This window comes from Ambystoma mexicanum, chromosome 1p (assembly GCF_040938575.1).
Source record: "Ambystoma mexicanum isolate Mex_15411 chromosome 1p, UKY_AmexF1_1, whole genome shotgun sequence".
Classification (NCBI taxonomy): domain Eukaryota; kingdom Metazoa; phylum Chordata; class Amphibia; order Caudata; family Ambystomatidae; genus Ambystoma; species Ambystoma mexicanum.
Window position 1 is genome coordinate 681,803,783 of NC_090921.1, and position 144,179 is coordinate 681,947,961.

At 47.7% G+C, this 144,179-nt stretch overlaps 1 protein-coding gene and 1 long non-coding RNA gene across 2 annotated transcripts; one reads left to right on the forward strand and one right to left on the reverse strand.

The window, feature by feature from the left end:
- The first annotated feature begins 2,262 nt into the window (after window positions 1-2,262).
- LOC138579435 (uncharacterized) lies at window positions 2,263-12,579 on the forward strand. The gene is made up of 2 exons (XR_011304007.1): window positions 2,263-2,331; window positions 11,990-12,579. It is a non-coding gene; the product is annotated as an uncharacterized lncRNA (long non-coding RNA).
- A 14,782-nt stretch (window positions 12,580-27,361) lies between these two features.
- Window positions 27,362-100,701, reverse strand: LOC138579446 (cortexin-3-like). Its single transcript, XM_069649779.1, has 2 exons — window positions 100,577-100,701; window positions 27,362-37,433 (listed from the first exon to the last, which is right to left on the reverse strand). Exon 2 carries the CDS (start codon window positions 37,376-37,378, stop codon window positions 37,145-37,147), a length of 234 nt encoding a protein of 77 aa, XP_069505880.1. The 5' UTR covers window positions 37,379-37,433; window positions 100,577-100,701; the 3' UTR covers window positions 27,362-37,144.
- Between the last annotated feature and the right edge of the window lie 43,478 nt (window positions 100,702-144,179).

Consider the following 144,179-nt stretch of genomic DNA (forward strand, 5'->3'; position numbering starts at 1 on the left):
AACCTTGCCTCAAAGGACAAACAAAACCCAAAACTACCAACAACAACCCTCCTAGACAAAACACCTTCCGCCAAGACTGCCACTCTTGGCCTCAAGTCTGCCACACCTGAGCACAAACCAAAACGCCCCAAAATAGGCTAACTCTCTTGCCAAAACAGTGTAGCCACGAATCATGCAAACTTACACAAAGGCCATCACAATAGTCCTAAACATGGCAAACAAAATATAACAATGCTTCATCCCCTCTCCCCTAAAAAGAACATGAAAAAAGAATGAAAAAAATCTAGGAGAAATGACACACGATACGAAGATCACAGAAAACACAACAACAAAAAAGGAGAATTTGTGGCTTAAAAATTGCTCAATGGTGTGAGAAGAAAACTCTGAAAAATATTTGAACAATGTAATTCAAACTGAAATAAATCAGTAACCAATGCCAGTGTATATTCCACAACTTCAAATACAAACCTAACACTGACTACAAACTGTGTGCCCTCCAAATACTCTTTAAAACCAATATTTAAACTGGCGTACAATAACTACAACTTTTAATCCCTCCTCCCCAGCACCGCCTGGCATCACAGAAAACCTAGGAAAACAACAATAATTCCTAACTCTAACCCTAAACTCATCAAAAAGGAAAATTTGCCATGCAGTAACCTTCAACGCAGGCAAAATGGTGTAGCCCCGGTGTAGAAAATATACCCAAACATTTAGAAATAATCTCATTACCTTTCCTTTTTATATACACAACTGCAGTGAAACTCCACAACAACCTTAAAATAGGGGCCCTATGCCCAAAGGTCAACATATTTGGAGCACTCTACTGTGTCCAACCTCCTTAAAACAAGAAACTTGGGGTTCCTCCTGAAGGTTTTTATACTACTACTGCCAATGCACCTGGCCAGGGTGCATAAGTCAACCCCATAACTTCAACTTCCAAAATGCGCATCTACTACATAACGAGTACACTCCCACATGTCAACATCCACAAACGTGCAACACCCCGCACACACACCACTTGAAAACACACACTACCTCTCACACAGGTACTAGCATAAAAATGCACTACAACTGCAGAACCTGCTGCCTCCTGAGCGCACCCTTGCATTTCATACTCCCATAATCACACTACACATTGCTAACATGCAAACTTCAACTCACCATCATAAAACAAGTTCAAACACAGGCAAAACGCACACCTGCAAAATTTGCACTTCCCAAAATGTGCATATTCCCAAAATGCATATCACATTAAACATGAAAGTGATTAATAATTCCCAAAAACGCATAATGTAGGTTACCTCCAATAATTCAAACATTTCTGCATTTCTAAACTCCCAAAATGTTGTGTTTTACGCTTCAACTTCGATTAACTATGCAACATCATCATATAAGCAAGCTTCATATGAGTAAACTTCCATGTGCTTAAGAAGTCATTCGCATCATCAGTAAAAGAAAAATTAATTATCATAAAAATGTCTCTTCAACTCCAAAACGGTAATCCGTATGTTCAAATGCAACGTAAAATAATGTTTAAAAACATTTCACATCATGGTAACTAAAAACACATGCTGCACGCACACGCACACACACACACACGCACACACACACCAAGCATGCTTCCCAAAACACGTAAATTCAATTTTTTTTTAAATGTCTCCTAGTTGCATAAATCCATGCGTATATTGCCTTGTAATACGTGTAATTAGCCTACAAACCAGAAATTATAAAATAAAACTTTCATTATCCCTCGGCAACCGGCATCTTCAAAATCAACTCTCTTCAGTGCTGCAGTCTCTCGACAGACAACCGCTTTGAAACGAAACACCTTTCTTAGTGCCCGTATAAGTTTCATCGTGAATCTTGGTGTGCAAATGCCGTCTATTTCGCGTACATAAAAATTGTCCATGTTGCATGCTTTAATTTATTCACTCCAATGTTCTACAACTCTTGACCCAAGAATCCGCACACTTCATATTGCGTACCTCAAAATTGCAGCATACCATCATAAAAAAAATGTCACTTCCAGCTTCTAAATGTTCACCTGTTCAGGCAACGACCATTTATTATTATTTTTCACAGCAGCTGCACCATCTGGCTGTGCATTTAACACGATCATCTTGGCAGCGGGCACGGTTTAAAACAACTTTAACAATACAGCCTTGGAACCACTCATAAGGTTCCATATCAGGAAACAAATGCTCGCCAGTTCCGTGAACGTCATCACGTTCAGTCACGTTTAGAGGGGCCTTTCCTCTGAATACTTCTCCGAACACGGTGAGCAGAATCATGGCGCCGGGCCCCTACTTCTGCGTTCCAGCCCAACTGGTAAACTGGAACGCAAGCACAGCAAGGCTTGCCAAACGCGCGCGCCACCAACAGCCTCGAGGGGCCCTTAATTAGACCCATATCTTGTCCGCCCATGATTCCCCACAGTACCTTAAAATGAGTGGGCTGCAATTCTCCAAGTTTCTGTATATTCTTTTTTTTTTCAATTTGCCGGCGCTGCCTCGCGCATAACACAGCTGCTGCACAATTTCTCCAGTATGTAACCAGACAAATGTGTACACATCTTCTGGCTGCCTGCACACTCCTATGCAGGTCTTATACCACTTGTGGGCTCACGCTTTGCCTCTGCTCATCTCATGGACTCCGCTGGCTCTTCCATGACCGGTCTTCCATGTGAGGGCTCCTCTCATCTCTGCCTTCACACTTCCCTCTCCACCTTTCGTCAGGGTTCATTTTGCTTACAACTCGTTGCAAAATGATGTATCCTGCCTCCTGCAGGATCTACCCTGGGCCAGTAACAACAAGGAGCAGCTCTTTCACTGACTCAGACCTCATTCATACATGTGCAGGATACAACATAATGTATATTTTTGAGTCAGCTACAACACTTTGTTTGGAGTGGAGCCATCTCTTACCTATTACCTATTATCCGTATCGTGTTTCACAAATATTTGAAAGAAACTTAGTCATGGGTTAAATCCCTCCTATTACGTTAAAAGGACATTTCGTCAACAATATGGTGACCGTATTGCCTGCTCGTTCTAAGTGCTAATGTATTACTCAATGTGTTTAACCTTTTCTTTATGGTGTTTCTGTCACCTGGTTGTTCGCAAAACGTATGCAGGTACAATCATCTCTTGTATGCAAATGACCAATCTTACGTGTAGTGTATCCATGTTACTCACGAGAATTGTCCTTAAATCTTTACCAGTTTGTATTTAGAGTGTTCCATTCACAATAGTTGTTGATACGCTCTCTTATACATTGTGTGCATATTATTTAAAACGACTCAAAGAGTCACTCAAATACTAAATAATTAAATCTCCGTCTTAGGACTTGCCATAAAGTCCTTTTTTAGTGTTAAGATGCCTCGGAGCATACAGTCGCTTACCTCGAAAAAGTCACATTTAGGTCAAGCTTCCATGCGCACGTGCTCGTGATCGGTCGCCAGTTCCACTGAAGGGATTTGTTTACCGTGTGTTGCTGTGGGGACATAGAATAGTCCTGCGCTACTAGATGTGTGGATAAATAAGAATATTGAAATATGTGCAGTACGCAATATGAATTGAATATTGTTTAACATGTCGTTAAAATTCAATTGTTTTGTTTATGAATTTTGTAAATACATTCTTTTAGAAAAGAGCTCGGGAAACTTTGAGTTTCTGGGGGAAGGTGAGGAAATGGAGAGTACCTCTGAAGAGGTGCAGCTGAAAGTGGGTCTTCTTGGCAAGGTCCTTGATGTGAGAAGAGGAGAGCGAGGGGAGTCGAAGATGACAAGGTTTTTTGACTCACAGGAGGGTGAGGAGAGGGAGCCCATGAAGGGCGGCCAGAGTGTAGGAATGAAGGAAGGACCTGGGGTCCTAATGAGAGGGATCTCTGGCTTACTGGCATTAGGGCAGAGATCAATAGCAGTGCATCATGCCTCAGTAGCAGACATGCAGTCAGGAATGAGAGAGGAAGAGGAGGAGGCAGAGAATGGAAGCTTGAAGGAGAGCTGCGCGTGGACCTTCTTCCCCTGCCTCTTTTTTCCCCTGGCTCTGTCCACCTGGACTCCCATGGCACTCACATAACCCTCTGGCCCTCCCCCCTCCCCCTTTCCCTCGTACGTTTGTTTAGTGTACTTGCTTAGTAGGACCGTTTTTGTTTGTCATCCCTGTCCCCTCTCTCTCTTGTCTTGTTGAGGCTTGAAACACATTGCGTATAGGCACATTACAAATACCCAATAAATTATATATATTTCTGAGGCTTGTGGAATCTGCTTAGATCACATGCTGTGCATAGGCCGACATCTAGTGGAAGCTGCAGAGTATTACAGTTGGTTTTTCGAAACTCGAAAAAGGGCGTCGACACAGGACGTGCCAGTAATACTATCCCTAGTGTGACTCAAGCGTCTAGGACCCTCAGATTGTTTTTTTCCGCCATACTGGTCGGAAGCACTTCGCGGAGTTCCCTCGCCTTAGCCATACTTTTGCTAAATATTGTTAAATTTACCCATTTTCCACCCCAACGTCGAGTCACCGAACTTCCACACTCGACGCCGACCCGGAGAAGAATTCGACTGTCGACAGCTGCATGACGGATTTGGGCCTCGGAAGGCCTCTGGCCTTGGCCTGGGCCTTGGAAGGCCGCTGGCCTCGGCCCTGCAAGTAGGGAGAGTGGGGGGTGGACATACTCTACACTCTTTTGGTATATAGCTACATTTTTATATATTCCTACACTTACAAGCCCACTGCCACAAGGTGCGTATGGAGGGTACCCTTTTCCAATTCTGACCCAAGTGCAACCGCAAGTACACTTGGGTCGACAGGCACGCCACGTGCAATCTCTGCTTGCTGAGGGACCACCCCGAGGCGAACTGCAGAGCGTGTAGTAGGTTTAAACCCAAAACACTTAAGGACCGTTCGATCAAGCGTTGGGCCCACCACGGCAGGCGTCAAGAGGCCATGGCAGCGGAGTGCGCCTTCAGCGATGGCAGCGACGCCATGCTTTTGGACGGCGAGGGCATTATGGTGTCGAAAGACAGCCGAGCGCAAGTCTCCGACCTCGGAAGGTCATCCGGCAGGGCGGCTATGGGGAAGACCCCCGGCAACACAAGCGCTTCCCACAGCACTTCCACAAAACACATGAAGTCCAACCGGGACTCGACGCGCACGTCGAGTTCTCAGAAAGAGGCACATAGAGAACGGTCCGAAATGGCGTCCTCTGGGCGTTCTCGATCAAGATCGCCGCATGACTCCGGGCAATCATCCACTGTTGCCAAGAGTGCCTCGCTCCCCAAGGTAACGGAAGTCGATCGTCGGAGGACGAAGCCGACTTCCATCCCCAGACCGCACTCCAGGAGTCGGCGCCCGCAGACCGCGTTACGGCCGCCCCCGAGCCCCTACCTCCACACTCGAAGGATAGGGACACTACCCCAGAACCTCGACGCCAGGCGCCGAAAGGCTCCGAAGGGGCAAAAAAACAGGGAAAACACTCTTCCACTCACGGGGAGGGGGAAAACAGCAAAGGAAGCAGCCTCTGCTTACTTCCACACCTTTAAAACACTCCACTCCTCATAAACAGACAGACAAGTCCAAGTCTTCTGCTATCACAAAGACCCCTGCTCAGGCCACCAAGTCTAGTCAGGATAAGTCAGAGAAACTTACAGAAAGAGTCATTCCCAGTTCTAGAGAATGGTCTAGTGATGACATAGACAGGGTCATGTCAAGGATGTCATCATTGGCAGATTTTTACACTAAAAACCCTCAACACTTTCTCTCTTATACTCCCGACGGGTCAGCACCCTCAGGCTCTAAGGATCCTATATCTCCAAGTAAAAAGTCCTGGTTTGAAACACCAACACAGTCTTCGGACCCCTTCTATGTATAGCCCTACTCTCAGTATCAAGGAGAGACATCCTTTTTTGAGGATCCAGATTTGGGCATGTTGGAAGAACAAACTGGTACGGGCTACTATGGGGATGATGAGGACCAAGAAGAGGATGAGGACGACCCGGAAACCTACAGAGTAGATTCCCCGGTAGAGAAGGAACCCCCGGTTACCGACTCCCCTGTCGACAACCAACCTCTCCTAAATGAAGTTCCGTCTCGAGCAGCTGAACATTTCCACATTGACACCCAGGGTGCTCAAGAGGATAGGGACTTTGCTGAGGAGTTAGTGGGAGAAAGGAGGCCTGTTGCTCAGGCCATCCCCTTCCTAAAGTCCATTCAGAGAAGAATAGATCCTTCACTCGTAAATCCTAACCTCACCAGGGCAGTGAATCCCAGGATTGAGAAACTTTTCAGGGCAGCCCAATCAGACCCACTGTATATAAGGGGGCATCTGAAGCCGGACTCCCTGGTTGTTACAAACACCCGAAAGAGGGCTGGAACACCCTTGTCATCGTCTGAAGCTCCTCCCGAGAAGGAGAGCAAGAAACTGTATGGTTTGGGCAGGAAAGTAGCCTCCACTTCCGCCTACCAGGCAAGGATTGCCAACTCCACCACCCTGTTGGCCAGCTACAACTGCCATCAGTGAGAAGAAGTTGCGGCACTCATAGACTCCGCCCCAGAACCCTTAAAGAGCCAGTTGGCACGAGTTTCGGCGGAGGGAAGAGCCGTGTCCAAGTGCATTTTAAAAGCAACCTTTGATGCCGTGGATAACGCCGGCAGATTGGTAGCAGAAGGAACTGTTATCAAGAGACACGCTTGGTTACGGCAGTCTGGATTCAAGGCTGAAACCCAAGCATCATTGTTAGATAAACCGGTGGAGCCGGATCAATTGTTTGGTAAGGCGGTCGAGGACGCGCTAAAAAATGCGAAGGAAGAGTATGAAACACACAAATCCCTAGGCCAACTAAGCAATAAACCCCCTAATCAAAGAGGGAATGGCAATTTTCGTCGCCCACGCGGCCAAAATTCCCAGAGAGGATCTAACTATTCCCAGGGGCAGGGTACACCGTGGAGCAATTATAACCAACAGTCTACCCAGGGTTACGGCAGGGGTAATAAAAGAGGACGTGGAAAAGGTAGAGGCAGCCCCAGTAGAGGAGGCGGCACACCTCCACCAAAACAGTGATGCTCCGTTCAGGGTCCCTTCTCACGCAACCCCAGTAGGGGGATGCATTTCCAACTTCACCCAAGCTTGGGAAGGGATCACATCAGACAGATGGGTGCTGTCCACAGTATCCGCAGGGTACTGCATAGAACTGTTAGAGCGTCCCCGAAACCATCTTCCACGACAAAAAATACATTCTTTGGACCACCAGAAGATCCTCCTCGAGGAGATCGTCAATCTGCTAGCAAAGGACGCGATAGAACTCGTCCTGGGACATCAGGTAAACAAGGGTATTTATTCAACTTACTTCCTTGTGCCAAAAAAAGATCTGACAATGCGCCCAGTATTGGATTTACGGCCTGCAAACAAGTATGTCAAGCCCCAAAAGTTTCGCATGACTACTCTCCAGGAGGTAATCCCCCTACTAAAAAAGGGGGATTACATGGCAACATTGGACATGAAAGATGCCTATTTTCATATTTCCATGTTCCCAGCGCACAGAAAGTACTAGCGCTTCAAGGTGGACAGTCGGCACTACCAGTTCAAGGTACTGCCCTTTGGGATAGCTTTGGCTCCAAAGGTATTCACCAAGGTACTGGCGGTGGCGGCAGCACACCTACGCAGGGAGGCAATCCCGGTGTACCCTTACCTGGACGACTGGCTCATCACGGGGGAGACCCCAGTAATTTGCAGAGCAAACATTTAAAGGACAATCGACCTCCTCTTCGAATTAGGCTTCTCAATCAACGAGAAAAGTCAAGCCTGGTGCCAAGCACCTCCAAACAGTTCCTAGGAGCAATCCTAGATACTCAAGAGGGGTTGACCTTTCCTTCCGAGGAAAGAATTAGGAATATACTGCTGCAAATTCCGCAATATCAGTCCGGTCGCCAGATAACGGTACGCAAAGCAATGCGTTTGCTGGGCATGATGGCGTCATGTATTTACCTGGTCCCCCACGCGCGCCTGCGCATGCGTCCCATGAAGGAATGGTTGGCGAAACAGTGGTCTCAGGCAAGTGGTCAGTGGGACGATCTAGTGGTCGTTTCGCCAACACTTGTACAAAGCCTTCACTGGTGGACAAGAGAGAATTTGTCCAAGGGGAAACCCTTTTACAATCCTGAGATACAGGAGGTAGTCACAACCGATGCATGCCTGACAGGGTGGGGAGCTCACCATCTCCACCACACAGCTCGGGGTCTCTGGTCGCACTCGGTGGCCAAGAATCACATCAATTTGTTAGAGCTTCTGACAGTATTCAGAGCACTTCAAGCTTTTGAGCCCTACCTGTTAAATCTATCAGTGCAAATCCGGACGGACAGCACTACAGTCATGTTCTACCTGAACAAGCAAGGAGGGACTCGTCGCCAAATCTGTCCAAGCTTGCCCAGAAAATCTGGATGTGGGCACTCAGACGGAACATCTTCCTGTCATCGCAACATGTTCCAGGGGATCTCAATTCCCTAGCGGATGCTCTGAGCAGAGACCCCCTCCCAGAGGAACACGAATGGGTTCTACACAGAGAAGTCGTAGAAGATATCTTCTCTCAGTGGGGTTTCCCCACTATAGACCTATTCGCCACAAGCGAAAACAGACAATGCCCATGATTTGCATCCAGGTTCCCCCAACTAGACTCCCAGGGAAACGCCCTGTGGATGAACTGGTCAGTGATGTTTGCGTACGCTTTTCCACCAACTCCTCTAATCAGGAAGGTGGTCAACAAGATGAACAGAGAATCGATGACGCTCGTCCTAGTTGCTCCCATGTGGGCAAGACAACCGTGGTTCCCACACTTACGCAGATTGGCTGTGTGCGAACCCATCAAACTTCCGGGCTGGTACAACTTACTGTCCCACCACCAAGGTCAAACGGTGCATCCTCAACCCAACTCAATGAACCTGGCAGCATGGCTCCTGAGGTCATAGAGTTCGGACATCTCAATTTACCAAAGAGGTGTATGGACATCCTAAAGGAATCTAGGAAACCTAACACGAGGCACTGCTACTTTGACAAATGGAAGAGATTCGTTATCTGGTGCCAAAATAAACAAATCAACCCAGTTGATTGCAGTCCTTACACTATTGTTACATACATGCTCCACCTGCTGGATGCAGGACTGGTTTTTAACTCACTGAAGGTACACCTGGCAGCCCTGTCAGCATACACCACTTCCCATAACAAGGTTTTGTGGTGGAAAGTACCAGTAGTTAAAGCCTTCATGGAAGGAGTAAAGAGACTTCACCCTCCTATTTCAAACCCACCACCAGGATGGGACCTTAACGTGGTGCTATCTAAGCTCATGGGCCCCCCATTCGAGCCCATGCACAAAAGCAGTCTCAAACACCTGACTTACAAAACGGCCTTCTTAGTAGCAATTACATCTATAAGAACAGTCAGTGAAATTCAGGCTCTGTCAGTGCAAGATCCCTTCTTTACTGTCCATAAAGATAAACTGGTTTTACGCACACACCCTAGGTTCTCACCTAAGTTTATTTCCAAATTCCACATGAACCAGTCCATTGAGCTTCCGGCTTTCCTCCAAGACCCACAAAGCTCGGCTGAGGTGAAACTACACACACTAGATGTGCGTAGGGCGGTCCTCTACTATGTTAACAAAACCAGACTGCTAAGGAAAACAGATCAGCTGTTTGTCTCCGTAGCTACAGGCAGAGAGGGGGATCGCGTCTCTAAAGGTGCCATCTCTAAGTGGATTATTAACTGTATCCAGCTGTGTTACTCACTATCTGAAACAACTCTGCCTTTCACGCCTTGGGCCCACTCTACAAGAGGCATTGGGGCCACTCTGGCTTTCATTGCAAATGTACCTCTTGAAAACATTTGCAAAGCAGCTACTTGGAGCTCTATTCACACTTTTACTCAGCACTACTGCATTGACACCCATTCCAAGACAGATACACAAGCTGGGACAAGCGGTTCTAAGACATTTATTTGCTCATGACCCTTCTCATATCCCACCTCCTTCTTCAGGTACTGCTTGCTAATCTATGCACAGCATGTGATCTAAGCAGATTCCACAAGCCTCAGAAGGGATACATTAATCACCGTAATTGTATTTATGATGCTTGTATCTGCTTGGATTCACTTGCGACCCACCCTTCCTCCCCTCTGAGAGAAGGCGCATGGATGCTTGTAGTCTTACCTTTCTATCTATCTGCTTGGATTATCTGTACTCACGCTACTCCTCATGCTACCTCATGTCAGAAAAAATACAATCTGAGGGATCATGGGTACAGTGGACGTCACACTAGGGATAGTATTACTGGCACGCCCTGTGTCGACGCCCTTTCTCGAGTTTCGAAAAACAAACTGTAATACTCTGCAGCTTCCACTAGATGTCGGCCTATGCACAGTATGTGAATCTAAGCAGATACAAGCATCAGAAATACGATTACGGTGAGTAATGTATCATATATATATATATACGGTGGAGCCATGTAGTTATGGTTAAGTTGCTGTTTTCATAGGAAGAGCACTTTTTGGGCGGCTTGTAACTCGGCTCCCCCTGGACGAATCCTTACCAAAGTTTGCAAAAGAAGTTTGGTAAGGATTTGTCCAGGGGGCCCAAAGTTATAGGGGGGGTCCCAAAACGTCTTTTTTTCCCATAGACTGAATGGGGCAAAAACTTTGCGCACAGCTACAGGCCAAACCACTGGACGGATTGTCATCATTTTTGCAGCAGGGGCAGGGGCTTGTTCCCCAAGGCGTGCTTTTGTAAATTTTGTGAGAAATCCTACTGTAGTTTCCTTTAAAACGATCAAAAAGTAGCACTCTAAGAATTAGTGATATCTATGTCCGCTCTGCGGTCCCACATCTCTGTTCGCTCAGTGGAGCATATTTCTATTGGCTAATCTATGGCATGCTGCACGTCAAGATGTTGCGCTTTCACCGATTGGTTCTGCCACAGCGTCAAGTGCGTAGTATTCTTTTGATACGGCCGCCATGGTCATTTAGTTTTTGTGTTGTACGCCGGAATCCCCGCAAACAAACCCTTATGGAACACTGTGTCGAAAGGTAAGCATTACTTATATGTGGCAGTAGAAAGTGAAACCGTGCTCTATTCTTGTTACCACTATCGTACCGTGCAGTGAAACTTGGTAGGCAATGTACAACAAGTCCTTACTGCGTCTATGTAAAAAGCCACCACCAAAAGTACTGCGGTTAGACTGGCGTCCTATATTTTGGAATCTGAGGCAGCCACCTGCACCGTTTCGTAAACACAGCGTGTCTGCACGTGGTCGGGAGTACCGGTTCTCATGATTCACTGCTGATATGTTGTTGCAAAATGAGAATGTATTTGCGTTCGGAGTGAAGGTCAGTTCATTTTATTTCATTTTATCAGTAGGTGCTCAGTATGGCGCACATGTACCAACCCTCATACCGGTCAATTGTTTTTCGACCTTGACGTACAGGGAACGGAGACAGAAAGAATGTAGGGAGTCACAGTTTGTGAAACATTCCCTTTGATAAGTTATGCTTCAAAAAGGTTTGTGAAGCACATGAAATATCAGTTCCCAAGGACGTCTTCTTGCAAACAACTACTGTGTGGCTGCGGAGGCCGAAATGGAGGCGGTGCATATCATGTGAGCTTATTTTTCAGGCCTGTACACCAAACTGCCATTATTTACTTAGTCTGAAAAAAGAAAAATACTAGTAATGTATTTGCAAGTTTGTGAGCCGTTGAAATTTCAGATTGCACATTACCGCCCTCTGTACAATGTCACTACAATTTCCACTATTGCCTACAAAATGTATGTGCCATTGATATTTTTTTACCTATTATGCAGATTGTACATTGTCGCCGTTTGCAGGGAGTTAATACATTTCCCCATATAACATTAATTGTTTATAGAAATGTTATGTGTGACACCTTACATTTCCGCAAAGGCTTCGTCTTGATAGATCTTTTTTGTCATTTTCCCCTCAGCTACTTCCTTCCGTATTGCGAATGTCATGGATTGCAGTCCGAGTGATGGTTTTTTTAATCGTCAAGTGCAGCTATTCGTCACCGGTTGTATGTGCGTCATCATTGAATGGAATGACCGCATCGGACCTCTATGCCCGTACGCAGTTGTAGCAGTAAGGAGCAACATACCATACTTTCTGGTTTCGTAGTTCGCAGCCATTCATGTCGCCTTGTAAATCACTGTGACAGGAGTACGCCTACTGTGTCAACAATGCATAATTTAATTGTGGTATAACAACGACGTCACCATTGCCACTAACATTATAAGTAACATACCATACTTTCTGATGGGCTACATCACAGCGATTGACGCCGTCTTGTCAATGAATGTGAGAGGAAACCGACTACTGTGTCGCCACTGCATTCTGTGTGTGTGATAAAAACTGTGGCGCCAAGGCATGGTGACTGTGTGGGAAAACATCAACGTGACCGTCAAAATTAACATTTTCATTGTGCAGCAGAGACACAAACTTTCAATTTCTTCGCAACTGAGAAAAGGGCGATGATTTAGCGCGGTGCATTGTGAAATAAAAGTACCTTACTACTTTTTACATGTTAGTGTGTTTTTTACCCATTTCATGTTTCCCTTCACAATGTGCCATGCTACGTTGCAGGTTGTAGTATGTTCTTTAATAGGTGTCATTCACGGTACATAAGTCTTTATGGAATCCTTTGTTTACGCTGCCAAGGTACGTTATCCAGAACGCTATTGCATACCACTTGCTTTGGCAACCTAATACCCAGGGCCATCTATTATGCTTTCATGCCGTTAGGGTACTTTCTGTTACCCAGATGCCCCAATTACCAAGAGAAATTCTGCATGAAGACGCTATGTTGTCATATTTGGTATCTTTCTAAAAGTGGAAAAATTATATCAGGTCAGTGAAAGTATTTGCTGTACAGAAACGTTTCAAAAGCAATGCTTCTTTATACCTTCTCACTACACATTTGTTCACCCATTTCACTTTGTTACACTTACACAAAAATGTGTGCAAAGGTCAGTGGTAATGGTGTTGCTTGCAATAGTTCTGCCATTAGTGCACTTCACTTCACAGGGTTTAGTGTGATTTTGTCCACACATTAGAAGACTAATTATTTGCCTTCTGTACGCACATTTTTGCCAAACATATTCCCTGCATTTTCCACACATTTATGGAAAGGTCATTGAGCATGAACAAACACCTTTGTGTTTTACATGTGGTAGTGTTTTCATACTTCACAAGTGTCATGTACATAAGAAATCAACGGTACGCCTTTCGTCTCTGAAGGGTACCCTGTAGGTATGCTTACTGGCCACAGTGTCGGTGAGGTAAATACTGCCATTTACTGGTTGGGACAAAACATAGCATTGCAGTCACCATTTCCACCAGGCACTGGCTTTCTGTTAAAGGTGTTGCTGATAACCACACATTTCAGAACGAATGCAAATCTTCTTTGCCCACTATGGTCGCACGTTTTCCTTTTTTACTTTCTGGCAGCCGTAATGGAAAGCAGCAAAAGACTTTCTATGCAACGGCCGCCTTCCCTTTCCATGGTGGCCATCTTGGAAAAGGATTTCTTTTCTTCATTCGGGAACGCCGGAGGCATTCTGGTTGCAGACAAAAAATCCTTTTTTTTGGTGCAATGGGTTAGTGCCGTAAAATCTGTATTGGTAATGGCATTCATCCCCCATTTTTTTAGGGTGCAATGGGTTTTACTGATTCAAAGACCTCGGTATGCACTCTTGCTTCTATTGTGGTTCAAACTTACCCTGTTGAGTTGTGAACGGGAATTGTTTCAGTTACAAGTTCGTACAACAATATACAATGTCCTTCCGCAATATCAACGACTCACCCATGTTATTGTGAAGTGTGTATGAGTTCTGCACCATGTGGCCATGCTGTGCTACAGCATATGGTACTGTGCAATTCGTAGAAAGATGGGCAGTGAAGTGAAATGTTGCTTTACAGTATGCTCATGTGTTACTATTGGAATCCTTCTAAATACTCAATAAAAATATTGGTCAACTTATATTATACAGTACTGTCAACCTATGCAAATCATTCAAAAAACATTTCTCAAAGGGACATTATGGTTACGTTGCCCTACTAAAAAGTCCAAAATTCACTGCAAAAAAAACTTTGTTAAAGGGACGTTATGGTTAAGTTGCCCTATTAAAAACGTATGCCATTCTGTACAAAAACTTTGTAAAAAGGATGTTATGATTACAAGTAAAATCTAAAAACCCCTGAAATTCGGAAGTTATGGTAGGCTAATCACCCACTTTTCCCATCAGCACTCTTCACTGCTTCCACTACCACCCCGAACATAAAAGATGCCATCACTGACGCCATCACATCTTTAGCCCCTTTCTTTTATGTCAGCTAAGCAACCATAACTCGCGCCACCACCGTGCACTGCTAAGACTAACACCCAGGATATCAAAGATTACATGACAAATGTCATTGATGACATCACTGATGACATCAAATGCCTGGCTTACTTGTATTGTGTCATTGAAAAATCTAGGCCAGGTGGTTTTCTTCAATAACAATCAACATATAAAAATTGAAATGGTGCTGTACATGAAAACGTTAACCTTCTCATATGTTCTTAAAGTACATGCCTTGGGGTCTGCTCTCAGATCATGGTACACATGCATGGGACAATAGGAGGCATCCATCACAGACTTAATGTGCATACAGGGAGATACACTTTAATACCATTAACATTTTCTGATGATGCTCTTTCTTTCTTCCTTCATTTACCTTCCCTGTGTGTGCCTCTAATTTGTATGCATTGTGGTTCTTCATATGTATTGTTTCTACTACCACAAATGTATATGCAGTCTTGCATTGTTAGCTAGTTATTGCATGTTTACCATTACATAAACACCCCTCACATCTTGCTACCAACATAATACTCACAACCCCTTGCAGGTAGGCATTTTTAATTGGCATTATTTTCATACGTGATGTCATCAGTGATGTCATCAATGACATTTTTCATGTCATCTTTGATATCCTGGGTGTTAGTCTTAGCACTGCACGGTGGTGGCGCGAGTTATGGTTGCTTAGCTGACATAAGAGAAAGGGGCTAAAGATGTGATGGCGTCAGTGATGGCATCAATGACGTGTGTTGGCATCTTTTATGTTCAGGGTGGTAGTGGTAGCAGTGGAGAGTGCTGATGGGGAAAAATGGGTGATTAGCCTACCATAACTTCCGAATTTCAGGGGCTTTTAGATTTTACTTGTAATCATAACGCCCTTTTTACAAAGTTTTTGTATAGAATGGCATAGGTTTTTAATAGGGCAACTTAATATATATTTATATATTTCTTTCTTTCTTTGTGACTGTGCCTGTCATCACCAAAATGGTCCAACAGCACTGAGGCTATGGACCCTATAGTAAGGCATGAAGACACCATGCAGTACAAATATCCCCTAACTGTGCAGCCGCTGCATGTGCCCTGTGTGCTCAAAACACTGATGCAATATTACCCTTCCTCCGTCCCATGTTAAACCAGCTGAGAAAGTTAAACGGGAGATGTGCATTAAAACGAGACAACCTAAGGGAAGGGAGCACAATGTACAGAGTTAATAAAGTAAATAGATTATGTTTGGCCCTCAATTGAAATTAGACAATGTTTTTGTTCTGGGTAGTGCTTAAGGCCACCTCACAGCACTGAGGGGTGGGACGGGAATCCTGGTGGCTGCAGGCCAGTAATTTTAGCACCATTGTGCCCCAAGAGAGCACTAAACGTCCCCTCGGCCTCAAACAGCTACGATGGCCAGTTCTATCAGAGGGTGAGCCTAAAGACACTGCAGATCAGGGTGGCTTTCAGTGGCCATGTTCCATGCTCGCGACAAAGGCCCGAGGCGGCTGCCTGAGCAGCCATTGTACCATGCTGACACACATTTTAAGGATTCATGGGTTGTTGTGCAATCTGGGCACCTTTTTATTTTCTTTTGGGAGTGATCTATATTTAAATCACCCCTTTCGAACCCCATTGTCTGAACTGCAGTTAGTTCAGCAGGGTACATTGCAGTCCCCAGACAGTTTTTAGGCCCAGAATGGAGCGAATGGGCATGGAAACTGTCACATTAATCATGAAACACACACCGACTGCAAGCGCATGTACGTTTATTCTTACAACAGGACCCCACTTTCTTTCTGCTTCTCCCCACCGCCACTCTCCTCTCAGGAAGCCTGAGCCACAAATGCCAGATGCCTTGATGGAATTCGGCCGTGCCAGCTTGAGACTCACTTCTCCCACCAGGACATAGAGGAGAGAATAAATGCATTGGATTAGAACAGAAAAGTAAACTACAGAAAGAAAAAGGTAGAAAGGGTGGGGCAGGAGCACATTAAAATGATTGAAGTGAAACAACACAACAACGAGAACCTCACAGCATGGGAGCATACGCTCAGGACTAGTCATAGGCGTGATTCTTAGCCGGCATACTCATGCTTTGCATGGCTCTGGTTTGATTCATAAATGGGGCTTAAGCTGAAGTCATATGGTTACCATGTCCTTCCCTGTTGATCCCACTCCCAAGTACAACCTTGGATAAAGTGCTCAGCCAGGGTTCCTCTCCCCCAGATCCACAAATGTCTTTTTGGTCTGGATGACGAAAGGTCTGACTCTCTCCCTAACCTACCTTTGTGTTTAGCAATCCTAGTCAAGTTCCAAATAGAGCCATCCTCTAACCTCACAGCATTAGATACAACTTCAACCACCTTATTGGTATCAGAGACCTTGGATTCACTGTTGGATGTAACGCAGCCTTTCTTCCCTCTGACCCACTCCCCAGGAAACCAATCCTGCCTCTGCCTTCGGTCTCCCCTATAATGATACCTAATGTATCTCTCTTGTGCTTGTTAAAACCTTCCCCTCACAACCTGGTCCATCACGGTACCCCACTAGCAGTGTATTTACCCTCCTTGGTTAATTATGTGTTGAGGTCCCTTCCCTGAAATAGGCAGAATGGTGAAACATCCTTGGATGTATTGGGGGCTGATCTTACATTCCAAACTAAGTCCCTGGGCACCACATACACATCCAGATGGTTCCCTATTGCTTGTTCGATAGCCCCCACAATTACTCTGTTAAGTCTATCTACCAACCCATTAGATAAGAGGTGAACTTTCACTTGATTCTTTTTTTGTATTTTTTTAAAAAAAATGTAAGCATACTCTGCCACCTCCTTTCCCTTAACCTGGGTCCTATTATTACTCGCTATCTGGAGGGTGTACCCTTCTCTCCTGAAGACTTGTTCCAAGAACTGTATGATGTCATTACATGAGGTGCATTTGACACCCTTTACCTCTGGCCATTTTAAAAATAGGTCAACCATCACAATTACGAATTGTGATCTTTCTCCCAATGCGTAGCATAGTCCTAATATATCAATGCCTAGTCATTTTTCTTCCCCATCGGGGGTGGACTGGTACACAACACTTGTTTCTGCAGTTTGTTGATCTTGTCCTAATTAGAACACGGCCAGCGTTTTCTCATTATGCGCACTACAACTGTATCCACCCCCCTTTGCATCTTCTGTTTAGTTGCCCAGAATGTCCCTTGTGTGCCCTTTGTATTAATTTGTTCTTTAATTTTGTGGGCATGACTAGTGTCTGGCCGCATAACAACATTTCTCCCTCAAGCGATCACTGGACCTTAACCCCTTAAGTGCCAAGGACGAGTATGCGTGCCCTTTTTATGCATAGACTTGCATTATAGCCTGGCACTTTCCTCCCACTAGGGGAAATCCTTGTCACTGATGTTCCCCTTCCTCAGCCAGCTGACCTGCATCCACTTCCTGACCCGAACCAATAGTGGGCCTGCCTCAAGCTTCTTCCACCATATTTCTTTAGTGACAGGGGAATCAGAATCTTGGACCGGGTTGCCAATGTCACTCACAAGGACATTGGCTTTATGCAGCATTATCCTCACCAAGATGCAGCCATTCCTAAAGAAGCTTGCACTTCATCTTAATTAGTAGACCTAGGTACATCCCTAATGCCCCTCATGTCATCTTTTTTGGGCTTGCACCCCTTGATGTTATTTTTTGACCTAAATATTCTACATCCTAAGCACTAAGTCTACCCTTAGTAAGTTCTGTCGTTAAGCCCTTGTCTTTTAACCTGCTCAGAACAGTATACAACTAGTGGTCATGTGCTTCTCGTTCCTGTGTCAAAATGCCATCTTGGTATACTAGTGTCCCTTGGATCCCTTTGGGGGCGTCGCTCATAACCCTGTGGGACACTGCTGCTGCTAGTCCAGAGGGCATATTCCGATATTGGTATAGACCAAATGGTGTTATAAATTAGGTCAGTTACTGGCCACCAGGGCGTGCACGGATGTACGTCTCCTCCATGTGAGCTCTGCCCTGAGGTCCCAAAAAGCCACGGGTCCCTCCCCGGTCATGGAAACTGTGTGAACCCGGTCGCGAAGGGTGGCCTCGACGTCCTGAGAGAAAATCCAATCAAAATCAGACATCATTTCATAGAGATATGTGAGAAGTAAACTTACAATAATTAGCTACGCAACAGGCCTGCAACGTACGGACATAACAGTACGCCGCAGCTTGATCGCCGCTCAGGGTTAGGAGTTGGAGGAGCCTACTTTGAGGAGGAGTGCCTATCGGCAACGCCACCCCCTTTGCGACCGACTCTTGTCGGCAAAGATTGCAGACAATTGGCCCCTCCGGCCCCTGAAATGAACACAGCTGAAATGGCTCTGGCTGCAGTACACAGAAGCGCAATCAAAGCGGTGATGACCTAGAGAATGCTGCATTGCCCTCTGTAATAACGAGAGGTTTGTTCCACCACCTTCCGTGACCGTGACTTGACTTCCCATGGGAACAACCGAAAAAGACACAGCACTCCCTGGATGGTGCTTCCCGAGATCGGGCACTCACGGAGCTTGCAGCCTTAATCTGCCTCTTGAGCCATTTGCAAGTGGTGGATTGTCGGCCGCCGTTCACGGTCACGGCTTCCACTCCCCTGGAGATTCCCCACCCCACGGGGACCCGGCGCTCAGGCCCGGTTTTGGAATGGTTTGACATCCTTTTGTTCCCACCCCCCATACAGCACGACCCACGCAGCAACCTTTCCTAACGAGTACCATCAATATCTCGCTCCATGGGTTGGCGTCCAGAAATCAGGAGCATGACTTTGAAGCGGGACGTGACAGAGAAAGGTAAGGAAGGTGTTGCAGGCCCTGAAATATTACTACATCCCACACGTGATGTTGTGATTGCTTGAAGGGACAATTAACTACAGGGCTCACGCATAACACGCCCAATGGCCACATGAGGTTATCATCACACCACAAACCTGCTGAGACACGTACCTCACTTAGGCCTTCAGGACGGATGGAGACGGCCTATACCGGCCACGTAGGTGCCTTACAGCCCACGACTGCTGTACTTTGCTAATGCTCACTGGCCAACACGTGGCCCTCTGAGGAGTTCAACGGAATCAAAGGGAATATTGTACGACAATCAAAAGTCAAACGTGTTGTGGGTGGCTTGGGAAGAGCAGAGACTAAATTGGTTTGGAATTCCACCTCACGCTCAATTCACGTACTTCGACACGGTCCATATTCCTGGAGTCATTCTGGACACACCTGAATTCTCTGCAGACATAGAGGGCCCGACCCAGCAGCCCTGAAAGGTATGCAGTGATAGAATCGCAGCAAATATGTCCTCTTAAATGGCATAAAGGGTCCATGGGTTGCTGGGTGTCCCCTGCATCCTTTACATGGATTACGGCAGCAAAACCACAACCTTTTTGCGGCAATATTTTGTGTCCACAGCCATTTTTCCCACTATTCTAACACATGGAACCCCCTGAAATGCTCTCTATATCACTCACGAGAGATAGGTGACAAGAGGAAACAGACAACTGAAAACCCCTGTGAGCAACTCGTTCCAGCGCGGGCGGCATTCACAGGCAGCCCCCCTCACACCCGCAAAGTACGTCTAATATCTATGCACAGTAAAGGGGCGCGATAGACATCCCTGAGCAAAAAAGTGCCCTCCTCTGAGAAGTGTCTGCAGACCCTCACAGCCACAGGAGATTCATAACAGACACGTCATTGCTAAATTAAACGGAACGACATCTCGGGAAAAGTGATTGAACCCCAGCGTCAATACGTACTCAACCTGGTCCCCATCACGTCCTGTAATTAGAGGGTTGGGCCCCTGTTGCACAGGGCATGTGCCCTCCTCAGATCCATACTCACTCACCATCCAAGATCTCTCGCTGTGATCCACCTCTCAAAGACCACCGAACTTGGCACCCCATCTACAACTAACAGACGACCTTGGTGAAAGATGATTGGGTCCTGTGGAAAGCTGACTTTCTTTTCTACCCTGTGCCTCTGTGAAGGGCAGCTCACTCCACAGTCTCCGTCCCCCACCCACGACCGAGAAGGCTGCCACTCATGGGGCATGTGCCCTCTTCTCCTTTGACAGAGGCTAGGTGATTGACTGGGCTACATAAGACCTCTATACCCCATACTGGAAGCCTCCCTCTGAAACGCCTTGGCTCAAGAGTATATGGACATTAGGGCGAAACTTACACCTTACAGATTCTCCCCACATCGCGCTGAAACTATCCCTCACCCGGTCCCCATAATAATGACCTCAGGGGCAGAAGCAGCCGCAACCAAGGCGGACGTAGGTGACCTACTAAATGAAATGAAGAGCATGAGCGCTGACATAGGTGGGAAAGTGGTTAAAATAACTCAGAGAATCGACAAAATGGAAGAGAGGCTAGATGAAGTCAGAAATAATCAGACCTCCCTTGGCACGCTGGAATCCCAAATGGAGCAGAGGATCGCAGAAATCGAAGCCAGGATAGAAGAATCCTGCCTGAAAGTCAACGACTGGGAAAATCGGGAGCGACGCAACAAGATATGCATTTTTGGCATCCCAGAAAAAGATGGGGAAACCGAGCTAGATCTGAAAAGAACACTACACACGCTCATGAAACTTCTATTCGAAGATGAGTCTGTAGATGAACTGAAAATTGACCGCATCCACAGAGCTGGGGGCGTCGCAGGTGGGCCAAAAATGGTTTTAATGTGATTCCACAACTGCGCTGACAAAGCTAGGGTGCTCGAGAAGGCCAGAGGCTCCCCACAGATCTATCTGGATGCAGCAAATATTTCGATTTACCAAGATTTGTCCTCTCTTACGCTGGCCATAAGAAGGAAATGCCTCTCACTCACCAAATGGTTCAAAGAAAAGGGTGTACGATACCGCTGGGGCAACCCTTTTTCACATACATTTGAATGGGAAGGGAGCACGATCGGGCTGTAATTGGAGGGAGATATCCGCGCCTGTACGGCTGACCTGTTAGGGGACCAGGAGGAGGAACCAAACCGGAACGGAAGAAGGGATGTGGATAGAGAATGGCAAATTAAAAGACCAAAGCGGAGGAAGATACCAGGATCCAGAAAGTTTAGGAGAATGAACGCGTCCCCGGACATGGAACACTGAACTACCTGCCACTATGGGATGGCCTCGTCAAGCTGGGGGTGCTTCAATGAGGACCATGAAAAAGTCGATTATATCTGTGGTATCGAGCGGGGGAAGAGGGGGCTCAATGGTTGTATTGGTGTTCTGAGATGGGCCCGGGGGATGCACGGTCATCACGTGTGGTCCGGAACTGACTCAGTGAAAATAACCCAGTTAGGTCGGATGCCGCAAGGGGGCGGGGGGAAGCTGCAATGGGTAGAAGGAAGGGGGGGACAGTTCCTGGTTTCCATAATGTTACATGCAAGGTTACTGTGAATACTTTAGAAAGAGGTTGTATGAGGCCACAACATGAGCAAACAGGTGGTAGAAATGGCTATGGCAACAGACTCTACATCTGATAGTTCTGGATTCCTTAGGGCTGGCACACTTAATGTGAAGTGACTCAATTCCCCTACCATACGATCATTGGTCACTAGAGAATTTAAGAGGGCGAACCTAGGTCTACTCTTCCTTCAGGAAACCAAGTACGCGCAGGGAGAGGAGCATAGGGTCCTGTACTCTCGGGTGGGATCGGAACACTGGGACTCTGGCCCTCTGCGGAAAGCCGGAGTGGGTATACTTGTGAAAAAGGGATTCAACTTTTAGGTCACTAAAACATGGTCTGACGTAGAGGGAAGGGCCATTGTAGTGGTTGGTAGGGTATGCAATACCACTCTTACTCTTGCAACACTTTACGCTCCCAATACTGGGCAATCTTGCTTCCTCCAACGCATAGTCCTGAAAATCATGTTTGAAGCTGCGGGGCAGATAATTCTGGGTAGCGACTTCAATATATGGGCTGACCCTACACTCAATAGACAGGTTAGCAATCCGGGGGCATCTGAACCGGCCAATGGTGGCCACACAGAGGTGGTGGAAATGATGAAGCTGTACGGGTTGTTGGACATTTGGCGACATTTCCATCCTAATCAAGCAGAGTTCACTTTCTACTCGGCACCATACTCTACATTCACCAGAATAGATTACTTATATCTCTCAGAGGTGTTTGTGGCCTCACACAATCCTGCAGAGATTATACCGATTTCATGGTCTGACCACAAAATGGTCACCACTAAAATGAGTCTCCTTGCGCTGCCCCATAGGAGTCTGAAGTGGCGCTGCAATGAGACACTGTGGAAAGACTGCGTCTTCCGAGAGCACATGGCAGACTAGATTAAAGAATATTTCAGAACAAATGATACATGGGGGCATCCAAAAGAACGGTGTGGGAAGCAGGGAAGGCAACATGGCGAGGCATTCTGATCAAGGAGGGGGATGACAAGAAAAGAGAGAGGACCCTGGTTGAGAACAAACTGAGGCGGGAAATTGCACAACTAGATGTTGCGGCGCAGAACTCTAGAGATGGGAGGGCAGAGAGAATTGCAGAGGCGGTACAGAAGAGGGAGGAACTCTGACAATTGGAGGAGGGGTTGGTTATACTCAAGCTCCAGTTTCTTAGACAAAAACATTATGAAAAAGGCGAATAAAGCGAACGCACTCCTGGAGGGAAAGCGTTTGACATGATAGCGTGGGACTTCTTGGACGCAGTCTTATGTAAAGTTGGAATGGGCCCTACTTTTAGAAAAGGGGTTAAGGCGGTTTATACGTCCCCCCAGGCATCTGTCATGGTTAACTCAGAATACTCTAGATGGTTCAACCTGGGGAGAGGCACGAGACATGGCTGCCCCCTCTCGGCAATACTGTTCCCTCTCTCCCTCGAGCCGCTCGCCCTAATGCTTAGAGCTGATGGTCAGGTAGAAGGTCTCAAAGTAGATGGAAAGGAATATAAAGTAGCCCTCTACGCTGATGACCTCTAACTCCATGTAACAAACCCCATGACATCAATACCTAGAGCCATTCACCTGATAGAAACATACAGAGCATTTTCAGGCTTTAAAATCAATAGGTCCAAATCTATACTGTTTCCATTACAGACACTTGCCCCCAAGAACTCCATCAAATTCTCTCAGCTAGTACTTTAGTTGGGGGGATCCACCCTACACTACTTGGGGATCAACCTGACGAGGAATATGGAAGATATGTATGCAGCAAACTTCCCCACATCCTTACCTCGTTTCACGCAGACTTGGCGAAATGGCGGAAGCTCACAATCTCCTGGATGGGGAGGCTTACGCAATTGAAATGGTATGCCTCCCTCGATTTCTATACCCATTCCAAGTGCTCCCCATGAGGCTGCCAGAGGTATTATTCAGAGATAAAAGGTGCCATCCTGAAATTCTGGAAATTGGCAGGGGAAGAAGGCAAGAATCCTGTACGAAGCACTCATTCTGCCCAAAGATAATAGAGGGGTGGGACTCCCAGGCTTAAAGTTATATAATCAAGCAGCACAATTAAAAATGTTGATTCGCCACCTGAGAGGGAGAAAGGACCTACAATGGGTTCACCTCGACAATTACAATCTGGCTCCTGTCTCTATTTCGGAATGGCTGTGGGTCCCCAGATTGAAACTCCTTCGTAGGCTCTGGGACCACCCCATTCTTGGCACAATATGGGACATATGGAGGCATGGGGTGGACATGAAGGGGGTTACCACATGGCCTTCTCCTCTGAGTCACATATGGGCCCCAGGGGTACGTGAGGAGATACCTGAGCATTCACAATATCAACCATGGTACGATGCAGGCCTGGAGAGGGTGGGACAACTGTGGTGAGGCAGTGTCTTTCTTACAATCCCAGAACTGGAGGAGGCACTTGGAATTCGCCCAATCCCGGTCTTCCTCTATCTGAGACTTAAGGGTGTTCTCTCCAGAGAAAAATGGCGAATGAAAGTACAGAGAGAAATCACGCCATTTGAGAAACTGCTGGATACAGTGACCGAAAACACGGGTATGATCACGAGTATGTATAGGGCTCTGCTGGACAACGGGAGGAGATCTACTACTAAACTCAAGCATAGGTTGGAGCAGGATCTCGGTAGAGAGCTTGATGAAAGTACATGGGTAAAGATGTGTAAAGGTGCCGCACAGGTGTCGATCGCAGATCAATACAAAACACATGCCATCAAGTTGCTTCACAGATGGCAATATGACCTCTACAGGCTGTCGAAAAAGTATCAGGCTACGAGTCTGTTGTGCTGGTTATCATGCAGGGAGAGAGCTAATTATTGGCACATGTGGTGGGAATGTCCCTGGGTTCAGGTATTTTGGAACAAAGTTCTAGGCTGGATCAAGCAGGTAGACGGGATCTCCTGAGAGGTCACGCCTCTCCTGATATTGTTTGGCTTAGAAGAAGGTGAGGATGAAGTACTCAAAGTGAATGGAATTATAGCCCCCTTACTCCTTGCTGCACAAGCTTGCTTGGTTATCAACTGGAAGGCAAGCCGACTCACCATTAAGAGAGAGTGGATTGGAGTTGCCACGAACATTTATACAATGGAAAGGATCACTGCAGCCCTTCATGGTAAGGTGGCTCAAAATGAGGCTTTATGGAATGACTTTGTGAACGAGTACACCCCAAACTCCATGTGGTGCTCAACACAGAAGATATGAAGGAGAGAACAACACTTGAAATATACCTTATGAACGATGAGCGGTGCGAGCCCGGCAATCCGTGAGACAAGTTGTCACTGCAGCCAAAACAATTTGTTTTGTTATAGTGAATGAGTACATTGAAATGTGATCCTTGTACGACATAAACTTAATAACATGAGAATGTATTAACAGAAGAGAAGGAATCTTGTCCTGGAGGGTCGAGGGAGGGGGGAGCGGGAGTTTGAAACTACAGTGGTTGGTTATATTTCATTTGGCAGGGGAGGTAAGAATTGGAATTGTGTGGTTGTAAACTGGCCCGAATACCAAATGTACGTTATACATTTTCTGTGTTTAAAACCTCATAAAACCAAATAAAAAAAAAAAATGAGGTCACTTGTTTACTTTCTTTGGTTAAGGGAGTTTGATGATACACTGGTGACAAATCAAGCATGGTAAATACATAGGTGTCATGGATGCGGTTCAACATGTCGGCAATCCCGGATATGGATGCTTGTCCACAATTAGGTTTTTATTTACTTCTCTAGTGTCCACACAAACCCTTATTTTCCACTCTTCTTTTGAGCCATTACAATAGGACTTACCTATTCGGCAGACTTTATGGGTTTGATGACCCCTGCCATTCTAGTCGCTCCAGCTCCTTCTCCACCACTGTTCTCAGACCCAGATGGATATTCCTGACTGAATAGCTAACAGGAATAGCTTCAGGTTTAATAACAATTATGTGTGCATATCCCTCCAAGCAATTTATTTTATTGCTGAATCATTCTGGGAACACGTCTTCCTCCACCAGCTCTTGTGTTGTCAGCAACATATTTCTTTTCTTTCATGATTGGAGCACAGAGCCATATGTTCCAGACCAGACTTTCTTTGCAATTTATACCATATTTTCCAGTGTGGGGTTTCCACACTCACAGTCGCTCCTGTATTGTTAAGCTATTGGTGTGTGTGATGATTTGGCCCCTTATCAACTCGTCTATGTCTATTCCGAAAATTGCAAAAGATAGCCAAGTTAAGGAGCTCTGATATATATTCTTCTACTATAGGTTTTTGTTGCCTAGCATAAAAGAGGAATATGTTTATTGGTCTTTGATAGATAGTATTCATCTAACGGTTCAACACTTGCTCAGATAGATTCATGTGTCCTGCTCCTTGCTCTTCCATGAGCAGCGGTATCTCGCCGAAGTTTCTTTGCCCTTCTTGGCCCAGGTCTACAGGTCTAGCAACCTCTTATTCTTTGCTGTTAGACCATCATGCTCAACCACACTTTAGTCATTTGCCCAATATTGCTTCCATTCCACCCAGGAAATGACCGGTTTCCCAGGCATAAATAGGAAACTTTCAGATGGAACTTGCAGTCTCTGGCTCGTGGCAATTTTATGTGTGTGGTTGATGAACGATTGTGCAATATACTGTCTCCCTGCACCATCTTTAGTTTCAATTGTGGTATAATGTGGCTAATGAACATTCGTGCACAGGACAGCTTCACAGCTAATAAGTGTCCACACACTTTGGATAACTAAATCTAGTTGTGTCGTTCCCTCTGTGAATGCTGTGCTCTTCACTGCTATATTACATCTCTCCTTTCATGCTCTTCCGGCATCTGTGTTACTTGGTAACACTGCAGAGCTGTATGGTGCGCTATGTAGTGCTTTAAACTAGCTTCTCCGAAGCCGCGTCCACATTTTCCTGTAATGCAATGGGGTTTTTTGCCTCGTGGACATGCCTTTCTCTAATGTCTCTGATGTAGGGCGGGCCAGGGCTCTATGGAGGTGGCCGTGGGGAAGGGGCATTTGCTCCATATATGGAGCCTGGGGCAAGACGAATCGTAATCTGGGGAGTTTATACCCTTGGCAATTAAAAGGGACAGGCAGGTTTGAATTAGAAATCTGTCACAATACCAATGAGTTTACTGCAAAGCTGACACCCAGATATAGGCCCATTAATGGAGATGTGGCCAGTATAAGCTGGATAGTCCCCTGAATAATAGTGAAAGTAAGTAAAGAGGTCAAAGGTTTTATGTTTGGAACAATGGAAGTGATGGGGTGGGGGAGATGTTAGGATTAGGCTAAAGAGCAGTGGGAGAGAAAGAAAAGGATCTGAGCAAAAAAAGAGAGCATTGCTTTGTATGGGTACTGTATTTTTTCCGTGTATGCGTCTGTTCGCTTCTGGCCTTTGCTTAATTTTGAGGGTCTGGTAGTTTGAGGGGACTACTGGTGCTTTCTTTTGAGGGAGTACGCTGTGTTTGTTCTCGCTCCCCCAAATTCAGTAAGGTCTCATCCATGCCCAGAATAAAACACAAGGAGCCGCCATTTTGCAAACATTTTTAAAAGCAGCTTTTACACCAATACATATAAATAAAAAGGTTCACACAATTTTTGCATACATTTCCTCCCAATAAAAACAAAAAACCCACCTACAGCTACGGAATGTTGCCAAGTATTACTGTGAGTAAGGCCTGCGTTGACAAAAATTGTGACCTTCCTGGGTATTCACTTTTCGCAATATGTGACCATTGACTGCAAACTGTTTCCACAATAATATCTCTGTGAATGGCTCCAAAGAAGGAAACTTTCTTGTCCATCTTTGTGTGACACCTGGGACACCAGGCTTGAAAGGCACGGTACCCCACCCCTCCTTCACCCTCCAAAAAGCAGCAACTGTTTACACTGAACAGGGGGTACTGCCGCTGCTACTTAAGGCCCTCACAAAGTGTGCAACAAGGAGGAAAGCCGATTGGAGCAGGCACTAGGACTGGTATTTGCCTAAGCCTAAGCGGCATCAGTCTCACAGCTCAGTCTTTGTCACAGGGCAACACATGTCTGAGCGCAGTTTCGGGTTGTGGTGTGTTGATTGTATGTTGGAATGTATGTCTTCTAATGCACTCAATAATAGGCATTTTTTAAACTGAGTTTTATTTATACAACCTAAGGTTTGAGGGGGAAGAGGAACTTTCAAAAGAAGCACGCAATTGTGTGGTGTGCTTATAACAAGCAAAGTGGTCCGACGCGTATTGCTCCATCGTGTTTTTGGAGCAGTTGGACCGTCTTTCCACCCGCCTATCTATCCCTCCAGCCCTGGTGGCCATGGTGTTGCTATTAGTGAAGCTGGCAGGTGCTTTATCCAGACAGAATCCTGAAAATGTCCTATCCCCTTCCTGGGCCAAAAGACCATGGTGCTCCTGAAAATGCAATAAGTGTGTTTGAGGACAATGGTTTCCAGGGCACACATCTCTAATTTTAGGTAAGTGTGCTGCGTCTCCTCAGGAGGGTGATGCGTGAGCGTCCAGGTGGATATGAGCCTTTGAGCGTGCTTAGGAAACTCGGCAATCTAGTTCAGGCTAGTAGGTCACAGCCAACTTTTATGGCCAAAATAATGCTCTGGCAGATATATGTGCATCCATGTAAGGGCACAGCACGTTTACTGTTTCTTGCCTGTACTATATGCATCCAGTAACTGTTGGGTGTTGTGGCCTTGGCTCACCGTCCTCCTGCGTTAAGGTTTGAACATCCTTATTGACTCATGTAGCCCAGAACTGGGAGAAAGGAGCTGTGCCTGGCAGACTTTCTCCTTGGCCCTAGTCTCTGTTCAGAGCCTAGGAGAGGAGCTATGTGTCAAAGGTTGTCCCTTATTGTCTGACTCTACCAAGCCTCATGTCATGATTTAAGAAAAAGAAGCCTTATGTGGTTTGGAGTTAATTCTTATGTGCTTTTGGGGTTATCCTCATTGTCTGAACCTTCCCCATCCCATGGCATGTCCTAAGTCAGGGGAAAGGAGCTGTTTGTCGGAAGTTGTTCCTTATTGTCTGACCTTACCCAGGCTGATGGCATGATTAAGAAGAACGGAGCCCTGTGTGCTTTGGAGTTATTCCATGTGTGCTTTGGAGTTATTCCATGTGTGCTTTGGAGTTAATCCTTGTGTGCTTTGGAGTTATTCCATGTGTGCTTTGGAGTTATTCCTCATTGTCTGAGTAGGCCCCACCTCATGCCATGAGTCATGGCGAAAGCACTGCCTGTGTATTTGTGGTGTGCCTCGCTTTCCAGACACCCGGTGAACATCCTTTGGTTTTTGCGCAGTTATGAAGATTTTCAAGATTGTTCTGCTGAGGTGGCATGAGGTATTTTCAAAGTGGTCCGATACTTATTGCCCCATCGTGTTTGTGGAGCAGTTGGACAGTCTTTCCACCCGCCTACCGATCCCTCCAGCCCTGGTTGCATAGGTAGGATAGCTCAGCGGCAACATGCTCGACTTGGAAGCAAGTTGACACAGAGCCACACAGGTTCGATCCCCAGGCCTGCGCTTAGAAACCTCTGGGTATTAAGCGCGTTATAAATAACCTATCATATCATATCACATTAGTCTTCTCTTCAAACCTAGAATGCGGGTGATATACGCATAGTCCATAGGTTTGCGCCTGAGAATTCTTAAGGTGTGACCCTCCATTCCAGCCTCATTCTTGCCGTTCAGGAAAAACTTAAAAACCCTACTATTTAGTACAGACCTCTTATCTTAGACCTTAGGCCCTTCATATATCAACGTCTACGCGGACGACCCCACAGCCACTACGAAAAACTCTAAGGGCCTCATTACACGGAAGGCAGTAAGGGTTAACGGTCACCGGTAAGGGTACCGGTGACCGCTAAACCTTACCGCCTTACTACGAGGTCCCTTTGCGGGACCCGACCTTAACGCCTGGTGTAGACCAGCCGTTAAAGTTGGGTCCCGCAAAGGGATCTTGGTGCTAATTACGGTACCGCAATTTGCGGTACCGTAATTAGCTCCTTCCCCATTCCCATAATGCCCTTTGGGGCAAAAATGGGAATGGGGAAGGGCCATGGAGAAAGGGGGAATTACCGCCCCGCCAACCTTGGAATGGGGTGGTAATTCCCCTTTTCTCCATGGTGGTACCGTTATGGTACCAGCGGCAACCATGGTGCTAATAGCACCATGGTTTACCGCCTTCCGTGTAATGAGGCCCTAAGTATACTCAACCAATGTAACTGTAACGATCTTCTGAATGTATGTCTTTGATTCGCAACGTAACAGACTTTGGTAATGCCATTGCTTCTATGTAAATGCCTTTGTTATCTAAGCCTGAAAATACTTGTAACCATTTCCTTAAGTGTTAGAACCTAGTTGCCTTCGGCCTTTGGGCGCTTTACAAATGTGCAAATAAATAAATCCCATATTTTCGTTGTAGAGCCGAAGAGCTACAAGTGGACCTTTCCTGAAAACCCAATGCCGACTATATCATATATAGTGGAGTAAAAAACATGTGTAGTGGGCTACGCTTTAATAATTATGTCTGGGAGGTGGAAACATGATGCCGTTTACGGACTTTCTGCATTTGTGTCAGTATACATCACTTTGGCTTGCAGTTTCTTTTCCATATAGTGCGTGAAGGCAAACTGGATGAGTGGCGCCAGAGGGATGGACCTCTTGAAGACGCTGCCGCCCTTTCTGAACATGAGGTATTGAGGAAGTGTGCGGAAGGAAGCCTCTGCAGGAGTTGCTGGCAGGGCGTGTGTCTTTGCTGAGGTGGTACGGCAACTGTCCGTCTCTGTGGCCCCTTCCTCCTGCTGCAAACTTCAACTCAAGGGGGCTCATTACAAGGCTCATTACAAGTTTGCCGTTCTGGAAATAAGGTGCCAGTAATGGCGTATGATGGCACTTTCCAGGCAAGGCAAAGTACAAGTCTGCCGCTGGCGGCTGTGATCTACTGGCAGGCAATGATCAGGCCACTACCGGCAGACAACTTCTGCAATCACTGGCACCGGTATTACCAGTTCCGGGGATTGCGGCATCCCCATCCCATGGAGTCCTATGTGACTCCATGGGAATTGGGATTTACCGGTGTCGCTGCCACCCGTAATAGTCCTGTAATACCGGGATACGGTAGTCCCCCAGGGGGAATGACCGGCGGGATACCGGGGCACGTGTAATGGTCTCTGCTCCATACACTGTGTCACTGCCACATAAGAGACCAGCAAAGTAAGGGAGGATGCGGCTGCTCTTTGTTGCCAGGTCACGCCCCGTCCCAGTTGATCTACTTTGAGGAAGGCGCTTCATAAATCTCAAAAACTACAAATACAGCATCAAGGCTCTTCACAGCAGCAGAGGGTGTGCAGCTGTTCAATACAGTCTTAATATAAAGCACACAACCATCCTTCTCGTGTTTCACAAAAAACACAATTTAATGTGAAAACTCATGACCCTGTCGGTACAGTCTATGCCCTTGCTGGTCAATGGTTTCTGGACACTATATTTTTGAGGCACTATTTCCTGTTCACTTTGTATTAAAAGTATAGATTTAAATGAGTGTTCACGCCCCCCCTGCCCCCAACCTCCAACAAAGCTCGTCTTTCATATGGTCTTTGATGATTTTTGAAAAAATGATCCCTATAGTTGTGTTTTGGTTTTGTTAAGAGCTGATCTACCTGGTGAGCATCACAGCACTGATGCCTTGAAACACTTGTGTATAGGCGCGTTATAAATGCCATATCATATCATGTTTGGCATGCTCCGCGACATGGAGAACCTTCACATCATAAAGTATGAAACTGTTTCTATGCACGTGCAGTTCCTAGCTGGGGAATCGCAAGTGCTTCACACTTTCGAAGCACTATTCAAAAGGACATGTTTTTGAGCGAACCTCACAATCATGGCTAGATTTTGCCCCTTTCCGCATTTTGTGCTATCTGGTCGCCTTACTTACTAATCTGGAAAGGAGCGGCAGTGGGAGAACTTCACAATAATACAATATACTGTGTGTTTGTCTGCATGCAGTCCACATTTTGCAACCAAATGGCAGGCGGCCATCTTGGGAAGTAAATACTATGTGCACCATTCATAGAAGGCCCACTTAATAACTAGGGTAAAACGTAAGATTTCTTGAAAACTACCCATTTCAAAAGCTATTCCCTGTTAGGCTGTTATCACCGGCATTCCTTCTGTTATGAAAGCAGCACGTCACAGATTTCAGTATTGCCCCTGTTGGCAGGATGGCACCTGAAACTGCAGTCCAAAATTGGCATTACGTAGTTCAGCGCTGCGGTGCTGTCTGGCCATTTTCTGGACAATGGTGTAAGAATCTGAGATGGTGCAAGTACCTCAGGTGGTGTTTGCACCTGGGCTTTTAATGGATGGCAACACATGCCATGTGATGTGAGTAGCAGAGTCAAAAACTAATGATGGTTCTCGCTGGGCATATGTGGCAACAGCTGGCAATTGGTGTGAGTACCTGGGGATATGATGCCAATACCTGGCAAATGCCTTAGATCTCAGACAAAACCATTGCCTTTGTCAATACTTGTTTCATTTCCCCTGAGGCCCCCTCCTGAGGGGGCAGTATTGGTGGCAGAAGCTAAGAGCCAGGATTGTCTTTTCCCTTCTATTAAATAGTGTAGTCGATGCACCTCAAACATTTCACCATCTGTGCAGTAGGTTGGGGGGTACGGAGGGGGGTCATGAATGGGGTCCACACACCTGCAAAGCCACTTTCTCTCCGATGAAGGACATTGACTGAATGCAAGGATTGGCATGCGTAGTCGCTCGGATGACCAGGGGATTTGATGATCAACTTCCTGAAGAATAGCATGTGCTTATTTAATCGAAAGTGGGCGTGAGTAGCCATGTGACCTAGAATGGATGGCTGTGTGTCTGTGTATGTGTGTGTCATAGCTGCTAGAAGTGGGGAATAGCCCCAGGTTCTATTAAAGACGTGTCCCATTTCCTGTGAGAGGCAGTGTTTTGCTGTAACTTCCATATTTTGGGGAGCTCTACAGGGGTGTTGCTAGGTCTGGAAAAGACCCGGGGCTACGCTGATGTCGAAACTGTTTGGACTGGGGGCTAGCCAGCCTTTTGGCTGTAGCTCCTGAGATTCTATCCGGGGCTACAACCGAAAGACCAGGGGCTATAGCCCCCTTAGCCCCCCTCTAGCAACGACCCTGGAGCTCTATATTTCCAGTGAAGTTCGTTATAGTTGACTTGAGTTTCGTGTTCCCTAAGAAATACATTTCAGGAGCTATCTGGCAGTTTTGGACAAAAGATGTTCTGACCCCACAGATCACTTTGCTTTTGGCAATCACAAGAAAGGCTAACGTAGGAGTCGAAACTCAGGCACCATTATACTCAACAAGACCTTAAATGGCTCATGTACGCACACCTTCTCAGAGATCTGTGTCCGTGACCATGGGCAATGGTGCTGAAATAACGTACGCAGAGTATTAGTCATCAAAACGTGTCATCTCGGCAGAGACACGGCGAGCCCGTTCCGCAGTTTCAATGGGCCCCCTTTAGCCAGCAGAACGTCAACACAGAGCGTGGGTGTTCTGCAAAAACTAAAGGGAAAGCAGCTCATCGAAAAGTGGTTGCCATTTTGGAAGGGCGATTTCGTACACTATTTGGAACAGCGTATGCCAATGTATTTGCCATACATATACATGAATTAGTTCTCAGAAGTGGATGTGTAACTATTTTAAAATTGTTTGTATGTGGTGGTGTATTTTTTAAAGCGGCTCCTGAGTTTACGTGGCTGCATTGTATACAAAGTATGTTAGAAGTTGCCACAGTTTATCTTGCTATTTGAAATGTCGCTGCAATCTGTTCTCATTCACAATCTTTAATCACTCTTATAAATAAACACAGGAATGCATTCTGGAATGAAGTAACCTTTCTATATCTTTTCCAATTTCGTTTGGGCAGCTGCCATCTTGATGAGTGCATGTCTGCAGCTCAACCCTCGTTCAAGGTCGCCATGTTTCTTAGGGATTCCAACAAGCATTTCCTGCTTTTAAACACATTTACGTTAGGGTGGCCAACTCTTTGATAGTCTTTCACGGGACACTTGCCCACAAGGTGGTGATGATGTCACAACGTCATTCACGTTTGACCCGCCCCTTTTGAAATACATTTTTTTTTTAATGGCTCTTAATACCTGGCTAAATTGGAATGCAAATGGTTTGTCCTTGGGAGGTGATGGCCACGTTTTTTAACGTGAAACATGACCATCACGACCCCAGGAACAAAGCATTAGCATTTCAATTAAACCAGGTGTCAGAGCGTTACAGCTCGACCTGGAGGCTCAAAAGGATCCAGGGCTGCAGATCCACCGAGAGAAAGAAAGCAGCAGGCGGCAGCGCCATGCTGTGTCCATGGCCACTTCAGTTTGCAGAGTGGCTGTGCTGGAGGCAGGTTGTCCTGACGAAAGTTGGGACAACCTGCGTCCCGCACAGCCACTCTGCAAACGGCGGGACGGAGTCCCTAATTGCGGGACAATCCCCCGAATTCCGGGACAGTTGGCCACCCTAATTTACGTACACATTTTTCTCTACAGTACAGTACCTGGGCCATTTAGGGTCTTGTTGACAATAAAGGGGACTAGGTTTTTAATCGTACTTAGTACTAATAAGTGCTTTATGAAGAGATGGCAGCCCACTCCTCACTGCTATAGAATTTGAGAACATGAAGACCTGCTATAGAGTCGACTGCGTTTTTCTGAAGTAGAGGCCAGTAGTAGTGTTGCTACACCGCAGGTAAAGAGGTTGTTACCGAGTTCCTTGCAATAAAGAGTGGGAAATATGGGCCAGCATTGTAATCAGATGGCCATTCCTCTCCTATCTGTAGTGTTGAATGAGTCACAAGGTGACTCTCAAAAAAGGACTTGACTTTTCCTCATGTGCATCAAGAACTCGTCTCTCTGCCATGTGAGTGAACGTCGGCCCATGCCTCCTCAGGATGATTTTCCAGTGACCATACACGTTGTAGGCTCTCCCCACCTGCCCCATTGCTCCGATTTACTGATGAAAGCATGGAGACCTCATTCTATATATGGGGCTGTCGCGCATCACCTGGCCGCTTTGCTTAGCTGCGCGCAGAAATTTTTAATCATCAACTTCCGTACGAATTAGCTAGAGCTCAGTTGTGTAACTCGTCTAATTCCCACAAAAAGGGGACAGGGATTCACAGCTAAGGCTCCTGGTGGCACCAACGTTTTCTAAGACAGGTAATCAGGTGTTCAGTTTTGGCCTCCTAATGGTTGATGGGCTGCCAGGGCATACTAGAGCTAGAAGTGCAAAAGGAAATATTTTGAGCCTCTAATCGCGGGCTGGTTGGAGCCCCCTTTGTAATGCCAAGCTGTGGCATCTTTTATGTCCATGTGTCCAATTATTTCAGTGTCTAGGTTTCTGTGTGTCCAGATGAAATGTGTTGTGGGTATGCGTTGGGGACGATTGCACGGATACAGGGCCATACTGTCTCACCACACAATGTGACCCGCCTACCAGCATAGCATGATGGCTCTTTGGCACTCAGCGGGTGTTAGTCTTAGCCATGCTCGGACTGGCCTATGATGCAATAGGGCAATACCTGAACCAAAATGCTAGTATTGGCCACTTTTTGGGGTCAAAGTGGGCCACTTTTTGGGGTCTAAGTGGGCCACTTTTTTGGCCCATGTGGACCAGTTTGATAAGTTACTTCACCATGCGGCTATTGGTTTTGACCAGTTTTACTGAATTTGTTGTCACAAAAGGAATGAATGGCCATTTGCAACTGTGGGCCACTACTCCATTGATGCCCGAGAGAATGTTATGCCCCAGTCCGACCCTGGCCTTAGCCACTGCAAGTGAGTAACCATGTATGTCTACATGAAACTTGCTGAAAGGAGTTTCTCATTGAGCCTCATTTAGAGGCCAGCAGATGGTAAAATCCGACGGTTTTCCAACAGAGGAAACAAGCCTATTTAAAGTTAGCAATGCACCGGAAACCTGCCGGTGGAAAGCGGCCATATAATCCACTGGTCTCCATACATGGCAATGAGGACTGATGGATTTTCTCACAGCTTTCCGCTGGACGAAGTCGATGTAAAGGCGTTGTAATACTAACTTTAAATAAGATCGTTAATCCCGGTGGAAAACTTGCAGATTTTACACTCTGCCAAACTCCGAGGCCCATTGACATAGCTAGACTTGGTGGTGAGGGCCCAAACGTTCTATTGGGGGACTGCCATTTTGTTTCTTAGTCAATTACAAAAATGTGAGGCTCAGAGTCACCAGGCCCCTAGCACTATCCAACCAGATGACGTTCCAGTGCTCTTTTCCATGTGTTTCAATGGCATGCCGCCAGATCTATGATGGAGAAGCCTATTTATTTTACATGCAAAAATGTTTATTAAAGATATGTGTACTTTTTTCCTCCTAAAACATCCCTCACTGTAGTATAAGTCAATGGGACCGTTTAAGTCTTTCTCTTTCCAAATCTCACTCAGATGTTGGCATGTATGCATGGGTGTGTTCTGCGTGCTGAGGCCGTCCTACTATCAACATAAATATGGCATATGGCTCTCTGCCCCCACACTCTCCACATCAGTGCCTAGAACCTCCCACTCGCTGCATGCTTTTTTAAAGAGCCTCCAGCTCCTGTTTGAATACATTCCTTCCGGCCAAGTAAATTCACCACCCAGCCCACCAACTGTAAGTACACTTGAAGGCTGTAACGCAGCTCCTCCCCTTCAACAGTTCACCAAGTGTGAGTACTACTTTGAAGCTCCGCTTTCATCCGCCACCGTATTAGAGCCCTACACAGTGCCTTCTATCTTTTAGAATGTGCGTTTGCTCTTTGGAATGTCGTCCACCTATTACCGTACCCCTATTAAAGTACCAATTCAAGGCGCCCTGGACACGGACATCTTCAGTAGGCCTCACTGGTACCCATTAAACTGATCAGCGGTCTAGTTTCTGTCAGATACAGTCATGAGTGAACAGAAACCCTGTGCTCCACGTGGGCAGCGTGTTAGGCACAGTAGCATGGGAGGCTGATGAGACCTCACAGGCAGATGCCCCCACGTCCACAAGGCGTTTTGGTAAAGGTTTGCGTGAGGCTGATTGGTAAATTGCCAGGCTGATGTGTAAAAGCTCCCAGCACTTTGGCGGTTGAGGCACTCATTCCTCTGGTTGCTGTTTGTGGGACATTGATGGGTAAATAACCCCTTATGCAGTAGATTGGTGGGTAAATTCCCCCTGCTCTCTGGGAGCTGACTGCCACTGCGTGCGCTTTTGACCTACTCTTCTGTGACTGCTAGGGGTGGGGGCAGAGATGGGATCTTCTCAAGCCAGGCGATAGTCCAAGGTGTCCTTCTCCATGTAGTCTGTCCAGGTGGAAGAGGGCATGCTGCGGTAGGGGTCCAGCAGAATCCGGAAGCAGCGGACGATGAGGAGTCCCAAGAAGATGAAGAGGAAGAAGACAAACACAAAGGCAGCTTTCTGCTCCAGGGTCAAGGAGGCGACGGGCAGAGTGGCCCCGGCGGAGGAGAAGGTGGTGCTAAAGATGTCTTCCGTCATGACTGTCCCCTGGGTAATGTTTCTCAGGCGGACGAGCGCCTTCCTCAGTGGACACCTGAAACAAAAACAACCCATTAATGACACCAGCATGACGAGGGATGCTAAGGAGGTTTAGTCTTCAGTGTGGACCAATAATATTTCATTTTATAATGGCATTTTATTTTATATTTTATACATAAACGTACATCACTTGCAATGCACCCTGCTGCTAGCGTGTTGTACCTCTTTCTACCTCTGTCTGTTACAATTCCCGTGCCTCAAGACAACATAGCATGTATAAAGGATGGTCTTGTGTATAAGGTCAGAGCATTTCTCAAAAAGTGCATAAAAAGCGGCGGATGCCTGTGCGCATGCGCAGCTGCGCTCGCACACTGGTCCCCTACCTTCGGCAGCTTCCATACCCAGATCCCTGAATGTCCTCTCGCCCAGAGGAGATACTGCTTGCAGAGCTGCAGGTCTCTTCCTGAATGTGTGACTTATCACACAAGGGTTCTTACCCTCTTATCCACCACAGGTCCTTTGCTAGCCATTTATGCCTCAGCAGCCTAGTTTAAAATGATGCCAGGGGTGCTCTGTTCATTTCTCTAGAGGAATCTCAAAATCTCTCAGCTCGCGCCCTCAAGAACAGGCTTGGCCTTAAATAATGCTGCTCCTCTTGCCTTTATGAGGAGGAAAAGGGTGAATGCATTGCTTTTTTCAGACCCTCCGAGATGCCATGGAGCCCAAATTCCAGATGTGATTTGGACATCCATCTGCAGATCCCTGTTTCGGAGCAAGGTTTGCAGCCCCGTCTGTGATTTCTGAAATTGAGGTCCTCAAGACCTTTGATTATTTTTACAGACAAAGTTCAGTGGCCAGGAATGGCTCTGTTGCTGGACCTAGCCTGCATAATCTAAAAAGGCAGCACAAGTGGGGCATTTCACTGAGGCCCCTCTGGGTTCTTCTTCCCCATTTGCCTGTGATCTGTCCTTTGGGCAGAGAGTAAAAACAAATAAACTAAGGAAGGAGGAGCCTAGCACCGTATGCGAGTGGTGCAACCTGCCCTTTGTGGGCGGAGGCTGCAGTTCACAAACACTGGAAGCACAGGAGACACAAATCCAAGAAACCTGTGGCCCACCATTCAGAGTCCACCAAAGCACATTCTCAGCTGCACGGGCAGGTGAGCCGTACCCGTGTCCTTAGAGAAGCAATTACACTTCCCCAAGAAGAAGAAGAAGAAGAAGAAGCATGCCTTGGCCATGATAACAAAGGCCCCAAGCATTGCTCCTCCGTGGCGTCTATCTGGGATGGGCCCACCCCTCCAGTAAGGGATCAGTGGAGGAAACAGGCAGCTTCCTTCCCTGCATCTTCAGAGGAGAGCACCCTTAGCGCTTTGTAGAAGAGCAGTTACATGCCTCTGCAGGAAATGCCGCCCCCCTACATCCTGTATGTTGGAAGCCTGAGATTGTGCCATGCTTGACACCAGCAGTTGTGACCGTATCATGGCAAATATTCAAAAGAAGATACCCACGGAGAAAACCCTATCAAATGTATCCCGAAGAGACGATAATCTGAGGGAGGAACTCCCTGAAGGAATATGAAAACGAGTGAAAGAGGAGCTGGTGACGTCACGAGAGATGAGTGTGATGCACCGAGAATACTGGTTGAAGAGAAAGTATGGACCTAATAGAAACTGATGACGAAGTTAGGAATCGAGTAAACTTTCATATGTGAAGAGAAGATTGCACCTGCGTGACGCACTGCAGAAAATGCAAGTCATTCAATAACTGTACAGATGCAGCAACACAAGGAGCCGGCATTGTATAGAAACTGGGCATCAGTGTCATAAATCTAGTAAACCGGGACCGATGGAGAGGAAAGGCTGATAACTGTGTCACAGCAAGAATTAGCTGAGATTGTGGATACACATGAAGAGGCAATTTAGCCTGATGTAAAAGTTGGAGCAGCCAAGGCCGGTTATCTATTCTCAAAGGCGGTGAACTTGAGGAGCTGAATCATCCCTTGTTAAGGTGCAAAGAAAGAACACCAAGCGTGCCAAGTTTTATTAGTTTAAGGCATTTAAATGCTGTAAAATGGACCAAAACGTGGTCTGTTGTCACGTGAGCCAAGGACAGAAATAGAGTTGAGCTTGAAGTCCTAGAACCACAATAGTGCGTGCTCGCACTCCCTTATATTTCAAGAGACAAGAATACTTTGCAAGGCCAAGTTCAAAGACAATCTTCATGGCAGAAGGCTTGGGTGATGAGAGACGCTGGGCTAATTGGGTGGGGAGGTAAAGTGAAGGCCACCTCCTGGCACCTGGGCTTGAGCTTACTTGCTGCTAAGTGAACCGAATGTTCCAGAGCGTGCCAACCAATTGTAGAGGGCCATATAACGAAGGGCCTTATAGTTTGAGAACCAATGATATACCGTGTAGTTAATAGTGTTGAAGATGACATATTTTAGGGGTAGGCATAAGTTGTCCACCTGACAGTAGATATCCATTCACAATCCCACCCCTTATAGAAAGTATACTTAGATGTTACCCATGAGCCTATCACAACCCCTCATAGGTTTTTCTTATTTGCCACAGAGTATGATGTCATGTCTGATGTATTTTTTGTATAAAAGGTTTTTATCTGAAATGTACTGAGAGCTCGAGCGAACGTCCGTTGATGCCTATTGTGTCTCCCAGTTTTAGATAATTGTTATTAAAACAGTAACCTTTGCCATCTTCCTGAGTTAGTTTGATTATTTGGTGTCAGAGTTATTCTGCATCCCCATCCATTGCATGCACAATATCCAAAGAACCATGTGCTCAGCTTTTTTATCCCTCCTGAGCCACTGCCTTTGGGTTGAGGGCGAGGGAAGGATAAGATGCTCAGGAAATGCATGAGAAGGAAAAGGTGGAGGAGCTATGTGTACAATTGTACTGAATTTATCATGAGACTTAACTTTATTTTATGGGGCGCAGCGCCGAAAGGAGAGATAGTGGAGAAGAGGTGTTCGCTGCACCGGGGGGTATGTCTGGAATGTATTCACTGTATGGGGAGCCTGACTGGGCATGTTAAATGCCCAAGAAAACACAGACGGCAAAGCCCTTCTACTTGCTTCTCTAGGCCCCCAATAACATTTGGGAGGGGTTCCATGTCATAAATACGAATTTGCCAAGTTTTCAAAAGCACCTTGCAAAGCGTGGAAAAATACCTCACATTATTTTGGTTTCCTCATTTATATCATGGTTTCCAAACCCATAGGCTTGTACTTGTGTGCAAAGTGTTTAAAGACACAACACCTGTCTGTGGCTTAGCCGTGGTCAGCCTTTTGAGCCTTCCATAGTGTCATGGTGAGCCAAGGCATGTAGAAACCATGCCCAAGACAACACAGTATGCAAAGCCCTTCTACTTACTCCCCTAAACCTCGAACGGCCACAAATGGCCAGGTTCTATATATAGGAAAGGTGGAAGGAAATAGTGGCACATTTAACTGCGGGTGGTATTTCAACCATGGCATCCTTGGGGTAAACGTCTGGCCTTCCTGGAGTTTCCTGAGTCCTGCTAGGGTCATTAAGCTAATGGTTATATTGGAGTATGAGGCAGGAATTCTCTTAGGCTAAGGCTGGCTGTTTATGGGAGTTGGTTTACATAATCTAGCCCTTGACTAGCCGTCTCATCTGGGCTGTAGTTACTGTGTACTAATGAGGAAAACTGCATATATAGCTGATCTACACCTTGTAAACACAAGTCTGAGAGCTCCGGAGCAGCAGCCCCGCTTCCAATATTAGTAAAGTGGAATTCCAAGATAGTGCCCGCCCTTAATCAAGCCTCACTCTGAATCCTCACGCAGGTGGAGTAATGGTTGCGGCAGGAGAGCAACAAACTATCACAACCTAACCAATCTCTTTTCAAGCTTAATAAAGAGAACCACCTGAGTGTGCATTAGCTGGAGTGGTTCTTGGAGGTTGGTCCAGCCCACATGATCCGCTATCTTTTTGACAGGGGTATGGGTAACTGGGGAATGAGAAGGGGATTGGGGTAGAGCTGGATCCAAGTCAGAAAGAGGTTAAGGAGAAGAAGTAATCTAAAGAGATGTGGCCAGAGATGATCAGAGGAAGGTGGAGAACAGTAAGAAGATGTTGAGGTGGAATTGTAGAAAGAGAGAGGTGCCTGGATGGAGAGTTAAAGGAGATGGGGAACGAGGCAGAAATTAAAATAAAGGTTGGAGGTGACGCCAGTGGAAAGGAGAAGGAGTGTTTTGAGGAGGAAGTGGGAGATTACATCAGAGGAGAGAAGGAAGAGGGTATTCAGGAGAAGATTGGACGTGACATCAAAGAAGAGGAGGAGTGTAAACCAAAGAAGGTTGGAGGAGACCGCAAAGGAGTGATGGAGTGTGTTCAGGAGCGGTTTGGAAGAGACATCGGAGAGGTAAAAGAGGAGTGTGTTCAGGAAATTTAAGGAGAAGGTAAGGACTATCAGGGAGGAGATCAGAGCAGATCAAAAGAAGGGAGAGAAACGCTGGCACATCCTAAGACTGAAGGGTGTGAGCAGTGGAGGGGTAAAGGTATGAGACTGTGTTGAAGTTTTGAGGGGAAGGAAGAAAGAGAGAATGGAGAGAAGAGGGCAGGGGGTTCAGGAAAGGTGCTCCAATGCATGAGTCTCTTGCAAATCATCAAGAAGGTGGATGAGTATGGAGGTTTGGATCTAGAACCAGGACCCTAAAACAGGGGTGTATAAAAGGTCTGCTGAGCCAACCTGTAGAAAAGCTGTTTGCCAGCCTTCATGGTGGAAGCTTTGGGGCTTTTCCTGCTATCTTCCACCACTGTGTTTTGCCATTATCCAGGACCAGTATGACTGTACACATTGGCCCTGAGACCCAGTTGAGGAGTCCAACCAGGAGTGAAAGAGGAGAAGCTGAGAACCTGAACCTACTGGAAAATGAACCAAGGAAATGTGTTGGGACACTGAAACCCTCAAGTTTGAGAGCAACTGAAAATTGAAAACAGATGCAGGGAAGGGATTCCCAGATTAAAGATGATGGAAGACAGAGAATTCTTTTGAACTCCAAGGTGAAGTCCTTCTATTGTGAGTTACACAGTCCTTTGCTGGCCCACCTATTTAATTATTGCTAATAAAATGTTTATCTTTGAAACCCTAAAACTCTGTGTATGCTTAATAATGTTACTACTTGACTTTTCTGACATATGTCAAAAGTGGCATCCTTGGGGGTCGACTAAGAAGTGCTGCCGCTAAATGTTGTTAGAACCAACTAGAGGGTTGAGCTCTCATTCAAAGTAACCCTCGGTTTAGCTGGATACAACTTGTGAAGTTTTGATGATGTGGACATTCCAGCTGGGTGGGTGTTGGGCCACATCTCCACTGGCATAAGAGTCCAACTACCCAGCAATAGAAATGGGTGTATAGTAGTTAAATGAGGCATAGGTGTGAAGTGCTCCAGGCCTCATAAAGTAAGGTAGCCACTGTATTTGGAACATAAGAAACAATAGTGGAGCACACCCTAGCACTAGTGTAAGTATGTTATAGATGTCAGGCTGTAGTTTCTGGATGAGGATCATCGAGGAATAGTGAAGGTACTCCTCGTCCACCACGGGAAGCAGGTCTATGTAGTGCAAGATGGGGACCAGATAGTCCTGCTTGTTTGTGAGAGTTTCTTGAAACCAACTGGTGAAAATGTCACTGAGTGGAATGAAAGTGAGTTTGTAGAGAAAGGGTTTGGGTTATACCACCACAAGCCGGCACACAAGACCCAGCCCACGTACTCACTTCACTTTTGTCCTGTCACTGCCGTAGCGCAGTGTAATGATCTAGCCCTCATGTCAGCCTTTGAGCAAACTATTTCAGTTTAGAAGGGTACAAATATGGCAGGTCCCTACTTCTTTGGAAAAAAGGGTGCTACTATATCAGGGGGCAGAACATTGTGAAGGGGTTAGGGCACACACGTTACCAGTTCTAAGTCCCATCTACATTGAAAAGGACCGTCCTAGAGTTAGCTTATACACATCTAACCATGGGACATTAGGGCATTGTCAAATCGTAGAACCATGCTTTTAGGAAGTTCTTTTGGCACAGTATTTATCAACACAAGAAGAAGGTTTTGGAGGAATATGTAACATGACAAAAGACCTCAAGAATTGATGTTGGAGGAGGATCTTTGCAGCCCCTGCCTTTATGGATGTCCCATTCCCCCAACTGGAAATGGATTACATAGCACCATTGAGCCTCTTGAAAGTGGGGAATAAATATATCTTGGTGACCGTAGTATAAGCCACAAAATATCTCTAAGAATGTTCTTGTCACAACAAGACCACCCAACAGAATACTAAGCATTAGTTCCTTATTTTTCCTGGGTGATGTTTCTCCAGGAGATCCTTAAGGATCAAGAGTTGACATTCGTGCTGAGACTAAAGACCTTGTTACACAATGACACCCTCCCTACCTTTGTTTATAGGCCTAAATGGAGGGCTTAGGTGAGTGATTTTATCAAACTTTGAAGAGGTTCCTGTAGCAGTTATTGGACAGATGCTCCAAGAATTGGGAAGACTACCTTTTAAGGAAGGCTCCATAAGCACCCACGGTCTATCCCCATTTGAACAGGTTTATGGATGGAAACCACAAGAAGCCCTAGACATGCTTAAGGAGCCACTCCCCACATCTGAGAACAAGCCCCTGGTGCAATCTAATGGGCTCTATTGATTTACTGAGGTTTTTTCTGATCTGCAATATAAAGTGCAACACAACAACTGTCAGAAGACGTCAGCCATCTACCCCATTAACTGGCTCAAGGCATGGAATAGTGCTGGGGATCCTGCCCTAGTGGCTAGCACAGAGGTTTATATGGAGTCTAATCTAACCACCAATTTAAAGAAAATGATTCCAGAGAACCTAAAAGGTTACCAAGCAAACGACATGCAGGACTATCTGACTCACTTTCAAGAGGTGTTCTTGGACACACCAGGAATAGCGAGTGGCTTTGTTCACTGCATTGATACGCCACTGGGAAAATCCACACAGAACTGGCCCTACAGGTTATGCAATGTTGAATTATACCGTGCACCGCTACCAGACAGGGGGAGTCGCTAGGTGCTCGCATGGATCTGGAAGAAAAGGAGGTTGGGAGGTTAGTGAGGATAGGATGAGAGGATAGGTTCCAGAATCCTGATGCAAGTCAGCTGAAAAAAATGTATTTGTATGTATTTATTTATTTCAATTCTTAGTAACGTGCCAAATCGCCCAGAGGCCTCACGGCGCACAATAATCGATAGGATACTGAGGTTTCGAGTCATCAGGCCTTCTCAGAGCCACTGGTCTTCACCAACAGTCCTTGACACCAACCCAGACAGATTATGGAGGCATGAGGTCAATGAAATCAGGTTCAATGTGTATCCAACGCCATGCATCAACAAGATGATAGAGAGGCGTTTGGCCAGCTACCCATATCTTCATGCTCAACGTGATCCTCAGATACTCCAGAGGATCATGCGAAAATCTCGTCATGTTGAAAGTAAAAAGATGCACTGGAATTCAAGGAATAACTAATGTCACTTTATGTGGTTCAAAATAACTCCTCATCTCAACCGGAGGAGAGATTCTTCTAGCCAAGTCAGATGGGACAGAACGAGATTGTTATCCACTTGACAATACATAGTCGTTTCTCAACTTGTTGGGTCTCCTGCTACAGAAGCAGGGCCTGTTGAAGTTTGAAAGTATATTTGTTGTTTAGAAGAACAGAGCCAGCCCTGAAGATGGACCACTCGGTCCGAACTGCTTCGGTTATGGTTTCTGCTGCCCTATAATTAAAGACTGCAAGAGTACTCCAATAAAAAATATGCACATGAAGAATTTGGGATCATGACAACTTTATTTTTAGATTAAGAGTAATTAAATTGCAGTAGTGTTCACATTATTGGCGTGCACAGTTCTGGTGAATTGTTTCATCAGAATGCTCTTTGGTCTCAGTTTATCCTGGTTGGGTGTTATCAGGTTTCTGTGTGATGACTTGAAGTATTGATTAACATTATAATTATAATTGGTTTTTTTTAATGACATGCTTAATACCAAAGAGGTAGTTAAGCATGGACCCTGGGATTCGTACCTGGGTTTCTCTGTGTCGTCTTGCTTTCAAGACGAGCGTGTTCCCACTGAGCTATACTACCCATGCCCGTGACCTTTAAGCTTAGATTTAATAAGAGGGGTGCCCACCCTGTTCTTCTGAAATTTAATGTGAGGCCATTTGGCTCCAGGGTACCCATGACAACTTTCAATGCATAAAGAATCACATTCTACAGCCTCGCAGGATTATGCAGGGGTGTATCTGGATGAAATTTTGATGTACCGCAAAGCCTGGTCAGAGCATATGCACAACTTGTACCTAGTTATCCAGAGTCTATGTAAAGCAGGACAGAAAGCCAACCCTGCTAAGTGTCACCTGGCTTTATTCTCTATAAGGTACTTGGAGTTCAAGGCGGAACAAGGTAACATACAACCACAGGACACCAAGGTAGAAGGCATTTACAAAGTCCCAACAACTCCGATGAAAAGCAAACATTTTTTGGGCCTAGTTCAATACTATCACCAATTCATCCCCCAATACCTTCATTGTAGTTGTAGTCTCAGAGAGGATACCCATGTCTGCTTCTGTTGCAACTTCAATACCCTTGGGCTTTGACACGGACACACCAGTCCGGTTTCAGCCTCTGGCAATATCACCATGAGAGATTGTCGGCATCCCTATGTAACATGGCAGCACTGCCACAGCCACCAATGTCAGTGTTCTTGTTGGATACTACCGTATGGCTATTTGCCTCACTGATTCCTCTGACTTTGCAGGCACAGAGAGGCGCTCATACCGTTTGGCCTTTTGGGCTCAGGTACCATGCCTTCGCCATTTGCCTCTCAGGATACAATGATGGAGGGGATGTTGTCCCAGATGAGGACCTCTGACCGGATGATGAATTAATTCACACCCTACTCAGCAAGGTGGTCACTAACCCTCTAGTCCCAAATACTTAATTATCTTGATCAACTGTACCTTCCACCCCTTCCTCAACTCTAGCTGGCGATCCAGCACAAGCTTGCCGGCACTCGGTCTCAATGACCCAACCACTGTGTAAGTGCCAAAGCTGCTACAGGTGGCCACAGATCCAGATACACATGATGCTTCATCATAGAAGTATGACAAGTGGGTCTTTTCTGAGAATAAAGGCCCCCTTTCCATCTTTGACATAAGCATGGTATGATAGGGCTGACACTGCAGGATGCGGTAGTCTCCAAGGTATAGTAGCAGCCTCTCATTTGTCCATCGTAGGCTGAGAATGATGTCATCTCTTTCAAAGGGGAAGCCTGCCTCATCTTCTTGTTACCAACAAAAAGTTGGTAACAAAGCCCAAGGTTCTGTTGGATGTGACTCAGAGTCTTGTGGTGCAACCTTACCCACACTCCAATATTGCGACTGTCGATTTCAATAAAGGAAAGAGCTCGACTATCCCCACCCAGGCTCCCTCAACCCATCCCAGAAAAATGACACCAACGTCCTATCAGGTTGTAACAACTGCATGTGGAAGGACTTTCCAGGCTTTAGATGTGTCCTGCTGCCCTCAGTCAGAAGGACTTTGCAGCCACAGTAAATCCAGGAAAACAGGTTTACATCTCCCTTCGGTGGGGTGCCATTGACCACCTGATCTTTTTGATTGGGCCTCTTGGTGAATCCAGGTTGATCCTTACAAGTAGAACATACTTCATTGGCATGCTTTTTATCACAGAAAATGCCATAGACTTTCCTTCAGATGAGTTGCCTACGGCCATCAGGACGGTCCTTTCCCACTTTATAAGAAGGGAATTCACATCGGCAATGTGGTTTTCAGAGGATGCTAGGTCACCTATATACCTGTGTCTTGGTTTTCCTGTACAGTTGGTTATGCATGAGGCAGACACAGTTGCAACTTAAAGTGAAAAGTCTACAATCACAGCTGGTTCCAATCACCTTGGAAGCACTGGAATCTCTACAGCGGAGTCCCCTCTGTTGGACAAGTTACATTCTTGCTTCTGAGCGACCTGGTCCGCAACTTGTGATCCCCTTATGCCAGGATCTATCTACTCGAGCTCAAGGCAAACCTCTTGTCCGTGGAGGCAGTGCTTCTGACTTTTTAGGTGGGGGGGGATTTACACAGACCTCTGCAAGGTACTATGTGAATAAGAAAGGGCTAACTCATTCCCCACAACTGAATTCCTTTCGAGCTCTGGGAGTGGCTGGACACGTGCAGTACATACTCACAGAGCAGGCTCCCAGCCCCCCAATACGAGTAGGAGCTGCACAATCGGGTTGTGGACTCCCATCGTCAAGCAATGGGGGAATCCATGTGATATTCTTTCTGCAACCCATCACATATCAGGGCATGGTGTGTTCTCAATGGACAAGGACACTCCTTCACCAGGGCATGCCTTTCTCTTGAACGTTTGTATTTCCACCTCCCCACCCTTATTCACTAGGTCATTTTCAAGATCTGGGTTGGCACAGGATGTAGGCAAATGTCAGTGGTACACAACTGACTGAACGGCATCTGGTACTCGGACCTCCTACACCTGTCATCCTTCTTTTCTGCTGAAAATCATTGTTGATCTCCACATGAATCAAGAAATCGTATTGCAATCCTTTTATTCCAAGTAAGGCTTCTGCGGTAGAAAGCTATGTGAGTCACCTTGATTGAAGTCGAGATCTCACATTCTGCCTTGAAGGAACTAAGGAACTCAGAGTCTCGACTAAGCTTTTTGAGCCATGCAACACTGAGAGCGACATTTGGACATTTCTTTCTTTTATTATTGACAAAAGTTAATATTTCACTGACACAAATCCCTCCCCTGACCCGTGATTGGTTTCTGTGCCCTCCCATTGGGCTCCAGTGCTTGGAGTACACAGTGGTTTCATGACCTGAGGAGTGAGTGTGTCCTGTCCCTCTTTCTGACTCCTCCAAGCCTTTCCATCTGCTGGGGCTGATTTATTGTCATCTTCTGACGTGTTGCATCGTTCACTGCCTGGTTCCCTGTAAACCCTTCTTCCCTTTCCCCCGCCCCTGCCTTAATGCCAGTAAGACTGAGATCCTTATCATTGGGACCCCTGCTCCCGCTTTCCCTCTCATTCTGACCACCCTCTGCCCTCTTCCCTCGCTGTCCTGTGAGGCAAAAAACCTTGGGGTCATCTTTGACTCCACTCTCTCCTTCTCTCCTCCCATCACAGACCTTGCCCAGAAGGCCCACCTCCAGCTGCCCCTCTTTAGAGGTATTCTCCCTTTTCTCACCTTCCCCCAAAAGCTCAGTCTCTAGAGCTTTGGTTCTCTGTAGGCTGGACTACTGCAACAGCCTCTTTCTCAATCTTCCTAACTCTACTCTTCGCCCCCTGCAATTAATCCAGAATCGGACTGCGAGACATCTCCTTGGCCTCAAGCCCAGGGAACGCATCTCTCCTGCCCTAAAATCTCCCCATTGGCTCCTGGTGGTAGCCAGGATGAAGTTAAAAACCATCTGCATTGTCCACAAGGCTTTCTGGGGCCGCGGCCCACACTATATCCAACTCTCTCTGCCCAAATACCTTCCTTCTAGAGCCCTTCGCTCAGCTATCTCTAACTCTCCGTGGGACAGATGCTTCTCCAAGTAGTGAGTGGGGTAGCTCTATGTCCTCTGCAGGAGCCTCGCTATGGAACCGCCTCCTTGCCCCTCTCAAACTTGAGCTGGACAACCTGAAGTTCCGGAAGTGGCTCAAGACCTTTTCTCCTCTGCCTTCTCTCTCTCTCTCTTCCTTGCTAACCTACCTGTCTGCGTCGCCGACTGGTTGCTTGGTACCCTCAGAGTCTCACTGGGTACCAGGCTTCTCCATGACCAGTCTTCCTTTCACTGCCTCCTGGCCTATCATGCACTGCCTCCTGGCCTCCTGCATGCATAACCCCTACAGCCCCCCTGCCTCGTTGCCCTTACCCAGAGCCACGCTGCCCTGGCTGCACTTACTCAGAGCCACGCTGCCCTGATAGCAATTCCCCCTCCATTTCCCCTGCACTTGCCCCTCTCCCTTCCCCCTGCACTTCTCGTTGTTGCACTTTCACGATCCCATTGTCACAAGTCCTAGTAGGATCGTTTGTCTTGCCTCCCGCCTGTCTCCCCTCCCTTGTCTAGTGGCACCTACAAACACTTGTGTACAGGCACGTTATAAATGCCATATCATATATCATATTTTGGCCTCAAAATAGCCCTGCAAGATTTTATGGAGTTCATTTTAAAAGAGCTCATATTTGGCGCTGGGAGCCGTTACTTTTGCACTGCAGCATAAACGACACCTGGCCATCAAATTTTGGTCATTTGCATGGTGGCATGCAAAAATGCAGGGCAAAAGACAGCACGTCCTGCATTTTTGCACTGCGCCATGCAAATGAAGTAAACGCTGCCTGCCGTGGTTGCATGCCATAGGGATACCCAGCATTTGCGCCTGCATGAAAATGCATGCAGGTGCAAATGCTGTGGGTATTTGTATGGCGGAGAGGAAGGGAGCATTTTGCGTTCCCCCCTCCACCCCTCCTGGCTGCCAAACAAATTGAGGAAAATGGAGCACACCGTTAATTGAAAGCGTAAAAGTCTTTTACTCTTTCAATTACTGGTGTGCAGGGTCGAAAATGAGCCCTGTATGGATCTACCACTAGATGTCTACTTGTCATTCAACAGGGACTGCATGCCCTGCACGATATGTTCACAATGTACATCCTTGTTTAAAAGTAGATTCATATGCGCTCAAGCACAGGTCACCATAGAGGTTTGGTAGACCAGAGGTTAGGACTCAGAGAGCAGTTGCAGGAGCTGTGGGTACAATCCTCCCCACTAAAGAGCTCATATTATTAATATTCGTACCCATTATTGATTATAATAACTCTTTAAGCACCATAAACAGCATTTTCTATTTCATGTATGTCCCCATTATTTTTCAAGGATTGGCCAAGAAAACCCCAAAACGATCATCACACGCTGTCACAACAAAAAAGTAAATAATATGCGTGATAAATATTTTTCTTATTGTTATGCCAGTTAATGAGATGGAAAATGAGTGTTCCAATTCAGTGAAGCGCCAAACATTAGCAATAACTATTTGTGTATGGGGCATGTTGGCATGTATGTGACTGTTAGTTGTAAGGTGATGGGGGGGTCACGTCTACTGACTATAGTAGTGTCAATCTGCCAATATCTTGATTTTATTTCTGTCACTACGCCCACCACCTGCTCTCCAGTGCCACTTGGCAGCAACGTGCCCAAATAATGCTCTTCTGCTCCTTCTCCACAGCAACCATCAAGTATCCCTTCCTTTCCCCTACTCCCTGCTCTTCCTATGGCCCTCCTATAGCCACCCCTCCTCCCTCCTTCTCTTCCTTTCCCCTTTTCTCCGCAGATGAGGTTTCTAGACAAGTCCGATCTATGAAAGTCTCGTCGAAACAGGTTCACCCCTGTTCCTCCAAAACTATCAAGGACCACATCAACTCCCTGGCTCCTGCCCTGGCTGATTTCTGCAATCACTCGTTCGCCACCAGAGACTTCCCATCCCCCCTGAAGCACTCCCTTGTGCACCCCCTTCTTAAGAAACCCTCTGCCGACCCCTCATGCCCGGCTAATTATCGCCCAATCTCCATCACTCCCTTCCTAGGCAAGCTCCTGGAGAAACTGACCATCTCCCAGCTCAATCTCCATACTGAATCTGTTGGCTGTCTTCATGGCCATCAGTCTTGCTTCAGAGCTCTCCTGAACATCTGTGAAGATCTGCTCTCCAATCTTGACTAACACCCCTTGTGTCCTCATCCAGCTTGATCTCTCATCTGCCTTTGACACTGTCAACCATGCCATCCTGCTCAACCGTCTCCGTGATAACCTGGGTATCACTGGTCAGGCTCTGGTGTGGCTGACTTCTTTCCTCTCTGACAGACCCTCCCAGGTCCAACTTGGGTCCTTCCTCTCCGCTACCTTTTTCTCTACCTGTGGTGTCTCCCAGCGGTCTAACCTCTCTCCCTGGCTATTCAACCAATACCTGGCACTCCTTGCCCACCACTTCGCCGCTCTCTGTCCCAACTTTCAGTGCTATGCGGATGACACTCAGCTCATTTTTCAGGCTACCCTCTACCTCCTCCTCTCCTTCCCTTATCTCTGACGGTCTGCTATCCAGGAGTGGTGTGCCGCCAATGACCTCTGCCTTAATGCCAGTAAGACTGAGATTCTCCTCATCGGCACACCCGCTCCCTCCTTTCCTGTTGCTCTCTGGTCGGCCTCTCTTGGTCCTCTTCCTGTTCCCACCTGCAAAGCCAAAAACCTTGGGGTCATCTTCGACTCCACACTCTCCTTCTCTCCTCACATCTCTGACGTCTCCAAGAAGTCACACTACAAGCTGCACCTCCTCAGAGGTATTCTGCCTTTCCTCTCCTTCCCCCAGAAGCTCACTGTCTCCAGAGCCCTTGTTCTCTCTAGGCTGGACTATTGCAACAGCCTCTTTCTAAATCTGCCTGCTTCTACTCTCCGCCTTCTGCAACTCATCCAGAACAGGACTGCGAGATTTGTCGTTGGCCTCAAGCCCAGGGATCGTATCTCTCCAGGACTGAAATCTCTGCATTGGCTCCCAGTGGCTGCGAGGATTAAGTTTGAAGCCCTCTGCCTCGTCCACAAGGCCTTCTGGGCTTTGGGGCCTCAATACCTCCAACTCACTCTTCCTAAGTATCTTCCTTCTCGAGCTCTTTGCTCATCTGCCTCCATCTCCCTCAGGGTCAGTTTCCTTCTCCAAGCAACGAGTTGGGGGTAGATCTCGCTCCTCGGCTGGTGCCTCCCTCTGGAACAGCCTCCCTCCATCCCTCCCTCCCTTAAACTTGAGGAGAACCATCTCCAGTTCCAGAAACACCTCAAAACCTTTCTCTTTGCTTCTGCCTTCCCTCCTCCTCTCCTCTGCTGACCCCGGGCTGAAACCGCTACTGCACTGGCTACTTGGACACCCTTCTTATCCCGGACCCAGGTCCCTCTCCCGCCAGCATCACACATTTGCACTGCCCACCTGGCAACCCCCACACTCGGGGACTGTTCTGTATCCCTTCAGTCCCTCCACCAGACCTCGATAGCTGATGTCCGCACTTCCCCTTGCACTTGCCACTTGCTGGCCGCTATTTTATTTATTGTCTTTATCTATTCCCATGTACTGCACTTTCCTTCCCTCTCTTCCCACGCACTTGCGCGATCTGAATGACACCTGGCCTATTAGGATCGTTGTATGTCCCCTTGTTCCCCTCCTTTGCCTCGTCGCGCCTTGAACCACTTGTTTATAGGTGCGTTATAAATGCCATATCATATCATCATATGTGTTGTGCTTACTTTGCATCCTAAATAGACAGGAATTACTTCTGTTCAAGATTTTCATACAAGAAAAGAATTTGCATACTAGAAAGTTTGTAGGGCAGTTCTTTATCTGTGTTCGCAGTGGCAGAATAAGGGGGCCAGACAAATAGCTATGGCCAGAGCAGTGTCTTATGTGTCTTATGTCCAATGTGTGGAGGGGTAATTTGTGTTCCATTAGCAGGATCATACGAAAGCATAGAGAAAATGGCACTGCATATCTGGAAATGCCTAAAACAGTATTTTCAATCATTTTATGCGCTATAAATCAAGGGTTCCATTGAGCTGTACTTTACTTCTTTTATTAAGTGAGAACACTATATTGTAGGTTCTTAAAACCTGACTGCAGATTTGGGCAGGACATAAATAGTCTAGAGGAATGGCTGAGAACTAAATTTGTTATTTACCCAATACCCAGAGAGAGTGCAATCTCTCCTAGTCGACCAATGCTCATTAGTGTAACAGGCAAACTGAGGCACTATAGTCATGTCACCTGTCAAGTGTGGGCTTTTGAGGTTTGTTTCTGCGAGATTAACAATACTCTTTTAATGGGGCAATCAAACATAGACCAGTATTTGTTGCCGGACAAGTATCTACAGAATGAATGGGACATATCGGAATTGATGTGAATGTAACGCGTGAGATGTAGGAGGTAGATCCTATAGGCGTCTGACAGTAACCACACCAATCTCTTGATTTTATTCTGCCTTTACCCCATTGCATTGAAGTATAATCACTACCTTCTCTAAAATTGGTGCTCACCTTGAGCTCCACTCAACCTCTCTTTCATACAAGCTGGATACTTTGGTGCGTACGCGGTATTCCAAGTAGACAGGATTAGCTTCCCAGCTAGGTGTTTCAATCAAGCAAACACCCCTTTTTAATAGTATAGCATTTTAAAAATGTAAAATGTAGAGCACTGGCGGAGAGGTTCAAACCCAGCGCACACAAAGTGAAGTGCCCATTCCTGTGCACTACCAATGCTCTGTTTCAGAAGTGCGTACAAGTGTATATAAGCTCAAACACAGTGCAGTGTGTCGTCACATTCTGGCGCGCCAACAAATCTGGGATTCCTTTTATGAAAGTTCTTCTATTCATTCCTAACAAGGTCTACACAACAACATTATTAATCGTGTTTTAATCCACCTGGTGCTAAACAAATTATTAATGTGGCCTGTGGCTTTGTTAGCAGTTGGTGCCTGCCTTTGTGAGTACTGGAGACAGCCCTTCCATTAGACACAGTGATTGCCTAGGTTTTTTCCTTCCAGGCGACCAGCAATATTTAAATTTTTGTTGGTTCTCGTTTTCCTTTTATTTTTCAAATGCTCCTTTTTGTCGTAGCCAGTTTTTATGTTGTGATGGGGTCTTAAAAGCAGTGCATGAACTAACCAAAGCAGCATGGGAAGTGCTGTTGCCAAAGCAACAAATGTGTACCATAAGTGTTCAGTGATGGCCTTGCATAATCACATGGCACTTTAGAGGTCATCATTTGTGTTTCAATAATCTAAGAGAATGCAGTAAACTACTGTGCTGGCGGAGAGGCCCAAATCCAGCTCCCATGGCTGCCTCCTTTGTCTTCAAAATCCCTATCTTCATTTCTTTATTAAGATGATTAAGATGTCAAATACTGTTAATATATTATTATGTTTTATTTGTAGACAGCCCCCCTCTATATAGAACACAACTTCAGATTTTAAAGATAGGAACTCTTATTTCTGTAAGAGAGCAATATGTGCCGGTTCTAATCATGATACAAGACAACTTTTTTAATCCATGCCTAATGATTACAAGCAAATGCTTGATCTGTAATATTGAATGGAAAGATTATTCTCAGAGAATTCCTCAGCTTCCTCCTTCATCACCCTATTGTCCTTACAAGGTGACCAGAGGACACAATAGAGATCACGGAAGATCATAGGGGTAAAAGATTGTATTCCCATTGCTTCACGATTCTAAAGAAACCAGGATGACAAAAGCCTGGCCTTTTAATTATTCAGTCTTGTTCCGATGGACACATTACGCATGGCGAGGATTTCTTGCATTCTGGACTCTCCAATATGGGGATTGGTTAGCATCCCGGGATCGTAAGGATGCTTATTTTCGGGTCCCTATATAGAAAGGTAATCTGAGGTTTCTGAGCTGTGCTAATTGAAAGGGAGTTTACATTTCCAGTACAAGTGTTTTTCTTTTGCCATGACCAATACCTGGAAGGCTTCACCAGAGTTGTTTAGATATGATGCCCATCTCAGGTGTCAGTGGATTCATTTGCATTCGACATTCCAATCCAGGCCCCCTCCAGCCACCGTCTTCTGGAGAGTATTTAAGGGGTCTATGGCACTCTGCTCAATCTAGTTTTCTATAAATCGAACGCCATCCAACCTAGCTACACTGCAGATTATCCAGTTGTTAGCACCAATCCTTGCATCTATTCAATTATTAGACTATTAGTCCCTGGTGTTCAATCAGTGAAATCAACACCTGGACCCTCCAGAGGGGGTAATAACAGTGTCTTCATAGCTTTTACTGACTTTTAAGTTGTGTAATCAGCAGGAAAAGTGTCTCCCGGGGGCCTTTTTCAAGATTACTACTGTCAGTTGGCAATGACGGTGAATGCATCAAAGTATGGTTGTGGAGCTCACTGCAGGTCTCTACCGGGTCAGACTCTATGGGTTTAGGTGTACAAGAATAACTGCATAACTGTATTGGAACTACATGCAATTTTCCAATTCCGAAGTCTTTACTTCCTGTTAGAACAAAGTTGTCCAATCACTCCTGTTTTTTGCAATGTGTGATCTTGCTCCACGGTTCTGGATTGTTTGCTAGCATGATATGTACTTGCAATCGAAAAAAGGTTCAAGTGGAAAGATACTTGCACTATTTACCAGCCTATACACTAGTTAGCAAATGAAAAGGCTGCCGGCAGCAGGAGTCTTTCAAAAGGTGAACCTGTCACACGCCGTGGGGGCTGGAGGGTTTGGCCTCGATGGCGTTTCGGCCGCCATTAGCCTGGCCGTCACGCTCCCGCGCACCGTGCATTCATGGTCTAGTCTTCCAGGTCTATGCCATCGGAAGCCTTTTCCTTCGTCTCAACCCGGAAGTCTGCGCGTTGCAACCTTCGCGCGTTAGGCTTTCGGGTTGAGATGCTGGTTTTCTCCGCTCTGGCAGCGTTGCCTTTGTTCTCACCCTGTCTTCCGTGTACTCTTTCATCTTTTGCCGCCTCCCTCGCCAGCCTGCTCACCCTTCCTTTTTGTCATTTCTTTTACCCTCCATTTTCGTTTCCTTGTGATACCTCTCTTTGCCTCTTTACCTGGCTCCGACCAACCTATCCTTGTACCTAGTCCTGTATTACTCTGCAGTTGGTCATTAGGATACTCTCTATCTGTGGATCCTTCCTCTCCCTCGCCGGTTCCCTGTGGAAGGGTCTTCTGCTTCCCTTCTGCCTTACATGTGGCATCAAGAAATTGAACGGACTGTGTGGCCCCCCTCTTTTACATTAGGGAGCCCTCAGCCTGAGTAGGAATGGGAGGTTCACTCTGTCTTGCTCAATGGAGATTGTTCATTAGGGACCCTTCTGTGTTATGAATGATGGCTCTTACTCTCCTACCTGACCCATCGCGATGGTTTGGTCCCCCTCGCCTGCGCAGCTAGTGAGCTAGTGAAGGGTCTCACTCCTACCGCTGGAGGTGGAAATGTTCCTGCCAGGGGGTGCATTGGAACCAGTAATGCACTTGCAGAGTGAACACGGCAGGGACTCCAGTTTGTTTACTGTACCAATACGCACATGAGATCTAATTTTGGACATGTACTTTCTCAACCACTTAATATGGAAAGGGACATTTCAGAAGGTCCATTGATCAGATCGCGCCATCTCTGCAGGAGTGGTTCTGCCTTAGCTCCATGCACCTTCAAGATTCTGTCTACTAAGCTCCCATTTTGCAGCTGCATCGTGTAACCTCTGTATCGCAGTGACTATTGCATGTTACCAATTCAGCATGCACCCCTGCAGACTTAACTTGGTCCCAGGGCCGGCGTTAGTGGCGGCATTGCAACGGGCAGAAAAAAAAAATGTGGCGCCCGCCCCCTATACCCCCATGTGCCCACGGTCATGCGGGGGGGGCACCACATTTTTATTCAATGCGCCCTGGTCCTGAGAGCAGCGTGCATTTAATTTGTATTGGGCGCCCACCGCACCTTCTCCCACCACGTCCGTCTGCATGTGGGTGGCGTTACTCCCGCCAGGTCAGACCTGGTGGTAGTGACACCTCCCGCCTGCAGAACTCGAGATCAGCCGGTCCGGAAACAATGGTGGCAGCGGGTTTACTGCCACCGTTATTTCCAGACCGGCTGACTCGTAATGAGGCCCATTGTCTTGAATGTATTGGCTCATAAAATGGTCACACATATGACCTCCACTGAAGCTTAACTGGCTTGCTGCAAAGCCGCCATCTTGGCGGAGAACCCTCCCACTCACTGAATTAGCGAGCTGCACGATTAACAGTGAAAGAACACTCCATGATCTTCCACAGGGACAAAGTTCTCCCAGGGACAGACCAGAAGCCATTCCCTGTCCTTGCCAAACAGGTTATCATTTAAACTAGTTAAGGTACTTTTCGGCTTTTGTAACTTCTCATCCATGTCAGATGGGACTACCCTCACTTTTAATCACAGGCAGTTCATTGATTCTATCTCGATTGGTCATGTAATTTCCTCAAATGGATTGCTTGTCACATGCAATTGTAGTATTCATATAAAATAAGTATTCTCAAAGGGTTGTCCAACTCCAGGCGCCGAAGGCCAGAAACTGATGGGTTTTCGGGATATCCCTCATTAATATTCATGAGCAAAAATGTGCATATATTTAGAATCATTTTATGCAAATTTATCTCGTGAATATTAATGAGGGGTGTCATGAAAATCCGACATGGACCTGGACGTCGAAGCCTGGAGTTGGGCAACCTCTAGTTAATTTCTTCTGCTGCCATTAGTCATGCACGCGTGGTTAAGGTGAAGGCAGTTTATGCCTCATACCTTCCTCAAGAATTATTCCTCAAACATTATAACAATGCTGATGTGCAATTTGGCAAAGTCTTGCTAGAAATCATCTTCGGGTGGACATATTCTGGACTTCATGACTCCCCTCTGCCAGTAATCTTCCCAGGCGCAGAAAGGAAGGAAAGCAGGAGGAGACATGAGTATATGTAACTCAGCTTAGTAGCACTGGTACTTATAGACCTCGCCTTCCTTCACACAATGTGCCCACCATCCCCTCTGCTGTTTGTCTACAAGGTTAAATCCTTAGTGTAACTGTAGAAAAGCACATTAGGTGGTGCAAGCCAATCTAGTTTGGAGTGTGAGCTCCTATCCCACTTTCCTATGTGGTTCAGTAACATTTGATATTAACATATTGATAGTCTGCTGCTGTGGTAGTGGGTGGACTATGGTACCATCCTTATGGGGAAAGTACATCTGAAGCATAGCAAGAAAGGGCGCTGAAGCACTAAGTGTACTAGAGTTACTATGGTGCGTTATCTGTAGTTCTAATGACATGAGGAGGGGTGCTGCTAGAGAAGGAGAGATGGAGACGCTTCAGGGCTAATTAGAAAGTGCCAGAGTGAGATATACTGTGAATGTACATATACAGGCACACATGACCCAACTGTTCCCAGTTGTCATGTACACCGGAGTGCACGATTGTACAGGTGTCTCGGAGGGGAATAATAGAGCGCAAGGTCTTACCCAATAGCAGGCCAGTAGTGTGCAAGCATTATAATTAAGTATTAAAGGGCCCATAAGGAGGTCTAAGGTTACATAACTGGTGTAATCGCCCAGTGGTGATTCTCTGTAAAACTATGAGCACTGTGAGGAACTCCCACCATTGAGGCTGGGAGGTGGGGATAGAGGGAGCCTGGAGGCTGGGGAAGATCACCTGCTACATGATGTCAGAGGTGGTATATGGCAGATCCACCTGGCCTCTCGCTCCTTATCAGCCTCTTTGCACAAGCCAGCAATACACCTCATTGGAAGAAAGAGAGTCATTGCATTTCAGAGAGTCCAGGATGCACAAGCAATCTCGGCCTGTACATCACAGATGGTGAAGGAGAAAACCTGATAGGCTCATGTTTTGAAGTCATTGGACATCAGAAAGGGAAAAACATGCTAAGGGACAGAAGAGACATGTCAAAAAGGGAGTGAACCATTATGACATCAGGTGGCCGCCATTACACCGCTGCCTGATTCCAAAATGGCAGCACAGCCATTTAATCCTTCAGTTCGTGGAAGGCCAAGCAACAGCTATAGCAGGGAAGCTGGGATTGGAAGGCAGATCCGGTGGGGACTATGTTAACGAAGGGCCAGGTTGCTAGCGCTGAGACAGCTGAAAGCATTGTTGGGTTGACAGGTTGTGGGTGATGGGTGCTATAATGACCATGGCCTGAAAATGTCATGATGCCCGCTCCCGGGGAGCCGGTTCAAGCCCTGCGTCCCCGAAAGTGGACATCCAGTCCCTAAGGAAGGACCCAGCAACCCCATATAGGGGCCCTTTGGACAGTGTCATGGCGCCAGGCTCATAAATGACATCAGTCCTGGCGCCATATGCGCAGGCTCATTATGGAAGTGCTTGGGTGCACTTACCTGATGCAGACCATGCTGCAGGATCCCGGCCTCCTTGAGGCCTGAAAGGAACTACTTTACCTGTGGGACTAATTTACCATCCGGGCGTGGTCAGGGAAGGATACATACCTGTTTGGAGGAAGGATACATACCTGGAACTTCTTCCAAGGCTATTTAAACCCCACCCGAACAGCCACACGTGCTTCGCGTTGTTCTGCATCTAGCAGCTGGACGCTCACCGTGTCTGCTCCTGCATCCTGACTTCTGCCACGCCTGCCAGCATCCTGGATCACCTGCAAAGGAAGAGGAGAAGAGAACAGAAGAAGGAAAAGTCCTTACCTGCTAAAACCGCATCCCGGAGACATCTCGCCGACAATCCTGAAAAGGAAGACTTTTATTTAAAAGCTCATCGCGTCGATCGCTGCAGCGCCGCATTCCACTCACCTTTACAGGGCGCCTCCATGTTCAGCAGCGATCATCCGGATTCGCAGTCACGCCCCAGCGCCTAGGGAGAAAAAGACCAGAACAAAAGGTGAGAGAGAGAAGGGAATAAGGAAAGCTAAATCTCCATGTTAAGACTTACCTGTTGATGCATTCCCTCTCCATTTCGGGTCCGCGCCGCATCCTGGCATTTCCGGACCCCGGCCCCTAAGGGGAAAAAGAGACATCAGCGTTAATGAGCGAATGAAAAGACATTACCAAAAAACGCTCATTAAAGACTTACCTGATTTCTACAAGGATTTCACCTCTCATCTCGGTCGGTGCCTGTTCCCCGGCATTCCGTAACCCGGCCCCTATGGGGAAAACGACACTAGCATTAGTACATTAATGCATGGACACAAGGGGAACCTCTTATCAAAAAACTTACCTGGAAGCCAAGCAAGTTTGGTTCTCACCAATCCGAAAATCCAGTGAAGTACCTGGATACCAACGCGCCCCTGCATCAGAAGCAGGATGGAGAGCTCGTCCTTCCAGACCCTAAGGTGAGACGCTACGAGGAATCACAGAAGGGTTTCGAGGAGGGTGAGAGGGGAAGTGGGAGGCTGATTGCATTACCCCGCAGACAGTTAAATCCCCTATTTTCGCCTACAGACGGATACTTCTGCGAGCCAGACAAGCCAGATTTGGGGGCCCGGTCCAGTCCGTCTTCCGAACCCTGCGCATCACCTTAGAAGAGGTCACAGCAGCGCGAACCAGGCCAGCGCCTCCGTGGGAGTCAGGTGAGCGTTACAGAACGCGAAGCCTTCCTACAAATTCCCACCCATGCGCTATGGAAAGTTCTGAGACTGATCAGTTGGCCCAATTACTGGGGGAATTACCGGCAGAAGTACATGCCGCTCGTCAAGAGACTAATGCCCTCAGGAGGGAATTAATAATATCACAGGAAAGAACTGATGACCTGGCCAGACAGCTTTTGCAAGGTCAAGCTGGGCAAACTCCTCTACCCGGTTCCGGAAGGAACCCCGCTCCTGTGGTTTCCAGTAACCCTGTGCAGATTAATCTACCTGGAAACATGCCGCTGGCCCCACCCGAACGCTTTGCTGGGGACCCCAAACGATTCGCCGTATTCATGAATCAGTGTCGTTTGCACTTCCTATGCAGACCTGGGGCCTTCCCTAATGATCAGACCAAGGAAGCCTTTGTATTGTCATATCTCAGCGGCTGCGCTGCCGATTGGTCAGTTCCACTGGTTACTCAAGATGACCCGATTCTCTGTGATTTTCAAAGGTTTCAACCAAGCATGGAAAGGTTATTTGCTCGACACTGTCAGGGGCAGGCTCTGGATGACGAACTTCTATCCCTGCGACAGGGCAATCAGGACCTCCTATCCTATATTGCAACCTTTAATAGACTAATTGTGGAAACGGGATGGCCAGAGGATAAAAGAGTCCCGTTGTTTTATCGAGGCCTACGCGGAGAACTTAAAGATGTCTTGGCCCAAGTTGTAAATCCGCCCCAAGAATGCACAGAGTATATAGACTTAGTGGTCCAATTGGATCACAGACTTCAAAACAGAAAAGCAGATCGGTCCAGGTTTTAGACCCGGGTGTTGGTCAAGACCCATGCTAATCCCAAGGGAGTTGATGTCTCTGAGCCTATGCAAATTGGAGGGGTTAAAGGACCCTTAACTCAAAAGGAATGTGAAAGGAGGCGGCAGTTAAAATTATGTCTTTATTGTGGGAATTCTGGGCACTTTCTACGACATTGCCCGGCAAAACCGCCCCGAAAGGCGGTAGGAGCCGCTGATAAAAACCATGAAGACTCTGTTTCGGGAAACGACTCTGCCCGACAAGTGTAGGGGTCCGCTTGCCGAGCTTGAAAACTAAATCTCAGACCTCGCATTTCATTGTGCCAATGGTTCTCGTAGATCCAGAACAGCCTAAGCGGTTGCATGCAATAAAGGCATACATCGATAGTGGGGCTATTGGAAACTATGTGGATCGTGAATTGGTCTCTAGGATTAACCTCCCTCTCCGTCCTAAAACCAGCAAAGATGTCATCACCACAGTCGATGGAACTGAAATTGCCTCTGGACCGGTAAATCATTCCACTACTGAGGTGACTCTTATTGGTCCTGACGGCCATCGGGAGGGTGTTGTGTTTGATGTAATCAAGGCTCCACAGTTTCAGGTTATTCTTGGAATCCCTTGGTTAGAGACACATAATCCTCGAATTGATTGGCGAGCTAAGAGAATAACCTTCCCGGATTGTACACAGAACTGCTACCCAGAAAACCTGAAGATTAATCGAGCATCTGTAACCTCTGCCTCCGTGCAACTACCTCCGGAATACCAAGACTTTCAGGACGTCTTCCAAAAGGAACAGGCCAACACGTTACCTCCTCACAGATCGTACGATTGCCAAATCGATCTGGTGCCCGGTGCACAACCCCCTTGTAGCAGGATTTATGCCCTTACCGAACCTGAGAATCTGCATTTGAGACAATATTTGGATCAATACCTAGCTAATGGTTTTATTCACCCGTCAAAATACCCGGCATCCTCGGCTTTGTTCTTCGTGCCCAAAAAAGAAGGCGACCTTAGAACTTGTATCGATTACCGCGCATTGAACCAGATAACGGTTAAAAACCGTTATCCTCTGCCTCTGATCCCTGAACTCCTTGACCAGGTGAAGGACGCTTGCATATACACCAAGTTAGATCTCCGGGGGGCTTATCATCTGGTACGAGTTAAAGAAGGCGACGAATGGAAAACTGCCTTCCGTACTAAATACAGATTATTCGAGTACCAGGTGATGCCTTTCGGATTGTGTAACGCGCCGGCTGCCTTCCAATACTTCATGAATGATGTCCTTCGGGAACTCATCGATGTTTGTGTTGTCGTGAATATCGATGACATTCTGGTGTACTCCTCTTCGGAATCTGATCACAGAAAACACGTCAGGGCAGTACTTGAAAAACTGCGCCAACACAAACTATTTGCTAAATTGGAGAAATGTGTTTTCCATACCACACAAGTCAAGTTTCTAAGTTTCATCCTGGCACCCAAAGGAGTCCGAATGGACTCAAGAAAAGTGGATGCCATCCTCAAATGGTCATCACCTAGCTCTGTAAAAGGGGTTCAAAGCATGCTCGGCTTTGCCAATTTCTATCGCAGGTTTATCCCGGAATTTTCACGCGTGGTACAACCCATTACTGCACTCTTGAGGAAAAATAAACGTTTTGAATGGTCTGAAGAAGCCGAGCAGGCCTTTCAGGATTTAAAAGCTAAGTTTACCTCTGCACCTATATTGAAACACCTGCGTCCAGATCTCCCTTATGTCGTCGAGATTGACGCATCCAGCCTAGCCATGGGAGCTGTCCTGTCCCAAAGAGATCCCGAAACCAACCAACTGCATCCCGTAGCATTTTGGTCCAGAAAATTCTCGGCACCCGAGGTTAATTATGCAATCACGGACAAAGAACTGTTAGCCATTAAGTCCGCTTTTAAAGCCTGGCGGCATTATCTGCTTGGCGCTCGACATACCATCACAGTGATCACTGATCACCGGAATTTACAGTATTTGAAAACCGCCAAGGCTCAGTCATCACGGCAGCTCCGATGGGCTTTGTTTTTCGCTGAATTTGATTTCGTCATTACCTATCGACCTGGCTGCAAGAATGGCAAAGCAGACGCCTTATCCCGAATTGGAATGGGAGAATCTGATACAAACTCAGAACCAGTACCAATAATTCCCGAACAGAGGATTCTAGACATGACTTCGTTACAGACGCTTGAAGACATTCAAGCCAGAGTGAAACAACTCCTGGACCCTACAACCTTACAGAATTGGATACAAAAGGCATTAGACTTTACCATAGATAATGGTTTAACTTATTTCCAAGGACGCTTATTCCTGCCACATAAGGAATTATACGAACTAGTTATTTCCGGTTATCATGATACATTAATAGAGGGACAGCCCGGTATTGCCAAGACAGAGGAAAAAGTGAAACAACAATTTTGGTGGCCCTCTTGGCGAAAAGATGTTAAATCTTTTGTGATGTCCTGTGGTGTTTGTGCCCAAAATAAAAGTCAAAAGAAAAGACCAGCCGGTCTCCTTCAACCTCTAGACATACCGCCAGCACCCTGGCACACCCTATCAATGGATTTTATTACGGACCTGCCTCCTTGTTCGGGGTACAATACTATTCTGGTAATTGTGGATTTGTTTTCCAAAATGGCCCACTTTATTCCTTTGAAAGGTTTACCTTCAGCTTCTGTCCTAGCCAAAGAATTCCTCGAAAATATTGTTTGGCTACATGGATTCCCATCTATACTAATCTCTGACCGGGGAAGCCAATTCATTTCCCACTTCTGGCGCAAATGTTGTCAAATGGCGCAGATCGACATAAGATTATCGACCAGTCACCACCCTCAGACCAATGGTCAGACCGAGAGGACAAATCAGACCCTTGAGCAATACTTACGGTGTATGTTACAGCAATCTGAAAGCAACTGGAAAGACATTCTTTGGATAGCTGAATACGCATATAATAATTCGGTACACTCTGGAACTGGCCACAGTCCTTTTTATACTTTGTTTGGGCACCACCCTCGAACCTCAAACCTTGACTCACCTCAGAACCTCGGAATGCCTGCAGTAGAACATCTGCATTCTACAATTACCCAAGCCTTCAAAGAGGCAACTACGCATTTACAACAAGCCAAGAGAAAATACAAGGAGAATGCTGTTCTACATCGGAGTGAAGCACCTCCGTATCAGATTGGGGATCAAGTGTGGTTAGCTACCAGACATTTACCACTCAAAGGGCCTCGAACTTTTAACCCAAAATATCTGGGACCTTATTCTATTACAGCAATAATTAACCCAGTGGCTGTTAAACTTGATTTACCAGCTAGTATGCGAATTCACCCTGTTTTTCATGTGTCACTTCTGAAACCAGTGGTACCCGGAACCCGACTACTCAAACCTCCAGAACCTATTCTAATAGATGGGGAGCCCGAATTCGAAGTGAAGAACATTTTAGACTCAAAAATGTTTAGGTCAAAACTGTTCTACCTAATTGATTGGAAGGGGTACGGACCTCAGGAGAGGTCGTGGGAACCCAGCGACCATGTGCATGCACCTCGATTAGTCAGGAAATTCCACCGACTCTTCCCAGACAAACCAAAACCCCCGGAGGGAACAACCTTGGGAGGGGCCTTGGGGGGGAGTGCCGTCATGATGCCTGCTCCCGGGGAGCCGGTTCAAGCCCTGCGTCCCCGAAAGCAGAAATCCAGTTCCCAAGGAAGGACCCAGCAACCCCATATAGGGGCCCTTTGGACAGTGTCCTGGCGCCTATGGCGCCAGGCTCATAAAAGACATCAGTCCTGGCGCCATAGGCGCCAGGCTCATTATGGAAGTGCTTGGGTGCACTTACCTGATGCAGACCATGCTGCAGGATCCCGGCCTCCTTGAGTCCTGAAAGGAACTACTTTACCTGTGGGACTAATTTGCCATCCGGGCATGTTTGGGGAAGGATACATACCTGATTGGAGGAAGGATACATACCTGGAACTTCTTCCAAGGCTATTTAAACCCCACCCCAACAGCCACACGTGCTTCACGTTGTTCTGCATCTAGCAGCTGGACGCTCACCGTGTCTGCTCCTGCATCCTGACTTCTGCCACGCCTGCCAGCATCCTGGATCACCTGCAAAGGAAGAGAAGAAGAGAACAGAAGAAGGAAAAGTCCTTACCTGCTAAAACCGCATCCCGGAGACATCTCGCCGACAATCCTGAAAAGGAAGGCTTTTATTTAAAAGCTCATCGCGTCGATCGCTGCAGCGCCGCATTCCACTCACCTTTACAGGGCGCCTCCATGTTCAGCAGCGATCATCCGGATTCGCAGTCATGCCCCAGCGCCTAGGGAGAAAAAGACCAGAACAAAAGGTGAGAGAGAGAAGGGAATAAGGAAAGCTAAATCTCCATGTTAAGACTTACCTGTTGATGCATTCCCTCTCCATTTCGGGTCTGCGCCGCATCCTGGCATTTTCGGACCCCGGCCCCTAAGGGGAAAAAGAGACATCAGCGTTAATGAGCGAATGAAAAGACATTACCAAAAAACGCTCATTAAAGACTTACCTGATTTCTACAAGGATTTCACCTCTCATCTCGGGTCGGTGCCTGTTCCCCGGCATTCCGTACCCCGGCCCCTATGGGGAAAAAGACACTAGCATTAGTACATTAATGCATGGACACAAGGGGAACCTCTTATCAAAAAACTTACCTGGAAGCCAAGCAAGTTTGGTTCTCACCCGAAAATCCAGTGAAGTAACTGGATACCAACGCGCCCCTGCATCAGAAGCAGGATGGAGAGCTCGTCCTTCCAGACCCTAAGGTGAGACGCTACGAGGAATCACAGAAGGGTTTTGAGGAGGGTCAGAGGGGAAAGTGGGAGGCTGATTGCATTACCCCGCAGACAGTTAAATCCCCTATTTTCGCCTACAGAAGGATACTTCTGCGAGCCAGACAAGCCAGATTTGGGGGCCCGGTCCAGTCCGTCTTCCGAACCCTGCGCATCACCTTAGAAGAGGTCACAGCAGCGCGAACCAGGCCAGCGCCTCCGTGGGAGTCCGGTGAGCGTTACAGAAAATACCCCTGGGGTTGACGGGGAAGGTATCCACGGTCACCTGACCCAAATAAGAACCATCACTTATCATCCCTTGCAACAAGGGACTTATCAAGGGTAGAGAAGCCTAAGGGACTGTGAGTGTCTTTGTCTTACAGAAACTTCGGCTACAAACTATTTAAAATGTTATCATGGAGTGACAACCCTAAAAAAAGATTGGTGCTGAACCTTGTGAACGTTTCCTGCACATGTTCAGTTTTACTGCCCCTCATTGTGTTTTACTGAGAGGTATCCTAACTTGGTTCTACATCTAGCCCTATGCAGGTGTATGAAGCACACTAAATTTGTTTGTTTCTCGAAAACTATCCCTCTTTTCCTCTATTGGTCTAATGTGCCATTTCAGCATCCAGCCGCAGGACAGTGCGTCAAGTTCCCACCATAGTAGTACAAGGGGGTACCTTTTATTTCAATGTTAAATTTGGGGCCACCCCCCATTTTGGGTCTTATTCCTGCCCCTTTGATATAAACTTAATTGACCCCCAACATTTTTGATTGGCCCCCAACATTTTTAATATACATTTGATAACCCCAAGAATTTTTTAATCAATTTCATGAGCCCTAAAAAATTAAACCCCACATTTTTTAATGCATTTTTATATACATTTTATATAAATTGAATATAAAATTGGATATAAATTCTATATAAAGTATAAATAGATGACATCATGACACCCCAGACCTTAGATGGCGGCCAAAAAACAAACCCATAATTTTGAATTTGCTTATTATGCAAAGTGTGCCTATACAAACGCTTGAGCTATTGTCTCTGACAATGCTTGTCCTTGCAGGAATGCACTGCTTATTTTAACACCAACTAGGCATTTGAGTTTGCTTTTTATGCCAAGTGTCTTCACCAGCCCTACACAAATGTCTGAGCTATTGGCTTTGGAAATTAATTTTCTTTTAAATAATGAAAACAACTTATGCCATGAAACTTTGCCTTCACCAGTCCTACACAAAAGCCTGAACTGTTGGCATTGCCAATGTATGTTTCTTTTAAATAATGAAAACAATTCACGCCGTGAAACTTTGCTTTCACCAGACCAACACAAAAGCAAAAAAGCCCAACCTATTGACTTTGGCAATGCATGTTTCTTTCAAATTAACACAATGCCGGTGGAAAAGGGCTGGCAAAGTGGGAATTTTTTAGGTGTGTGTAAGTGACAGCTGCAGATTGTGCATGCAGCTGACTGGTGTTTCAGCGTTTGAGAGGCAAGTTTCAGATGCACCCCACACTGTTTAACAGGGCCCCAGCGTGGCCCTGCAATCAGAGCTCTGCGACGGATCCAATTAACTCCTTGGAGTTTCCTCCCTGACCAGCAGCGCTTCTTTGCAGTGCTTGAAAACAACTACAATCAATCAATCAATTAGCCGCACAGCAGGAGACTCCAAATGCCAAAGGCATCCACGGTTCTAATTCCCAGAAATGCATCCTGCAACTGTAGGTAAAAATCCACATGGGTCACCGGCAGCACCGCCGCTTTTAAGGGGTAAAGGCTGACACCCCATCCCCAGCCTCTGTTGCTTCCTGGGTACAGGAGCACGAGGACTGTACAATTACCAACAAACCACAGATATCCAGCACCCCTATTTATTTCCTGATGATGCATCAAAAATGCACATTATATCAACACAGATTCTGAATCAGTTGTTTCTTTTTTCCTTCATATCACCCTAGTGTCATTGTATCCGAAGATATAAATAGCCCGGTCACCTCGGATAACTAAACATAAACAGCATCCCACGTGTGTATTTTTGGATCCTATATTTACACAGCTGGTGCTTCACATCCCGGAAGTCAAAGTCCTGTCATTCAGAGCTAACTCAGCAAAATACAACCCTTTTTTTCAATACCCACGTGGGTTCTCTGCTGACGGCTGAAAAAATGCAGAAATACTGACATAGCTTATGAAATATCTGACTTCCTAAGTCATTGTATTGCACCAGAGGCTGTAAATAGGCGTGCCTCTGTTTACTCAGATGCCCCGGTGCTTCGCAGAGCAAAACCCCATTCCCTCCCCACAGCAACCCCAGTCTTCTGACATCTTCGCACCAGAAGCAAACACTTCTTGCTCTGCAACAACTGCTGAGCTCCATCATTTGTATTTCTATCTGTCTGTAGAAGGGCCATAGACCTTGAGCTGTGCTTGGGCCCTGGAAAACAGCTTGGGGTACACCTGAAATGTGCCTCTGAAACATTGAAACACCTGTCAGCTGTGCAGGCAATCTACTGCAGCCACTTTCACACTCCCAGAAATTCCCCCGCCACCAGCCCTTTTCCACCTACATTGTGTTCATTTAAAAGAAACATGTATTGCCAAAGTCAATAGTTTGTGCTTTTTTGTAGGTCTGGTGAAGGCAAAGTTTCATGGTGCAAGTTGTTTTCATTATTTAAAAGAAACATGCATGGCCAAAGCCAATACTTCTGACTTTTTGTAGGGCTGATGAAGACACTTTGCGTATAAAGCAAACTCAAATGCCTAATTGGTGTTAAAATGCTGGTGCATTCCTGCAAGGACACGCATTGTCAAACCCAATTTCTCAGGCTTTTGTGTAGGTACTGTGAAACACACTTTATGTATAAAGCAAATTCAAAATGATGGGGTTATTTTTGGCCGCCATCGAAGGTCTGGGGTGTCATGTCATCATCTATTTATACTTTATATAGAATTTATATCCAATTTGTATGTAAAATGTATATACAATGTATATAAAAATTATATAAAAAAATGAGGGGTTCAATTAAAAATCTTGGGGCTCATTAAATTGATATCAAAATTATCGGGATTCTTATCAAATGTATATTAATGTTGGGGGTCAATCAAACATTTTGGGGGTCAATCAAAAATGTTGGGGGTTATCAAATGTATACCAAAGGGGCGGGAATAAGACTGGAAATGGGGGTAGGGCCACCTGTCAAATTTAACATTGAAATAAAAGGTACCCCCCTTGTTCTACTCACCATCTTTTTCAGAAATGAGGGTTAAAGACAAAAACGGGAAATTATGGTCCCCAAGGAACAGCCACTTGACTGTTTGGAAGAGTCCTTCCTTTATTTCATTAGATACCTACAAGGCTCGAAGGGACATCAATAGGAGGGAAGATGGAAAGTGGAATCTGAGGGTGGCAGATGAGAAGAGGAAGCAGGTGACTAGCAAACCAGGGACGGGGAGGGGCGCAGGCAGAGTAGAACATAACCTGAGTGGCAAGTTACATCCTGATAGCTTTATCACCCATTGCCGCTGGACAATACAGCTATTTACGCATGCTTAGCCCATTTTATTTGACCTTGCCTTTAGCTTGCGCCCCCAAGTGGAGTTTATGGACGCATAAAGCCCAGTAGTGCCCACGGTAATGGGCTATACTGCCTAATTGTGCATCCATACTAAACTCTGACTCACCATTGCAATGGACTTGCCTCTGTGTTATGTGGTGTGGTGCTCGTTGGGATCTAACACTCTATGCTCTGTATTGCACGAGCAACACTCCTTTCTCCCAAGGGCACGCCACTTTCCTTGCAATCATATGAGATCCAATACTCCATGCTCCGTATTGCATGAGCAGCACTCCTTTTTCTACCCAGTGTACTCCACTTTTCATGCAATCATATGAGATCCAACACTACATGCTCCAGATTGCACGAGCAACACTCCTCGCTCCCCAGTGTACTCCACTTTCCATGCAATCATATGAGATCCAACACTCCATGCTCCAGATTGCACGAGCAACACTCCTCTCTTCCCAGTGTACTCCACTTTCCATGCAATCTCATGGGATCCAACACTCCATGCTCCATATTGCACGAGTGGAACTCCTTTCTCCCCAGTGCACTCCACTTTCCATGCAATCACATGAGATCCAATACTCCATGCTTCGTATTGCATGAGCAGCACTCCTTTTTCTCTCCAGTGTACTCCACTTTCCATGCAATCTCATGGGATCCAACACTCCATGCTCTGTATTGCATGAACAGCACTCCTTTTTCTCTCCAGTGTACTCCACTTTCCATGCAATCTCATGGGATCCAACATTCCATGCTCCGTATAGCACGGGCAACACTCCTCTCTCCCCAATGTACTCCACTTTCCATGCAATCATATGAGAGCCAACACTATATGCTACATATTGCACAAGCAACACTCCTCTCTCCCTAGTGTACTCCACTTTACATGCAATCTAATGGGATCCATCCAACACGCCATGCTCCATATTGCACGAGCGGCACTCCTCTCTCCAGTGTACTCCACGTTCCATGCAATCTAATGGGATCCATCCAACACTCCAGGCTCCATATTGCACGAGCAGCGCTGCTCTCTCTCCAGTGCACTCCACTTTCCGTGCAATCTAATGGGATCCATCCAAAAGTCAATGCTCCATACTGCACGAGCGGCGCTACGTTCGTGCCAGTGCACTCCACTTGCCACACAATCTCATTAGATCCAACACTCCATGTTCAATATTGCACGAGCAACACTCCTCTCTCCCGCAGTGCACTCCACTTCCCATGCAATCTCATGAGATCCAACACTCCGTGCTCCGTATGGCATGAGCGACGCTCCTCTCTCCCCAGTGCACTCAATTTGCCACGCAATCTCATTCACAGCTATGTCTGGACCCTGACTCATACTCGGCTCAAACGCCCCAGCTAGTTGTGCCGTGACGAAAATGAAACCCTGCGGCTGGCATAAGATGAGATGTGTAAGTGCTGGGCGGGAGTCCATGGGGGAAGCCTCCCACCCCCGTGCCTGGCAGCTTGGCATCCCCAGCGGAATCAGTTCCACGCATAACAGTATGCGCGTACTGTGATCAATCCAAGCTTTGGCCGCCCCGTACATACAGCCGGGCATTCGATTACCCAAGTTTGCAGAGCACCCTGGCAGAGTTTCCAAAGGTGTGTAAGCTGGCATACCTGCACATTTGAATCGTTGAGCTATGTATGCAAAGTTCCTGTTCTGGCTAATATTGCACAACATATGCATGCATTGCAAGATTGAGCTATACCGAGTGCCCTTACTGTAATACTCTGGCAAAGCTTGCCCATGGGCTGGGGCAGTGCTCCACATATGTATGCATTGCAATATCGAGCTATACCGAGTGCCCTTACGGCAATACTCTGGTAGAGCTTGCCCATGGGCGGGGGCAGTGCTCCACAAATGCATGCATTGCCGGATTGAGCTATACCAAGTGACCTTACTGCAATATTCTGGCAGAACTTGCCCATGGGCGGGGCAGTGCTCCACATATGCATGCTTTGCAAGATTGACCTATGCCGAGTGCCCTTACTGCAATACTCTGGCAGAGCTTTCCCATCGGCAGGGGCAGTGCTCCACATATGCATGCATTGCAATATCGAGCTATGCCGAGTGCCCTTACTGCAATACTCTGGCAGAGCTTGCCCATGGGCGGGCAGTGCTCCACATATGCATGCATTGCAATATCGAGCTATTCCGAGTGCCCTTTCTGCAATACTCTGGCAGAGCTTGCCCATTGGCGGGGTCAGTGCTCAACAAATGCATGCATTGCCAGATTGAGCTATACCGAGTGCCCTTACTGCAATACTCTGGCAGAGCTTGCCCAGGGGCAGGGGCAGTCCTCCACATATGCATGCATTGCAAGATTGAGCTATACCGAGTGCCCTCACTGCAATACTCTGGCAGAGCTTGCCCATGGGTGGGGGCAGTGCACCACATATGCATGCATTGCATTATCGAGCTATTCCGATAGCCCTTACTGCAATACCCTGCCAGAGCTTGCCCATGGGTGGGGCAGGGCTCCACTTATGCATGTATTGCCAGATTGAGCTATACCGAGAGCCCTTACTGCAATACTCCAGCAGAGCTTGCCCATGGGCTGGGGCAGTGCTCCACATATGTATGCACTGCAAGATTGAGCTATACCGGGTGCCCTTACTGCAATACTCTGGCAAAGCTTGCCCATCGGCAGGGGCAGTGCTCCACATATGCATGCATTGCAATATCGAGCTATGCCGAGTGCCCTTACTGCAATACTCTGGCAGAGCTTGCCCATGGGTGGGGGCAGTGCTCCACATATGCATGCATTGCCAGATTTAGCTATACCGAGTGCCCTTACTGTAATACTCTGGCAGAGCTTGCCCATGGGCAGGCAGTGCTCCACATATGCATGCATTGCAATATCGAGCTATTCCGAGTGCCCTTTCTCCAATACTCTGGCAGAGCTTGCCCATGGGCGGGGTCAGTGCTCCACAAATGCATGCATTGCCGGATTGAGCTATACCGAGTGCCCTTACTGCAATACTCTGGCAGAGCTTGCCCAGGGGCAGGGGCAGTCCTCCACATATGCATGCATTGCAAGATTGAGCTATACCGAGTGCCCTCACTGCAATACTCTGGCAGAGCTGGCCCATCAGCGGGGGCAGAACTCGACATATGCATGCATTGCAATAACGAGCTATGCCGAGTGCCATTACTGCAATACTCTGGCAGAGCTTGCCCATGGGCGGGGGCAGTGCTCCACATATGCATGCATTGCCAGATTTAGCTATACCGAGTGCTGTTACTGCAATACTCTGGCAGAGCTTGCCCGTGGGCGGGCAGTGCTCCACATATGCATGCATTGCAATATCGAGCTATTCCGAGTGCCCTTACTGCAATACTCTGGCAGAGCTTGCCCATGGGCGGGGGCAGTGCTCCACATATGCATGCATTGCATTATCGAGATAGTCCGATAGTCCTTACTGCAATACCCTGGCAGAGCTTGCCCATGGGCGGGGGCAGTGCTCCACATATGCATGCATTGCATTATCGAGCTATTCCGATAGCCCTTACTGCAATACCCTGGCAGAACTTGCCCATGGGCGGGGCAGTGCTCCACATTTGTATGCATTGCGAGGTTGAGCTATACCGAGTGCCCTTACTGCAATACTCTGGCAGAGCTTGCCCATCAGCGGGGGCAGTTCTCCACATATGCATGCATTGCAATATCGAGCTATGCCGAGTGCCCTTACTGCAATACTCTGGCAGAGCTTGCCCATGGGCGGGGGCAGTGCTCCACATACGCATGCATTGCCAGATTTAGCTATACCGAGGGCCCTTACTGCAATACTCTGGCAGAGCTTGCCCATGGGCGGGCAGTGATCCACATATGCATGCATTGCAATATCGAGCTATACCGAGTGCCCTTACTGCAATACTCTGGCAGAGCTTGTCCATCAGCGAGGGCAGTGCTCCACATATGCATGCATTGCAATATCGAGCTATACCGAGTGCCCTTACTGCAATACTCTGGCAGAGCTTGCCCATGGGCGGGGGCAGTGCACCACAAATTCATGCATTGCCGGATTGAGCTCTACCAAGTGCCCTTACTGCAATACTCTGGCAGAACTTGCCCATGGGCGGGGCAGTGCTCCACATATGCATGCTTTGTAAGATTGAGCTATGCCGAGTCCCTTACTGCAATACTCTGGCAGAACTTGCTCATCGGCGGGGCAGAGCTCCACATTTGCATGCATTGCAAGATTGAGCTATACCAAGTGCCCTCACTGCAATACTCTGGCAGAGCTTGCGCATGGGCGGGGGCAGTGCTCCACATATGCATGCATTGCATTATCGAGCTATTCCGATAGCCCTTACTGCAATACCTTGCCAGAGCTTGCCCATGGGCGGGGGCAGGGCTCCACATATGCGTGCATTGCAATATCGAGCTATTCCGAGTGCCCTTTCTGCAATACTCTGGCAGAGCTTGCCCATGGGCGGGGTCAGTGCTCCACAAATGCATGCATTGCCGGATTGAGCTATACCGAGTGCCCTTACTGCAATACTCTGGCAGAGCTTGCCCAGGGGCAGGGGCAGTCCTCCACATATGCATGCATTGCAAGATTGAGCTATACCGAGTGCCCTCACTGCAATACTCTGGCAGAGCTGGCCCATCAGCGGGGGCAGAACTCGACATATGCATGCATTGCAATAACGAGCTATGCCGAGTGCCATTACGGCAATACTCTGGCAGAGCTTGCCCATGGGCGGGGGCAGTGCTCCACATATGCATGCATTGCCAGATTTAGCTATACCGAGTGCTGTTACTGCAATACTCTGGCAGAGCTTGCCCGTGGGCGGGCAGTGCTCCACATATGCATGCATTGCAATATCGAGCTATTCCGAGTGCCCTTACTGCAATACTCTGGCAGAGCTTGCCCATGGGCGGGGGCAGTGCTCCACATATGCATGCATTGCATTATCGAGATATTCCGATAGTCCTTACTGCAATACCCTGGCAGAGCTTGCCCATGGGCGGGGGCAGTGCTCCACATATGCATGCATTGCATTATCGAGCTATTCCGATAGCCCTTACTGCAATACCCTGGCAGAACTTGCCCATGGGCGGGGCAGTGCTCCACATATGCATGCATTAAAATATCGAGCTATACCGAGTGCCCTTACTGCAATACTCTGGCAGAACTTGCCCATGCAATGGGCTGGGACAGTGCTCCACATTTGTATGCATTGCGAGGTTGAGCTATACCGAGTGCCCTTACTGCAATACTCTGGCAGAGCTTGCCCATGGGCGGGGGCAGTGCTCCACATACGCATGCATTGCCAGATTTAGCTATACCGAGGGCCCTTACTGCAATACTCTGGCAGAGCTTGCCAATGGGCGGGCAGTGATCCACATATGCATGCATTGCAATATCGAGCTATACCGAGTGCCCTTACTGCAATACTCTGGCAGAGCTTGCCCATCAGCGGGGGCAGTGCTCCACATATGCATGCATTGCAATATCGAGCTATGCCGAGTGCCCTTACTGCAATACTCTGGCAGAGCTTGCCCATGGGCGGGGGCAGTGCACCACAAATGCATGCATTGCCGGATTGAGCTCTACCAAGTGCCCTTACTGCAATACTCTGGCAGAACTTGCCCATGGGCGGGGCAGTGCTCCACATATGCATGCTTTGTAAGATTGAGCTATGCCGAGTCCCTTACTGCAATACTCTGGCAGAACTTGCTCATCGGCGGGGCAGAGCTCCACATATGCATGCATTGCAAGATTGAGCTATACCAAGTGCCCTCACTGCAATACTCTGGCAGAGCTTGCGCATGGGCGGGGGCAGTGCTCCACATATGCATGCATTGCATTATCGAGCTATTCCGATAGCCCTTACTGCAATACCTTGCCAGAGATTGCCCATGGGCGGGGGCAGGGCTCCACATATGCATACATTGCCAGATTGAGCTATTCCGAGAGCCCTTACTGCAATACTCCGGCAGAGCTTGCCCATGGGCGGGGGCAGTGCTCCACATATGCATGCATTGCATTATCGAGCTATTCCGATAGCCCTTACTGCAATACCCTTGCAGAACTTGCCCATGGGCGGGGCAGTGCTCCACATATGCATGCATTGAAATATCGAGCTATACCGAGTCCCCTTACTGCAATACTCTGGCAGAACTTGCCCATGCCATGGGCTGGGGCAGTGCTCCACATATGCATGCATTGCGAGGTTGAGCTATACTGAGTGCCCTTACTGCAATACTCTGGCAGAGCTTGCCCATCAGCGGGGGCAGTGCTCCACATATGCATGCATTGCAATATCGAGCTATGCCGAGTGCCCTTACTGCAATACTCTGGCAGAGCATGCCCATGGGCGGGGGCAGTGCTCCACATATGCATGCATTGCCAGATTTAGCTATACCGAGTGCCCTTACTGCAATACTCTGGCAGAGCTTGCCCATGGGCGGGCAGTGCTCCACATGTGCATGCATTGCAATATCGAGCTATACCAAGTGCCCTTACTGCAATACTCTGGCAGAGCTTGCCCATCAGCGGGGGCATTGCTCCACATATGCATGCATTGCAATATCGAGCTATAACGAGTGCCCTTACTGCAATACTCTGGCAGAACTTGCTCATCGGCGGGGGCAGTGCTCCACATATGCATGCATTGCCAGATTTAGCTATACTGAGTGCCCTTACTGCAATACTCTGGCAGAACTTGCTCATCGGCGGGGCAGAGCTCCACATATGCATGCATTGCAAGATTGAGCCGTACCGAGTGCCCTCACTGCAATACTCTGGCAGAGCTTGCCCATGGGCAGGCAGTGCTCCACATATGCATGCATTGCAATATCGAGCTATTCCGATAGCCCTTACTGCAATACCCTGCCAGAGCTTGCCCATGGGCCGGGGCAGGGCTCCACATATGCATGCATTGCCAGATTGAGCTATACCGAGAGCCCTTGCTGCAATACTCCGGCAGAGCTTGCCCATGGGCTGGGGCAGTGCTCCACATATGTATGCATTGAAAGATTGAGCTATACCGGGTGCCCTTACTACAATACTTTGGCAGAGCTTGCCCATCGGCAGGGGCAGTGCTCCACATATGCATGCATTGCAATATCATCGAGCTATGCCGAGTGCCCTTACTGCAATACTCTGGCAGAGCTTGCCCATGGGCGGGGGCAGTGCTCTACATATGCATGCATTGCCAGATTTAGCTATACCGAGTGCCCTTACTGCAATACTCTGGCAGAGCTTGCCCATGGGTGGGCAGTGCTCCACATATGCATGCTTTGTAAGATTGAGCTATACGAGTGCCCTTACTGCAATACTCTGGCAGAACCTGCTCATCGGCGGGGGCAGGGCTCCGCATATGCATGCATTGCCAGATTGAGTTATACTGAGAACCCTTACTGCAATACTCCGGCAGAGCTTGCCCATGGGCTGGGGCAGTGCTCCACATATGTATGCATTGCAAGATTGAGCTATACCAGGTGCCCTTACTGCAATACTTTGGCAGAGCTTGCCCATCGGCAGGGGCAGTGATCCACATATGCATGCATTGCCAGATTTAGCTATACCGAGTGCCCTTACTGCAGTACTCTGGCAGAGCTTGCCCATGGGCGGGCAGTGCTCCACATATGCATGCATTGCAATATCGAGCTATTCCGAGTGCCCTTTCTGCAATACTCTGGCAGAGCTTGCCCATGGGCGGAGTCAGTGCTCCACAAATGCATGCATTGCCGGATTGAGCTATACCAAGTGCCCTAACTGCAATACTCTGACAGAGCTTGCCCATGGGCAGTCCTCCACATATGCATGCATTGCCAGATTTAGCTATACCGAGAACCGTTACTGCAATACTCTGGCAGAGCTTGCCCATGGGCGGGGGCAGTGCTCCACATATGCATGCATTGCATTATTGAGATATTCCGAGTGCCCTTACTGCAATACTCTGGCAGAACTTGCCCATGCCATGGACTGGGGCAGTGCTCCACATATGCATGGATTGCGAGGTTGAGCTATACCGAGTGCCCTTACTGCAATACTCTGGCAGAGCTTGCCCATCAGCGGGGGCAGTGCTCCACATATGCATGCATTGCAATATCGAGATATGCCGAGTGCCCTTACTGCAATACTCTGGCAGAGCTTGCCCATGGGCGGGGGCCGTGCTCCACATATGCATGCATTGCCAGATTTAGCTATACCGAGTGCCCTTACTGCAGTACTCTGGCAGAGCTTGCCCATGGGCGGCAGTGCTCCACATATGCATGCATTGCAGTATCGAGCTATACCAAGTGCCCTTACTGCAATACTCTGGCAGAGCTTGCCCATCAGCGGGGGCATTGCTCCACATATGCATGCATTGCAATATCGAGCTATGCCGAGTGCCCTTACTGCAATACTCTGGCAGAGCATGCCCATGGGCGGGGCAGTGCTCCACATATGCATGCATTGCCAGATTTAGCTATACCGAGTGCCCTTACTGCAATACTCTGGCAGAGCTTGCCCATGGGCGGGCAGTGCTCCACATGTGCATGCATTGCAATATCGAGCTATACCAAGTGCCCTTACTGCAATACTCTGGCAGAACTTGCCCATGCCATGGGCTGGGGCAGTGCTCCACATATGCATGCATTGCGAGGTTGAGCTATACTGAGTGCCCTTACTGCAATACTCTGGCAGAGCTTGCCCATCAGCGGGGGCAGTGCTCCACATATGCATGCATTGCAATATCGAGCTATGCCGAGTGCCCTTACTGCAATACTCTGGCAGAGCATGCCCATGGGCGGGGGCAGTGCTCCACATATGCATGCATTGCCAGATTGAGCTATACCGAGAGCCCTTACTGCAATACTCCGGCAGAGCTTGCCCATGGGCTGGGGCAGTGCTCCACATATGTATGCATTGAAAGATTGAGCTATACCGGGTGCCCTTACTACAATACTTTGGCAGAGCTTGCCCATCGGCAGGGGCAGTGCTCCACATATGCATGCATTGCAATATCATCGAGCTATGCTGAGTGCCCTTACTGCAATACTCTGGCAGAGCTTGCCCATGGGCGGGAGCAGTGCTCTACATATGCATGCATTGCCAGATTTAGCTATACCGAGTGCCCTTACTGCAATACTATGGCAGAGCTTGCCCAAGGGCGGGAGCAGTGCTCTACATATGCATGCTTTGTAAGATTGAGCTATACGAGTGCCCCTACTGCAATACTCTGGCAGAACCTGCTCATCGGCGGGGGCAGGGCTCCGCATATGCATGCATTGCCAGATTGAGTTATACTGAGAGCCCTTACTGCAATACTCCGGCAGAGCTTGCCCATGGGCTGGGGCAGTGCTCCACATATGTATGCATTGCAAGATTGAGCTATACCAGATGCCCTTACTGCAATACTTTGGCAGAGCTTGCCCATCGGCAGGGGCAGTGATCCACATATGCATGCATTGCCAGATTTAGCTATACCGAGTGCCCTTACTGCAGTACTCTGGCAGAGCTTGCCCATGGGCGGGCAGTGCTCCACATATGCATGCATTGCAATATCGAGCTATTCCGAGTGCCCTTTCTGCAATACTCTGGCAGAGCTTGCCCATGGGCGGAGTCAGTGCTCCACAAATGCATGCATTACCGGATTGAGCTATACCAAGTGCCCTTACTGCAATACTCTGACAGAGCTTGCCCATGGGCAGTCCTCCACATATGCATGCATTGCCAGATTTAGCTATACCGAGAACCGTTACTGCAATACTCTGGCAGAGCTTGCCCATGGGCGGGGGCAGTGCTCCACATATGCATGCATTGCATTATTGAGATATTCCGAGTGCCCTTACTGCAATACTCTGGCAGAACTTGCCCATGCCATGGGCTGGGGCAGTGCTCCACATATGCATGGATTGCGAGGTTGAGCTATACCGAGTGCCCTTACTGCAATACTCTGGCAGAGCTTGCCCATCAGCGGGGGCAGTGCTCCACATATGCATGCATTGCAATATCGAGATATGCCGAGTGCCCTTACTGCAATACTCTGGCAGAGCTTGCCCATGGGCGGGGGCCGTGCTCCACATATGCATGCATTGCCAGATTTAGCTATACCGAGTGCCCTTACTGCAGTACTCTGGCAGAGCTTGCCCATGGGCGGGCAGTGCTCCACATATGCATGCATTGCAATATCGAGCTATTCCGAGTGCCCTTTCGGCAATACTCTGACAGAGCTTGCCCATGGGCGGGGTCAGTGCTCCACAAATGCATGCATTGCTGGATTGAGCTATACCGAGTGCCCTTTCGGCAATACTCTGACAGAGCTTGCCCATGGGCGGGGTCAGTGCTCCACAAATGCATACATTGCCAGATTGAGCTATACCGAGTGCCCTTACTGCAATACTCTGGCAGAGCTTGCCCATGGGCGGGGGCAGAGCTCCACATATGCATGCATTGCCAGATTAAGCTATGACGAGTGCCCTTACTGCAATTCAGGAAACAGCTGAAGACCATATTCTTCAAATAATCGACACCTCTACCATGCCGGCCCTCCTGTAATACTCTTTTCCTTTTTCTTCTCTTGCCTTTCTATTTGTATTGTCCTGTTGAACTCTCCGTCTTTGTGTCTCTGTCGCGCCCTGATGCTTGCGAGCTTTCGGCGCGCTTTAAATACATAAATAACATAAATAAAAAATACTGTGGCAGAGTTTGCCCATGGGCAGGGGGCAGTGTTCCACATATGCATGCATTGCATTATCGAGCCATTACGATAGCCCTTACTGCAATACCCTGGCAGAGCTTGCCGATGGCCGGGGGCAGTGCTCCACATATGCATGCATTGCAATATCGAGCTATGCCGAGTGCCCTTATTGCAATACTCTGGCAGAGCTGGCCCATCAGCGGGGGCAGTGCTCCACATATGCATGCATTGCAATATCGAGCTATGCCGAGTGCCCTTACTGCAATACTCTGGCAGAGCTTGCCCATGGGCGGGGGCAGTGCTCCAGATATGCATGCATTACCAGATTTAGCTATACCGAGAGCCCTTACTGCAATATTCTGGCAGAGCTTTCCCATAAGTGGGCAGTGCTCCACATTTGCATGCATTGCAATATCAAGGTATTCTGAGTGCCCTTACTGCAATACTCTGGCAGAGCTTGCCCATGGTCGGGGGCAGTGCTCCACAAATGCATGCATTGCCGGATTGAGCTATACCAAGTGCCCTTACTGCAATACTCTGGCAGAATTTGCCCATGGGCGAGGCAGTGCTGCACATATGCATGCATTGTAAGATTGAGCTATTACGAGTGCCCTTACTGCAATACTCTGGCAGAACTTGCTCATCGGCGGGGCAGAGCTCCACATATGCATGCATTGCAAGATTGAACTATACCGAGTGCCCTTACTGCAATACTCTGGCAGAGCTTGCCCATCGGCGGGGGCAGTGCTCCACATATGCATGCATTGCAATATCGAGCCATGCCGAGTGCCCTTACTGCAATACTCTGGCAGAGCTTGCCCGTGGGCGGGGGCAGTGCTCCACATATGCATGCAGTGCCAGATTTAGCTATACCGAGTGCCCTTACTGCAATACTCTGACAGAATTTTCCCATGGGCGGGGCAGTGCTGCACATATGCATGCATTGTAAGATTGAGCTATACCGAGTGCCCTTACTGCAATACTCTGGCAGAACTTGCTCATCGGCGGGGCAGAGCTCCACATATGCATGCATTGCAAGATTGAGCTATACCGACTGCCCTTACTGCAATACTCTGGCAGAGCTTGCCCATCGGCGGGGGCAGTGCTCCACATATGCATGCATTGCAATATCGAGCTGTGCCGAGTGCCCTTACTACAATACTCTGGCAGAGCTTGCCCGTGGGCGGGGGCAGTGCTCCACATATGCATGCATTGCCAGATTTAGCTATACCGATTGCCCTTACTGCAATACTCTGGCAGTGCTTGCCCATGGGCGGGCAGTGCTCCACATATGCATGCGTTGCAATATCGAGCTATTCCGAGTGCCCTTACTGCAATACTCCGGCAGAGCTTGCCCATGGGTGGGGGCAGTGCTCCACATATGCATGCATTGCAATTTCGAGCTATTCTGAGTGCCCTTACTGCAATACTCTGGCAGAGCTTGCCCATGGGCGGGGGCGGTTCTCCACATATGCATGCATTGCCAGATTGAGCTATACTGAGTACCCTTACTGCAATACTCTGGCAGAGCTTGCCCATGGGCGGGGGCAGTGCTCCACATATGTATGCATTGCCGGATTGAGCTATACCGAGTGCCCTTACTGCAATACTCTGGCAGAACTTGCTCATCGGCGGGGTAGAGCCCCACATATGCATGCATTGCAAGATTGAGCTATACCGAGTCCCCTTACTGCAATACCCTTGCAGAGCTTGCCCATGGCTGGAGGCAGTGCTCCACATATGCATGCATTGCAATATCGAGCTATACCGAGTACCCTTACTGCTATACTCCGCCAGAGCTTGCCCATGGGCGGGGGCAGTGCTCCACATATGCATGCATTGCTGGATTCAGCTATACCGAGTGCCCTTTTCTGCAATACTCCGGCAGAGCTTGCCCATGGGCAGGGGCAGTGCTCCACATATGCATGCATTGCAATATCGAGCCATGCCGAGTGCCCTTACTGCAATACTCTGGCAGAGCTTGCCCGTGGGTGGGGGCAGTGCTCCACATATGCATGCTGTGCCCGATTTAGCTATACCGAGTGCCCTTACTGCAATACTCTGGCAGAATTTGCCCATGGGCGGGGCAGTGCTGCACATATGCATGCATTGTAAGATTGAGCTATAACGAGTGCCCTTACTGCAATACTCTGGCAGAACTTGCTCATCGGCGGGGCAGAGCTCCACATATGCATGCATTGCAAGATTGAGCTATACCGACTGCCCTTACTGCAATACTCTGGCAGAGCTTGCCCATCGGCGGGGGAGTGCTCCACATATGCATGCATTGCAATATCGAGCTATGCCGAGTGCCCTTACTGCAATACTCTGGCAGAGCTTGCCCGTGGGCGGGGGCAGTGCTCCACATATGCATGCATTGCCAGATTTAGCTATACCGATTGCCCTTACTGCAATACTCTGGCAGAGCTTGCCCATGGGCGGGCAGTGCTCCACATATGCATGCGTTGCAATATGGAGCTATTCCGAGTGCCCTTACTGCAATACTCCAGCAGAGCTTGCCCATGGGTGGGGGCAGTGCTCCACATATGCTTGCATTGCAATTTCGAGCTATTCTGAGTGCCCTTACTGCGATACTCTGGCAGAGCTTACCCATGGGCGGGGGCAGTGCTCCACATATGCATGCATTGCCAGATTGAGCTATACCAAGTACCCTTACTGCAATACTCTGGCAGAGCTTGCCCATGGGCGGGGGCAGTGCTCCACATATGTATGCATTGCCGGATTGAGCTATACCGAGTGCCCTTACTGCAATACTCTGGCAGAACTTGCTCATCGGCGGGGTAGAGCTCCACATATGCATGCATTGCAAGATTGAGCTATACCGAGTGCCCTTACTGCAATACCCTTGCAGAGCTTGCCCATGGCTGGAGGCAGTGCTCCACATATGCATGCATTGCAATATCGAGCTATACCGAGTACCCTTACTGCTATACTCCGCCAGAGCTTGCCCATGGGCGGGGGCAGTGCTCCACATATGCATGCATTGCTGGATTCAGCTATACCGAGTGCCCTTTTCTGCAATACTCCGGCAGAGCTTGCCCATGGGCGGGGGCAGTGCTCCACATATGCCTGCATTGCAAGATTGAGCTATACCGAGTGCCCTTACAGCAATACTCCGGCAGAGCTTGCCCATGGGCGGGGGCAGTGCTCCACATATGCATGCATTGGCGGATTGAGCTATACCGAGTGCCCTTTTCTGCAATACTCTGGCAGAGCTTGTCCATGGGCGGGGGCAGTGCTCCACATATGCCTGCATTGCAAGATTGAGCTATACCGAGTGCCCTTACTGCAATACTCTGGCAGAGCTTGCCCATGGGCGGGGGCAGTGCTCGACATATGCATGCATTGCCGGATTGAGCTATACCGAGTGCCCTTAATGCAATACTCAGGCAGAGCATGCCCATGGGTGGGGACAGTGCTCCACATATGCATGCATTGCAATATCGAGCTATTCCGAGTGCCCTTACTGCAATACTCTGGCAGAGCTTGCCCATGGGCGGGGGCAGTGCTCCACATATGCATGCATTTCCAGATTGAGCTATACCAAGTGTATTCTGAGTGCCCTTACTGCAATACTCTGGCAGAGCTTGCCCATGGGTGGGGGCAGTGCTCCACATATGCATGCATTGCCAGATTAAGCTATAACGAGTGCCCTTACTGCAATTCAGGAAACAGCTGAAGACCATATTCTTCAAATAATCGACACCTCTACCATGCCGGCCCTCCTGTAATACTCCTTTCCTTTTTCTTCTCTTGCCTTTCTATTTGTATTGTCCTGTTGAACTCTCCGTCTTTGTGTCTCTGTCGCGCCCTGATGCTTGCGAGCTTTCGCCACGTTTTAAATACATAAATAACATAAATAAAAAATACTGTGGCAGAGTTTGCCCATGGGCAGGGGGCAGTGTTCCACATATGCATGCATTGCATTATCGAGCCATTCCGATAGCCCTTACTGCAATACCCTGGCAGAGCTTGCCGATGGCCGGGGGCAGTGCTCCACATATGCATGCATTGCAATATCGAGCTATGCCGAGTGCCCTTATTGCAATACTCTGGCAGAGCTGGCCCATCAGCGGGGGCAGTGCTCCACATATGCATGCATTGCAATATCGAGCTATGCCTAGTGCCCTTACTGCAATACTCTGGCAGAGCTTGCCCATGGGCGGGGGCAGTGCTCCAGATATGCATGCATTGCCAGATTTAGCTATACCGAGAGCCCTTACTGCAATATTCTGGCAGAGCTTTCCCATAAGTGGGCAGAGCTCCACATTTGCATGCATTGCAATATCAAGGTATTCTGAGTGCCCTTACTGCAATACTCTGGCAGAGCTTGCCCATGGGCAGGGGCAGTGCTCCACAAATGCATGCATTGCCGGATTGAGCTATACCAAGTGCCCTTACTGCAATACTCTGGCAGAATTTGCCCATGGGCGGGGCAGTGCTGCACATATGCATGCATTGTAAGATTGAGCTATACCGAGTGCCCTTACTGCAATACTCTGGGAGAACTTGCTCATCGGCGGGGCAGAGCTCCACATATGCATGCATTGCAAGATTGAACTATACCAAGTGCCCTTACTGCAATACTCTGGCAGAGCTTGCCCATCGGCGGGGGCAGTGCTCCACATATGCATGCATTGCAATATCGAGCCATGCCGAATGCCCTTACTGCAATACTCTGGCAGAGCTTGCCCGTGGGCGGGGGCAGTGCTCCACATATGCATGCAGTGCCAGATTTAGCTATACCGAGTGCCCTTACTGCAATACTCTGGCAGAATTTGCCCATGGGCGTGGCAGTGCTGCACATATGCATGCATTGTAAGATTGAGCTATACCGAGTGCCCTTACTGCAATACTCTGGCAGAACTTGCTCATCGGCGGGGCAGAGCTCCACATATGCATGCATTGCAAGATTGAGCTATACCGACTGCCCTTACTGCAACACTCTGGCAGAGCTTGCCCATCGGCGGGGGCAGTGTTCCACATATGCATGCATTGCAATATCGAGCTGTGCCGAGTGCCCTTACTGCAATACTCTGGCAGAGCTTGCACGTGGGCGGGGGCAGTGCTCCACATATGCATGCATTGCCAGATTTAGCTATACCGATTGCCCTTACTGCAATACTCTGGCAGAGCTTGCCCATCGGCGGGGGCAGTGCTCCACATATGCATGCATTGCAATATCGAGCCATGCCGAGTGCCCTTACTGCAATACTCTGGCAGAGCTTGCCCGTGGGCGGGGGCAGTGCTCCACATATGCATGCAGTGCCAGATTTAGCTATACCGAGTGCCCTTACTGCAATACTCTGGCAGAATTTGCCCATGGGCGGGGCAGTGCTGCACATATGCATGCATTGTAAGATTGAGCTATAACGAGTGCCCTTACTGCAATACTCTGGCAGAACTTGCTCATCGGCGGGGCAGAGCTCCACATATGCATGCATTGCAAGATTGAGCTATACCGACTGCCCTTACTGCAATACTCTGGCAGAGCTTGCCCATCGGCGGGGCAGTGCTCCACATATGCATGCATTGCAATATCGAGCTATGCCGAGTGCCCTTACTGCAATACTCTGGCAGAGCTTGCCCGTGGGCGGGGGCAGTGCTCCACATATGCATGCATTGCCAGATTTAGCTATACCGATTGCCCTTACTGCAATACTCTGGCAGAGCTTGCCCATGGGCGGGCAGTGCTCCACATATGCATGCGTTGCAATATGGAGCTATTCCGAGTGCCCTTACTGCAATACTCCAGCAGAGCTTGCCCATGGGTGGGGGCAGTGCTCCACATATGCTTGCATTGCAATTTCGAGCTATTCTGAGTGCCCTTACTGCGATACTCTGGCAGAGCTTACCCATGGGCGGGGGCAGTGCTCCACATATGCATGCATTGCCAGATTGAGCTATACCAAGTACCCTTACTGCAATACTCTGGCAGAGCTTGCCCATGGGCGGGGGCAGTGCTCCACATATGTATGCATTGCCGGATTGAGCTATACCGAGTGCCCTTACTGCAATACTCTGGCAGAACTTGCTCATCGGCGGGGTAGAGCTCCACATATGCATGCATTGCAAGATTGAGCTATACCGAGTGCCCTTACTGCAATACCCTTGCAGAGCTTGCCCATGGCTGGAGGCAGTGCTCCACATATGCATGCATTGCAATATCGAGCTATACCGAGTACCCTTACTGCTATACTCCGCCAGAGCTTGCCCATGGGCGGGGGCAGTGCTCCACATATGCATGCATTGCTGGATTCAGCTATACCGAGTGCCCTTTTCTGCAATACTCCGGCAGAGCTTGCCCATGGGCGGGGGCAGTGCTCCACATATGCCTGCATTGCAAGATTGAGCTATACCGAGTGCCCTTACAGCAATACTCCGGCAGAGCTTGCCCATGGGCGGGGGCAGTGCTCCACATATGCATGCATTGGCGGATTGAGCTATACCGAGTGCCCTTTTCTGCAATACTCTGGCAGAGCTTGTCCATGGGCGGGGGCAGTGCTCCACATATGCCTGCATTGCAAGATTGAGCTATACCGAGTGCCCTTACTGCAATACTCTGGCAGAGCTTGCCCATGGGCGGGGGCAGTGCTCGACATATGCATGCATTGCCGGATTGAGCTATACCGAGTGCCCTTAATGCAATACTCAGGCAGAGCATGCCCATGGGTGGGGACAGTGCTCCACATATGCATGCATTGCAATATCGAGCTATTCCGAGTGCCCTTACTGCAATACTCTGGCAGAGCTTGCCCATGGGCGGGGGCAGTGCTCCACATATGCATGCATTTCCAGATTGAGCTATACCAAGTGTATTCTGAGTGCCCTTACTGCAATACTCTGGCAGAGCTTGCCCATGGGCGGGGGCAGTGCTCCACATATGCATGCATTGCCAGATTAAGCTATAACGAGTGCCCTTACTGCAATTCAGGAAACAGCTGAAGACCATATTCTTCAAATAATCGACACCTCTACCATGCCGGCCCTCCTGTAATACTCCTTTCCTTTTTCTTCTCTTGCCTTTCTATTTGTATTGTCCTGTTGAACTCTCCGTCTTTGTGTCTCTGTCGCGCCCTGATGCTTGCGAGCTTTCGCCACGTTTTAAATACATAAATAACATAAATAAAAAATACTGTGGCAGAGTTTGCCCATGGGCAGGGGGCAGTGTTCCACATATGCATGCATTGCATTATCGAGCCATTCCGATAGCCCTTACTGCAATACCCTGGCAGAGCTTGCCGATGGCCGGGGGCAGTGCTCCACATATGCATGCATTGCAATATCGAGCTATGCCGAGTGCCCTTATTGCAATACTCTGGCAGAGCTGGCCCATCAGCGGGGGCAGTGCTCCACATATGCATGCATTGCAATATCGAGCTATGCCTAGTGCCCTTACTGCAATACTCTGGCAGAGCTTGCCCATGGGCGGGGGCAGTGCTCCAGATATGCATGCATTGCCAGATTTAGCTATACCGAGAGCCCTTACTGCAATATTCTGGCAGAGCTTTCCCATAAGTGGGCAGAGCTCCACATTTGCATGCATTGCAATATCAAGGTATTCTGAGTGCCCTTACTGCAATACTCTGGCAGAGCTTGCCCATGGGCAGGGGCAGTGCTCCACAAATGCATGCATTGCCGGATTGAGCTATACCAAGTGCCCTTACTGCAATACTCTGGCAGAATTTGCCCATGGGCGGGGCAGTGCTGCACATATGCATGCATTGTAAGATTGAGCTATACCGAGTGCCCTTACTGCAATACTCTGGGAGAACTTGCTCATCGGCGGGGCAGAGCTCCACATATGCATGCATTGCAAGATTGAACTATACCAAGTGCCCTTACTGCAATACTCTGGCAGAGCTTGCCCATCGGCGGGGGCAGTGCTCCACATATGCATGCATTGCAATATCGAGCCATGCCGAATGCCCTTACTGCAATACTCTGGCAGAGCTTGCCCGTGGGTGGGGGCAGTGCTCCACATATGCATGCAGTGCCAGATTTAGCTATACCGAGTGCCCTTACTGCAATACTCTGGCAGAATTTGCCCATGGGCGTGGCAGTGCTGCACATATGCATGCATTGTAAGATTGAGCTATACCGAGTGCCCTTACTGCAATACTCTGGCAGAACTTGCTCATCGGCGGGGCAGAGCTCCACATATGCATGCATTGCAAGATTGAGCTATACCGACTGCCCTTACTGCAACACTCTGGCAGAGCTTGCCCATCGGCGGGGGCAGTGCTCCACATATGCATGCATTGCAATATCGAGCTGTGCCGAGTGCCCTTACTGCAATACTCTGGCAGAGCTTGCACGTGGGCGGGGGCAGTGCTCCACATATGCATGCATTGCCAGATTTAGCTATACCGATTGCCCTTACTGCAATACTCTGGCAGAGCTTGCCCATCGGCGGGGGCAGTGCTCCACATATGCATGCATTGCAATATCGAGCCATGCCGAGTGCCCTTACTGCAATACTCTGGCAGAGCTTGCCCGTGGGCGGGGGCAGTGCTCCACATATGCATGCAGTGCCAGATTTAGCTATACCGAGTGCCCTTACTGCAATACTCTGGCAGAATTTGCCCATGGGCGTGGCAGTGCTGCACATATGCATGCATTGTAAGATTGAGCTATACCGAGTGCCCTTACTGCAATACTCTGGCAGAACTTGCTCATCGGCGGGGCAGAGCTCCACATATGCATGCATTGCAAGATTGAGCTATACCGACTGCCCTTACTGCAATACTCTGGCAGAGCTTGCCCATCGGCGGGGGCAGTGCTCCACATATGCATGCATTGCAATATCGAGCTGTGCCGAGTGCCCTTACTGCAATACTCTGGCAGAGCTTGCACGTGGGCGGGGGCAGTGCTCCACATATGCATGCATTGCCAGATTTAGCTATACCGATTGCCCTTACTGCAATACTCTGGCAGAGCTTGCCCATGGGCGGGCAGTGCTCCACATATGCATGCGTTGCAATATCGAGCTATTCCGAGTGCCCTTACTGCAATACTCCGGCAGAGCTTGCCCATGGGTGGGGGCAGTGCTCCACATATGCATGCATTGCAATTTCGAGCTATTCTGAGTGCCCTTACTGCAATACTCTGGCAGAGCTTGCCCATGGGCGGGGGCAGTTCTCCACATATGCATGCATTGCCAGATTGAGCTATACTGAGTACCCTTACTGCAATACTCTGGCAGAGCTTGCCCATGGGCGGGGGCAGTGCTCCACATATGTATGCATTGCCGGATTGAGCTATACCGAGTGCCCTTACTGCAATACTCTGGCAGAACTTCCTCATCGGCGGGGTAGAGCCCCACATATGCATGCATTGCAAGATTGAGCTATACCGAGTGCCCTTACTGCAATACCCTTGCAGAACTTGCCCATGGCTGGAGGCAGTGCTCCACATATGCATGCATTGCAATATCGAGCTATACGGAGTACCCTTACTGCTATACTCCGCCAGAGCTTGCCCATGGGCGGGGGCAGTGCTCCACATATGCATGCATTGCTGGATTCAGCTATACCGAGTGCCCTTTTCTGCAATACTCCGGCAGAGCTTGCCCATGGGCGGGGGCAGTGCTCCACATATGCATGCATTGCAATATCGAGCCATGCCGAGTGCCCTTACTGCAATACTCTGGCAGAGCTTGCCCGTGGGCGGGGGCAGTGCTCCACATATGCATGCTGTGCCAGATTTAGCTATACCGAGTGCCCTTACTGCAATACTCTGGCAGAATTTGCCCATGGCCGGGCAGTGCTGCACATATGCATGCATTGTAAGATTGAGCTATACCGAGTGCCCTTACTGCAATACTCTGGCAGAACTTGCTCATCGGCGGGGCAGAGCTTCACATATGCATGCATTGCAAGATTGAGCTATACCGACTGCCCTTACTGCAATACTCTGGCAGAGCTTGCCCATCGGCGGGGGCAGTGCTCCACATATGCATGCATTGCAATATCGAGCTATGCCGAGTGCCCTTACTGCAATACTCTGGCAGAGCTTGCCCGTGGGCGGGGGCAGTGCTCTACATATGCATGCATTGCCAGATTTAGCTATACCGAGTGCCCTTACTGCAATACTCTGGCAGAGCTTGCCCATGGGCGGGCAGTGCTCCACATATGCATGCGTTGCAATATGGAGCTATTCCGAGTGCCCTTACTGCAATACTCCGGCAGAGCTTGCCCATGGGTGGGGGCAGTGCTCCACATATGCATGCATTGCCAGATTGAGCTATACTGAGTACCCTTACTGCAATACTCTGGCAGAGCTTGCCCATGGGCGGGGGCAGTGCTCCACATATGTATGCATTGCCGGATTGAGCTATACCGAGTGCCCTTACTGCAATACTCTGGCAGAACTTGCTCATCGGCGGGGTAGAGCCCCACATATGCATGCATTGCAAGATTGAGCTATACCGAGTCCCCTTACTGCAATACCCTTGCAGAGCTTGCCCATGGCTGGAGGCAGTGCTCCACATATGCATGCATTGCAATATCGAGCTATACCGAGTACCCTTACTGCTATACTCCGCCAGAGCTTGCCCATGGGCGGGGGCAGTGCTCCACATATGCATGCATTGCTGGATTCAGCTATACCGAGTGCCCTTTTCTGCAATACTCCGGCAGAGCTTGCCCATGGGCAGGGGCAGTGCTCCACATATGCATGCATTGCAATATCGAGCCATGCCGAGTGCCCTTACTGCAATACTCTGGCAGAGCTTGCCCGTGGGTGGGGGCAGTGCTCCACATATGCATGCTGTGCCCGATTTAGCTATACCGAGTGCCCTTACTGCAATACTCTGGCAGAATTTGCCCATGGGCGGGGCAGTGCTGCACATATGCATGCATTGTAAGATTGAGCTATAACGAGTGCCCTTACTGCAATACTCTGGCAGAACTTGCTCATCGGCGGGGCAGAGCTCCACATATGCATGCATTGCAAGATTGAGCTATACCGACTGCCCTTACTGCAATACTCTGGCAGAGCTTGCCCATCGGCGGGGCAGTGCTCCACATATGCATGCATTGCAATATCGAGCTATGCCGAGTGCCCTTACTGCAATACTCTGGCAGAGCTTGCCCGTGGGCGGGGGCAGTGCTCCACATATGCATGCATTGCCAGATTTAGCTATACCGATTGCCCTTACTGCAATACTCTGGCAGAGCTTGCCCATGGGCGGGCAGTGCTCCACATATGCATGCGTTGCAATATGGAGCTATTCCGAGTGCCCTTACTGCAATACTCCAGCAGAGCTTGCCCATGGGTGGGGGCAGTGCTCCACATATGCATGCATTGCAATTTCGAGCTATTCTGAGTGCCCTTACTGCGATACTCTGGCAGAGCTTACCCATGGGCGGGGGCAGTGCTCCACATATGCATGCATTGCCAGATTGAGCTATACCAAGTACCCTTACTGCAATACTCTGGCAGAGCTTGCCCATGGGCGGGGGCAGTGCTCCACATATGTATGCATTGCCGGATTGAGCTATACCGAGTGCCCTTACTGCAATACTCTGGCAGAACTTGCTCATCGGCGGGGTAGAGCTCCACATATGCATGCATTGCAAGATTGAGCTATACCGAGTGCCCTTACTGCAATACCCTTGCAGAGCTTGCCCATGGCTGGAGGCAGTGCTCCACATATGCATGCATTGCAATATCGAGCTATACCGAGTACCCTTACTGCTATACTCCGCCAGAGCTTGCCCATGGGCGGGGGCAGTGCTCCACATATGCATGCATTGCTGGATTCAGCTATACCGAGTGCCCTTTTCTGCAATACTCCGGCAGAGCTTGCCCATGGGCGGGGGCAGTGCTCCACATATGCCTGCATTGCAAGATTGAGCTATACCGAGTGCCCTTACAGCAATACTCCGGCAGAGCTTGCCCATGGGCGGGGGCAGTGCTCCACATATGCATGCATTGGCGGATTGAGCTATACCGAGTGCCCTTTTCTGCAATACTCTGGCAGAGCTTGTCCATGGGCGGGGGCAGTGCTCCACATATGCCTGCATTGCAAGATTGAGCTATACCGAGTGCCCTTACTGCAATACTCTGGCAGAGCTTGCCCATGGGCGGGGGCAGTGCTCGACATATGCATGCATTGCCGGATTGAGCTATACCGAGTGCCCTTAATGCAATACTCAGGCAGAGCATGCCCATGGGTGGGGACAGTGCTCCACATATGCATGCATTGCAATATCGAGCTATTCCGAGTGCCCTTACTGCAATACTCTGGCAGAGCTTGCCCATGGGCGGGGGCAGTGCTCCACATATGCATGCATTTCCAGATTGAGCTATACCAAGTGTATTCTGAGTGCCCTTACTGCAATACTCTGGCAGAGCTTGCCCATGGGCGGGGGCAGTGCTCCACATATGCATGCATTGCCAGATTAAGCTATAACGAGTGCCCTTACTGCAATTCAGGAAACAGCTGAAGACCATATTCTTCAAATAATCGACACCTCCACCATGCCGGCCCTCCTGTAATACTCCTTTCCTTTTTCTTCTCTTGCCTTTCTATTTGTATTGTCCTGTTGAACTCTCCGTCTTTGTGTCTCTGTCGCGCCCTGATGCTTGCGAGCTTTCGCCACGTTTTAAATACATAAATAACATAAATAAAAAATACTGTGGCAGAGTTTGCCCATGGGCAGGGGGCAGTGTTCCACATATGCATGCATTGCATTATCGAGCCATTCCGATAGCCCTTACTGCAATACCCTGGCAGAGCTTGCCGATGGCCGGGGGCAGTGCTCCACATATGCATGCATTGCAATATCGAGCTATGCCGAGTGCCCTTATTGCAATACTCTGGCAGAGCTGGCCCATCAGCGGGGGCAGTGCTCCACATATGCATGCATTGCAATATCGAGCCATGCCGAATGCCCTTACTGCAATACTCTGGCAGAGCTTGCCCGTGGGCGGGGGCAGTGCTCCACATATGCATGCAGTGCCAGATTTAGCTATACCGAGTGCCCTTACTGCAATACTCTGGCAGAATTTGCCCATGGGCGTGGCAGTGCTGCACATATGCATGCATTGTAAGATTGAGCTATACCGAGTGCCCTTACTGCAATACTCTGGCAGAACTTGCTCATCGGCGGGGCAGAGCTCCACATATGCATGCATTGCAAGATTGAGCTATACCGACTGCCCTTACTGCAACACTCTGGCAGAGCTTGCCCATCGGCGGGGGCAGTGCTCCACATATGCATGCATTGCAATATCGAGCTGTGCCGAGTGCCCTTACTGCAATACTCTGGCAGAGCTTGCACGTGGGCGGGGGCAGTGCTCCACATATGCATGCATTGCCAGATTTAGCTATACCGATTGCCCTTACTGCAATACTCTGGCAGAGCTTGCCCATCGGCGGGGGCAGTGCTCCACATATGCATGCATTGCAATATCGAGCCATGCCGAGTGCCCTTACTGCAATACTCTGGCAGAGCTTGCCCGTGGGCGGGGGCAGTGCTCCACATATGCATGCAGTGCCAGATTTAGCTATACCGAGTGCCCTTACTGCAATACTCTGGCAGAATTTGCCCATGGGCGTGGCAGTGCTGCACATATGCATGCATTGTAAGATTGAGCTATACCGACTGCCCTTACTGCAATACTCTGGCAGAGCTTGCCCATCGGCGGGGGCAGTGCTCCACATATGCATGCATTGCAATATCGAGCTATGCCGAGTGCCCTTACTGCAATACTCTGGCAGAGCTTGCCCGTGGGCGGGGGCAGTGCTCTACATATGCATGCATTGCCAGATTTAGCTATACCGATTGCCCTTACTGCAATACTCTGGCAGAGCTTGCCCATGGGCGGGCAGTGCTCCACATATGCATGCGTTGCAATATGGAGCTATTCCGAGTGCCCTTACTGCAATACTCCGGCAGAGCTTGCCCATGGGTGGGGGCAGTGCTCCACATATGCATGCATTGCAATTCCGAGCTATTCTGAGTGCCCTTACTGCAATACTCTGGCAGAGCTTGCCCATGGGCGGGGGCAGTGCTCCACATATGCATGCATTGCCAGATTGAGCAGATTGAGCTATACCAAGTACCCTTACTGCAATACTCTGGCAGAGCTTGCCCATGGGCGGGGGCAGTGCTCCACATATGTATGCATTGCCGGATTGAGCTATACCGAGTGCCCTTACTGCAATACTCTGGCAGAACTTGCTCATCGGCGGGGTAGAGCTCCACATATGCATGCATTGCAAGATTGAGCTATACCGAGTGCCCTTACTGCAATACCCTTGCAGAGCTTGCCCATGGCTGGAGGCAGTGCTCCACATATGCATGCATTGCAATATCGAGCTATACCGAGTACCCTTACTGCTATACTCCGCCAGAGCTTGCCCATGGGCGGGGGCATTGCTCCACATATGCATGCATTGCTGGATTCAGCTATACCGAGTGCCCTTTTCTGCAATACTCCGGCAGAGCTTGCCCAAGGGCGGGGGCAGTGCTCCACATATGCCTGCATTGCAAGATTGAGCTATACCGAGTGCCCTTACTGCAATACTCCGGCAGATCTTGCCCATGGGCGGGGGCAGTGCTCCACATATGCATGCATTGGCGGATTGAGCTATACCGAGTGCCCTTTTCTGCAATACTCTGGCAGAGCTTGTTCATGGGCGGGGGCAGTGCTCCACATATGCCTGCATTGCAAGATTGAGCTATACCGAGTGCCCTTACTGCAATACTCTGTCAGAGCTTGCCCATGGGCGGGGGCAGTGCTCGACATATGCATGCATTGCCGGATTGAGCTATACCGAGTGCCCTTACTGCAATACTCAGGCAGAGCTTGCCCATGGGTGGGGACAGTGCTCCACATATGCATGCATTGCAATATCGAGCTATTCCGAGTGCCCTTACTGCAATACTCTGGCAGAGCTTGCCCATGGGCGGGGGCAGTGCTCCACATACGCATGCATTTCCAAATTGAGCTATACCAAGTGTATTCTGAGTGCCCTTACTGCAATACTCTGGCAGAGCTTGCCCATGGGCGGGGGCAGTGCTCCACATATGAATGCATTGCCAGATTGAGCTATACCGAGTGCCCTTACTGCAATACCCTAGCAGAGCTTGCCCATGGGTGGGGGCAGTGCTCCACATATGCATGCATTGCAAGATTGAGCTATACCGAGTGCCCTTACTGCAATACCCTGGCAGAGCTTGCCCATAGCTGGAGGCAGTACTCCACATATGCATGCATTGCAAGATTGAGCTATACCGAGTGCCCTTACTGCAATGCTCTGGCAAAGCTTGCTCATCGGCGGGGCAGTGCTCCACATATGCATGCATTGTAAGATTGAGCTATACCGAGTGCCCTTAATGCAATACTCTGGCAGAACTTGCTCATCGGCGGGGCAGAGCTCCACATATGCATGCATTGCAACATTGAGCTATACCGAGTGCCCTTACTGCAATACTCTGGCAGAGCTTGCCCATGGGCGGGGGCAGTGCTCCACATATGCATGCATTGCAATATCGAGCAGCGCCGAGTGCCCTTACTGCAATACTCTGGCAGAGCTTGCCCATGGGCGGGGGCAGTGCTCCACATATGCATGCATTGCCAGATTTAGCTATACCGAGTGCCCTTACTGCAATACTCTGGCAGAGCTTGCCCATGGGCGGGCAGTGCTCCACATATGCATGCATTGCAATATCGAGCTATTCCGAGTGCCCTTACTGCAATACCCCGGCAGAGCTTGCCCATGGGCAGGGCACTGCTCCACATATGCATGCATTACAAGATTGAGCTATACCGAGTGCCCTCACTGCAATACTCCGGCAGAGCTTGCACATGGGCGGGGGCAGTGCTCCACATATGCATGCCTTGCAAGATTGAGCAATACTGAGTGCCCTTACTGCAATACTCTGGCAGAGCTTGCCCATGGGCGGGGGCAGTGCTCCACATATGCATGCATTGCAATATCGAGCTTTTCCGAGTGCCCTTACTGCAATACCTTAGCAGAGCTTGCCCATGGGCGGGGGCAGTGCTCCACATATGCATGCATTGCAAGATTGAGCTATACTGAGTGCCCTTACTGCAATACTCTGGCAGAGCTTGATTATCGGCGGGGCAGAGCTCCACATATGCATGCATTGCAAGATGGAGCTATACTGAGTGCCCTTACTGCAATACTCAGGCAGAACTTGCCCATGGGCGGTGGCAGTGCTCCACATATGCATGCACTGCAAGATTGAGCTATACTTAGTGCCCTTACTGCAACACCCTTGCAGAGCTTGCACATGGCTGGAGGCAGTGCTCCACATATGTATACATTGCAAGATTGAGCTATACCGAGTGCCCTTACTGCAATACTCTGGCAGAGCTTGCTCATCGGTGGGGCAGAGCTCCACATATGCATGCATTGCAAGATGGAGCTATACTGAGTGCCCTTACTGCAATACTCTGCAGAACTTGCCCATGGGCGGGGGCAGTGCTCCACATATGCATGCATTGCAATATTGAGCCATACCGAGTGCCCCCACTGCAATACTCCAGCAGAGCTTGCCCATGGGTGGGGGCAGTGCTCCACATATGCATGATTTGCAAGATTGAGCTATTCCGAGTGCCCTTACTGCAATACTCAAGCAGAGCTTGCCCATGGGTGGGGACAGTGCTCCACATATGCATGCATTGCAATATCGAGCTATTCCGAGAGCCCTTACTGCAATACTCTGGCAGAGCTTGCCCATCGGCGGGAGCAGTGCTCCACATATGCATGCATTTCAATATCGAGCTATGCCGAGTGCCCTTACTGCAATACTCTGGCAGAGCTTGCCCATGGGCAGGGGCAGTGCTCCACATATGCATGCATTGCCAGATTGAGCTATACAGAGTGCCCTTACTGCACTACTCTGGCAGAATTTGCCCATGGGCGGGGGAAGTGCTCCACATATGTATGCATTTCAAGATTGAGCTGTACCGAGTGCCCTTACTGCAATACTCTGGCAGAACTTGCCCATGGCCGGGGGCAGTGCTCCACATATGCATGTATTGCCAGATTGAGCTATACCGAGTGCCCTCACTGCAATACTCCGGCATACCTTGCCCATGGGCGTGGGCAGTGCTCCACATATGCATGCATTGCAAGATTGAGCGATACTGAGTGCCCTTACTGCAATACTCCGGCAGAGCTTGCCCATGGGCGGGGCAATGCTCCACATATGCATGCATTGTAAGATTGAGCTATACCGAGTGCCCTTACTGCAATACTCTGGCAGACCTTGCTCATCAGTGGGGCAGTGCTCCACATATGCATGCATTGTAAGATTGAGCTATACCGAGTGCCCTTACTGCAATACTCTGGCAGGACTTGCTCATCGGCCGGGCAGAGCTCCACATATGCATGCATTGCAAGATTGAGCTTACCGAGTGCCCTTACTGCAATACTCTGGCAGAGCTTGCCCATCGGCGGGAGCAGTGCTCCACATATGCATGCATTTCAATATCGAGCTATGCCGAGTGCCCTTACTGCAATACTCTGGCAGAGCTTGCCCGTGGGCTGGGGCAGTGCTCCACATATGCATGCATTGCCAGATTTAGCTATACCGAGTGCCCTTACTGCAATACTCTGGCAGAGCTTGCCCATGGGCCGGCAGTGCTCCACATATGCATGCATTGCAATATCGAGCTATTCCGAGTACCCTTACTACAATACTCCGGCGGAGCTTGCCCATGGGCAGGGGCAGTGCTCCACATATGCATGCATTGCACGATTGAGCTATACTGAGTGCCCTTATTGCAATACTCCGGCAGAGCTTGCCCATGGGCGGGGGCAGTGCTCCACATATGCATGCATTGCAATATTGAGCTATTCCGAGTGCCCTTACTGCAATACCTTAGCAGAGCTTGCCCATGGGCGGGGGCAATGCTCCACATATGCATGCATTGCAAGATTGAGCTATACTGAATGCCCTTACTGCAATACTCTGCCAGAGGTTGCTCATCGGTGGGGCAGAGCTCCACATATGCATGCATTGCAAGATGGAGCTATACTGAGTGCCATTACTGCAATACTCTGGCAGAACTTGCCCATGGGCGGGGGCAGTGCTCCACATATGCATGCATTGCAATATTGAGCTATTCCGAGTGCCCTTACTGCAATGCCTTAGCAGAGCTTGCCCATGGGCGGGGGCAATGCTCCACATATGCATGCATTGCAAGATTGAGGTATACTGAGTGCCCTTACTGCAATACTCTGCCAGAGGTTGCTCATCGGTGGGGCAGAGCTCCACATATGCATGCATTGCAAGATGGAGCTATACTGAGTGACATTACTGCAATACTCTGGCAGAACTTGCCCATGGGCGGTGGCAGTGCTCCACATATGCATGCATTGCAAGATTGAGCTATACCGAGTGCCCTTACTGCAATACTCTGGCAGAGCTTGCTCACCGGCGGGGCAGAGCTCCACATATGCATGCATTGCAAGATTGAGCTATACCGAGTGCCCCCACTGCAATACTCCGGCAGAGCTTGCCCACGGGCAGGGCACTCCTCCACCTATGCATGAATTGCAAGATTGAGCTATACCGAGTGCCCTTACTGCAATACTCCGGCAGAGCTTGTCCATGGGCGGGGGCAGGGCAGTGCCCCACACAAGCAGATATTGGATCATGGAGATTCGCAATGCGCCCCTACGCCTGCAGATCCTGCCCATGTGTGGGGCAGCTATATGTAAAGCACCCTTACTATCGGAAAACGTGCTCCACATCCTTACACTGGCAGAGTATTCCCCTGTGAATGTGTTAAGCAGGCTTCTGAATCCTGAAATGTACGTGTCCTTATTCTAGTGGATCCTGCCCCACACATGCACACGTTGCAAAACTGTGATATGGTGAGTGTTCTTTTCCTGGAACAGCCTGTCCCACACCTGTATTGCAATAATGTGATATGTTGTGTGTTCTTTCTCTGGTAGTTCCTGCCCCCATATATTGAGTACTCTTTCTCTGGAAGTGCCTGCCCCACACGTGCATTGCAGACTGTGATATGCTGAGTGCTCTTTCCCTAGATGAGCCTGTCTCACACATGCATGTGTTTCAAAACTGAGATATGCCGAGTGCCCTTTCCCTGGAAGGGCCTGCCCTACACATGCATGTGTTGCAAAACTGAGATATGCCGAGTGCCCTTTCCCTGGAAGGGCCTGCCCTACACATTCATGTGTTGCAAAACTGAGATATGTTGAGTGAACTTTCCCTGGAAGTGCCTGTCCCGCGTATACACATATTGCAATACTGAAATATGAGGAGTGCTCTTTCCCTGGAAGTGCGCAGCCCCACACATGTGTTACATTACTGAGATATGCATAGTGCCCTTTCTCTGGATGAGTCTGTCCCACACATGCATGTGTTGCAACACTGAGACATACTGAGTGCCCTTTCCCTGGAAGTGCCCAGCCCCACACATGTGTTACATTACTGAGACATGCAGAGTGCCCTTTCCCTGGAAGTGCCCAGCCCCACACGTGTTGCATTACTGAGACATGCTGAGTGCCCTTTCTCTGGAAGAGTCTGTCCCACACATGCATGTGTTGCAACACTGAGACATACTGAGTGCCCTTTCCCTGGAAGAGCCCGCCTCACACATGCATGTTTTGCACTACTGAGATATGCGGAGTGCCCTTTCCCTGGAAGTGCCCAGCCCCACACATGCATGTGTTGCACTACTGAGATATGCGGAGTGCCCTTTCCCTGGAAGTGCCCAGCCCCACACATGCATGTGTTGCACTACTGAGATATGCGGAGTGCCCTTTCCCTGGAAGAGCCCGCCCCACACATGCATGTGTTGCACTACTGAGATATGCGGAGTGCCCTTTCCCTGGAAGAGCCCGCCCCACACATGCATGTGTTGCACTACTGAGATATGCTGAGGTGTCCTTTCCCCGGAAGAACCTGGCCCGGCGCAGCTTGGCCTGCCTTGGGGTTCGACAGCGCTCTGTTGCAGGGCGCTTCGATGACGGTGACGATGGGGATGTTATGCAGTGTTGCGTGCATCACCGGCTCGCTGCACAGGCGGTGTACAGTGTGCACATTTTAGGATTCTGGGCACCGTTGCGCACCCCTATGCAGAAAATGGAATGGCCATACCTGCCGCTCGCCAGACTCCCCCTTCTCACTTGTTGGTCTCCCCTGGCAGGGAAACCCAGCCGGTGCGGTGGTGAGGGTGGTTGGGCGGAGGGCGCAAGTCTTCCCGATGGAGCGCGGGATCCTCGAGTGACGTGTCTCAAGCGCGGCGGTGGAGTCGTTACGGGGGAAGCTCGTAGGATCGGGATCTGCTCCGCCAGCGGTTTGCACCAGTCTTGCCTCCCCTTCCTTCGTAATCAGAGCATCCTCGGATGCTTTAAAGCCAGGCTTGCGTTGCCGGTAGCAACTGGTATCTATGGCAACCCCAGAGGCAGTGCACTTGTTGAGGCAAGGGATGCTGAAGCTTGAGAGATGCCCGTCATTTCCACCCACTCACTTCTACACGCACCCCCCACACCTAACGGTGGATGTGGCCTTTCTCCACTCACATAATGGGGGTGGGGATTTCTCCTGCAGTATAAAGTAGTGCTGCAGGTGAGTGTTTCACTTGCACTGTCATGAGGGTGGGGTGGATTTCTCCTGCACTCAAACGGGGGCGGGGGAGGGGACGCAGATCTCAAACGACCCTCTCGATGGGAGGGGGTTCTCTCCTCCACTGTCTCCTTCTCATCATTCCATGCTTTGCTTGGTGTCACATCCCCTTCCATGAACCTAGGCTATATTTCCCCAAAATCCCGCTCTCTTCATTCTCTCTTGCGCTTCCATGTGACCTCTCTCCCCATTCAAACCCTTTCCTTCCCCTTTCCCTTCTAGCATACTAAGCTCACCCCAGCCCAAGCCTATCCCCCCACTATGACACGCCTCCTTCCATACTTTCTCGCCTTCCATGTTCTCTGGTTTCCATACCCTCTTTCCCTTTACGACATTCACCCCATACACGTTTCCTTTTTGCTGCCCCCATGCCCTATTCCCTACCATTTTACCCAGCCTTTGCCTGTTTGGCTTTTCCGCGCTCGCGCTCTCTCCCTGTAGGTCGTCCCCTGAATCCCTTTGATTCTTTTAGTCATTATCTCACACCATTCCCTCTTTCCATCTCACATTCCTTCCCTGCTGTAACCTTCTTCCATGTCCTCTTTCTCCTCTGCCGTAACTTGCTTCCATTCCATCTCCACCTACTCATATTCCTTACCCACCGTACCCTTATTCCATTCCCCCTTCCTCCCCAGCATACCCTTCATCCATGTCCTCTTCTTCCATGCCCTCTCCACCTACTCATATTCCTTACCCACTGTATCCTTATTCCATTTCCTCTTCCTTCTCACCGTACCCTTCATCCATGTCCTCTTCCCCACCGTACCCTTCTCCCATGTCCTCTTCCTCTTCCCCACCGTACCCTTCTTCCATGCCCTCTACACCGCCTCATATTCCTCTCTGCCGTAACCTTCTTCCATGCCTAATGCCGTTCAGTGTCCTCTCGTATTCTAATTCCTCTCCGTCTCACTGCTCTCCCCTTCCATGCTGCTCCCTCTGCTCTCCACGCCCTCTCTGCTCCATGCCATCCCCTACATGCCGTCTCCTCCTTCCATGCCACCATATCCATTAGGGTCCTCTCCCCTCACTGCTCCCATCTTTCTCTAGGACCCCCTCTCCATATCACGCCTCTCCCGTTGTGATGCCATTTTCCTTCTTTGTTGATTTGTTGGTATTTTGGGCAGAAGCTTAGCATGCTTGAACCGAGCTTCCACAATACTATAATTCAGTAGTGCACAGAGCGAAGCAATCCACCGTGAAGTTAGACACGGCTCCCCTATGGTAGCGCAGGCCGAGTTCAAGTTAGAATTCTGCCAGAGGTGCTAGCCGGTGCTCAAATCGAAAAGCACAAATGCAATTCTGTTAAGAAACAAACAATGCAAGGTACAGACAGACAGGCACATTTATAACAATGGCACACGTTTAGCAACTAATTACCATTACACGGTTTGGGGTGGAATTATTAAAATAGTTTGATTGTTTCCAATTGGTGTTAATGGGGTCCTTCGGATTAACGAGTAAACTTACTGTAAGTGACATTGATGGCCATTAAAGTCTAAGTGAAGGACAAGGTTAACAGGTTTTCAAAATGTTCCTACAGAGCGTTTGTGGGGGACTGGGAGCAATGGCTGCAGCAGCCTGTGAGATGGACATGCCGGCCTGAGTTGGAAGTGTGGGCCTGGTCACTAAAGTTACCATCAATCTTTAAAGCTGGCCTGGAGCAAATATCCTTTGAATGGGAGCTGGACAAACACAATGGCTGAGGTGTGTACCACCTCCTCATATTGGCTTGGCAGGAGCCCCTACAGATGGGCTTTCTGAGAGGTAGAACATGTAATGTGATGTAATGTGATCTTCTATAAGTGCCCATTGGCCATGATTTTTGGCCGTACTGTGCAAGGCTCTGTACTAAAGAGAGGGATGGGGAATAGCCGGAGAGGCACATGTGAAACCTGTGGTGTTGATGGTTGATGGTTGAAAGCACTGGAGACCAGAGTGCCATTCTGCTTCTATTGGATTGGCGGGAGTGCTTGGGAGTTTGCTATTCGAAGTGGAGAGACCAAGATCTGATAGAGTACAGTGCTTTGGGTCTACTTACCTGCTGACCTGGAGAGGGTGTGATAGGGCTAGAGAGGAGGGCTTGGCCATAGCTCGATTAATGTTCATGTGGTAATGGCTAGCCGCTCAGTGGCGATGTGTGGAGGGTTTGTGTGTGGTGTAAGGTGGTAGGAGATGTTAGTGGTGAGATTATTGGCCGGGGAGAAGAGGCTAGTAGAAAAACGAGGGGCAGAAGTGATGGGGGAAAGAAGTGTTGGGTGGGATCTGGGAAAATGGCTTGGATGGGCTAAGACAATCATAAAAACCACATGTAGAAAATCATAACATGGCACAGAATACCTCACAAAGCATTAGAAGTCATCAACACATGAACATGGTCTCACAAGGTGATAGAAGTCTGTGAACTCCCCACTTGCAAAGAGGTCCTATTTCCCTTTCTCACATTGCTACTGTCAATTTCTCTCTCTCTCTCTCTCCCTGTCCCTCTCTCTATCAAAAATACATTGTACCCTTTGTGAAACAAGGATGTGGAAATTGGCAGATGAAGGAATGGGCAATCTGGAAACTACACTCATTAGCATAAACTACACGCTAAGGGTAATGGGGGTTCAGATGAAAGGTTGCTTAATATATGAGGATGCCAGGTGCCCATATTAACTTCATTAGTATTTTTGTTGGTAGGCTGGGAGCCATCTCTAACTTCTCTCTAAGTTGCTCAGGTGCTGTGCTCAATGAGCAGCAGGGACGTTTAGCCTGTCGGGAGATTGGGGTCACAGGCCAGAATCCCTGGTCGTTTCTCCCATTGGTCTACCCTGGTGTCTCCCACAAGACTAAGGGCCTGAGTCATGAAGTGTTTTATAATACCCTATATAATATCATAGAAACATGGATGAAGGTGAATTGGATGTGCCTTAATGGCACCAAAACAGAGCTCATGAATTTTGGCTCCCCCAGCGCCAGAAAAAAGCATGACACTACTTATTCCTCATTCAAAATCAAAGAGACGGTAATCAAAGTTTCTGAACAAGTTTGGGCATCTTCTTAGAGGCATCAATGGAGGCAGAGGCCCAAGTTGCCTAACTAAAAAATAAATTGCCAGTACCATCAAAGACTCCTTAGAAACAACCAACCTCTGCTCAACAAACAAAACAGTACAACAATAGCTAGGGCCACTATTCTTTCTTGACTTGACTACGGAAACTCCCTCCTGCTTGGAGCCAGCAATGAGTATCAAACAATGCCAGATAATCCAAAACAACACCATAAGAACAATAACTGGTAAAACTAAAAGAGAACACATTGCAGGCAATAGGAGGAACCTCCATTGGCTCGCCATTGAAGACCGAATTGTATTTAAATCTCTGACATTAGTCCATCGCTGCCTCTACGGAAAAGCCTCAGAGTATCTAAAGAAGCAATTCTCCTGGTATGAGCCCACTTGCAATTTGAGATCTAGAGACAAAGGACACGTATGTGTCAAGCCAACAAGAAGATCAAATGGCCTGGGCAGACCACCAAATGGAACGAACTGCCCTTGAACTTAAGAACAGAAACAAATTACTTATGTTTCCGCAAGAAACTAAAGACTCAGCTCTTTAATTAAAATCAAAATATCAAAGCATAGGTATCGAACTTTAACCTTCACTCCTTGTCGTCCAGTCACAAAGGCCATTGTTCTATTGTAATGCGCTCTGATGCCTGCGGGCTGCAGCGCTATATAAATACATAAATATAAAAAATGGCACAATCCCATAGGAAAACATTCCATGAATCAGGCCCTAAAACTCTTCTCACACAGTTCTCACAGCCACAAGCCAAAATATAATTTCCCCCGCCCCAGCCAGCCACCACTCAGCTGCCATTGAGGCAGCTCCATAGTTTCGGTTTTAGGATGCTGCTGGAACCCTTCTGAGGGTGCTTCATGTAGAAATGCTAGCAGAAAAGATAAATGATGGAGTGTGGATTCCTCATCGTGACCAGTAAAGTGGAGTGCACCATGCCTTGGCCTAAGGGTGGTGCTGTGTCTGCAGGAAGGTGAAGGGAACTCTTCTGATACAGAAAGAAAGGGCATATGTTAGGGGATAGGATGGGCCGGCCAAACAAACTGCAATATCGAATTTGCAGTATATCTAGCTCCTTACTAAATAATGATGTCTGGCTGAACTCCTTGTAAAGTTTTGTGCAAGAGCTAAATTGTGAAAAATCAACAGGTCGGAGGATGCCCTTCTCGAGGCTGAAGCTCGATAAGCGCCCAATGTACCATTGTGTTCTCCTGGATGGTTTGTTTGGGGCAGAGTCTTCAGAGCCCAGTAGTCCCGGGCTGTCCCGCACCATGAGGACGCTATCAAGACCTATGGGGGGGGAAACACTGTCCGTGCAGACAAAAGAGCCACCACTCCTGGAGGAGAAAGGGTACACTACTGGGACAACCAGGCCCAGTCTAATACAGCAGGTTTTACCAACTAATAATACCCACCTCTCACATCTGGTAATTGCTATAACTACCCCCACACCCCTGTGAGGTTGCTTTTAAGGCCCACGAGTGGGGAGTCCCCACAATCCAGAATGAAGAGACGCAAGAGTCAACGAGGCAGGTAATGTCAACAGGAGATCAGTCCCTCATACACCCACAATGTACTGTACCATCCACGAATTAGGGTGAATTTAAGGAAGTTGCTCCTACGATGAACAATAATGTGCCACGATTGAACAGGTTGTTTAAGGAGATGCCCCTAATTAGTTCTTTTAACCTTGCTCTTCTTAATACCAGGTCCTTAGTGAAACACACCTTAGATGTTCACGGCTTTATTTTGGAAAAAGATGTTAACATAATGTGTATAACAGAAACATGGCTCACAGATGCCCATGGCCCGGTTATAGAGTAAGTGACCCCCCCTCCCAAAACCCCCCGGCTATGCCTTTTTTGGGAAAAATCGTAAAACAGGTCAGGGGGGTGGGGTAGCTATTATATGTAAAAAGAAATACCTGGGATGTATGAGGTGAAGGCGGATTGAGAAGGATGTGATATTTTACACACGAAGATCATTCCTAATCACAATTTTAGCATACATATTGTATCGCTTTATAGGCCACCAGGTGAGACCCCTCTGTTTAATGAAGATCTCACATATTTGCTATCCTCCATGCAAAAAGCTAACAGTGCTATAATCCTTCTGGGTGATTTAATCTTTGGAGAGGAGACTCAAGAGATAAGGAAGCACTTGAATTAGAAAGACTACTGAACAATGGAAACATTGACATACATAACTCTGACCCAACGCACATAAAGGGAAATACTTCGAACTGGCTGGCCAGCTAGAATATAACACTGACAGGCGCCACTACTACTCCCTGTGTGTGGTCAGGTAATTCTTCTCTTATGTGTCAGATTCAACTCCCCATACCTTTTAGGCAGCAACATGAGTTGCCACATAAGGTTTTAGGGAGAAACTATTGGGCCATTACATCTGATGATCTCGCGGGATGTAGACATGCCCCGATGACACAGACAAATGAGCTGGATCATCCTGACGTATTGATTGAGAGTTACAATAGACACATGACAGCTTTGCTTGACAGTTTTGCTCCTAACAAGCATTGAAGCGTTAGGGATTCTCCCAATCATCAAAAGTGGTTCTCCCCAGAATTGGACAAAGAGAAAGGGATCAGAACTAAATCTGGCCCTAGGTGTGCTCTCCCCTGCTCTCCAATGCAAGTTGCTCAAATTCAAATCAATACTGTGGTATTATTTTGCAATGTTATTTCACAAACACCACTCTGTACTCTTTGGTAAAATTCTGAAGAATCTTGTCTTCTCTTTATTATTGAGGCTTAGGCATCCTTCGCTAGTATTGTGCCTATAAGGTGTTATGCCAATGCATTTTGGACACTGTCCGTCATCAGGGCTCTAGGCACTAGCCTTCATATCATTATGCAACATACCACCGTTTGTTATGTCAAAAACAAATATTAAATCATAGTCACATTTAATTCATGTTAAAAATGACCCATCCCCATTTCCCGTCAAAGTGAAAAACAGTGTAAATGCAAAACAGTTAGGTCAGTTAAGCATATTTAGCAATGATGTCATTCACACAATGCATATATCCATATTGTAAAATTTCATTTACATTCAAGACAAAGATGTTCAATAATAAGGTAAGCGTAAACACATACAATTTCTCGTAATTTCAGTCATAGGGTTTGTATCACTGCAAATAGCAGAAGACAAAATAAAATGAAATAAAGGTAAGATTGTGATTGACTATCCATTATGGTGCGTTGTCATAAGAACTTCATAGGGTGTACCTGTCTTAGCGGCGGTATATGTGCCTTCCGTTCTATGTCATCCCGTGTTACCTCAATGCCATACTCTCGTGAGATGGCCTGTGAAAAATCACAATTTAATATTTAACTTTATATGCCCCACACACTGACAGTATTGTTGTCTCTGCTATCCTTGTCCTTTCGCTTACCTGTATTACAATCAGATTCGCGGAGTGCGCAGCATTCGGAAAAACCTGCGTCCTGTGCAGACGCTGGTTTTAATTGTCTCCCCGGAATTGGTCCAGCTAAAGATAAGGAAAAGACAGGCGTAGCATATATGGCTCAAGGAAAAAATTCCTAAAAATGAAGAAGAATGGAAACATAGGGAGAAGGTGTATAAAGACAAGATCATAGAAGCCACATGTAACCATTATAATGAACAAATAAGCAGGGCAGGAAATGAAATGAAGGAACTCTTTAAACTGTTTAGAACATGGGAAAAGCCTACCGAACTAAAATATAAACCCTAAAAAGGAACATTGCACACAAGTTCAAAAGACATTTGCAGACAAACTTGTGCTTGCTCAGGCCAAGATTTGTAAAGAACAAAATACACAAGTGGGTTCGCTCTGACAACTAGATTTAGAGGGGGTACTCTTTTTTTGAAGTACACATTAAGTTATTTAGTCATGTCACAGGTATTCAATCATGTGTAATAAAGGTGAAACCTAAACACAAATAGAATTAAAGATTCACATATTCACATATGGTAAAGTTGCATTTATTAATTATGCATCTCAACATAGAGGGATTAGTAACCCAAAGTATTTAGTTTTTTATCAAAGGCTTTTGCAATGTTGTAGACCTTTGCATTTAAATTTGTAAATTCGAAAAAGTTTTTTCACAAATATAGTTCCATTTTGGTGCTTTGGAATTGAATAGTGACCACCACCTATTAGTGACAAGTGATAGTAGATTTTATCTATATAAACATATTACAACCAATATTGACAACAATAAATTTGAAAAGCTATATTGGTTGTAATATGTTTATATAGATAAAATCTACTATCACTTGTCACTAATAGGTGGTGGTCACTATTCAATTCCAAAGCACCAAAATGGAACTATATTTGTGAAAAAACTTTTTCGAATTTACAAATTTAAATGCAAAGGTCTACAACATTGCAAAAGCCTTTGATAAAAAACTAAATACTTTGGGTTACTAATCCCTCTATGTTGAGATGCATAATTAATAAATGCAACTTTACCATATGTGAATATGTGAATCTTTAATTCTATTTGTGTTTAGGTTTCACCTTTATTACACATGATTGAATACCTGTGACATGACTAAATAACTTAATGTGTACTTCAAAAAAAGAGTACCCCCTCTAAATCTAGTTGTCAGAGCGAACCCACTTGTGTATTTTGTTCTCTACAGCCCTCTGCTCTGACACTTCAAGGGCCCTTCCCTCCAGTTACAAAAACCAAGATTTGTAAAGAGCTGGACAGGTGTGATGCTGGAAATGCATCGGATGGGCCTCCGTATCCTTGTCCTTTACTGCTTTTATCGTGTGTTCTGTCGTGTTTTCCGTGCAGGAGTTCAGGTGAGACTCCTGGCGGTGTGGCTCTCTCTCTTTTGGTTTGGTGAACAGACCCATGGGATACCCTTATGGCACGCATGGATAGGGGTACAACCCTGTGCCCCTAGTGTATGTTTTTGGGCACCTGTGTGTGACCCACAGAGCAGGGTATGGGCTGGTGGCAGCTCCGTGCTGAAATGACTGGTACCCTGAGCGTCCTCCATTTTGGGATGCCCATGCCCTGTCATTGGAATCAGTAGATTCCTGATGGAGACAAAATAGCCCCCATGGCCTCTTGCCTTCCATCACCTGTTACCCTGATCTTCCCGAAGTCCCGGGAAGCCCTGCCTCTGTCCCTTTCCCCTGACTGGCTGTTGGGTGGAAGTTCCGTATATGGTAGTGTGGGGAAGTGCCGACCAGACTGGCTGGAGCCTTCTCAACGACCGTATGTTGTGGGTACGCCTGTGGGTGGGACCTGGCTGAATGGAGTGTGTGACAAATATACATTCTATGTTGTGGCTGTCTAGTATCTGGGGTTTGACACAATGGCTGAGACAGCCCTGCCCGAAACCGGTATGAATGTAGCTTGGGGTGTTGAATGGCTCGGTACTTGTCCCAATACACATAACTTGTTGTGAGTGTCTGGAGAGAAGTGAATGGCCTGAATACCTCGTGTGCCTGATTGGCTGCCTGCTTGCATGAATGCCTGTAGTCGTGATTGGATGCTTGAGTATGACCCAGCGGAATGAATGGGAGACAAACAGTATATCTGGGGACCTCTCACTGCTAGGAATCATGTTTAGAAGCTGAAGTCCACTATGACGAGTAACTGGAGTGAAGCTTAACCTTGAGCCCTGCTGGACGAGAAGAATTGCTGTTACTCTGCTTCGCAATCTGAAAGCTGCTGTGCTTCAAGAACTAACCCAGAGAGGACCTGGTAAGGCACCCTCTTCCCGAGCTACGAGGGACCATCGTGCACAGCTGATCTTTGCCTAAACTCCCTGGTAGACAGACCTTCGACAGGCTGCCGACCCGATACAGGGACTGCTGCGGAACTCCAAGGAGAAGCGCCCGGACTGTTGTCCGCCACTGTCGATGACCGCCGTCGCCGACTGGAGCCGCTGTGCTCCCGTTGCCTAAGAAACTTCATTTATCCAAGGACGCTCTCGTCCGCATCGTCGCCGCTGTATCCTGCTGGAGAAGGCCTGACCGTCGACGTGCAGAGGAGCATCCACCGGTGGGTTTCCCACCACCCAAAGACCACAGAGACGCCGACGACTCGACGCTCTTGCTGGGCCACAGTTCTTGAACTCTTTGCGGTCCAGAACTATCGACACCGAGGTGCCCCGCGCGCCTCTTCATTGCAGGACGTTTACGCTTCCCCGTTAATGAGCATCGCTAGGAACGACGCGGCCACTTCACCGTCGTAGCTCAACCTGTTCTCCGTCGGACGTTCGACGAGCCGTGACTCCTGCCTGAAAGGGAGGACACTCAAGAAGGGTTGTGGATTTCCCTGACACGGAACACTACAACACCAAGGTACTTTGGGGTTGCAGAACTATTGGGAAGTCGAAGGGGGAACAATTTATGGCTTGTGCTTGTATCTTTCTTCTACAGGTTGCCCAGGTGGGGGGATCTCCACACAGAACTGTGTTTAATGGTAGTTACCAGTATTCTGCCTATTGCTCAACTATCTTGCTTTCCTTCCTTTCTCTACTGCTGGTTTTCCTCTTTATTTTGATCTGTGTGTCATCCTGACCGTATGCACTTGAATAAGATCTAATAACATTAGTGGTACCACTTTAGAATTGTACATATTTACCATTGTTGATTTTCGGAGTACAAAGTGAGTTATTGTGATATTGTATATACCTTTGAACATTAATTATATAAAGACTGTGTTGTAACCGATACAGTGTGTGGACATTCCTTTGTGGGTGCTTGGGGACTACACTGTACTTAAGAACCAGCTCGCATCACCTCCCGAGAAGGTAGGCCTTGATTGCTAGTCCATTGCTACCGTAATAGAGAATCTTGGCCGGGGTCTTTGTGCCTCCCCTCTACCATATAGAGAGCGGAAGTGCAGACCCCCCCTCCGGTCTTTACAGCTGGTGGCAGCGGTGGGATGCTTATGATTTTAAGACTCAGTGTATAACCGTGCCACTTACGAAGGATATCTGCACTTTGTTAAATTAAGGTTTAGTCGTATACAAGATAACTGCATTACAAGCAATGGAATCTATTGCGAATTGTAAATTGACTCAGATGAGCTTAGAGGCTCTCCAGAGTGCTTGCAAAGCCAGGGAAATTAGCCTTTGCGGATAAGTCTAGGGCTGAGCTAATAGCTGCCCTGGTGGACTACCAGATCGATTGTGAAACTCTTGAAGGGGGGGAGGTAACCAATGAGGACTCTACCCCGGGGGTTGTCGCCGAAACTGATTCTGGGAATGCCGCCATTCCTGCTGCCTCTGTTCCGAACCCCAGCAGTTCTTTAGAGCTTGAGTTAATGAGGATGAAGTTAGCCTTTGAATATCGCAAGTTGGAACTAGATGCTGAGCTTAAGAAAGAGGAGTTGGCACAGCAAGTGGAGCTCAAGAACCGGGATCTTAAGCTAAAAGATAGGGATCTTGAACTCAAAGATAAGGACCTTGAACTCAAGAACCGGGACACTGAATGTCAGCGAATCCAGTTAGAGAAAGCTCGAGTGGAGACTTCAGCAAAACCAGTTGAGAGTGTCAGGTCCCCAGCAACCAAGTTTATGAAAGATTTGGTTGGTGTGTATGCGGAGAGTTCTGATATCCTCCAATGGATTGAAGCGTTTGAAATGGCTTGTGCAATTCACAATGTTGATAAGAGAGATTGGGCTAAGTGTTTGTTAAGCAGAGTGCCTCAAACTGGATATGACTGTATTCTGAAGCTGAGTGTGGAAGAAAGGGGTCAGTATGAGTGCATGAAGTCTGCTTTAATCGCCAAGTTTGGCAAAACACCTACCCAATATCTTGAACGGTTCAGGGATTTTAAGAAACGAGAGAATGTGTCTTGGGTTGACTGGGTGAGTGCTGCGCACATGAACATGATGGAGTGTTTTGATGGTTACAAAGTGAAAACGTTTGTTGAATTGTGTCACCTCTTGTTTTTTGAGCATTTTTCGGAAGCCTGTTCGTCAGAGCTGCGTCAGTATATTGCTGACCAGAACATTTTGGACCCCTTTAAGCTGGCTAGGTTGGCTGACAAGTGGGTCTCCCACCGGGTGTCCCCTAAGGACTCCAGTAGGAAGGACAAGCACAAAGAAAAGGGGGCCTCTCAGAAAGCCGAGGAGTCCCAAAAGCAATCACAGTCGGGTAAACCAAAACCTTCCTCTCCGAAGACCCAAAAACCTAGTGGGGATAAGTCTGTTGTGGGTGGGAGTAAGAGTACTGGTCCGCCTGCTGCAAAGCAGGGTCCCAGTGTTTCCAGCACCATACCCCCGGCACATGCTGGGATTGTGGTGCTCTGGCTCACCGAAGGGGTGGCCCCAAGTGTAAGGGTAAGGCACTTGAAGTCCAGGCTGTCATACTGACCTATCCCTACTCTGTACCTGAGGTGGAGGCCACCGTCCTCCCCTCCTCTACTGGGATCACCTTCGGTGCTCCCGTAGAGATTTCCTTAGTGTCTCTTGGGGCCTGGGACCAGTACGCAGAAGTACTGGCGACTATCCCGCAAAACACTCATAGGTTTTTGAGAAGTGTCCTCTTGAATGGCCAGCCTAGACACTGGGGCAAGCATGACAGTGGTGGACAGGACCCTGCTCAAGCCAGAGGACTACGTAGGTTCTCCTCTGAGAACCACCAGGTTAGCTGGTGGGCCTCCCAAATTATCGCCTGTAGCCTTAGTCAACATTACGATTGGAGACAAGACAGCAAAGCTTCCGGTCCTGGTTCAGGACAACGTGCCTGCGAACATCTTGTTAGGAAACGATTTGGTCGAGTTGGGGATGATCACGGATGGTCTACCCATGGCTGTTGTGGCAGTCACCCGATCGCAGGTCACACAGGGTGTGGCTGCGAGCCCGCTACCCTTGCCAACAGGGAAACCCAAGGCACGAAAGAAACGGAGGAGTAAGAAGGCCGCGGCTGTGGAGGGAGCCCCTACTCCTCCCGCTGTGCCGACAGCACCCATTGGGATCCATGCTCCGGACGGGCTGGGTCCAGTGGTAAATCCCGTCTCAACTCCTGTGGGAGACGATCCAGAAGACTTTCCTGTGGGAAAGGCTCTTAACCCGGAGGATCATCCCAACCTTCAATGCTTGTTGGCTGAAGGGGGAACTTCTTGGGTGGACTTCTGTAAGGGACAGAGAGAGTGTCGCTCTTTCGAGGGTCTGAGGACACAGGCCCTGTCCCAGGCACAGGGAGAAGTACCTAGGACATTTCGGATTTATTGGGAGGGTGAGCTCCTTGTTAGTGAGCCCACTAAGCCTGAACCTGGTGCCCTCAAGAGGTTGGTGGTATCCCAGGTTTTCCGGCCCTTCCTACTGCGGTTGGCGCATGAGGTACCCTTGGCTGGTCATCTTGGTACCAAGAAGACTAAGCAGAGGCTCTCTGCCTATTTCTACTGGCCACGGATGGGAGTAGAAGTGGAGTCCCACTGCAGGACCTGCCCAACTTGTCAGCTGTCTGACAAGACTGGAGGCAGAGTCATCGCCCCACTTCAACCGTTGCCAGTGGTGGGCACACCATTTGAGAGGGTTGGCATCGACATCGTCGGTCCCCTTGACCCTCCCACGTCGGGTGGACATCGGTTCATCCTCGCTTTGGTAGATCATGCCACCAGGTACCCTGAGGCTATACCCCTTCAGACGGTTACAGCCAAGGTGGTTGCCAGGGCTCTCCTGGGCATTTTCACCCGTGTTGGATTCCCTAAGGAGGTTTTCTCTGATAGGGGATCCAACTTCATGTCGAGTTACATGAAAATCATGTGGAAAGAATGTGGGGTAACTTACAAATTCTCAACCTCTTACCACCCTAGACCAACGGTTGGGTTGGGAGATTTAACAAAACTCTCAAGGGCATGTTAGGCACTTTGGAAGAGCCCCTCAGGAAGAAGTGGGATCGTCTCCTGCCATGCCTGCTGTTTGCTTACAGAGAGGTACCTCAAGAGGGTGTTGGTTTCAGCCCCTTTGAGTTACTCTTTGGACATCCCGTGAGGGGGCCCCTCGCCTTGATCCGAGAAGGTTGGGAGGCCACCCCTCCAGGTCCCACCAAGCAAGTGGGGGACTATGTGTTAGGCCTCAGACGGAGGATGACACAGATGATGGGTCAGGCAACAGCGAATCTTAAGGCCAGCCAGGAATTGAATAAGTACTGGCATGACCTTAAAGCATCGCAAGTGGATTGGACTCCGGGACTGGAGGTCCTTGTGATGGAGCCTACCAAGCCTCGGGCTTTGGCGGATAAATGGACTGGACCCTTCAGGATAATCTCCAAGATGGGCGAGGTCAATTATCTGGTAGACATGGGAGCCTCTGGGATAGCCCCTAAGATATTCCATGTTAACAGGCTCAAGCCTTTCCACAGGCGGGCCGAAGTCTCATGCCTCTTGCTAGCTTCAGGGCAAGAAGAGGATGAGAGTGAGCACCTTCCTGATTTGCTTCATAGCAACCCTCAGGGTGGCTCCGTGGAGGGGGTGCATCTCTCTCCCGATCTGACGACAGAGCAGCAGAAGGCCTGCCGGGCTTTGCTCCGGCAGTACGCCTCTCTGTTTTCACTGACACCAAGCCTTACACCGTGGTGTAGGCACGAGATTGACACTGGTGACAGTGTGCCTGTCAAAAGCAGGTGCTACCATATGTCAGATACCGTCAAGAACCACATCCAGGCTGAGGTCGCCAAGATGTTGGATCTGGGTGTTATTGAACCCTCAACCAGTCCCTGGTCAGTCCCGTGGTCCTTGTCCCCAAGGCAAGTTCCCAGGCAGGTACCAAGGATTGGAGTTTTTGTGTGGACTACAGAGGAGTCAATGCCGTCACCAAAACTGACGCACACCCTTTGCCCCGGGCTGATGAGCTTGTGGACACCACAGGTGCTGCCAAATTTGTGAGCACCTTCAACCTTACCTCAAGCTATTGGCAAATAGCTCTGACAGACCATGCCAAGGAAAAGACGGCGTTCTCAACACCAGAGGCACTCTACCAGTTTAGGGTTATGCTTTTCGGGCTGAAGAACGCCCCTGCCACTTTCCAGAGATTAGTCAACCATGCGCTCAGTGGGCTGGAAGCCTTTTGCCGTCTACAGTTCCACCTGTTAAGAGCATTTGACTCATCTGGATAAAGTGTTGCAGGCGCTAAAGAGGGCTAACCTCACTATCAAGGCCATCAAGTGCCAGATAGCTCAGGGGAAAGTCACCTATCTTGGTCATGAGGTAGGAGGGGGTCAAATCCAACCTCTCCCCAGTAAAGTACAGGATGTACAGGACTGGGAGACTCCCACTACTCAAACCCAGGTGAGAGCCTTTCTGGGCCTCACTGGGTATTATCGCAATTTCATGGCAGACTATGGAACCATAGCTGCACCCCTGACAGCGTTGACTTCGCCCAAACAACCTAGCAAGGTTAATTGGACTGAAGACTGTCAGAGGGCCCTTTATGGCTTGAAAGGAAGTCTGTGTAACGCTCACCTGATTCTCGCAGAGGCGCCGGTCTTGACTGGGCGACTACCGTATCTTCAAAGGTGATGTGTAGCACCCGGTTGGCTCTTTGGGCTGGACCTCTGTGCACTGTATGCCTGACGTGTAGAGTAAGATGTCTGCAGATAGAAAATATGGGGTTAATGAACTGGGGTTATCGGGGTGTCCCTATCTCTTTCCTCTTCTCCTCTCCTGTAGACCCCCAAAGGTTAACGCTCTCACCTTAGGTAAGTGAATGCCGAGCTCTCCATCTGCCTCGGGGCAGGGTGCTGTAACCAGTTTCTTCACTGGATAGGTAGCGCAGGCCTCTTGACTTCAGAGGACTGCTGTCCGTCGTTTACTGCACGAACGGTAAGTTTCGAGTCATTCAAATGTCTTTAAAGTCTTTAGTAATGATGTCTCTTGTTTTGCAGGGTTCCGGCGATGGCGGATGACGGGCTGAAGTGAGTTGAAGATGGAGCCCGTGTGATGAATAGAAGCGCCTGGAAGCACGTAAGTAAGCGCTTGTTGCTTGCTTCACTATGCGCTCTAACTGTCTTTTTATTTTGCAGGTACGAGTTCGGAGCGGCTGCAGGGTGCCGGAATACCCACTGGATTAGATGTGGAAAGAGTAATGGCACGTGAGTATTAAAGTTCCCCAATGTCTTTAAACGCACCTTGTTTTGTCTTTCAGATGCGGGATGCAGCGCCGAAGGCCTCCGGAGCGTGCGAAGAGTTGGTAAACTTTTGTCTTTCAGATGCCGGAATGCAGTGTGAAGACCTCCAGAGCGCACGAAGAGTAGGTAAGCCTTTGCCTTTCAGATGCCGGAATGCTAACCTGTTCTTTCTTGTCTTTATAGGTGTTGCTGAAGACTGGATTCAGGATGGTAAGCCTTTGCCTTTCAGATGCCGGAATGCTAACCTGTTCTTTCTTGTCTTTATAGGTGTTGCTGAAGACTGGATTCAGGATGGTAAGCCTTTTTCCTTAGGCCCAGGACCGGATGCAGAAGACACGATGAGCGTTCTGCTGCAGAGGTTGCAGAATAACGCAAAGCAAGATTCATCCACCGGGTGTGGTTTAAATAGCCTCCTGTAGTGCTTAGGTGTCTCCTTCCACAGCCACGCCTAAGTAAGAAAAGAGTTCCTGGTAAGAAAAGAGTTCCTGCCTTCCAGAAGAGTTCCAGTGTTCTGAATCTAGGGAGTGGCTCCAGCCCCACCCAACAGGAAAAGTAGTTCCAAACAGAAGAGGATTAGAGGCTCAACTGGCAGGCAAGTAAGCAGCATGGTCTGCTGAAGGTAAGTCCACCCAAGCATTATGAGCCCGGCGCTTCCAGCGCTGGGACTGGGCATATTTATGAGCCTGGTGCCACTGGCGCCAGGACTGGGTCCAAAATGTCCCAATTGGGACTGGTTGGCACTCGGAACCTGGGTTATGGATCTGCTTCCAAGGGAGTTGGGAAAACCCTGACCTTTTGGAAGCAGAGATCATGACAGTACCCCCCCTCAAGGCCCCTCCCAAACCGGGCTTTTCTGGGGGTTTTGGCTTGTCAGGAAATGTTCGGTGAAATCTTTTGATTAGGCGAGGAGCGTGGACATATTCAGCAGGTTCCCAGGATCTCTCTTGGGGGCCGTAGCCTTTCCAGTCAATTAGGTAGAATAGTTTAGATTTGGAGATCTTGGAATCCAGAATGCTTTTGACTTCAAACTCGAGTCCTCCATCCACTAGGATAGGTTTTGGAGATTTGGTTAGTCGGGTTTGAGGTTGCACGGGTTTTAATAGAGAGACGTGGAAGACCGGATGTATCTTCATGTGCGTGGGCAAGTCCAACTTGACCGCTACTGGGTTTACTATGGTAGTGATGGAATAGGGACCAAGGTATCTTGGGTTGAATGTGCGTGGCCCTTTTAGAGATAGATATTTGGTGGATAACCAGACTTGATCCCCTACTTGATAGTGAGGGGCTTCCTTCCGATGTTGATCTGCTCCTTTCTTGTATTGTTCTTTAGCCCTTTGAAGGTGAGAAACAGCTTCCTTAAAGGCTTGGGTGATTGTAGAATGCAGGTAGTCTACTGCTGGTGTTTCAAGATCTTGGAGGGGATCCAACTCCGAGGTTCTAGGGTGACTGCCGTACAAAAGAAAAAATGGGGTTTTCCCAGTTCCCGAATGGACAGAGTTATTGTAGGCATACTCGGCTATCCAAAGGATATCTTTCCAAGTTTTTTCAGTTTGTTGCAGCATGCAGCGTAAATACTGTTCCAGAGTTTGATTGGTCCTCTCGGTTTGTCCGTCGGTCTGAGGGTGGTGACTGGTCGATAGTCTCACATCAATTTGAGCCGACCGACAGCAACTTCGCCAAAAATTAGAAATAAATTGACTACCTCGATCCGAAATTAGAACCGAAGGAAAACCGTGCAGTCGGACGATGTTTTCGAGAAATTCTCGGGCCAGAGTTGCTGCTGTTGGCAAGCCTTTGAGCGGAATGAAATGCGCCATCTTGGAGAATAAGTCCACGATTACTAGAATCGTATTGTATCCGGAGCATGGAGGTAGATCGGTGATGAAGTCCATAGAAAGCGTATGCCAAGGGCGAGGTGGGATGTCAATAGGGCGTAAGAGGCCTGCTGGTCTTTCCTTTTGACTCTTGTTTTGGGCGCATACTCCACAGGACATTATAAAGTCTCTGATATCTTTTTTCCAAGACGGCCACCAGAAGTAGCGCTTGATCTTTTCTGAGGTCTTGGCTATACCGGGATGACCTTCCATTAAAGAGTCGTGATAACAAGAGATTACTTTTTTCTGTAAATCTGTGCTGGGTAGGTATAATCGTTCTTGGAAATACAATAAGTTGTCCTTTACTGCAAAGTCCTTTCCCTGCAGATGCCAATTCTGTATGTCTGCTGGAGTTACAAGTTGCCTGGCTTTATCCTTAACTTCCTCTATGGATTCTGTGGCGATTACACCCAGAATTCTTTGTTCGGGAATGATTGGTACAGGTTTAGGGTTGACCAAGTGTTCTTCCACTCCCATCCGAGAAAGGGCATCGGCTTTACCGTTCTTTGTACCAGGTCGATAGGTAATTATGAAGTCAAACTCGGCAAAGAATAATGCCCAACGGAGTTGTCTAGAGGATTGGGCTTTTGCGGTCTTCAAATATTGCAGGTTTCGGTGATCCGTAATCACAGTAACGGTGTGTCGGGCCCCCAGCAGATAATGCCGCCAAGCCTTAAAGGCAGACTTGATAGCCAGAAGTTCCTTGTCAGTAATCGTGTAATTGATTTCAGGAGGCGAGAATTTGCGGGACCAAAATGCCACGGGATGCAACTGATTGGTTACCGGGTCCTTTTGTGATAGAACTGCCCCCAGGGCAAGGCTTGAAGCATCAGTTTCCACGATGTAGGGGAGTTCGGGGCGAGGGTGTTTTAAGATTGGTGCAGAGATAAATTTAGTCTTCAAATCCTGGAAAGCTTGTTCCGCCTCGGTAGACCATTCAAAACGTTTGTTTTTCTTTAACAAGGCAGTGATGGGCTGGACTATTCGAGAGAATTCGGGGATAAACCTGCGGTAAAAGTTAGCGAAGCCTAACATGCTTTGCACACCTTTTACGGAGGATGGTGATGGCCATTTGAGAACTGCATCGACCTTCTTTGAATCCATACGCACTCCGCCAGGTGATAATATGAATCCCAAGAATTCAACTTCAGTCACGTTGAAAACACATTTTTCCAACTTAGCGAAAAGTTTGTGTTGACGCAATCTTTCGAGGACCATTTTCACGTGTTTCCGATGTTCAGATTCCGATGAAGAATAAACGAGGATGTCGTCAATGTAAACAACAACACATACATCTATGAGCTCTCTGAGGACATCGTTCATAAAATATTGAAAGGCGGCCGGGGCATTGCAAAGTCCGAAGGGCATGACCTGATATTCAAATAGCCCATACTTGGTGCGGAAGGCCGTCTTCCATTCATCGCCCTCTTTTACTCGTACCAAGTGCTAAGCTCCTCTAAGATCCAGCTTTGTATATATGCATGCTTTTCTGACTTGGTCCAGGAGTTCAGGGATCAAAGGTAACGGATATCTATTCTTAACGGTGATCTGGTTCAGGGAGCGATAATCGATACAAGTTCTAAGGTCTCCTTCCTTTTTTGGAACGAAGAACAAAGCTGAAGAAGCAGGGGACTTGGAAGGACGAATAAACCCATTTGCCAGGTATTGATCCAGGGATTGTCGAAGGTGAAGGTTCTCAGGCTCGGTGAGGGCATAAATTCTACTACAAGGAGGAGTAGATCCAGGTATCAGGTCTATCTGGCAGTCATAAGACCTATGAGGAGGTAGAGAGTTAGCCTGATCCTTCCGGAAAACATCTTGGTATTCTAGGTATTCGGGAGGTAACTGGGGAGTCTCTGAAGAAATTGCGGCCAGTGCAACACCAGGTGGAGGGTGACAAGTAGAGACACATTCTGGAAACTGGACCGTTCTTGCTCGCCAATCGATCAGAGGATTGTGTTTCTCTAACCAAGGTATTCCTAGAATAATCTGAAACTGAGGGGCCTTGATCACATCGAACACGATCTTCTCATGGTGTCCATCTTGACTTACTAGCGTCACCTCTTGAGTGGTATGCGTTACTGGCCCGGAGGCTATCTCCGTACCATCCACCGTAGTAATGACGTCCTTTACAGCCTTGGGACAAAGAGTTAGATTCATCCTCAAAACCATTTCATGATCCACATAATTGCCGATGGCACCGCTGTCGACGTAAGCTTCAATTGCATGTAATCGATCCGGATTATCAGGGCTAATGAGGACCATAGGTATCACGAAATGCGAGGTCACGGAACTGGTTTTCACGCTCGGCAAGAGGACCTCTATTCTTGTCGGGCGAGGTCGTTTCCCTGCTCAGAGTTTGTAACTTTGGTAACTGCAGCTCCTACTGCCTTCTTGGCAGGTTTCACCGGACAGTCTCGAAGAAAGTGCCCTGAGTTTCCGCAATATAGGCATAATTGCAACTGTTTCCTCCTTTCCCGCTCCCTTTGTGTTAGAGGACCTTTCAGACCCCCTATTTGCATGGGTTCCCCGGAGTCTACTCCTTTGGAAGGAGTTGGCGGTTTGGAAAATACTCGAGCATCAAACTTGGAACGATCGGCCTTCCTGTTCTGCAGCCTGTGATCTATTTGAACGACCAAGTCTATATAATCCGAACAGTCTTGTGGGAGATTCACTACTTGGGCTAAAACGTCTTTGAGCTCTCCACGTAGACCTCTATAAAACAGCGTAATCCTTTTGTCCTCAGGCCATTGAGTTTCCACTATTAGTCTATTGAAAGATGCAATATAAGCCAAAAGGTCTTGATTACCCTGTCGCAACGAAAGAAGCTCATTGTCCAAGGCCTGCCCCTGTGAATGTCTTGCGAACAGTTTTTCCATACTAAGCTGAAAGGCTTGAAAATCATGGAGAACCGGATCATCTTGATTAACTAGAGGGATCGACCAGTCTGCCGCATTGCCACTAAGGTACGAAAGTACAAAAGCTACTTTTGCTTGATCAGTTGGAAAGGCTGCTGGCCGGCATAAGAAGTGCAACCGGCACTGATTGATAAATACTGCAAACCTCTTTGGGTCACCAGAAAATCGTTCGGGCGGAGCCAGAGGTACATTCCCAGGTAGGTTGATCTGCACTGGATTCATAGAGGATGTTGAAGGAAGATTTGCCCCTGATGCGGGTAACGGGGTCTGTCCGGCTTGTGACTGTAGCACTTGTCTAGCAAGATTGTCTGTTCTCTCCTTGGAAATAATTAGTTCCCTTCTTAGAGCATTCGTTTCCTGACGAGCTGCATGCACTTCTGCCCTTAGTTCCCCAAGTAACCGGGCTAGGGGGTCAGTATCCGAGGTTTCCATAGCGCCTGGGCGAGAGTTTTGCGGTAGGCTTTGCGTTCTGTAACGCTCACCTGATTCTCGCAGAGGCGCCGGTCTTGACTGGGCGACTACCGTATCTTCAAAGGTGATGTGTAGCACCCGGTTGGCTCTTTGGGCTGGACCTCTGTGCACTGTATGCCTGACGTGTAGAGTAAGATGTCTGCAGATAGAAAATATGGGGTTAATGAACTGGGGTTATCGGGGTGTCCCTATCTCTTTCCTCTTCTCCTCTCCTGTAGACCCCCAAAGGTTAACGCTCTCACCTTAGGTAAGTGAATGCCGAGCTCTCCATCTGCCTCGGGGCAGGGTGCTGTAACCAGTTTCTTCACTGGATAGGTAGCGCAGGCCTCTTGACTTCAGAGGACTGCTGTCCGTCGTTTACTGCACGAACGGTAAGTTTCGAGTCATTCAAATGTCTTTAAAGTCTTTAGTAATGATGTCTCTTGTTTTGCAGGGTTCCGGCGATGGCGGATGACGGGCTGAAGTGAGTTGAAGATGGAGCCCGTGTGATGAATAGAAGCGCCTGGAAGCACGTAAGTAAGCGCTTGTTGCTTGCTTCACTATGCGCTCTAACTGTCTTTTTATTTTGCAGGTACGAGTTCGGAGCGGCTGCAGGGTGCCGGAATACCCACTGGATTAGATGTGGAAAGAGTAATGGCACGTGAGTATTAAAGTTCCCCAATGTCTTTAAACGCACCTTGTTTTGTCTTTCAGATGCGGGATGCAGCGCCGAAGGCCTCCGGAGCGTGCGAAGAGTTGGTAAACTTTTGTCTTTCAGATGCCGGAATGCAGTGTGAAGACCTCCAGAGCGCACGAAGAGTAGGTAAGCCTTTGCCTTTCAGATGCCGGAATGCTAACCTGTTATTTCTTGTCTTTATAGGTGTTGCTGAAGACTGGATTCAGGATGGTAAGCCTTTGCCTTTCAGATGCCGGAATGCTAACCTGTTCTTTCTTGTCTTTATAGGTGTTGCTGAAGACTGGATTCAGGATGGTAAGCCTTTTTCCTTAGGCCCAGGACCGGATGCAGAAGACACGATGAGCGTTCTGCTGCAGAGGTTGCAGAATAACGCAAAGCAAGATTCATCCACCGGGTGTGGTTTAAATAGCCTCCTGTAGTGCTTAGGTGTCTCCTTCCACAGCCACGCCTAAGTAAGAAAAGAGTTCCTGGTAAGAAAAGAGTTCCTGCCTTCCAGAAGAGTTCCAGTGTTCTGAATCTAGGGAGTGGCTCCAGCCCCACCCAACAGGAAAAGTAGTTCCAAACAGAAGAGGATCAGAGGCTCAACTGGCAGGCAAGTAAGCAGCATGGTCTGCTGAAGGTAAGTCCACCCAAGCATTATGAGCCCGGCGCTTCCAGCGCTGGGACTGGGCATATTTATGAGCCTGGTGCCACTGGCGCCAGGACTGGGTCCAAAAGGTCCCAATTGGGACTGGTTGGCACTCGGAACCTGGGTTATGGATCTGCTTCCAAGGGAGTTGGGAAAACCCTGACCTTTTGGAAGCAGAGATCATGACAGTCTGTGTCGGGCACCCGTGCTGTGTGCGCCTGATTACAGCAAGCCCTTTATTGTTCAAACTGACACCGGCGACACTGGAATTGGAGCTGTCTTGTCCCAGTTAGATGACAAAGGAAGAGAACATCCGATCATATTCATCAGTAGACAACTTAAGGGTAGGAAACTTAGGTGGGCTACTGTTGAAAAGGAACGTTTTAGTATTGTTTGGAGCCTTAGGCGTTTTAGACCCTACCTTACCGGGTCTACCTTCAAGGTCCAAATCGATCATAAGCCCCTGAAGTGGCTTATGCAAATGAAGGGTGGAAACCCGAAACTGCTCAGGTGGTCCATTAGTCTGCAAGGACTAGACTTTACCATTGAGCACAGACCAGGGAAGAGTCACGATAATGCAGATGGCCTTTCCAGAAGGTATGTTGACCGTCTGGCTGAGGGTGCCTATCCCGTGGGAGATTAGGCACCCTCCACCTCAGTCTGGGGGGGGGCGACTGTGATGCTGGAAATGCATTGGAGGGACAGGGCCTCCGTATCCTTTACCTTTCCTGCTTTTATTGTGTGTTCTGTTCTGTTTTCCGTGCAGGAGTTCAGGTGGGACAGCTCTCCCTCTTTTAGTTTGGTGAACAGACCCATGGGATACCCTTATGGCACCCATGGGTAGGGGTACAACCCTGTGCCCCTAGTGTGTGTTTTTGGGCACCTGTGTGTGACCCACAGAGTAGGGTACGGTCTGGTGGCAGCTCCGTGCTGAAATGACTGGTGCTCTGAGCGTCCTCCATTTTGGGATGCCCACCCCTGTCATTGGAATCGGTAGATTCCTGATGGAGACAAAATGGCCCCCATGGCCTCTTGCCTTCCATCACCTGTTACCCTGATCTTTCCGAAGTTCCGGGAAGCCCTGCCTCTGTCCCTTCCCCCTGACTGGCTGTTGGGTGGAAGTTCCGTATATGGTAGTGTGGGGAAGTGCCGACCAGACTGGCTGGAGCCTTCTCAATGACCGCATGTTGTGGGTACGGCTGTGGGTGGGACCGGGGTGAATGGAGTGTGTGACGAATATACATTCTATGTTGTGGCTGTCTAGTATCTGGGGTTTGGCACAATGGTTGAGACAGCCCTGCCCGAAACCGGTATGAATGTAGCTTGGAGTGTTGAATGGCTTGGTGCTTGTCCCAATACACATAACTTGTTGTGAGTGTCTGGAGAGAAGTGAATGGCCTGAATACCTTGTGTGCCTGATTGGCTGCCTGCCTGCATGAATGGCCATAGTCGTGATTGGATGCTTGAGTATGACCCAGCGGAATGAATGGGAGATCAACAGTATATCTGGGGACCTCTCACTGCTAGGAATCGTGGTCAGAAGCTGAAGTCCACTACGACGAGTAACTGGAATGAAGCTTAACCTTGAGCCCTGCTGGACGAGAAGAATTGCTGCTGCTCTCCTTCGCAATCTGAAAGCTGCTGTGCTTCAAGAACTGATCCAGAGAGGACCTGGTAAGGTGCCCTCTTCCCGAGCTATGAGGGACCATCGTGCACAGCTGATCTTTGCCTAAGCTCCCTGGTAGACAGACCCTCGACAGGCTGCCTACCCGATACGGGGACTGCTGCGGAACTCCATGGAGAAGCGCCCGGACTGTTGTCCGCCACTGTTCACGACAGCCGTCACCGACTGGAGCCGCCGTGCTCCCGTTGCCTAAGAAACTTAATTTATCCAAGAACGCTCTCGTCCGCATCGTCGCCGCTGTATCCTGCTGGAGAAGGCCTGACCGTCGACGCGCCGAGGAGCATCCACCGGTGGGTTTCCCACCACCCAAAGACCACAGAGATGCCGACGACTCGACGCCCTTGCTGGCCACAGTTCTCCAACTCTCTGTGGTCCAGAACTATCAACACCGAGGTGCCCTGCACACCTCTTCCTTGCAGAACATTTACACTTCACCTGTCAACAAGCACCGCTAGGAACGACGTGGCCACTTCACCGTCGTAGCTCGACCTCTTCTCTGTCGGACTTTCGACGACCTGTGACTCCTGCCTGAAAGGGAGGACACTCAAGAAGGGTTGTGGATTTCCCCGACGCGGAACGCTACAACACCAAAGTACTTTGGGGTTGCAGAACTATTGGGAAGTCTAAGGGTGAACAATATATGGACTGGGCTTGTATCTTTCTTCTACAGGTTGCCCAGGTGGGGGAATCTACACACAGAACTGTGTTTAACAGTAGTTACCAGTATTCTGCCTATTGCTCAACCATCTTACTTTCCTTCCTTTCTCTACTGCTGGTTTTCCTCTTTATTTTGATCTGTGTGTCATCCTGACCGTGTGCACTTGAATAAGATCTAATAACGTAAGTGGTACCACTTTAGAATTGTACATATTTACCTTTGTTGATTTTCGGAGTAAAAAGTGAGTTATCGTGATATTGTATATACCTTTGGACATTAATTATATAAAGACTGTGTTTTAACCGATACAGTGTGTGTACATTCCTTTGTGGGTGCCTGGGGACTACACTGTACTTAAGAACCAGCTTGCATCACCTCCCGAGAAGCTAGGCCCTGATTGCTCGTCCATTGCTACCGTAATAGAGAATCTTGGCAGGGGTCTCTGTGCCTCTCCTCTACCATATAGCGGAAGTGCAGACCCCCCCTCCGGTCTTTACAACAGGTTGAAGATTGTAACAGTGGGTGATATTACAGGGAATAGGCAACAAGAAATGGTGGCTGACCAAATGCCTTCTGATCCTAGGGAGCAAAATCTGGTGGCGCCTTCTCCCCGCTTTAGATTTTCAACTGTAACAATCTCAGAAATTGAAGAAATTCTAAAGGCTATGCATCCCACAAGTTGCCCAGTGGATCTATTGCCATCTAAGGTCATCCTGGAACATCATGGTGTTTTTGCACCATTCTTGTGCAGATTTGCTAATGCCACCTTTAATCACTGCATCATACCTCAAATCATCAAAGATGTCCTGGTGACGCCCCTTTTGAAAAAACAGGGTTTGGATCCTAGTGATGCAGCAAACTTGCGGCCCATATCCAATACCCTTTTCTTTCTTAAACTGATCGACAAGGTGGCCAACATGCAGCTCCAATGACATATGGAGGCTGTAGGCATGTTACACAAGAAACAATCAGGTTTTCGATGCACCTATGGCACAGAGTGTGCCTTGGTTGATCTACCAACACAGATGTTGACAGTGTGGGAGAGGAGTGGATCGGAGCTGCTGATCTTGCTTGATTTATCAGCAGTTTTCGATCCACTGGACCATAAAATGCTGTTGGAGAGATTGGCTGTCATAGGGGGATTCTCAGGGGAGGCGATCAGATGGATGAGGTTGATTCTGGACGGACGTAGATCCAGGGTTCATTGGGGAGATGTCACGTCTGATTCGGAACCCATCGTCTGTGGAGTCCCGCAGGGGGCATGTCTATCTCCCTCACTTTCTAACATATATATCCAGCCCCTGTGCTTGGAATTGGAGAGATTGGGGTTTTTCTTCACAAATGATGCGGATGATTGAGAGGTTAAATAATATCTACTTGGTTATTAAAAATTGGATGTTCATGAATTGGCTGTGCTTAAACGCTGGGAAAACCGAGCTCATGATCTATGGGTCCAAACTCTCTAGGGAGAGTTTAGGTTAGGATTTTTCCAGCTTCCTGATCGAGGGTAGCCTGATTCCAGTGGCTACCAAGGTGAAGAATCTCGGCACTTACATGGAGGCTAATCTTAATGTGGATGCCCATGTGGACTATATTGTGAGGAATACTAATAATTACCTCAGAGTACTGGGATTGATTGGTCCTATGATTACAAAGGATAAGTGCACAAAATTGGCACAGGCTAATATATTACCGCGTTTGGACTATTGTAACTCCATGCTGTGGGGTGCCAGTAAGGATGCAATAAAGAAATTGCAGAAAATACAAAACAAAGCAGTGCGTATGGTTTCACCATATGGCACAGAGAGAACCAGTTCTGCAGCTTGGAGAGAGCTGCATTGGCTCCCGGTGGCAGCTAGGGCCCTTTTTAAGTTGCTAACCTTAGGACATAAGCGTATTTTTGGTACTGCGCCTCAATATCTTAAAGAGAAGGTAGTAATCTATCAACCCACTAGGATCCTTCGTTCAGCGAAGGCATGCCTCCTTAGAGTAAACCGATTCACAAGAGCCTGGGGCGATGGCCGCTCTTTCCCGGTTTGGGTGGCACGGGCCTGGAATGAGCTACCAGAATCACTCCGGAAGGAAGAAAATCACCTTGCCGTTAGAAAGTTGCTGAAGACCAGGCTGTTTATGTAAAGAAACCTGAGAATCCCGGAATTCCTGTTCTGTAGCTCTGTCCCTTTGTTCAGCGGATGAATGCCGTAGGGCTTTGGCGCTTTATAAACAAATAAACATAACATAACATTAAAGTTCTCTTTAGTAGTCAGTGCTGCTAGGCAGCGGCCAGAGCTTTGAGTGAAGATCCACACAAAATCTTGTAAGCAGCATTAGGCAATTCTAGAGGCTGGAACTTGTTTTCTGTTCCTGGATTCAGAAGAAGTGTTCTTCTAGGTTGGTCTTCAATGGTTGGCAACTACACAGACTCTTTTAATGAGTTCTCTGCCTGCACCTGGAGTTCATGGTGCCTAGTGTGAATGCTCTACATATAGAACATCTTTAGGGCTTGCCCAATTGGCAAAGTCGTAAGTACAACTCTAGGCTAGCGCCAACGGTCCATGCACCAATGCTCAGCTGCTCCTAACCTATCCACACACAGTGGATGCAAATTTAGGCTAGAAGACAGGCTGTACTCCTATAATGAGAAGCAGAGTGCCTCACTCTGTCTAGGGACGGATCTGAATGCTATCTTCCTTGGCCCTACTAACACGTTTTCTTTGGACACACGGCTCTTCCCCCTCATTTGGGGAGGGAGGAAATGTCTTGTGGAGATTTGTGTCCCCCTTTCGCCCTAAATAAACTCCCCTTTGCCTTCCCCTGTGCAGACAAAAAGCCATGAAATGGCAGAGAAAGGAGGAGGAATTGGAAAATGAACTGATTTGCTGTAAGGCTGGAGAGAGCAGAGAGACATTACCTGCAGCTTGAGAGCAAGGGCATTAGCCTCCCCTTTGGCAGCATCAGCACAATCCCAAACTCTGCGAGCAAGGCGTCCTATGTGTAGGACCCTGGTCCGAAACTCCCAGTGTGGAACTTGGAAAGGAATATGCCTAAAATATTGAAATAAAATCCCCAAAGGCTTGGACACGGCATAACAATGATAATACATAAAAGGGGCAATTTAAACAAAGAAAGATTAAAAGGAAACACCCCAAGAAAGAGATTTATTAGATTAACTGAATTGTTTAAGCACCAAAGAGAAAAGAGAACTACCTTGAGGACCATAGTGGCAACACCCCGCTGGCCAATCATGCAAGGATGTTTCCCAATTAACCAGAAGCCAGCCAGAGGAGGGAACACTGGCTATAAAAGTAGGACTGTTTCAGTTGAAGATATACAGTCAGGGAGAAAATCCCCGAAGTTCCTGGAGATAAAGAAGGAAGAGCTGCTGCTGGAATGGGGAACTCTGCCCCAAGAAGAGGACACTGCCTGAGAGAGGAGACTGCCTGAGAGAAGAGTCATCCGGTTAAGCTGCCTGGAGGGAAGTCCTTCAGTTATGGGACTGTTCACAGGGGTTAAGAGCTTGAGTACCCACTGCATCTGGAGAGAACCTGCCCTAGCAAGGCAGAGACTAGGTGACCAGGGTTCCTGGCAAAAGATGTCTGAGTATCACCCATCCTCCTTAGAGTGTCACCGAAGGGGGTCAGCCATCCCAGAGTGTGGTGGGGAGAGAAGTCAGAATCTCAGAGTGGGTTTAAGGAGAGGGGGTACATAAAGCACCCACAAGAAGAGAGGATATACTGAAGAAACCCAAGGAAGAGGGCGGTACCCTGAAGCACCCCACGAAAGAGGGTGTACCCAAGGCACCCAAGAAAGAGTGAGTAGTCCTGAGCAAAATACATAGAGAGAAAAATAACTCTATTTATACCAAGGTAAAGACGAGTTGTTTCCGGACTGGCACACTACAACTCTGCTGGTGGGTGCTGTCCTTCCTGCCAGGGTCAGACTTGCCGGGCGGAATGGCACTCGCTCGCAGGGTACTAATTGGAGCGCTGTTGCTCCCGTGTCCCCATTTCCATGGAGTCCAATGGGACTCCTTGGGAATGGGGAGTAGCAAAATTACCAGCGCCTGACTTCCCTGCCACCAGATTCGGTATAGCCCGGTGGCAGCAGGAAGTCAGACGCCGTTCATTTTTTACGGGTCTGGCGGCAAATGATGTCATTTTTGTAACACACACTGCCATTGTGCACAAACTAGGATGACACAAATGTACTAGCCTATTATGATTAGCCTTGAAAATGACCCTAAGGGCCACAAAATCCTAATAAACACCTGTGACAAATGGGATTTTTAGATCTTGCAAACTTTATTATAGAGAAATACTCTCGTCATTTCATTGTGTTTAGTGCACATGTGTCTGGTCTCAAACCAAACTTTGAATTTTCCCAAATGCAGTCTACGACTTCTATGGGCCCAGCTATTCTTGGGATTACCTGAACAATCTTCGAAGGCTTAGCATACTTGGTTTTGAAGTAGTCTCTCCAAGTTTGCTCTAAAATAGGGCACGTCATAGTCACTACTGGGCCACACGCTTTCTTATGGTGAGGGTCCTGAATTCTGCAGTACTACTTAGAGGCAGTTTTGTACTCTAGCACCTTGAAGCCTCTTCTGTGTGCTAGATGGAATTGTCAGTAAATATCACAGACTAAATAACCGGACAGACCATAGCAAGATGGTAAAATACTGCTTTAATCTCAATGAAAGAAAACATGGCGATATGACAGCAATCAAAGTAGATGCTCAATGTTCACACATAATTCTGCTTGTACAGAGTTTATATACTTTCACATACGTCATTTATAACGGCATCCTACATGGCATTTTATGAAACCTATCACTGGGATGGATTGCATTACTTGTAGAATTATGTACGGGTTAATATCTCATTGGCTGCCCCTTGTCCGTAGGACGTGCCCTGAGCTACTTCTACGTACGTCACATACTGATTGTAGCAGAGAATATGGCAGCGGGCTAATAACAGCAACATTGTGTATGAAAGTGCGTGGCAGGCCTTTTGATTGGTTGGAAACCCTATTCAACCTTGGACGTTCGGCTCCTTAGCAACACGTCAACAGAACGAAAAGTAAGTATTAAGGCTGCATCACGAGGCCTGTGGGCATATGGCAAGACTTATAAGAATTCTAATAAATAAATAAATTAACTTGTTCTTTGTTTTCCCAATTAGTCCATTGCATTTCATCGACCTGATCCTTAGCCAAGGTCTGTCGTTTGTAGTTGACCTTGTAGTCTGCTCACTGTTCTGGGCCATTCGAGGGAGTGTGAGCAGACCACTATTTTAACTCAAGCTCTAATGAATAGTCTTTGTTTTGAGTTCTTCATCACGTGTTAGGACACCATGATTCTGTCCATTTCAGCCTCTCAATTACTGCTATTTGATTGTATTAAACAGGGTGTCATTACCCCTTCTAGCATTTAGAGACTTGCTCACTCCACCTCACATAGGCTTTTGCTTTCGTATTTATCCAACACTCAGCATCTACAAATGTCCTTATATGTTGCACATGGTCTGTTCATTCGACTCCCTTTGTGCCTTGCACCCATCTCTCGAAATAACCTCCTAGTCTTCAGGCCAACATATTGCCTTACTCTTCACACGAAAACAGCTTCTTTATTTATTCTTCAATTTGCAATTCTAGGCTCGTATTTTGAGGTAGCTGGGTTTATTCTTTAATACAGGCCGTCATCCATTTTCTTCCAATGACCGTCCTAAACGTTGTGTATATACCTCTTTTTAGAAAGCTTCTATATGCTTTTTCTACCTTGTGTTATAGCGTATTTACAGTTAGTGGTCAGCAAGTTACTTCATCATCTTATTTGCATGATGTCTTCGTTTTTAGGTTCATGTTTCTCTTCGTGCTTTAGCACATTCCACTGTGTCAAGTGAGGGTATCTTCTGAATGGCTGTCTGAGTGCATATCTCCTTTCATACAATTAATGCGGTATGGACATGTTACATAAACTCGTGCACTCTCACCGAACGACCCTCTCAGGTCCAACTGGGGTCTTTCCTCTCGTCTATCTCTCTCTCTCTACTTGTGGTGTTCCCCAGGTGTCTAACCTCCCTCCCTGGCTCTTCAACCACTCCCTGACACCTCTTGCCCACTGCATTGCTATTTTCTGATCCAATTTTCAATGTTATGTGGATGACACTCAGCTCTCTTTCAGGCTCCCCTCAGCCACCTCTGCTTCTTCTCTCACACCAGACTGTCTGGCGCAATTCAGGATAGTGTGCCGCCAATGATCTCTGCCTTAATTTTATTTAAATTTCTTTTATTTTTTATTTTTATTGGCTTAAATAAGCCTTTAAAAAAAACTCATCACATATATACACAACATCCCCAGCCATCCCAACACATATGTCAATTTTTGTATATCTTCCTGATATCACATTATCCAGTGATCACATCATTGGAAATCATGTAACAACATAATCGAATAATTATATCCAACTTCTTATTCTGTATCTGGTGTTGCTAACAATTTTTCCACAAGTGTCAGGAAGCGAATTAAAGCATAATTCAGCTGCCTTTCACCACTGTCAAACATGGCCAGCCACCAATCATCCGCACTAGGCGTTTGGTATTTCGTTAACAGTGGCCCCAAAATCTGCGTTCTTCGCATATATAGTCCAACACAGTAGAGTATTAAGTGTTTTAAATTTTCTTCTTTCTGTTTACAGAATCTACAAGCTATATTCGGCTCATCCCTTTTGTGTAACACTCTTAACCAGGCCTTAGTTCTGAAGGCGTTTAGACGAAAGCGTATATACAACGATCTACTGATGTTATCTGGAAACAACTCAACATATCTCTGTAGGGTGTTTAGGTCTCTGGATTCACATGGGACTTTGTTCATCCATTTATTAGACTTCCTTTGATTCCCAGTAAGAATGCAGTCCATTCTCCAGATTTTTGTTGTTGCTAAGTTTGGATTCTCATGTAATGTTTTTAAGTCTATTTCATAGGAGTCCAGGATAGCCTCACATTGATTGTTCCATAAAGTCAGCAGACAAGCTCTGTTGCCAGCTCCGGGATTGTGCAGAATTTCAAACTGCAGTGCGACTTCTTTCGTTGTCAATTTCCGATACAAACAGATGCCTTAATGCCAGTAAGACTGAGATCCTCCTCATTGGGGCACCCGATCCCTCCTTTCCTCTCTCTCTCTCTCTGGCCGCATGTGAGGACTGGGAATTGGGGTGCTGGTTTGTGGCATTGTGCAAGTGTCATGATGTCAGGGCTTATAGGTTTTGGCAGTGGGAATCTGCCGTCAGAGGGGAAAACTACCCTTCCCAGTCAGCTCGGTGGCATCACACATTAAGCTACGTGAGAGAAGGCTGCCTGGATGGCCTATTTAGGCCCACCCATGCTGCTTGCTGATGATTTTGGAATTATGCAGGCACGGGCCGGAGATGCAAGCAGGTGTGGATGCCAAGTTGTGTGTGAGCGGATGTGGTGAGCAACGGCCGAGAGGCAGCGGCAGGCATTCTGGGCATGCAGGGTGTCGGTCCGCTCACTGAGAACGTGGGAAGTTGAAAAATGCTGCGGCCGCCACCAGCTGACACATGGGGAGTTGGCGTCAATTTTCCCTCTAAATATTTTTCTGTATGTGCGGAACTAATTTGCTGTTGTCCGCACATTATTTTCCATGTGCGCAACTGACTAATGAGGTAAGCCACTTTGTGAGCATGCAAATTTAGTGAACTACCAGAAGAGAGTTTGCAAAGGAATTTCCTCTTCCCAACCACTGCAATTCGTGACAAATCTTACAACACTTATTTCAAACACATAGGTTAAAATAAAATATGTAATATGTGACTGAACAGAAAACTCATCAACCAGTACAAGACTTCAACATCTGCCACAGTACCTTGCAAACGATTTATGCTACTGGAAAATCACTAATATGTACTACTAAACACAAATATCTCTTGTCATAAACTGATGTGAATGTCAAGAAATTCAGACAGAATACAACATTTGCCAATGGATTAATGGCAATTAAAAGCAATGTGTCAAAAAACATGCTGATATGAGTTAAAGTGCCACTTTAATGAAGTAATTCAAGGGCCAGGATAACATGCTTCTAATAATTTGTGTAACAATGATAATTGCATCAGAATAACTGCACCTCAGAATATGATGATCAAAAATTCCTGTGCCTCAGTTTACTATCCACATTACGTTGTCCTGTGGGTAGTGATAAAACCAGCCTTACAGCTAAGAGACATATACACCATCCATGTATACTCCTTAAAAAAATGAAAATGTGCCCAAAAAAACGAGAAACAATGAAAATGTTGTTGCTTGAAACCACATAGCTCCACTGATATTTTTTGAATTAGTCACCAGTAGAGAAGTGGCATAGGAAGGAACTCTAATAATATTAATGCCTGATCTCAACAGGAATTTTAAAGGGAAGAACATCTTTTAATAAGCAGAAAGTATTCCTATTGGTAGAGCTAATTACTTTTTTACTCCCTGAAAAATCATTTGATTCTAAGTAGGGAGCAACATCTGATTACAGCCCTGCTTATACCCCTGACATAGGAAGTTAAATGACACAGCACATAATAAAGTCTATAGATTTGCCCCCCTTCCGCACCAAAGCCTAGATAAAATTAAATCAGTGCCTTAGTTAGGTTTATTATGGAGCCCTGCTAAAGAAAATCACATATATATGCCTTTTAAGTTAATAGCATCAATTTATCAGAGATACAACTGATTGAGTGCCTTCTTCTGTAACTATGCATCCCTCTTCTGTCATTCTTTGTAATCAGTTAAATAAGATGCAAAGAGATGCTAGAGACAACACAAACAGAACACATAATGACATTGAAAAGCCCTCAGCAGCTGAGCATAGAAAGAAAAAGAAGGTGCTGTTGTCTAGACGGGTACTAGAATTTCCTATCCTTTAGTAAACAAGCAGCACATTTCCTTCAGTGTACTGCCAAAACCTCTGACTTGGTTTTTGAAATTTGATGCTTTGGAGTGATGACCTGTGCCCTTCCACCCATACCCTTCACCGGCCCTTGTGCTAGCCTCCAATACTAGTTGATAGAGCTCTGTAAAAAGTGAGAGATTGTAGAAGAAAACACTCACTGGGACATTTGCAGACACACAATACTTTGCAAGCAAGGCATATTTAACGCCTCAACATATCATGTGCATTTTAAGAATGTCATGACGCTGCATGTACTCAATTCTTTTGCACTACACACAAGATTGTTTGCAACATACCCCACCCGCATATCATTGTGTAGGATTACACAGTGCTCAGTGAAACCGTTTTTGTATAGCAGTGAGTTACCCTATAATGTGTGAAGGTATATGACCAAAGGAAGTCTGAACACTTGGAAACGAGGCAGATTGTGCGAAACGTGATCTGCTGTCTGAATATCCGGTGCCCTGATACTATGGACAAGGCATAGTCCATACCCATTATCCCTTGTAGGCAAATAAATTGATATTGCAATGTTGCTCTCCACTTATAGGGTGATGTTTGTAATGCAACAGTAGGAGACGCTAAGCATCACATTTGTCTTCTCAAAATCCTTACAGCGCAAGTTAATATTTGAGTTTTATAATGCATTAACTTGCAAGGGGGCCGCTTTAAAGCACTTGCGTGACATATGTACAAAGAAGAGGAAGTATGGGATAAGAATGCACATCCAGGTAGCCTGCTTACTTACAGTCAGTATCCGATATTTGAGCTGGTAGTTTGAGTGTATTGTGTGGGTGTCGCTTTTGGTAAGGCACAATGAGTAACCGAAATTCTGGCACGTGAACGTTATTCCTAGTATTCATATTACAACAAACGTAAAACAAGTGGATGTAGATACACGTCTGCTAACCTTTTGCAGAGCCAAGAGAGGAAGAGTCAAGGTTGTCCGGTACTATCTTAATGTGTTCTGGGGCAGAAGTTAGAGTCATAAGGTAAAAGTGTGGTAGAATCAAGCTTAGGAGTCATGGGTGGGGAGGGAACATTATTTGGTTAATGTGTGCAGGCATATCTTGGTTAGATTCTTCTGTTCATGTAGCCAGTTTTTCATATTAGTTTTTAACCTCTTATGTGTGTATTTTGCTGTTAGTGATTTTAGGTGTTTACGGTCACCCTTGCATAGTAGTGTAATGCAAATTAGCAGAATTTCAAGACTAGTTTTAAGAGAAAGAAAATGTCAAGTAATTGATGTGGCTTGTGCCTTATGAAATCTTTTTGAATAGGTGAGAATTGTCTGTGTGCGCTGCTAAAAATCTTCTGTGCAGCACTCAGAAGGAAGCTGGGAACACTGGTTGGTGTGTTGATTCACAACTGCTGCGGCACATTTCGCTGGTTCTCCTGCACCTGGGGTACCACGGACGAGTCCCCAGGTGAAAGATAAGTACACCATTGCATTCTTAAAGCAAACAAGGCAAACTGGGGGCAAGGGCAAAGACCCACACCTGCAGTTACAGCGTAACTTGAGGGATACAGCTCCTCCCAAGAGCAAACGGTTGTGTCGGACAAGGGCTCCACTCAGTGGGACACTGCCATTTTGTTTACTACGCTATTCATGCCATGCTTTTGTTGTTTGTCTACATGTATAATGTTGCTTGCTTTTCTGTACTTGCGGACGTCATTGTATGTGCTTATCTGTGCTTGTACATTGTCTGGCAACCATCTGCTGCTACCTAGGTCATGATTATAGGAACATGTTGAGATAGGAGGTCAGGGGTATTAGATTTGGGGCTCTCTATTAAGGAAGGGCACTCAGGTTTCATTGTCAGTAGGTTATAGGAGACTCTTGAAATACCTTGAATTCATATGTTTTGTGTCTTCCCTAGTTTCTCCATCCCTATCCATTTATGTTTCCTAACCCTCTTTCTGGTTTCCCTTATTCTCCTACCTATCCACAACTTCTCCCTAACCCTCTTCACACCATCGACTGCCACATGGTGACCTGTATTCCTGAAACCAGGCACACGTGCCAGCCTAGGGTGGAGGGTCAACTTCCATTCGGCTTCCATGGTCAGGGTGAAGTTAACACCGCCCACTCTGGGCCCTCTTCCTGCTCCTTCCTGTGAGGCTAAGAACCTTGGTGTCATCTTTGACTCCACACTCTCCTTCTCTCCTCACATCTCTGACGTCTCTAAGAAGTCAAACTATCGCTGCACCTCCTCAGAGGTATTATTCCTTTTCTCATTTTCCCCCAGAAGGTCACTATCTCTAGAGCTCTGGTACTCTCTAGGCTGGACTATTGCAACAGCCTCTTTCTTCCTGCCTCTACTCTTCGAGCTTTACAACTTATCCAGAATATGACTGCAAGCCCAGGGATCGTATCTCTCTAGCTCTGAAATCTCTTCTCTGGCTCCCGTGGCTGCAAAGATCAAGTTCAAGACCCTCTGCATCGTCCACAAGGTTTTCTGGGGCCTGGGACCGCTCTACCTCCAACTTTCTCTTCCAAAACATCTTCCTTCCCAAGCTCGCCGCTCATTCACTTCCAACTCTCTGAGGGTCAGGCGCTTCTCCAAGCAGAGAGTTGGGGGCAGATCTATCTTCTTGACTGGGACCTCCATCTGGAACAGCTTCCCTGCCTCTCTCATACTTGAGCAGAACCACCTCCGGTTCCGGAAGCAACTCAAGACCTTCCTTTTTGCTTCCACTTTCTCTCTTCCTCTCCCTTGCTGATGCACCTGACTGCTCTGTGCACTGGCCACCTGGTCTCCCTCTGAAATCTGGCCCAGGCTCCTGCATCTCCTGTTGCCCTTGCATTTCCTCTGGACACCCCAACACTTAAGGGTCTGTATCTGCAGTCCTACAGCCCCTTTTCTTTGTGCTTACAAGCCACCCGCTGGCTGTACTTGTGAGCTAATTGCACTTCCCCTTTACGCTCCCCCCTGGCACTTCTCCCCTTCCCTCTTCCCTGCACTTTCCTAGTAAAATCATTATTTTGTCCTCCCTTTGTTTCCCCCTCCTTGTCTTGTCGCACCTAGAAACGCTTGTGTACAGGCGTGTTATAAATGCCACATCATATATCATATCATGGGTTCCCAATTGTAGCTCTTCTTCTACTACTGCAATAACACAGTGGCGAGGGGGCAAGACTAGAGAAGAGGCATCCATCTGCTCCTCTACATTCCCCCCTCTCATCGAATATTTGACCATTCCCTTCTTTTCGCCTTCCTCTGCAATTCCTGCTTTATCTTCTTCTATCATCTCATCATATTGGGCCTCATCACGAGTTGGGCAGTATCCCGGCGGTATTACCACCGGGATACTGCTGGTATACCAATGGGCCTATTAGTGTTACTGCCAAACCCCCTGGCCCTATAAGTGCCGGATCATGTGTTTGGCAGAACGGTAATTCCCCATTGGGCCCACTCGGGAATTCCCCATTCTCCATTGGGCCCAATGGGCAATTTTCGGCGCAACTGCCATCAGTGGTATTACCACGTAGTAATTGCGCTGGAAATCAACAAATTCCCGGCAGATTTACCCCCAGCTCAGTGCTGGGGGTAAATGCTTCCAAACCCGTGATTTGGCGGACCCTTAAATGTGGTGGTAATAGCGTTACTGCTGCATTTAAGGGTTACTGCCAAACTCGTGATGAGGCTGATTGTCTTTTCTTTGGAACCCATATCTTCATCACCCCCCTCAGGTGACCTGCATTCTTTATGTGTTCATTCACATCCAGGTCATATATAGCGACAAGCCCCTGCTGGTGAAGAGGATATCCATCGTCCCACATATCTCTTCTGATCTTGGGGATAGTAGAACCTTGTTCCTGGAAGTGCAAGAGAACTCTTCTTGATGTTTTCTCAAGTACTCTCTTCAGCCTGCATTTTCTCTCCAGTGTCACCATTAATGTCAATCATTATCTTCATTCCAATGGCTTTATTGGCTGTTTTTGGCATTGTCCCAAGATGATCCCTAAGAGACAGAATCCTATTAATACCAACACCCGTATTGCTCCAAGTAATTTGAAAACATTTGCCAACCGAGATAGGATTCATGAAACAGAGATGAGAACCAATCGTCTCCTGCCGTCTCATCAGCTTCATCTTCCATCTTTGTATGCAGGGTTAACATCATTATTGCTTCTGTCAGGGTTCCATTTTCTCCATCATGGGATGGTATAAATGTACAGCAAGAAGGCCCGACCTGGGCACAAATGCCTCCTTCCATTGTTGTTCTCAGATCCAGAGCATACCTGTTCTGGAGGGTCATCAGCCTGATGGCTCTCAACTCTTCTTTGACTGCATTGAATCCTTTTATTGTTGCATTAATTGTCTGCAGCAATTCCGTGATCTGCAACCACTTGGCATTTCCTGCAACTTGAAGTCCCGGTATAAATATAGATGACATTATCATGGCAGTCTTACTGAACAATTCGTGTTCATCAGGAATGCCTTCATAAGCCTATATTGATTCTGATGAGAAATAATTCTCTCTTTTTAGTCTCTCTTTTTAGTCTGTTGTATTCATTCATTTTTGGGAACTCCTCAATATGGTGGTCTCTTTGGGGAATCACCAACGCTGTAACGTGTACAGTGACAATGGAGCACACTTCTCCCCAATCTTAAGGCAACTGCATGTAAACTCTGGATTTGCAGGCCCAATATTGATCCATTAGTACTGTAGTTCCTCTGTTCATTCTTAGCACTTCAATTATTTCTCCACAACCTTTATTCCTTCCAACATTGACCATGCCATCATTCTTGAAGCAGGTTGTTGTGTTCTTCAATTGTAATATATGCACTGTCCTGCTTCATTATCAACCCAGGTTAGTAGTTTTGCATACTTGGCCCATGATTCCAGGCATTCATCGTTCACCTTTGGCACTTTGCGGGCTGTTTCTTTCTTCAGTAAGTGTGTGTGGCATGATATTAGTCCCATCTTCCCATCCATTACTGTTTGCTACACACTCATACACCAACAGATGTGCTCTCTCCCAGCATACTGGCTCTCCTTATCATTCAGTCATGTCTGAGCAGTTCATTCTTTTCATTTCGACACTTTGTATGTTGTCTCCATGATGGGATGGCTACATACATTTTTTGCTTGTCCATCCTAGTCCAGTCTCCATTCTTTTTGTCTTCACATATGTATCTTTGTATGGAAAAGTCTGTCTGGATCACCACCTCAAAGTTGCCCATTTTCCTCCGAATTATCCTCTGGTGGTACATGCTGCCAGATGACTGAGACATTTTACATTGTGTGAAGACATTTCTCTTGCAATAAATATTCTTGCAGCATTCGTAGCATATGGTATTAATAAGCAGACATACTAATTCTCTTACACGGTTCTTTCTCCCACTGCTTTCATGTGCTTGTACCATAGATTATTAGCTAGATGAGCCGATTTATCTACTTTCATTGTCTTCCTCAACATCTCTCTTTATTCCAGAAATATGTCTTTTAATGTCAGTAATCAGTGGGGTTTTTGGACTCTTAATAGGGACAACTGGGTAATGGAAACAATGGGAGATGCCTTGTTTTCTTTTTCATCACTGACTATAATGTGTGTGAATGCTGACAGAAATAGCAGTTAAAATCAAAATACCACAAAAAGCTCCAATAATTGTTCTCTGTATAGTACCTCTTTTTTGTAGAGCTACAGCTCTTATCTCTTGGAACATTTCCATTTCTCTGATTATGTTTGACATATATCAAATGTGTCAATTATTGATATTTTACGAATGTATAGCAAAAACTGCATAATAATTGCCAATATAATTCTTAAAACAATGGTATTATTTTTAGGATTTCCAAGAAACTTCACTTTATTGGTATATCTTCTAATTAAAGATGGATAAGTCTGTGATATGTATAAAAAGGCTGCAAGGAAGAACATGTGTACAATGGGTAGCATAAGAAAATAAAGTATTCTCCTTTTCGTCTGACATCTAATGCTTCTGTACCATTGTCTCTGTTTTCCTAGTCTAGGGAAGGTGTTCCAAGATCACCTTAAGTCCATCAGTCCTTCATAAACCTTAATGTAAATGTTTTGCTTCCTTTTCTGTTATCTTGTCTTGATTTTTGGTCCTGGATCTTGTCTGCATTTGCTGAAATTCTTCACTTGCTTAAGTAGGAGTGGCTGCACGAGAGGTCAAGGTTTCTCCTTTGTATGATTTGACGTCATGTAGGTGTATCCATGCTCTTCTACCTTTTATATTTACTGCAGTACGGCTTACTTCCTCCACTTTGGGCCTCATCATGAGTTGGGCTGTATTCCCGGCTGTAATACTGCAGACTGTATTAGCCCTAGCACTGACCGGTCCGGTGGTATTACCACCGGAGCACGGATTGGGCCTTAACGGTAAATCCCCATTCCTGATTGGGTCCATTGGATCCAATGGGGAATTTTCAGTGCTAATATGCGGGCTAACACAGCCGGCTGTAATACCGCCAAAAACGGGGATTTTCACCTCCAGAAAAAAGCTGGAGGTAAAACAGCCGATTTAGTGCCCAACTCGTGATCGGGCCAGCCCTTAAATGCGACGGTAATACCGTTACCACCGCATTTAAGGGCTACAGCCCAACTCGTGATGAGGCCCTTTGTGAGGACCTTCGAAACACGGGGTACTCCAAGTACGCAAAAATGTACGCACCAGCGCCTGGCCCCCTGGGTATAAACTAAAAGGCTTGAGCTTTTCTTCCAAATCAATGGACTGATTGTCTTTTATATTTTCTCTTGACCCTTCATGTCGCTTCTGGAGCTGTTGGAACATAAAAGAAACACTTTTAGTCCTCATTTTCAAATAATGATGCATTTCATCGCCTAAAGCCCTTGCTATGCTATGAGCATCTTTATTTGCACTTGTTGGGGGAGTGAGAGGAGTTCTCATGTTGCGTCCAGTCACTAAGTCATGGGGCGTCAGATGAAGATCTGAGCCTGGCTGGTTCCGCAGCGCATATAGAGCAAGGGGTAGGCAATGAAGCAATCCCTTCTTTAAAGTGGCCTTTGGTTTTGAAATCCTTTCTTTCAAAAGGCCATTTAGTTTCTCACAAATGCTGTGTGCTTGCAGATGATGAGCTGAAGCAAACTTATGTTTAATGCGTAATAGCAGAACTATATTTTCAAATAGTTCATTTACAAAGTACGGCCCATTATCGGATCACAAAACTTTGCACACACCCAATCCTGGAAATATTTTGCGCACATAAGGGTGCGTGCATGGACCCGCCTCGATCCATCTTGAAAAGGGACATACTACAACTAACATATACCTATAACCATTGCAAGTCTGCAGCATATATAAATAATTGATGTGTAGATGATGGAATAGTCCATTTGGTCTGGGAATTACTCCTCTAACTGTTTGCAAAGAGCGTCCTGCTGTCCATTTCTGGCACACGATACACTTTATAATGAACTGTGCCACATGTTCATATAGGTTTGGTACAAAACATTCTTCTGCAATAGTAGCAGCTAGACTCGCTCGAGTCACATGCGCTGGGTAGTGAAGCTGTTACAACGCTACTATGAATAATGCTAGAGCCATAACTGGCTTTCCAGTGGCTTTCCTGTCTCCAAATTGCCTCAGTAGGGGATCAAGAACATCCCTGTTTTTTCTATAACTCTTTTTCTTCCTGTGATACTCGTCCTTGTATTGCAATTAATTGCACAATGGACGTCATATTAAATCTTTCCTTAACCAACATGCATCGCCCTGTTGCCTTCTTTATATTCTTTACTTCACTCTCAAATGTGGTTGGGTAGTAAGCTACTTTGTTGGCCTTTGTTGGCCTCTAAATCTGTGGCTTAGTTTCCGGGATAGATTGAATCTGTTCTTTTTGAATGGGCTGAGCATTTTACAATTGCTATGGTCTCTGGGAAACTCAATGCTTCAATACCTTTTTCTAATAATCCAGCATGTGTCACTGGCGCGCCGTCTTCGCAGAGGACAGCCTTCCTTTTCCACCGTGACAAGCCTGCGTGTACAATTGATGTCACATAGGTAGGGTCAGAGTACACCATCACTTATTCATCCTCAAAGCTTTGCAGCGCATCACTATGTGTGGCTATTTTTGCAGCCTGTGCTGAATAATTTGGGGACAATCTCCTACTAATCAGTACCTCAAATGTACCCTCTCAGTTAAGCTTTACCATTGCCGATCCGGACTGCCTCACCCCACTCTTTTGGTCAATTCTGGATGGCCCATCAATGAAGACCACTTCCCGCTCCCTGGAGCATTTTCTCTAACTTGGGGAATATCATCATAACACTTGGTATACGTTATACAATCATGCATATCATCATCCTCTCCCACTGGTTCAGCTATAAATATTGCTAGATTCACTGTCCTACACCTGACAATGTTAATTCCATGGTTTGAGATAATTTTCTCATATCCTGATGCTCGTTGTGGGGTCAATTTGCTTTTAGATTTTTGAAATATTTCAAATAATGCATGTTCCACAAATAACATTACTAAACACCCCATGGTCATGCTTGAGGCTTTTTCGATTGCAAAGGCAGCTGCTGCCAAAGATTGCTCACAAGGATAATGTCCTTTCATGATTGGATCTAAGATCGCACTATAATAAGCCAATGGTTTGTGGCCATGTCTTAATGTTATTCTCTGTGGAAGCACTGCTGTAATGACTTCTCCATTTGAATGACAGAATAAGTACAATTCTTCCCTGTAATTTGGAATCCCTAACACATGGGCTATGATGATCTCTATTTTCAATTCATGAAACCATAGAGTTATCTCTTCTGTCCGAATTTATTTATTTTTAGAAAAAAGTCATTTGTGCCTCTTTAAGTCCTTTTAAAAGTAGTTGAATCCATCTACTGTAATCAAAGAACCAAGCCCTGCAATCATTGCATATGCCTAAAGATTGTTGCATTTGTGTTGCTGTTTTCACTGTTCAGTCCTCATAATAGCCCTTGCTCTTTCAGGTCTCACTTTTCTCCCTTCGTGTGAGATCAACTGCCCTATATACATTACTTCTTCTTGGTAATATTGTAATTTCTCCTAATCCCTTTCTCTGCCAGTATAGTCATAAGTTTGACAGAGTCTTCTCAGCATCTTCTGTCTTGCTGCACACTAAAAATAGATCAACATATTGAATTATGGTACTTTCAAGTTGAACATTACTCAAGTCCATTGGAAGGACACTATTAAAAATTGATGGGGACAGTCCGTGCCCCTGAGGCAAACGAGTATGTTTGAGACAAATCATTCTAAATAAAAAGAAAGTCAAGTCTTGTGAGTCTTCATGAAATGTAATTGAGAAAAATCCAAGATTTCGAACTAAAGGAAATTCTGTTTCGACTATATTGTTTATGGGTTTCAAGTCCTGGATGAATTTCCACAACACCCCGTGGATTTCTAGACAGGGTACACGGCCATTTTACACAGGGAATCAGATGGTACCAAAATGCTGTCACGCTCATCTGATTCCCACGGGGGCGCAGGTCTGGCTTCGAGTGCTGATGCTTCTTCAATGGTGAAGCGCAGGACTCTGAAGATGGACAGGAAGGGCCCCTCTACTCTAGCTTTTCTGGTTCGCAGGAATATTCCCCTTAGGGTCTGGAAGGATGAGTTCTCCATCCTGCTTCTGATGCAGGGGCGCGTTGAAACCCAGTTACTTCACTGGATTGAGGTTTGATGGGAGTTCAAAATAAGCTTGACTATTCAGGTGAGGCGCTGTAAGAGTTCTGTTGCAAGTTCAAAAGTTCAAGCTTGATAATAATGTTCATTGTCTTATTGCAGCAAGCGCTAATGCTTATGTCTTTTTCCCCTTAGGGGGGCCGGGGTTCGGAATGCCGGAGATATGGCGCCGACCCAAAGTGAACGTGCAATTCCAGTAAATGACAGGTAAGTTCTGGATGAGCGTTCAGGTAATGTCTTTGCATTCGCTCATTCAAAGTCTTTGTCTTTTTTCCCCATAGGGTCCGGGGTCCGGAATGCCAGGAAGCGGCAGGACCCGAAATGAAATGGGATGACCCAACAGGTAAGTCTTAGAAGGAAACTGAGCTTTTCCTATTCCCTTCC

Coding starts and splice junctions, on each gene's coding strand:
- LOC138579446 (XM_069649779.1), bottom strand. CDS start 37,378: ATGACGGAAGACATCTTTAGCACCACCTTCTCCTCCGCCGGGGCCACT.